The 131,395-nt window shown below is 38.7% G+C and overlaps 3 protein-coding genes across 3 annotated transcripts; 1 reads left to right on the top strand and 2 right to left on the bottom strand.

Moving 5' to 3' along the window:
• The first annotated feature begins 9,847 nt into the window (after positions 1–9,847).
• Positions 9,848–28,326, top strand: LOC106874785 (proteasomal ubiquitin receptor ADRM1). The gene is made up of 10 exons (XM_014922638.3): positions 9,848–10,060; positions 17,312–17,428; positions 18,082–18,193; positions 19,591–19,656; positions 20,458–20,536; positions 21,682–21,965; positions 23,297–23,320; positions 24,111–24,271; positions 25,142–25,244; positions 28,148–28,326. Exons 1-10 carry the CDS (start codon positions 9,860–9,862, stop codon positions 28,204–28,206), a joined length of 1,206 nt encoding a protein of 401 aa, XP_014778124.1. The 5' UTR covers positions 9,848–9,859; the 3' UTR covers positions 28,207–28,326.
• On the bottom strand, positions 28,211–86,723 carry LOC106874784 (exostosin-like 3). The gene is made up of 8 exons (XM_014922637.3): positions 85,994–86,723; positions 51,120–54,782; positions 35,758–35,859; positions 34,954–35,108; positions 33,357–33,484; positions 31,850–31,994; positions 30,111–30,239; positions 28,211–29,176 (listed from the first exon to the last, which is right to left on the bottom strand). Exons 2-8 carry the CDS (start codon positions 53,188–53,190, stop codon positions 28,967–28,969), a joined length of 2,940 nt encoding a protein of 979 aa, XP_014778123.2. The 5' UTR covers positions 53,191–54,782; positions 85,994–86,723; the 3' UTR covers positions 28,211–28,966.
• Positions 86,724–88,062: 1,339 nt separating this feature from the next.
• Positions 88,063–113,904, bottom strand: LOC149131335 (histone-lysine N-methyltransferase SETMAR-like). The gene is given in 3 exon segments (XM_089340316.1): positions 88,063–89,792; positions 109,648–111,247; positions 111,249–113,904. Coding segments are annotated over 2 exon segments (975 nt in total). The 5' UTR covers positions 111,621–113,904; the 3' UTR covers positions 88,063–89,792; positions 109,648–110,644.
• Between the last annotated feature and the right edge of the window lie 17,491 nt (positions 113,905–131,395).

Below are 131,395 nucleotides of genomic sequence, written 5' to 3'. Positions count from 1 at the left end.
AAAGCCAGTATAATAGTTGAATACAGAATGCTGTGTGTGACTTTAACCTAAGAATGTACCTTAAGAACGTAAAAATATAAAAGAAAGTCATGTTGGCCTATCGGCCGACTTATGACCAAATTGACTTACTAACCAGTCAGTTGGAACCAATTGCGGTCGTAAGTTGATGATGACCTATATTTGTTAATGCTCCAAGCTGTGTTGCTGTATGTTCAGCCCTTTAGCATTCACATTATTTGTTGAATATAATGCTTATATATTCACATTGTGATAAACTAATCATGCGTTATCTCATAGCTTTGAGATTTCATTGATGTGGTTGTATATTTTTAGAATGATATTGTAGGATAGGTTTGAGAAGCCAGCTCTAGCTGGTTTGAATATAAAACAGATAGAATATTTTGGTCAGATATGGCCAGTTTAAATGCTAAAGGGTCAAGAATTTGGCTGCTGTTTTCTTTCCCCTTTTTAATTTTTTTAATTACTGCTGAATACATTTTGTATTACAAACAAATCCCTATGCGAAGAACAGGTGATGAGTACATTTCATAAGGATTTCAATGAAGAGGATTCTACTTTCTAGGTTTAATATCTGTTGTTGACTATTCACTCCACCAAGTCTTTTCCTTTCTTCCAACAATAAAACAGATGACATTTGATTAACGTGTTCATTAGTCCCGACAAATGACTGGAAACCAAGGAAGACTAACGCATTACACCACAAAACAACAACAACAACACAACAACGATAACGGTGATGATGATGATTGCATTCACGATGATAATGTTTTCCATTTTGTGACAAGGCCACAATATTTTGTTAAGAGGGAGGAATTCAGCCAGTTTAATCACTAATTGAGGGCTATATATATTTATCAACCCCCAAGATCTAAGGTATGAATTCCAGTGTTGATATCTCAGTGGAAGTTATGCTGAGAATGTAACACATACACACATACACACATACACACGGCGAGCTGGCAGAAACGTTAGCACGCTGGGCGAAATGCTTAGCGGTATTTCGTCTGCCGCTACGTTCTGAGTTCAAATTCCGCCGAGGTCGACTTTGCCTTTCATCCTTTTGGGGTCGATTAAATAAGTACCAGTTACGCACTGGGGTCAATCTAATCGACTTAATCCGTTTGTCTGTCTTTATTTGTCCCCTCTGTGTGTAGCCCCTTGTGGGCAGTAAAGAAATAACACACATACACACACACCTGTATAAACCATCTTTGATGTAACTAATGTGTGTGTTAGTGTATCTGCATGTGTGTCCTTGTGTCCTGTCTAAACGGCGTTGTTAATTCTATTCAAAGCAATGTTAAAATTCTGATAGTATGATGGTTAGTGGTGATGACAGTGATAGTAATGATGACAATAACAATAATGATGACTATGATGGCAATCAGGCTAAAGATGATGAGAGTGATGTTGCTATTTATGGTGGTTATGATGATGATCGTGGTGATAACAGCTGATATAGTGTCCATGTATAATGAATAATAAAGACATGTGCTATGAAGTTGAGTGATATGGTTAATGTAACTGTTTGGTAAATAAGGAAGATGTGGGGTATATAGACTGTCAGCATTTAATGATGAACTGTGCACACACACGTACACACATCCAAGATACACACATCCAAGATGCACACACACATACACACACAAAAAGACATATGAAAGAAAATGAAATTCACACTGTGGTTGACATTAGATAGCTGAATGCTGTGAAGGGGCTTTAAACAGCTTACGACAGGATGTATACCTGAATGTAATATAATTACTATGGCGTGGTTGTGTGGCAAAAAGTTTTCTTCCCAACCACATGGACCCAGGTTCAGTCCCACTGCATGGCACCTTGGGTAAGTATCTTCTGCTATAGCCTCGGGTTGACCAAAGCCTTGTGAGTGGATTTGGTTGATAGAAATCCATTGTTTATGTTCGTGTGTGTTTATCTTTGTGTTTGTGTTTGTCCCCCCCCTCCCAGTACCGCTTGACAACCGGTGTTCATGTGTTTACATCCCCTTAACCTAGTGGTTCAGCAAAAGAAACTGACAGAATAAGTACCAGGCTTAAAAAGAAAATAAATATTGGGGTCGTCTACCAAATCCACTCACAAGGCTTTGGTCGGCCCGAGGCTATAGTAGAAGACACTTGCCCAGGGTGTCACGCAGTGGGACTGAACCCGGAACCATGTGGTTGGTAAGCAAGCTACTTACCACACAGTCGTATATTATTGAACTCAGAACGTAAAGACAGATAAAATACTGCTAAGCATTTCGCCCAGCATGCTAACGTTTCTGCCTTACAAGTTATTGATATTGTCAGCTGACTTGTGTAGCAGACAGTAAAAGGTATTTAATTTTGAATTTTTCAGTGAGTGATGGAATTAAGATGGAACTGTTTGAAAATTTGAATTGAAACAGTTCTATTCTCTGTTAGAGAGGCCTGGACAATATATATAATAATAATAATAATAATAATAATAATAATAATATTGGTATAAAAGATGGGCTACAGCAAATATTCTGCTTAATACCACAGATTTGCTTGTCAGTTGTTTGACCTTAACCAGTTGAGCATGTCCCTTGGTGGCTGACGATATGTGCATCTCTGATCATGAGCAGAAGTAGTGGAGGAGCATCATAGCCATGTGTTGAGAGGGATTCTTTGGGAGTTTGGATAATTCACCTTTGGAAACATGGGTGCTTTGCTCAACATCCTTCAACAAACCTTATCCAGGGACCTTTTGAGTGGGGTGGGCTACTCGACCGGAAGAAAATTCTAACTGGGCCCCACCTGCAAGGTCATGCGCTGTTTATCTTGATATGAGATCACCATGTCATGCACATATTGTTGTGTTGTGATGCATGTGCCTGGTGTACCCTTATCAGACGGGTAGTCATGATGGGTACACTGGGCTTCGTATATTTTACCCCAGTGTCACTTTGATGGCATGCCCTGCTCTCTCACTCAATAATAATAATAATAATAATAATAATAATGAACTTACTGTATACAGTGCTCAGGTACTGCACTACAACTCATCAGAAAAAGTAACCCAAACTGCACGAACAGTACATAGAATATGCACAGGAAGTGAACAGTGCAAAAGTCTTAAAAAAAAAAACGGAAGAAGAAACGGGGGTGGCGAGGCATCAGGTGTACTTTACTCTTTTACTTGTTTCAGTCATTTGACTGCGGCCATGCTGGGGCACCGCCTTTAGTCGAGCAAATCGACCCTAGTACTTATTCTTTGGAAGCCTAGTACTTATTCTATCGGTCTCTTTTTGCCGAACCGCTAAGTTACAGGGAACTTGGGGGGACAAACACAGACGGACAAACATATATACACACACACACACACACACACACACATATATATATATATGCATATATACGACGGGCTTCTTTCAGTTTCCGTCTACCAAATCCACTCACAAGGCTTTGGTCGGCCCGAGGCTATAGTAGAAGACACTTGCCCAAAGTGCCATGCAGTGGGACTGAACCCGGAACTATGTGGTTGGTAAGCAAGCTACTTACCACACAGCCACTCCTGTGTCTATGTAAAATGTTTGAGAAAGAAACCTATTTCTTGCAACACATACATCTAAAGCAAAATTTTTTCAAGGCCCCTTCAACTAATATTGTGGATCCTCAATTTACTATTTTGCTGCATGGGCCCCCAAAAATCTTATATGGACCCCAGTCGAGAACCACCGATTTACACAAATAGTTAATTTTCCACAAACAATAATGAATGGCTTCTGTTTGTTGAATGGATAAAGACAAAGGCAATCTGTAATCTAGTTAATATTTGATGAAAAATAAAAATTATCTTTCATCTGCTATCTTTTGTTTCAGTTTTTAGACTCTGGCCATGCTGGGGCACTGCCTTGAAGAATTTTTCTTTTAGTCAAATGAATTGACCCCAGTACTTTTTATTTTATTTTATTTGGTCTCTTTCTGAACTGCTAAGTTACAGGAACATAAACATACCAACACTGGTTGCCAAATTGTAGTGGGAGACACAGAGACACACATACGTAGATGTATATATATATATATATATATATATATATATATATATATATATATATATATATCAATAAAATATGAGTATATTCATATATATATGTACATGTATGTACATACTTTCATCTACATGTATATATAGATGCATATCTGGGTACATGACGTTTCAAAAAAACATGGACAAAATGATAAACAAGGTACAAAAAACACACAGGCCACATAGAGAACATATCCTTCATCAGCTGCCACCATTAAAACACTGGCGTTTCGAATATATATATATATATATATATATATATATATATATATATATATATATATATATATATATATATATATATATATATATATATATATATACATATATATATATATATATATATATATATATATATACATATATGTATATATATATATATATATATATATATTGTGTGTGTGTGTGTGTGTATATATATATGACAGGCTTCTTTAACTTTCTATCTACCAAATCCACTCACAAGGCTTTGGTCAGCCCGAGATCATAGTAGAAGACACTTGCCCAATGTGTCACACAGTGGGACTGATCCCACTATCACAGCCACATGAAAATATCCCATTTTTCAAGTCAATCAGTTCGTATTTTTAGTCTTACCCACCTCGCCACTCATTTTGCCTTTTTACTTGATAGCCATTCCCACTCCCCCCTCTATCCCCCACTCTCTCCCCCCACTCTCTCTATCATTCTGTCACCTTCTAAGTTCAAACCCGGCTGAGGTCAATTTTGTGTTTTATCCTTTCGGGGATCGATAAAATAAAATACCAGTCAAATTACTTGGGGTGATGTAACTGATTCATCCTTCAGCCTCAAAATTACTGGTCTAAATCAGAAGTTGGTGTTTGGAACATAACTTATGTAAAATAATGTTGGAAGGTTGTAATTTAAATGAGGTTTTGTATGGAAACCAGAAGTCACCATAATCTGGTTAATATTGAAATCTTTAAATTGTCTGCTTGTTACATACACACACCTAGACACAGTGACAGCTTCCATTTTTTATTCTCTCTATCACCTTCAAGCAAATATATAAGACTTAAACTGAATATTAATACACAAGAGAAATTGTGTGTGTATGTATATATATATATATATATATATATATATATATATATTATATTATATTATATTATATATATTATATTATATTATATTATATATATTATATTATATTATATTATATTATATTATATTTATCTTATGATATTTACTTTACTTTATATTATACTCATTTATTGTGCTTTTAATTATTAATTTTTCTATATGTGATAGTGGATTTTCATCGATGAGTTCTTGAAAATTGGTTATTTTCCCTAAAACTATATATTTTATATATACTTTATCTATAAGGCTCAATTTAATTTTAATTTTTTATAAATTGATTTTAATTGAGTTTTTTACCTGTAATTTTGGATTTTGTCCCTAATATTATTATATATATATATATACATATATATGTTGTTGGCACTCCGTCGCTTACAACGTCGAGGGTTCCAGTTGATCCGATCAACGGAACAACCTGCTCGTGAAATTAACGTGCAAGTGGCTGAACACTCCACTGACACGTGTACCCTTAACATAGTTCTCTGGGATATTCAGCGTTACACAGTGTGACAAGGCTGACCCTTTGAATTCCAGGCACAACAGAAACAGGAAGTAAGAGTGAGAGAAAGTTGTGGTGGAAGAGTACAGCAGGGTTCGCCACTATCCCCTGCCGGAGCCTCGTGGAGCTTTTTCAGGTGTTTTCGCTCAATAAACACTCACAACACCCAGTCTGGGAATCGAAACCGCGATCCTATGACCACGAGTTCGCTGCCCTAATCACTGGGCCATTGCGCCTCCATATATATATATATACACATACACCCATATATGTCTGTTTAAATGGTTGAACTCTACTACTGGCTGGTAACTGGTTTGTGTGAACTAATTACATTGTGAACATGGATAACATATCACCCATTCTTGCCATATCCAATTTGGTGCTCAGCTAAATTCAGGTGTTCCTTGTTGTGTACTACAGACAAATATGTTATTGATATGTATTTTTTAGATCTATGTTTCAAGTTACAAAAATAAACATATTTTCATCGCTATATTTTTTTAATGTCTCCATATATTTTATGTGTTCAAAACTTATGATTCAGTCCATCATGACTTAAAAATGTGTTGCTTTTAATCATATGTTGAAGTATTGAAGTAAGCACAAACAAATGAAAACTCTTACAGTGAATCTTCAGTTTCAAATTATTGAATAAATAAAGTCTTGTACATGTACTGAGTATGTTTTCTTTCCTCCTGTATACACATGAATGATGAAACTTTTGGCAATTTGCTATGCTTGTGAATACACATCAAGCTTAATGAAATTGTAGTTGTAACCAGTGCTGGTGGTGACATGTGAAGGGTACTTGTGTTGATGACATGTAAAAAGTACCCATGCTGAGGACATGTAAAAAAAAAACATCCAGTACACTCAAGGGAGTGGTTGACATTAGGAAGGGCAGGCATCCAGCCATAGAAACCGAGCCAAATCAGATTGGGGCCTGATGCAGCCCTCTGACTTACCAGTTCCTGTCAAACCATCTAACCCATGCCAGCATGGAAAACAGACACTAATTGATGATGATGATGATGATGATATCAAGAAATTGTAAACTTTTGAGGCAACATGAGATAATTCTTTTTAGAATTATAGATCCTGAAGTGTACATATTTATAGCTTTATGTGTACTTTGAGATCCACTATTCCAGACAAAACTATATATACATGGTCTGATCAATAAGTATCCGGACTGTTGCCATAGCAATGAAGCTAAAGCACAAAGAGTGAAGCTGCTGGTCACAGATTGGCTTTGGACTCTGCTGTTTTAATGTTCTGGTGCACTTCTGCTTTTTACAGCAGGGCTTGGAAGGAAGGTGTGTAGCATGTGATCGTCACATTGATCACGACAAAGAAAGTTGAGCAAAGAATCTTGTTACAATCAGACAAATTAATAATGTAAGAAAAGGGGTAAACTTCTGATCGCAACAACAAAGTGTTCAACAGGGAAGTAAATGTTCATATATGAAGATTATGTCCAGTCTCAATGGTTTCAAGGTAGGTGGTGAACGGTCTGACCCATATGCAGCTCCGTCTCTCGTTCTGGTTCTATTCATGCCAAGCTACCGCTGTCTTCTCCACTCCCCTTTTTAACAGAAAGTACGAGATTACCTGCCTTGCTCGTTAACAGGAAGTGAACGAGGTTACCTGTCTCGTACTATGCTAACTTACTGTATATATATTTGGTTATCCATACCGACGTTATTTCACTTCTGCCAAACGGTTGTTGACAAACGTTTATCTCGCCACCTTCGGAAAATATAGGGTAAGTTCTCACCTTTCATTATCTTAGTACCGCCTGACTGGCCTTTGTATGATTTTCGAGCGAGATCGTTGCCAGTGCCCCTGGACTGGCTCTTGTGTGGGTGGCACATAAAATACACCAGTTTGAGCGTGGCCGTTGCCAGTACTGCCTGACTGGCCTTCGTGCGGGTGACACGTAAAAGCACCCACTACACTCTTTGAGTGGTTGGCGTTAGGAAGGGCATCCAGCTGTAGAAACTCTGCCAAATCAGATTGGGGCCTGGTGTTGCTATCCGGTTTCACCAGTCCTCAGTCAAATCGTCCAACCCATGCTAGCATGGAAAGCGGACGTTAAACGGTGATGATGATGAACAATCTGCATCAAATTTTGCCAAAAGCTTAACAATACCTGTTCAGGGGCTTAAGTAAAGTTTTCAAAAAGTTTTCCTCATTCTCAACACAATCAAGATCTTGTGCAACTGAAACCTGAGTGTCTCTTTGGTCAGCTAAAAGCAGTTTCCACAGAAACTCGGCAGACACATGTCTCATACCCAAATCTTCAGTGTTAATGGGCTGGACTGAACCGTAACTAATCTGCACATCCTCTGATGGTAATTCACTGATTTCCCCCCTCACAACTGCAGATACATCTGCAGTGTTTTCCCAGTTTTGCTGGTTGCAGGTCTCTCAGAATGTTCATCAAAAACGACATTTTTTCAGCTGCCTTGGAAATGTCTGAACCACTCATACACTTGTGTGTGTCTCATACACTATCTGCAACTTTGCGTAGTCCTCTGAGCAGCTATCACCATGACAACTTACACCACTGGCAATGCTTTTCTAAGCTAAAATGAAATAAATCTTTGAAGAAAAGAGAATACAAAAACCTATCAACTGTTCAACGTCCCACAAAATACATTACATTTGAAAAGTTTGAAGAAAAGGCTTAAGGACTATAGAAATCAGAGAAATAGCTTCTGGCTCACCTGCTAGAATATTCTTTTCTACTATAGGCACAAGGCCCGAAATTCTGAGGGAGGGGGTCAGTTCATTAGATCGACCCCAGTACACAACTGGTACTTAATTTATCGACCCCGAAAGAACGAAAGGCAAAGTTGACATCGGCGGAATTAGCACTCGGAACATAAAGACAGAAGAAAAACCGATAAGCATTTCGTCCGGTGTGCTAATGTTTCTACCAGCTCACCGCCTTTCACCCGCTAGAATATTAAACTGAAAACTACTTGAATTATACATTATTTTATCTACTTCGGAAAGATACAAAATCAGAATTGGCCCCGGCAAGATTCGAACTCTGAACAAAGAGAGCCGAAACTGAATGCGAAACGGTCCAATTTTCATTCTAAGCTGTCTACAAGACTTTAAGCAAGCCGTGATTTACATACGTAACGTATATTTGTCATTCATGTTTCTTAAACAATTAATCTTTTATGAATTTTAATTTGGACTAATTGTTGACGATGGAGAACATCAGTTTCCTCAAATTTCAGGCAAAAAGATAGATAAATAAATAAATAAATGAATAAATAAATAAATGAAATGATAAATAAATAAATGAATAAATAAATAAACGAAATAATTGTTGTTGGCACTCCGTCGCTTAAGACGTCGAGGGTTCCAGTTGATCCGATCAACGGAACAGCCTGCTCATGAAATTAACGTGCAAGTGGCTGAGCACTCCACAGCAGACACGTGTACCCTTAATGTAGTTCTCGGGGATATTCAGCATGACAGTGTGACAAGGCTGACCCTTTGAATTCCAGGCACAACAGAAACAGGAAGTAAGAGAAAGTTGTGGTGGAAGAGTACAGCAGGGTTTGCCACCATCCTCTGCCGGGGCCTCGTGGAGTTTTAGGTGTTTACGCTCAATAAACACTCACAACGCCCGGTCTGAGAATCGAAACCGCGATCCTATGACCGCGAGTCCGCTGCCCTAACCACTGAGCCATTGCGCCTCCACTAGTGCGTATTATATACGAAGTTAATAATGAAATATTTTCTAAGCAAAATTTTCTAAGTGATAAATATGTAAAGGCAATTTACTTAATATTTATTTTTCACTGACGTTATTACTGTTATTTCTTTATTTACTGCAAACAAAGTGCACAAAAACGCTACACGTTTGCATTATATCATATATACAATAATAATAAAGGACGTTACCGTATATACGTTTACAAACCAAGGACGTTATATAGATCTCCTTGACTCGTGGAGCTTTAGGTGTTTTCGCTCAATAAACACTCACAACGCCAAGTCTGGGAATCGAAACCGCGCGATCCCATGACCGCGAGTTCGCTGCCCTAACCACTGAGCTATTGCGCCTCCACAAACGAAATAATAAATGAGATGGAGTTAACTCCCCTTTCAGTTCCTTCACAAACAAGATTTCCAAGCTAAGTCTGCAAACTCATCAAAATGGCGACTGGACCGTTATTCGGAAGTTCTGGAGGGCGATCACAAAATAAGAATTTAGTGGAGTTTCGGGCTGGCCGAATGACACTAAAAGACAAAATGGTTTATCCCGATAAAAGAAAAGGTCTGATATACATTTATCAGTCGGATGATTCGCTCATGCATTTCTGTTGGAAAGATAGGAGTTTAGGCCAAGTCGAAGACGTAAGTATAATTGTAATATATCGATTTTTCTTTTTTCTTTTGGTACAAATTCTATATATTTAATAATATATAAATTTATATATATAATTACGATAGCCTGAGTGTGCTTATATGTACCACAAAATCATATGAGAGGTTCTCTCGTAGTATTTCTAACATAACATCCAATTTTAAGTGATGATAAATATTCCCTTTTGGTATTTAATACTGTTTCTGTCGGCATACATACATATACATACCCAGATATGCACCTATATACTCTGGTTATTATTATTTTTTTGTCTACGTTTTGTTTGCAACGTCCTGTACCCAGATATCCACCTATATATACAGGTAAATGTAGGTATGTACATACATGTGCATATACTCATTTATTATTTGTTTTATATATATATATATTATATATATAATAATAATAGGGATAAAATCCAAAATTACAGGTATAAACTCAATTAAAATCAGTTTATTAAAATTAAATTACGTTTCACAGTGTAATATATATATATATATATATAAGCAATGTTAAATCTCTGAACGAGGTATTAACAGTAACTGCACGATAAAGTGAAATATATTTGCCATTTAAATGTGGCTGACCCCTAAGGGTGGATGTTACTGTTGCTTTTAGCCCCAGGAGAACATCTCCTCCAGCTGGCTTATCGATGTTCTCCTGGGGCTAAAAGCAACAGTAACATCCACCCTTAGGGGTCAGCCACATTTAAATGGCAAATATACTTCACTTTATATATATATATATATATAGTTTTAGGGAAAAGAACCAAGGTTCATGAACTCATTGATGAAAATCTACTGTCACATGAACCTTGGTTCTTTTCCCTCAAACTATATATATATATATATATATATTATACTGTGAAACTTATTTTAATTTTTAATAAATTAATTTTAATTGAGTTTTTACCTGTACTTTTGGAATTTAACCCTAATATTATATATATTATACTGTAAAACTCATATGTTAAATGATTGTTACAGGCAATAAAAGAATTCATTTAACATATGAGTTTTACTCCATTTACTAAATTTATATATTCACTCAAGTACCCAAAATAACAAGGAGTTTCTACCTCATAAACAGGAGTTACACCACAGTCATTTTGTGATCTTTGCTACCCTGGTATCTATTAACCAATTTATTTTGTCCGAGTTAATTATTAACTTAGAGAAAATAAATACATATTATATATATATATATATATATATATATATATATAAACTAACATCATTGTTAAATATGTACGTAAATTATGATGGAGAGGATCGCATAAAAACATGTCAGTCACCCAATTAACAAATAAATCATCATTTTTATTGCATAATTGTTAAGTTTAATTAAACCGACTCAATTTTATGGTATATTTTATTGTCGTAAAACAGCACACCTTAGAATTTTTGTAGACCTTCGGAGATTTCATACGTGTTGTGTAAATAATACTTTGAGCTAATGAGAGAGCTTGTAATTACTAAGACTAATTACATTTAGTTACCGTTTTAAGGTAAAAATTTTATTAGGAAATTAAAAAAAGGGTTCGGAAATTTTGTAGACATTCAAGGAGTCTACCCTGTTGTTTCTGTGTGGTCTCTTCTATTTTGTACAGCTGGTTATTGTTTACATAGATATTCCACAACTGGTTTCAAAATATTTGAAATTAAATCAGAGATTTGTGACAATGGTTAATTATCTATTGTTCTGAAATATACCTCTCTACCTGAAGGCACAAGGTTAAGTTTTATAATGTTAAGCATGATTCAGTCCATATGCTATAAAGAAAAGGTGGTTATATATATATATATATATATATATATATATATAATACAAATAATGAGTATATGGATATATACGTACATGTATGTACATACCTACATCTACATGTATATATAGGTGCATATCTGGGTACAGGACACACACACACACACATATATATATATATATATATATATATAATACAAATAATGAGTATATGGATATATACGTACATGTATGTACATACTTACATCTACATGTGTATATACATGCATATCAGGGTACAGGACGTTAGAACAATAAACTACAGACAACGGAACGAACACATAGGAAAACGGAAAGCCACTTGGAATATCCCTTCATCAGCTGTCTCTATTCTATCTAGACGTTTCGAAATATATATATATATATACGAGATCCAAGGATCGAGTTACATTAAGGAGTGGAATGTATGTATCAAACTTTCAATTCACAGCCACATTCATTTGTCACCTGTCGATATAAATATATTTCAGAGAGAAAGGAACAGGAGTGCACTCAGATTCGTTTTCGTTTCTGAATCTCGAAACCTCGTATCCAGTTTAAAAGAATTGGCTCGGATTCAAGGAATTTACTGCTACTGCGTAAACATTTTCTTCGTCATAGCAAAGAATCGAATCCTGATATTTTGTATTGTAGAAGAAACGAATAAACGGGCCATCAATTACTATTCATTATAATGAATAATCATAGTCAAGAACATTAGTACGTTGGACAAATTTGCCTTGCAATATTTAGTTTGTGGTCTTTTACGTTCTGAGTTCAAATCCTCCGAGGTAGACTTCGTTTTTCGTTCCCCCCGGAGTCGATAAAATGAAATACCGAGATCGTTATTTATAATCGACATACCCTTTCTCTTCAGAATTCCTGGCCTTCTACTGATTCACAGAATCAGTAGAGCAGTAGGCAAACATGTTTTGTTACATTTTGTAACAGTTCTTCGCTTTCTGAGTTCAAATCTCACCCAGGTTGAGTTTACTCTTCATGATTCCAGGATCAGTAAAATGAAAACTAATCATGCGTTGAAGTGAGGTCGAACAAACCACTTCCAAATATTTGGCCTTGTGCCTATTTTAAAAACGAAGAAATTGTTTTTAACATCGTTGTAACTCATTTTTAACCGTTTCATGTTACGTATGAATGATCTGTTTGTAATAATTACATGCCTACACAAGTGTGTGTGCCCATCCCCCGTTTTTGTTTCCGTATAAATTTTCAGAGAAATATTAATTTTTTTTTTTTTCTTTTTCTTTTTATGAAATTCCCAACAAGTACAGTTCAGATTGGGGGGGGGGGGGGTAGATTCCGATTATATCGGAATTTGTTTTGAAAACAAATTTTCTGTCAGTGGGGAGAGGAGTTTCTGAAAATTCACAAGAGTCGGCTTTGATCCTTCATAACTTTCAGAAAATTTTTTTTTTTTTTTTTTTTTTTTTTTTTAAATGAAATTTTCCACAAATACCTTTCCGGGTGTGTAGATTGTGATTATATTGGAATTTAAGATGAAGAACAAAATTGGTGGATTCGTTCAGGCATACTGACACACATCACATATATCTACAAAATAAAGCTTGAAATTTCGGAACAAATTGTGAAGTGTATCAGTATGTATGTATGTATATATATGTGCGTTTTCACCATTGGATTTTTTTTTTTTTTTTTTTTTTTGTCATATTAATCTCTGATATAATCGAAATCTACACACTCTGAAAGGTATTTCATAAAAAAAAAGTACCTATTTTTCTGAAAGTTATAAGGAAACAAAATTTACTTCTGTGAATTTTCCGAAACTTCTCTCCCCACCCACGGATATATATATGTGTGTGTATGTCTGTGTTTGTCTCTCCACCACTACTTGACAGCCACTGTTGGTGCATTTACTTCCCCACAACTTAATGGTTTGGCAAAAGAGCCCAATAGAGTACCAGGCTTTAAGAATAAGTACTGGAGCCAATTCGTTCGACTAAAATTCTTCAAGACAGTGCTCCAGCATGGCTGTAGTCTAATGACTGAAACCCATAAAAGATGTGTGTGTGTATGTATACATATATAATATATATATATATATATATATATATATATATTATATGTACTGTTTTTTGATAGTAAGATGACAAAAAGTACTCAGGGCTTCTTTCAGTTTCCATCTACCAAATCTATTTACAAGACACATGCTCAAGGTGACATGTAGTGAGACTAAAGCTGAATAATGTGGTTAGAAAGCAACCTAACAGCACAATCATGCCTAGGAAGTGCATCCAGCTGTAAAAACCATGCCAAAAGAGACAATGAAGCATGGTACAATCTTCTGCCTAGCTAGCTCCTGTCAAACTGTCCAACCCATGTCAGTATGGAAAGTAGACATTGAATGATGATATACTCATACAAAGGCTTTTGCACAATTTCCACTAAGCTAAATTCTTCCCCCCAAAGCATTGAGCAACCTGAGATCAGTTCTTACCCATTACATAGTTGCAATGTGGTTTTTAACTTCACAGCCATACCTGCTTAGGTTTGACTCCCAAGATAATTATTTGCCTTGTAGCTTTCAGCTGTAGACCCATTCAGTGCACGCTGGGAATCATCTTGTGTTTAGCCAAGAAGTACTATGTCATCTGTAAATATATCAACCAACTGATCCACCACACCTACTGGTTGTGATGTCACTTTCATAGTGGTTGCACATGTCAATCCAGTTCATAAAAATTATGAAAAAGGTAAGGTGACATTATACACTCCTTGCCAAAGTCCAACGCCCAACAATAACTGCAGTTAAGAACAACAACAACTAGGGTGAATGTTTTGAGTTTTATGACTCACTGCTGCTATCAGTCACATATGGTCAGCCTTTTGCCTCCTCCATAAGTGCTTGTGGTTGCATTGGGAAATCCGCCTTGCAACGAAATGCTGTATTTACCTGGCACTTTTCTGATTGATTCTCCTCTATGGTTGTGAGACCTGGCCAATGTGTGTTGCCGATCTCCAGAAGCTTGAGGTCTTTCTTTGATTGCTTCTGTATTTGTCGTTTTCTTTGACTGTGTTTTGAACTGACAACTCGCTGCTGTCTCACCTCTGGGGGGGGGGGGAACTTTACTGACGAGGAGACCATAGTGGTTTGGGTCACGTATTGCAGCTCCCTTATGATGAACTCATCCAGAAAGTTATAGCACCAGATCCTTCCCTGGGTTGGTGTAGGTGAAGAGGTGGTCAGCTAAAGACTCTGTTCATGACAGTCAAAGCAAATATGGAGCTTGTTTCTGGCCCTCGAGCCTTCGGCGTTCATTGCTGGAACCAGGAATGGCTTCAACACGCTGCAGAATTGGACCACCTTGGCCTTTGACATGGTGAACTCAATAGGAGCTGGCTGAACTCCTCCCAGGTGAATGCTGTTACAAGACAAGACACTGCTGCTATCATGAAGAAATCAATCTACAAATGATGATAATGGTACTGTTTTTGTGCTGGCTCCCTTTTAACTCTCTAATGAAACTTGCTGTAACAACGAAAGGTTGGACATTTTTCATGAGCATACCAGTCAGAAGGGGGTCTCAACATCAGCAGTGACAGTTCTTGCTATGAAATTTCATCACGGAAAGACATTTGAAAAATTACTATCAGCTTGTATAAGGCTAAGCAGTTTGTTAATACTTTACTTGGTTCAAGTGTACTTTCAGTTTCATAAGCGATTTTATTTCTTACAATAAATTCTACAACAAACTGGATCTGAAAGTAATATACCATGAAATTCCATTCTGCAATAATGGTAAGAGATACGTGGTACTTCACACTGCTGTTTACTTATTTCAGTTTGTAAGGTTTGCTGTGACTAGTACTGTAAGGCATTTTTCAAAGAGTGATGGATAGTATAATTTCTGACAATGGTATCAAGAATTCATACCAATTTTGATGATGCTATTGTCATATGCAGAACTATTGAAGAGCACAATAAGAACAAGGCTAAATTTATTTCAATTAATAAGACACAACATTGAACCATGACAAATATCTTTTCTGCCAAACATTGATTTGTTACATAATATACAAAATAAGAAATTATTTGCAACCTGACCCAGAAGGAGAGAATCTCTTATTGATTAACTGATCTCTAGCAATGCTAAATAGCTACATTGAAGTTTGTTGAGTTACATCTCTAGATGGGTATCCCTTTTCATGGAACTAACTCCTTATTAAATCTTGCTTTTCTATTGCAAACAGACATGTTGATCATCTTAAAACTTCAATATTTAATGTCAGTTCCATGTATTTTACTCAGTTTTGCTACATTGTTGAAACTGTAGTTCCAGAGACATTGTTGAATCTGATGTCTCTGGAACTACAGTTTCAAGCGTCCTTTCACAGTGTAATAAACCTATCACTTTCTTCTCCACAACTCTTCTCTTTCCTTGAACAAAATCTCTCATTTATTGAAAATGAGGCTATGGATATCGTAGAAATTGTTAGAAATGGCAAACCTTTATACTTTGAGGCTATTTTTCATTACATACTAATTGATCTTATTAATATTTAGTCTCAAAAGTAGGGGACGGGGGAATGAAGAATGATAATGGTCATGTTATTGACTAGGAGATCATTGCTTACACGGGTGATAGATTTAACTGTCACTCAGCTTGACACTACCACCTGTCACCGTGGGGCCCCTTAATGAAGTTGTTAACATTTGGGCTCGGTTTCCAGTTTGAGGACTCCTTCCTCTTTCCCTCTCACCGGTTTTGGTGGCCCTGTAACAAGTCATGAGCACTACTTTCCTTTCTCATTCCTTCCCCTCATCATTTAATACCGGTTTCCATGCCGTTGCCAGTACCGCCTGACTGGACTTCGTGCGGGTGACACTTAAAAGCACCCACTACACTCTGAGTGGTTGGCGTTAGGAAGGGCATCCAGCTGTAGAAACTCTGCCAAATCAGATTGGAGCCTGGTGTTGCCATCCGGTTTCACCAGTCATCAGTCAAATCGTCCAACCCATGCTAGCATGGAAAGCGGACGTTAAACGATGATGATGCTGACATTGGTTAGATGGTTTGACGGGAGATGGCAAGCCAGAGAATTGCACCAGGTTCCATAATCAGGTTTGTCATGATGTCTACAGATGGATGCCCTTCCTAATACCAACCACTTTATGTAGTGTATTGGGTGTTTTCTTACATGGCACCAGTTCCAGTGCTTATATGAGGGGTTGATTGGCAAAATCGTTAGAATGTTGGAAAAAAATGCCTTACGATATTTACTGTTCTTTTGCAGTCAGTGTTTAAATCCCACTGTAGTTGACTTTGCCTTTTATCTGTCTGGGGGTGAATAAAATATATTACCAGTCAAGTGCTGTGATTGATGATATCAACTAACTACTACTACCAAAATTGCTGGCCTTGTGTCTAAATTTGAAACCATTATTATTTGCTTAATTACACGTTTTCTTTTGTTTTTTCCAGGATTTAATTATATTCCCTGATGACATAGAATTTAAAAAAATCAATCAGTGTACCAGCGGCCGAGTTTATGTACTGAAGTTCAAATCATCAGTCCGTAGATTCTTCTTTTGGATGCAGGTAATTTACTGTTTCTTCCATTCACTTCATAATAGCAAATGAAAATCAGTTGATCAAATTTTCTGTATTCCTAGTGCAATTGTACCGACGTCTTTCCGGTGCGGTTGTACCGACGTCTTTCCGGTGCGGTTGCACCGACGTCTTTCCGGTGCGGTTGCACCGACGTCTTTCCGGTGCGGTTGCACCGACGTCTTTCCGGTGCGGTTGCACCGACGTCTTTCCGGTGCGGTTGCACCGACGTCTTTCCGGTGTGCTTGCACCGACGTCTAGACTCTGATAGAATAAGTACCAGGCTTTTTTAAAAAAAAAAGTACTCAGGTTGATACATTGAACTAAAAATTCTTCAAGGTGGTGCCCCAGCATGGCTGCAGTCTAATGACTAAAACAAGTAAGATAAAATTTAGAGGTGTTCTTGTCATGGTCATCTTGTTTGTTTTGTCCAGTGTTTTTTTTTTCTTTTTTTCAAGACACTTGGCTTTATTTTGAACCAGGCTTATTTTAGCTACTATTTCTAGCAAGTTCAGTTACCATGCAGGGGTTACCTTGTTGACTTGTTTGGTCAATTTGAATGTTTAAAGGTATTGGGGGAAGTCTCGTGTTTAAACAAATGAAGAATAAAATCTAACTAGTCTTCTAATATATTTATTGTTTAGGAGCCAAAAACTGAGAAAGATGAGGAATATTGCCGTAAGGTGAATGAATATCTCAACAACCCACCCAGTCCAACTGCAAACCGAAACAATGCTCCTGACCATTCTGGTTTGGGTAAGTTATTATTTCAATACACTATTATTATTATTATTATTATTATTGTATTATAGATTGATGTAACTCTTCACAAAAGTAAATGGACAATAAGAAGAGTGATGCGATTTGTAATAGAGATCATTTATTTAACAGATTGAACAATATTCAACAGATCGTCTGTCTTCTTTGGGTTCCAAATATAAAATGAAAAAAATTCATAGAAACACAGAAATTCTATTACAAATTGCATCATCTTCTTCTTATTATTATTATTATACTTTCGTGCGGGTGACACGTAAAAGCACCCACTACACTCTCTGAGTGGTTGGCGTTAGGAAGGGCATCCAGCTGTAGAAACTCTGCCAAATCAGACTGGAGCCTGGTGTTGCCATCCGGTTTCACCAGTCCTCAGTCAAATCGTCCAACCCATGCTAGCATGGAAAGCGGACGTTAAACGATGATGATGATGATGATGATTATTATTTCACACACTCTTATTATGATGATGGTAAAAGTGGTGAGCTGGTAGAATCATTAGCATGCTGGGCGAAATGCTTCATGGTAATTCACCCGTCGCTATGTTAGTTCAAATTCCGCCAAGGTTGACTTTGCCTTTCACCCTTCCAGATACCAGGCTTAAATAAAAATAAATACATGGATCAATCCATTAAACTAAAATTTCTTCAGAGTGGTGCCCCAGCATGGTTGTAGTCTAATGACTGAAACAAGTAAAAAATTAAAGATGTTATATTCAAAATATTTTGGGAATGGAAATAATTTTTCTATGTGACCTGGTTGTCTAGTTAAGTTCACATTGCAGCTATGTGGTTTGGATTTAATCACACTGCAAGCACCTTGAGCCGTGCCCTGACGACAGTCAATGTCTCGTGGAATTTTGTAGACTGAATAGTTTGGAAACCAGTCACATGTATGTGTGTGTGTGTGTGTGTGTGCATAGCCTAAAGATGTTAGCATCAGCGTAAAAAAAAAAATGGAGAAACAAATATTCTCAAAAATACTTTGTATGGTATTTGTTCTGCCCGAGTTGCACAAACAGTCCCTTGTCACTCTAGCTTTGAGAATGGTAGTTAGCCAGTAATTGGCTCATTGGAAACAGTTTCCCATGCCAAGGAAAAAAAAATCTAATGAAGGTCCTTATTAATCCTTTAGCATTTAAATCAGCCATATGTGGCCAAAATATTCTATCTGTTTCATGTTCAAAGTTGCCAGGTCTGGCCTCTTGTACCTATTCTACAATGTCATTCTAAAAATCAACAATCACATCATTGAAATCTCAAAGTTATGATTAATTCAAAACAATGTGAATAAACAAGTATTACATTTAGCAGAGTAATGTGAACGTTAAGGGTTTAAATGATTTTATTAATTGCCTTTTTTGTTTTTTGTTGTGCTAGTTGGAGAAGCCGATCTACATAACATTCTAGGTAACATGAGTCAACAACAGTTAATGCAACTTTTTGGTAAGTCTACTTCTTTTGAACTTTGAGAAATGCATGACTTAATGGTGTAATGTGTCATCTGTATTGTTGGTTAATGATGGCCAGCAATGATGGTTACTCCCTATCATTAACCATCTTGATGGTTAATCCTTTTGTTACTATATTTCTAACTAAAATAGTCTATGTGCTGCTTCTGTTGAATTCTGATATAATCATGAATTTAGACTGGTTTCATAAAATAACTTATTTTGTTTATTAATTTGTAAATATGGTTTTTTTTTTGGAACACAACAAAAGATTTCTAAATAAGTCTTTCATAATTATTTTTTCTCTCTACTGAATCTAATTGCAGTTAAATGCAGGTCTTTTCAGCTAAATGTGAAATGATTTAAATTTTGTTTAAGCATTAACATAGAAAATGAGTTATTAACTAGTTTTCAGCTGGATGCACTGCAAAATTTTTAATATAGAATTGTGCACATTAATGAATTTTTAATTCAGTAATGTGCACAATTGAACTAAAATGCTTAGGTGTTACCATAAAGGGAAAATAAAACAAAATACTGAAATTATATTCGAAGAAAAAGCATAAACTTGAAACACTAATGATACACGTGTGTAATCAAAAGTTGCCTCTCACCTTACAGGTGAGTTGAAATTACAAATAAAATATGGTAAATTAAAAAAAAGTATTTTTTAAAATCTACTTATATATATATATATATATATACAAATTATATTCCTGTCATGAAAACTTGTTAAACATCTATGAAAATAACATCTACTGAGATGTTCATTTAAAGTATGCAGATAATTTTACAGGTGGGATTGGAATGTCAACCCAGAACAGTTTGAATCTGTCAACTCTCCTAAGTCGACCTGTAAATTCAAGTTCGGACAGGTAAGCTGAAAAAACAAAAAAAAAAAGAAGCTATTGGGTCATCCCATAAATAATGTGGTTTTTTTAAATACTTTTTATTTTTCAAAATTAGGATAAACAAAGTTCTTTTTTAATCTAAAATATACTCTCCTTCATTTTCTACAATGCTCTTCCATCTATCTGGTAGACTTGCAAGGCCGCTCTTCCAAAATTCACTTGTCCATGACGAAAAATTCTCCTCCAGTACTGTTGTGACCTTGTCTACAGAATTCATATCTTTTTTGTCCAAATGACTTTGAAGACTGCGGAATAAATGGTAATCAGATAGAGCAATGTCTGGTGAATATGGTCGGTGGTGCATCATTCCCCATTCAAACTGCTCCAGTCTTTGGAATGTCATCCTCGCTGTATGTAGCTGAGCATTATCATTTTGGAAGAACACCTTTTGTCTTGAAACCAAAGATGGTCGTTTTTCTTCTAGTGCTGGTGTCGATGAATGGTTGAATGACCAAATCCACCAGGGTTTGCAGGACATCCTCATTGATATGCCGAATATGCTCTTTTGTCACTTCCATTATAGCTTTGAAAAAATTACAGTTAAAATCGAACTGCACTCTCCAAAACTTGCACTAAGAATAAGGACAAGGTAAAATTACTACCTGCTTTTATAGTAAGTTGATGCAGGTAGTTTATCCCATCCCCTTTCGACTTTTAGTTCATGCAATTGAAGAAAACCGCATTTATGGGATGACTCAATATATATTTAAATTTTTCTCTTAATGATGTTTTGTAATTCAGTATAAATGTGTATATTTTTTTGTTTTGCATTTGAATCTGGAGGAGCAGCAGTGCATGGCATATGCAAAGCATTTGAATACTATTGTGTAAATGATACTTCCCTTGTTATTGCTTAACTCTGGGTCTGCTCTGATTGAGCAGGCCTGTGCTCAAAAGCCATCTAGTCAAGACCATAACTTCTTTTTGTATATCTAGGAGAGAGTTGGTGAATCCGTGATATGTAAGTGTTGCTGGTGTTGTTGGCACTACTGTTGTTCTTATGAACATATATTCTTTGTAACTGTAGAGGACTTCTTTTTTCTTTTTTTCTTTCTTTGTTTGCTGTAAACTTCATGTTGCTAACTTTGTTTTCATTTGCTCTTTATTAGCCCGAGATCACAAACTTCTCAAGGGAGCCGAGCTGAATCTACTTCTAGTGACAGTGTTGCTTCAAGTACCCGTCCCGTGACTGCCACTGCTGCACTCCCTTCGCAGACCACTGAGACAACACCCAGCAGCAGCAGCAGCGGCGGCACCAGTACTACCACTACCACTACCAGCACCACTGCTGCTATTTCCAGCAGTAGTAGCTCTGCAGCAACTAAAACTACGGACACCCCCAGACAACAGATACAGTTGAGTGATTTACAGAGCATACTGTCCAATATGCATGGTAAGTTTTGGTACTCTGGATAACACATGACCCTCATATCACTGCAATTTACTGTTCCCATGTTTCCTACTTATTATTATTATGAAACACCTCAACTAAATGACTGGTTTTAGAATGACAATAGTGATTTAACACTTTCGTTACCATGTTTCTTTCAAACTACAGACTTTGTTTCAATTAAATTTTTAAATAATGAAGAGAAATGCGGCCTCTGTAACACTGTCAAAAGTCATTGAAAAGGAAGCAAGCACAAGGTTTTGCACTTCTCACTAACTACCCCCATCACATGTTCACCTGGTAGTCAGGGATTGAATCTCACACCAACTGTACTACTTTCTGATTAGCAGTTAGTGGGCTTCACCATCAGTACTTGAGCAGTCATCACAACTTGGACCAATGTAAACCAAAATTCCTAGTAGGACAATCCCCAAAATACAAGTTCATGAGGGAGTCTTCTGTGTATTTATTCAACTGGTTACAAATAACAGTTGGTTCTCCTTAAAACTATACGCTTTTAAACATGTATCTTGTATAATGTAAACTTCAATACAGTGTGCTCAAAAACTGGATGGTTCTTGCTTGTATAGTTTTGATCATCTGTCTACTGAAATGGTCCATCATGTAGAGGAGAAACAAGTGTAGGTGGGTTCAAACTTCAATTTCAGAACTGCTTTTCATCTCTATGATCTTATTCCTATTTTCATGATTTATTATCTACATTTTGCCACATAAAAGGCACCCAGTACACTCTGTAAAGGAAGGGCATCCAGCCATAGAAACCATGCCAAAACAGACTGGAGCCTGGTGCTGCCAGCTTCTATCAAACTGTCCAATCCATGCCAGCATAGGAAACAGATATTAAAAGATGATGATGATTTTCTGTTTCTATGACGAGTTCAAATATTCCTGAGAGACATTTGAACTTCTAACAGCTTTTCACTACAGTTTCTTGTGGAGAAAAACAAATTCTTGCTCAGGACTAAAAGGTCCTAGAACACCCCTAGTCAGCTAAGAGTACCTTCTAATAGAATAAATACCAGTTTTTTTGTTTTTTTTTTAAAGTCTGGAGCTTATTCTATCAACCTCTTTTTTGCCAAACCATTGATAGATAGTTTCAAACTCTTGAATTCTCTTCAGCACCAGATACTAAGAGAGGTATTTCTAAACTAAGTAGGAAGCAAAACCTTTTTTTTTTTTTTTTTATTGGAAATCAGTAAATATTTACTAACGGTGCTCTTGGCTGCACATATTTCTTTTGTCTGTTTTGTGAAAAATGTAGGGAAATTTTGTTTTTTAAATATTCTAATAACATTCCATTTAATTTTTTTCAGTTCCAGTTGACAAAGTTCAAGACAGTAAGTACTCCGCACTTATTGTGCCAGTTTTCTAATTGATATAGCAGGAAAAATATGAAATATTTCTGACACACCAGCACTGACCAATTCCCATCCCCACACCTACATACACACATGCATACATTAAGATCATCAGCATTCTCTAACACACACACACCTTCGTTTTGGGATCACTACTACTTTATCTCCTCTTCTTAACTCTCCTGTGTGACCCTTCTGTCCAGCATTCGCCATGATAGATTACTGACCACTACACAAATTTTTTTCTCTCCTTTCTTTTTGTGTTCCTTTCTGTGGAAGAGCGTAGGCTCGAAACGTTAAAGACTTTCTCTATTCCCAAGCGTTATACTGATACATCTATTTGTTTTCTACACCACCTGTCTTCGTCTGTTGTTTTTTTGTGAATTCTCCCTATATATATATATGAAATAACAAAGGCAGCTATACACAATATAAAGCCATAAAGGAAAAATTTATTTGTCACTAATTGTGACTAATGATGCAAGGTAGGACCTATATTGCTAGAAAGAAGAGCTAAAAAAAACCCTTTGCTGCGAGTAAGCATAGTTCCATACACTGACAGGGGAGATAACCACCCAACAGCAAGCAAGATCACCATACTAGTCTATTTATGCTTAAAATTAAAGTCTATCAGTAGTGACCACCCCATTGCTTGTTGTCTCTGTCATATATATATATATATATATATATATATATATATATGCATGACATTGAATCAGTATATTTTTTTGTGTCCTGGTGGTCATCTTTTTCTGTTCTCTTTTCTAAGGTATTGAACTCTCTCAAGTTCTGAAACCAGATGACATCATCCCAATTTTGGCCAATTCCGAGATACAGCAGCATCTTCTGCAATATCTTCCTGAAGGAGAAATGTTGCCTCGCACTGAAGAAGAACTTCGCAATACAGTTCAGTCACCACAATTCCAACAGGTAAATTAGAAACTTGACTCATATTCTGTCAATCTGCATTGCATGTTTCTCCTTTCCTCTCCCTTGTTCTTCAAATTCCACTGACTGGATGTCACTATTGAACTTTTAGAGATTATCTAAATTTGTTCATTTGCATGAACTTCAAACCCACACTGACATTAGCGTGGAAAAGGGTAAAGAAACTAGGTTGTTGTAAAATGCAAATATTTTGTTTGATGTTCTCTTTTCTAAAGTATTGAACTCTCTCAAGCTCTGAAACCAGATGACATCACACCAGTTTTGGCCAATTCTGAGATACTTGGCAATGAAGTAGGGGTTTCCCAAGGATCAGCCCCTTCTTATTCATCATAGTCCTCCAGGCAATAACAGATGAATTCAAGATGGGCTGCCCTTGGGAGCTCCTCTATACTGATGACCTTGCTCTCATAGCAGAATCACTACCAGAACTAGAAAAGAAATTTCAGGTGTGGAAGCAAGGTTTAGAATCGAAGGGCCTTGAGAGTCAATGTTGCAAAAACCAAAATCCTAGTAAGTAGGAAGGCGAACACATCACAAACCCTGCCGATCTGTAGAAAAGGTGTAGGTAGAAACTCCATAAGATGTACCCAGAATCGAACTTAGAATCTTGGAGTTAGTAGCCTGTGCCATATGCCCGTGGGCAATTATGGAGTGAATTTTAGGGGGCTTAGGAATGGGAACCCAGGTTCGAAATTTCTCTAAGACGCTTGATGGAGGGTATATCCGCCGATACGTTGTGTTAACAACAAACAAGATGAGGACAAATATCCATCAAATGTAAATGATGTACATAATTCCTCATCTCTCAAATATAGAACTGTGTTACCTGATCTTCTGTTTCTTTTATTTCAGGCCCTTCAGTCATTTAGTGCAGCACTGCGGTCACGTGAACTTGGTCCATTAATGACACAATTTGGTCTTGGTGATGATGTTGCTAATGCAGCTGCAGAGGGAGGTAGGTGTATTGTTTCTCTGTTGTGAAGTTAAGGCACTCGCTTTCCTTTCCTCCCGAACACTGTGGTTGTGTGGTAAGAAGTTTGCTTCCCAACCGCATGTTTTCGGGTTCAGTCCCACTGCATGGCATCTTGAGCAAGTATCTTCTATTTTAACCTCAAGCCAACCAAAGCCTTGCGAGTGGATTTGGTAGACGGAAACTGAAAGAAGCCTGTCGTATGTGTATCAGTTTGTCACCCCACCATCACTTGACAACTGATGTTGGTGTGTTTACACCCCCATAATTTAGCAGTTCGGCAAAAGAGACCGATAGAAGCACTGAGCTTACAAAGAATAAGTCCTGGGGTTGATTTCTTTGACTAAAACCCAAAGTGGTGCTCCAGCTGCAGGCAAATGATTGAAACAAGTAAGAGTAATCAAACCAGTGAAAGAGCCATTGTGTGGTTGTCTGGAAACAACAGCCAGAATCTATGCCTTAAGTAAAGCCATATTGGACAATATAGAGAGGGAGAAGGGAAATTTTTTTTTTTTTTAATCTACTAAAAAAAAAAAAAGCATAATCACTGCTGGAATAATTTCGTACTAAACTTGTGAGCTTCTGTGTAGTTACTTGAACTAATTAGAAATAGCTAAAATAAGGCGATGAGCTGGCAGAGCAAAATGCTAAGCGCTGTTTCGTCTGCCGTTACGTTCTGAGTTCAAAGTCTGCCGAGGTCAACTTTACCTTTCATCCTTTTGGGGTCGATAAATTAAGTAACAGTTACGCACTGGGGTCGATGTAATCGACTTAATCCCTTTGTCTGTCCTTGTTTGTTCCCTCTATGTTTAGCCCCTTGTGGGCAATAAAGAAATAAGAAATAGCTAAAACTTCCTTGAAAATAACTACCTTAAGTATAGATAGTCATGACTGGAATGCCTTAGGTTTGCGCTGCGAAGGCTGACTGGAGTCGACTTCCAACTCCTTTTCTTTTACAAGTGAGATCTTGAGTTTGATGCTTTTTGTTAGTTTTGATTTAAATTTATTGCTCGTTTTTTTTCTTTTCTCATATAACGTAATTATTTCACAACTCTTGATTTAAACCTTCCACTGAAACGTCATGTGCATTATGTTGATCCAGAGAAAGAACTTAGCAGGGAGGCCAATTGAGTGTCACTTCTTTGATGCTGTTCTTTCTGGACCCTAATTTCAGTAGACCTGTAATCATCAGCTTTCCAGCTGTGGCCATCTTTCCTTTTACTCCCCACCACCCAGGCATAGTTTATTTTGGATTACATTATTCAATGTATCCTTTTATACCTTTTTAAAGCTGGTAGGGTTTGTTTGAGAGGAATTTGGCTGCTATCACTAGCTCATTGCCTTATTCTAAGATAGACATGCCTGTACCTATGCATGGCTAATGACTATGTGGTTGAGAAGTTTGCTTTTCAATCACATGGTATAGGGTTCAATCCTACTTTATAGCAGCACCTTGGGCAAGGGTCTTCTACAATACTTTAGCCTCAGGTTTGCTAAAACCTTGTGAGTGATTTAGTAGACAGAAACTGAAAGAAGCCTGTTGTCGTATGCATTTGTATTTCCGTGTCTTGACATTATGTGATGGTTGAGTATCAGCCATTCAAATAGTGGACTTCATTTCTAGTCAGCTCTGTAAACATATCCAGTCTTGGTGACAGGAAGGGCATTTAGTCATAGAAAAATTTGCCTTCAAGTTCCACTTGACTGATTCTAGTCTGGAAAATAATGTTTGCATAGGTTTAGATCAATGATGATGATGATGATTTATTTACATTTGTTTCAGTTGTTTGCCTTGCAAACATTTTTTTTTCTTTTTTCTCTGAAGTATGTTAGTTATTCTGTGTTGATAACCAACCAGTCAGTGCTCTGGCAGAAGAGATTTAACTAAATAATAAAGAGTGTCAGAAGTAGCATTAATACCAAAAGGTAAAAATATTCACCACTTTTGTATTTCAATGTATACGAGGGGGGGGGGGGGGGGTGCTGCTGATAAGTTCTTGGCTTTGGATAAAAGAAAATACAAGGTCATCATCAGTTAATTGTGATTTTACTCTTACTTGTTTCAGTCATTTGACTGCGGCCATGCTGGAGCACCACCTTTTAGTCGAGCAAAACTATTCTTTGTAAGCCTAGTACTTATTCTATCGGTCACTTTTGCCGAACCGCTAAGTGACGGGGACATGGACACACCAACATCGGTTGTCAAGTGATGCTAGGGGGGGGGCACACACACACACATATATACGACAGGCTTCTTTCAGTTTCCGTCTACCAAATCCACTCACAAGGCTTTGGTTGGCCCGAGGCTACAGTAGACGACACTTGTCCAAGGTGCCACGCAGTGGGACTGTGAACCCGGAACCATGTGGTTGGTAAGCAAGCTACTTACCACACAGCCACTCCATTTATTCAACATATTCCCATCTCAGATTCCCTTATTGCAGTTAGTTTTTTGAAGCCCTGTAAAAATTGGAAAGTTGGGCCTCCAACCAAGATTTTTACAATGCCCTTAAAACCATGAACTTTTCAGCACATCCTCTCACACAAACATGGCAGTTACTGCTATTTCCAGTGGTCAGGTGCCTGCCACTGAAAAGGCCAAACGAGGCTGGTATCATGTGATCTGGTAGTCCTGACAGCAGAAGTAGCGGTGTTTGTCTGCTACCGGTGAAGGCTATGATGTGCTTTTATGCACCTAAAAAAAAATTGAGGGTTTTCCTTTCTTGGTAAATATCACAGTATTCTTACGCAACCTCGTTTAAGTGGTGAATATTTTAACCAAATAATGATTAGCATTTATATAACTTGTGTGTGTGTGACAAAATGTCGTAGCTATTTGTAAATTGCACTCTACTCCAAAATTAAATTTTTTTCTTTGTCCCTATTAGATCTGGAAGCATTCGTAAAGGCCCTGCAAGAAGCCCAGAAAAAGAAGGAAGACAAGTAGGATGTACTTAGTGGATGCTTTTTTTTTTTTTCTATTGCTTGCTGTTATTGTGTTTTATTGGAATAAAATTTTCACTGGTAATTGATCCAACACATTAGAAATAAAGAAATAAATAAATAGTATGTTTCTTCTGTACTTTAATATACATACATACACACACACGCACATATAAACTTTTTAAGAATTTGAAATCGTTTTCATTAACAATGTGTATATGTGAGTGGAATTTTGTGTGTGTATGTGTTTGCAGGTGTGTGTAGAACTCTTCAAAAGAAATCTCTACACAAGATATCACAGATGGCTCTACATTGTCATTTTTCTGTTTTGTTTTGTTTATAGGCTCAGATTTTGATTTGAAGGTTTTAATTATTGCTAGGTGTGTTTTGTTTCGGTTTTTGTTATTTTTCTTTACAAAGAAAACAACAAAATAAAAAAATTATACAATTTGTACAGGTGGGTTGAATATCATGAGATGGCTATCAGTGTAGAATTTAGTATTTTGCCAGAATGATTGAGGCCTTTTCTTTTTTCCCCCAGTTGCCTACAATTATTCCAAGTCATTATTTTCAAACCTTGTAAACCAGTGATAAATTATGTTTTGACGAAGTTTTATATGTACAATGATGAACTGATAGCACGCATCGTTGCATCGAGTTACGTTTAGCTGTAAGCGGTGAGGGTAAAAATGAAATAGTTGAGCATTTATCAGGGATCTTTTTTTTTTTTTTTTTTTTTCTCTTGATCTGATGCAGCGATTGTTTCAAATTAACCTAAAACACTTCTGCTTGTCACGTGGAATTTTGGTTTTGAATAAAACCGAATCGATGCGAAACTGTGTGTACAGTAATGGCATGTAGCCATAGATTTTAGCAAAGAAATTTATGCATTTGTGTCGCTCATCAAAATGAGTTTCGTCTTTTGCAAGAGCCTGAGAGCAACCTGGGCAGCGAAATGTCCAGCGAGATGTCACCTGGAAAGAAAGAGAAAAAGAAACTTATTAAAAACTTTAAATCTATGCACACAAGCCTTACAGCTCCTAATTTTCATTACTAAATTGAATTGCATCTGGAATTGTGAAAATAAATGGCTAGTAGGTGCAAGTTCAATTCATGAGACAGTTGATATCACACAAATCAAAATAAGCCTGATGTGGATGCTAGAATGTGAATTTTAATAAAGGATCCAGCTTCAAATTCCAAAAAAACATTCCTGATTAAAATAGGCATAGAAATTGAGATGAGGATACTAATATCAAGGTATAATAGATATATAAAACTTATAATTACATTAATAAAGCACAAAAACATTATATATAGATGAAGACAACTTCCCAACCATATGGTTTTAGGTTCAGTTCCACTGCACTCGGGTAAATGTCATCTATTGTAGCCCTGGGCTGACTAAAATCTTGAGAGGATTTGGCAGATGCAAAGCTTGATATGTGTTTTTGTTTTGACATCAAGTAACAGTTAAGTGTTTGTTTCCAATCATTCATGAAAAACATGTCCAACCAAAGGAGAAAACTACTTTACATGGAAACAGTTGAAGGTTGGTAACAGGAAAGGGATATGGCCATAGAAAATCTGCCTCAACAGTTTCCATCTGTCCCATATATATCATCGTTTAACATCTGCCTTCCCAGCTGATGCAGGTTAGAAGGTTTGACAGGAGCTGACCAGGTAGAAGATTACCCCAAGCTACAGTGTCTGTTTTGGCAGCTGGATGCCCTTCCAAATGCTAACCACTGGCAGGGTCACCAAGTAACTAGCAACTCAAGGAATTTTGAGAGGGGTGGGGGTATTGGAGAAGGTGATCCTGTGACAGAGACGCAGAAACCAGGTGTCTTGCTACAGAGGAAGTACATGGTCAGAGAGAGAGAGAGAGACACCTGAATATATATTTACCTTCAGAGGAGGCTTTCGTGTGAGGTGTGCAACCAAAAAATTCATAGCAATGTCTTCGCAGTTAATGTAATCATCGACTTTATCTCGAATAGCTTGTGGCATGACGTAGGAATACATGTAGGCATAATACTGCAAGGAAATAGAGAAAAACATTTATATAGTTAATGTCATTCTTTTTGTGTAAAAATGAATGTGAAAAAACAAAAACATTTCTCTTACATTCTACAAGCTGAATGGATGTAATTAAGTTTGAACCAGTTCAGCATTACCTTAAGTTCCATAATAATTCTGTATGTTTAAATCTCAGGTGCAGAGGGAAAAATATTGCTTTCAACCAAGAATAATAAGAATTAACCAATAGAGGCCCCCATCTATTCTCCCTTGTAAGCGATATTTTTTTTTCATCATCATGTTGGTCCCAAGGTGTCTATTGATTTAGATATTATAGATTTAAGAGGAATTTTTTCTGAGCAACAGTCGAGTAGGTTCTTTCAAATGGAGCAACAGCCTAGATGCTTACCAAAAAACTGGAATCCAAGCTAGATGGAACTTGCACCTAAATGTTAAGAGCAATCTTAAACATATCTTGGAGAATTCATTCCACCAAAATACACCTTGTGGAGATCTTCCTACCTGTTTCTACCATTATGAGGAAAAGGGGCTTGCGTTTTGTAGGACATTGCAGGTAAGCTGAACAAGAATTGGCAGGAGACCTACTGCTAGGGATGCCAAAGCATGGCTGTGCTGGAGCAGGTCATCCAAACACAACATATGTAGATCAACAAATCAAAGACACTGGCTAACTCCCTGATGACTGCCCTCAACTAATGCAGAACAGTGATGAATGATGTATGCAGGTTAAAAATGCCTGAGCAAGCTTGACCAGATGGTGGTTAACAGATAATAATGAAATTCTAAAGATTTGGACACTAAACTCGGCCTGTGAAGACCTGTTGGGGCAAGTGAAAGCGAAATTGCGATGGCACCTGTGCCCAGCGTCACCTTCCTGGTACGTGTAAAAACATTCGAGTGAGATCGTTGCCCTGTATCCAACCAAGCCAGCATAGAAAATGGACATTAAATAATGATGATGGTGTTTTCAGTTAATCATGCAATATCCTATAGCTTTGAGATTTTAATGATATAATTGTATATTCTTAGAATGACGTTGAAGGGTACATGTGAGAGGCCTGATCTGTCTGGTCTGGACATAAAATGGGTAGAATATTTGGGTTGGATATGACTGGTTTGAATGCGAAAAGATTAATATTGTTCTGAATGCTTCCATCAGAGAGAGGGCTTCTGTTAAGGATGCCCAAGATCAAAAGAATAATTAGGTGGTGGCATTGAAGTGAGCAGTGTGTTAGATGCAAAGATTTAACCCTTTAGCATTTAAACCGGCCATATCCGGCCAAAAGTATTCTGCTTGTTTTATGTTCAAACTGGCCAAATCTGGTCTCTCACACCAACCCTACAATATCGTTTTAAAAATTAACAGCTACCTCATCAAAATCTCATAGCTACAAGATAATGCATGATTAGTTCAAAATAATGTGGATGAAAAAGCATTAATTTTGGCAGAATAATGCAAACACTAAAGGGTTAAATACTTTTAATAGAGGGGACCACACTAAATGTAACCAAAAGGATCAGGTGAGTCTGTTAAAGTGAGAAAGGCATTAGATCTACCTCTTTTGTTGTTAATACAGGAGGAAAAGAAAGGAAGATGTCATTCTTACTTTATGGAAGAAGGCTGCTCCAGTAAGTACCATAGACAGTTCACAAGAATGGTTGGCATTGTAGTGCCAAGCCTTCTCTTCAGCTTGCCATCCATGAAAGCGCCCTGGGAATCCAACAACACGATCACGGGCCTCACGCCACACTCTGCAATAATGTCAACACAACAAATTTATTTCAAGAAACAAAAAAAAAAAAAAAGAGCGAAAAGTAAAACAAATGAACAAATAATAAATAAATAAACTAAACAATTTGATTAGAAATACTGATTTCAAAATTTGGCACACGGCCAGTAATTTCAGGGAAAGGTGTAAGTTGATGACATCAGCCCCCAAGTGTTCAACTGGTACTTATTTTATTGACTCTGGATAGATGAAAGGCAAAGTCGATATTGATGGAATTTGAACTCAGAACATAAAAATGGACAAAATGCCACTAAGCATTCTGCCTGGTGTGCTAATGATTCTGCCAGCTCACTGCCTTTTTGATTACAAATATTGGTGGTGGGTAGTTTGTTATTAGCTGCTGGACAAAGGTGATGGGATTAATGCCCAAATAACCACTCTAAGTGACTTGACCTTACACTTTGCAGAATCACCTTTGGTTGTTGATTTCCCACTGAGACGAACACCTTGCAGTTTAATATTCTGTGTCACATCCTTCTCTGATCTCTTTTACTCTTTTACTTGTTTCAGTCATTTGACTGCAGCCATGCTGGAGCACCGCCTTTAGTCGAGCAAATCAACCCCAGGACTTATTCTTTGTAAGCCTGGTACTTATTCTATTGGTCTCTTTTGCCGAACTGCTAAGTTACAGGGACGTAAATACACCAGCATCGGTTGTCAAGCGATGTTGGGGGGGACAAACACAGACACACAAACATATGCATACACACACACACACATATATATATACATACAATGGGTTTCTTTCAGTTTCCACTTACCAAACTCACTCACAAGGCTTTGGTTGGCCTGAGGCTATAGTAGAAGACACTTGCCCAAAGTGCCATGCAGTGGATCTTAACCCGGAACCATATGGTTGGGAAGCAACCTACTTACTACACAGCTACTCCTCCGCCTACATACATACATACATACATACACACTATTGTAATGAGTCTTTGTATCAATAAATATTTGGTGTTTGTCACTTAATAACTGTAATATAAAACAAAGAGCACAATTATTGTGTGTCTATAGCAACAGTTTGTTTTTAACTACACTGTACTTATCATATTAAGAATGTTAAATATACAGGCTGCTGCCTATCCTGTCTAAAAGCATTTAGCCTGAGACCACACTTGTGTCCAGTTCTTCCCAAACAGAATTCTCTGTAAAATTCTTTACAAGTATTGGTTGTGAAGCGATGTTGGGGGGACAAACACAGACACACAAGATATATATACACACAGACATACAAGATATACATACACACACACACACAAGAAGAAAAAATAATAAATCACAATAAGAATAGAGGAAGAAAGCATGAGCAAACATGACTGACCTGAAGCCAAAAATGATTTCATCATGGCGAAGATGGACATCGTCATCAATGCTAAGTATAGCTTCAGTTTCGATTACATCAAATGGTAGGAAACGGTTGTTTAAAGTGTTGCGCTCTGTTTTAATCACCTGTCAAAAGTAAAAGAACATATATCCAACATCATTGTCATCATCATCATCATCAATGTTTAATGTTCACTTTCCATGCTGGCATGGGTTGGATGGTTTGACTGAGGTCTGGCAAGCCAGTGGGCTGCACCAGGCTCCAATCTGATCTCGCAATGTTTCTACAGCTGGATGCCCTTCCTAATGCCAACCACTCAGAGTGTAGTAGGTGCTTTTTATATGCCACCAGCACGGGAACCAGTCAGGGAGCACTGGCATCAACCATGTTTGGATGGTACTTTTTGTGTGCCACCGGCATGGGAGCCAGTCACGGGGTACTGGCATCGACCATGTTTGGATGGTGCGTTTTACGTGCCACTGGAACGGGAGCCAGTCAGGGGGTACTGGCTTCAACCATGTTCCGATGGTGGCTCATCTGAGTTGATTGGCATCTTTGGTAATATACACTTCTACAATTTCATGTAGGTTCTAACTTACTGAAGTGTTCAAATGAATTTGTTTCATTAAATATTTTTTATATTTCTTATTAATCCTTCCTGTTTAGACTTGGAACAACAGAGTGCCTTGGTTCGTCCACATATCTAGATCCAGGAACTTGTTTGCCCAAGGTGTCACCCAGCAGGACTAATTCTGGAACCATGTGGTTGGTAAGCAAGCTACTTACCACACAGCCATTCCTGCACCTAAAAACTAATTTTATAGAGACTCCATTCAAAATTCCTATTTTGTTTTCCACTCAATCACTTGTGTAGGTTGAACTATGTAAAACGTTAAGAAAAAGAAGCCTAGCAGTTTATTGCAATGCATACATCATCATTAACCATCTGTTGTCCATGCTGGCATGGGTTGGACGGTTTGAACGGGCTGGCATGTTAGAAGGCTGCACCAGTCTCCAATCTGATTTGGCATGGTTTCTATGGCCGGATGCCCTTCCTAACATCAACCACTCCAAGAGTGAAATGGGTGATTTTACATGCCACTGGTACAGGTGCCAGTTGCATGACACCAGTATCTGTCATGTTGGCTCGATGGGGCTTCTTCTCAAACACAGCATAATGCCAAAGGTCTCGGTCATTCGTCATTGCTTCGGTGAGGGCCAACATTTGAAAGGTGCTTTTCACATGCCACCAGCATCAGTCACTTTGTCTCTGTGAAGCCCAATGCTCAAACAGTGCTTTTTACATGCCACCAGCACGGGTGCTGGTTATGTGATACGAGCATAGGCCACAGCTATGATTTCATTTGGGCTGATGGGTGTTCTTCTCAAGCATGGCATATTGCCGAAGGGGTCATTCATCATTCCCTACCACTAAAATACTATTGTGGCTCCCTGCTAGCGTGGACCCCAGGGTTCATATGGGCTTGGGTTGAGAACCATTGTTTTAAAATGAGACAAAGAAAACAAAAAAAAAAAAACTAATTAACAGAGCAATTAAGTCTAGCATTGTTGTTGGCATAAACATGTTACTTACACTGATAGGGACATTAATATCTGGCCACCGAAGATCAGCAGGTGGTGGTTTAGGGCTGTTCCAAACAACTACTACTCTATTTAGATGAGGTACTCCTTTCAGACGCTGTAAAGCACTGATTAGCACAGTTTCACGTTCATAGGTTAACATCACCACTGAAATAACAAAAAGAAAAAAGAAAAAAAAAGATAAATAAATAAATAACAAGAAGAGGCTTTCACTTAACTTCACAGTTAATTGTGAATTGGGTCCAATTTCAGGATTAAAGCCATAAAAAAAAGTTTTCTGTTGTCAGCAAATATACTGGATTGTAAACACAAATAGTTATACATACCTGTACAAAGCGAATTCACAGGTATACATAGAAATATTTGCATGTATAGACCAAAAGAAGCCAAATTTATACTTTTCCATTTCAACCACGTGTTTATTATCAAAATAGCCTCGCAGCAAATGCAATTTTGACCAGAAGTAAAAATATTTTATTTATTTTTAATCACTTGATATAATTATCAACATGATTTTAATGTTCAATTATATATATATATATATATATATATATATATATATATGTGTGACAAGCTGCCACATAAAATTACATTTACAAGACATTGGTCAGTGTCAGCCCTAGACTATAGCTGAAGACGCTTACCCAAGATGTCATTAAACCTGGAATGGTCCATGTGGTTGCAAAGTGGACGTCTTAATCAAAGAGTCAGTACCAATGTCCAAGCAACAAAGAAAAGCTGTTGATGAGATTAAGAAAAGTTTGGAAATTTGCAGAATGACAGAATAAAAACTCACCTGTAAATTGCTCCCGAGGAACATTTCCACCGAGCCCTTCACTAAATTCTTTACCGGCTCCTCCAGCTCCCTTGTTAATTGGTCGAAATCCGTAACCTGAACCTGTAATGAGAATATTTCATAACAATGAACAGACAGGGTCATTGAATCATTACTTAATAGGATGGCTGGCTGGCTGGGGAAAGGGTCAAAGTAAATAAGAGATTATGAACCCTCAATAAGTGTTTGTATAAGCGAGAGAGAGAGAGAGAAAGGGAGAGAGACAGTCAGACATAGAGGCAACTAGACACTTCATGGCTCAGTGGTTAGAGCATTGAGCTCACAATCACGAGGTAGTGAGTTCGATTCCTGGACCAGGCCATGCATTGTGTTCTTGAGCAAGACACTTTATATCATTTTACTCCAGTTCACCCAGTTGTAGAAATGAGTTGCAACATTACTGGTGCCAAGCTGTATTGGCATTTTCCTATCCCTTGGATAACATCTGTGGTGTGGAGAGGAAAAGCTGGTATCCATGGGCAACTGCTGGTCTTCCATAAACAACCTTACCTGGACTTTTCGAGGGTAACTATCTAGGAGCAATCCCATGGTCATTCATGACTGAAGGGCGCCTTTACTGTTTACCCTTTATATATATATATATATATCATCATCATCATCATCATCATCGTTTAACGTCCGCCTTCCATGCTAGCATGGGTTGGACGATTTGACTGAGGACTGGTGAAACCGGATGGCAACACCAGGCTCCAATCTAATTTGGCAGAGTTTCTACATATATATATATTTATATACTGAATATTAATTTCAATTTAAAACCAGTGGTCTAGCATATAAAAATCTGATAATTCAGAAAAATTGTATTACATGCGTATAAGAAGGGACATCCAATATGCTAGAAAGAGATCATCAACAACCCAACCACAAAGAAAAATAATGTTCTCCAGAAAAAAAAATTCAGCAAACACCAGAGCATAGGCATATATATACACATATATACATATATTTCAAAAATTTAACAAAACATAACAAAAGGAAAATTTTACAAAAACATGACAAACAGAAAATTCATAGCTAATTCCTCATCAGTCAACATTCAAAAGATCATTACAATTTCATGCCTTTAACATTGATATTGTTCACTTTTGGTGGCAGGGTCCAAAATCTACAATCTAGAATGCTTTGCAGGAATATTAAATCAATACCAGCATCAATCCAATGAGAGAACCTCTATACTAAAGTCTTTCAACCAGGGTCTATATGGCCCTTGGGGGGGGGGGGGGGGGTCTATATAAGATTTTGTTGTTAAAGTATATATATGCGCAATAAATTGTCTATATTCCTATGATACACAAATTATTAAAATTTTTTTTTTTGTATACAATTTCTAATAATATTTTATAAAAATATGATTAGCGAAATCGTGATGGCACCTGTACCAGTGGAGCACTAAGAGCACCGTTCGAGCGTGATCGTTACTAGCATTGCCTTCCTAGCACATGTGCCGGTGGCACGTGAAAATTCATTTGAGCGAGATCGTTGCCAGTGCCGCTAGACTGGCTCCTGTGCAGGTGGCATGTAAAATACACCATTTTGTCTGTGGCCATTGCCAGTACCGCCTGACTGGCCTTTGTACCGGTGGCACGTAAAAGCACACATTACACTCTCGGAGTGGTTGGCATTAAGAAGGGCATCCAGCTGTAGAAACTCTGCCAAATCAGATTGGAGCCTGGTGTTGCCATCTGGTTTCACCACTCCTCAGTCAAATCGTCCAACCCATGCTAGCATGGAAAGCGGACGTTAAACGATGATCATGATGATAATGGGATTTTTTAAAGCATTGAATGTTTATTAGGATCCAATAAAGTGAAATAGGAATCAAAGAGATCCATAAAATAGACAAAAAAATTGTTAACAACTGTATTAGAGGGAGGTAGAGAAAGAGAGACAGAGATAATACTAAAACTATGCATACACACACTCGCAGATGCACATACAAGTGCATGCTCAATACAATGCATAACAATGATTCAAGTTGAGTTTGAATAAGAGATGAAACAGGCTACAACATGTTCCTGTGGGTTAGGATGTTTGTTTTAAGAACACTCATTTTACTCACCGTAACACCCATTTATTTGCACTGCAGAATCTAAGACTAGATCAAGTCTTAGTAAAGCAGTAAAGCTAATTACACCCACACACTTAGACCACATGACACAGTCAGGCCATAGAGACACAGACATTCGACCCGCTAGAAACATCAGCCAAATCTCCTTTCACTCATACCCCACCACCTTAGCAAAAAAAAAAAGAAAAAAGAAAAGAAAAAAACACATACACTGCACAATGTGGTCTTGAGTTTCCCAAGCTCAGAGGGAAAAAGATGGGATGGTCATGGTTGAAATGTCTTTGATCATAGTTTTACTTGATTAGGGCTGATCTGAGGCTAAGTAACAACACCCACCACCACCGATCCATACCACATTTTACTCAAGGGCAATAAGTACTCCCCATACTCCTCACCACCACCACCACCATAACTGCTTATAGATCTTGTTACCCTAATTCTAATTGATCTGTTATTATTATAGAACATTCCAGAAATACTTTTAGCGACCCATTTACCATAAATGGTCCATGTCTAATTGACTAGACATGTATAATGCACATCTTGGCTTTTCAGGCCCGAATGGTCTTAAAATCGCTAGAAAAACATGCATAACATGCATTGCTGCATAACTGCAATAAAAGTAAATAATCTCCTGTAAATCAACACCTTTTATCTTTTACTTGTTTCAATCATTAGACTGTGGCCATGCTGGGGCAGCACCCTAAAGAATTTTTTTTAGTCAAATGAATTGACCTCAGAACTTATATTTTGTAAAGCCTGATACTTATTTTATATAACAGATATGTTTTTAATATTTAAAATAAACTCAACCACAAAACAATAGGCACAGGAGTGGCTGCGTGGTAAGGAGTTTGCTTACCAACCAAATGCTTCCTAGTTCAGTCCCACTGCGTGGCACCTTGGGCAAGTAGCTTCTACTATAGCCTCGGGCCGACCAAAGCCTTGAGTGGATTTGGTAGACGGAAACTGAAAGAAGCCTGTCGTATATATGTATATATATATATATATGTATGTATGTGTGTGTGTTTGTGTGTCTGTGTTTGTCCCCACCACCATCGCTTGACAACCAATGCTGGTGTGTTTACGTCCCCGTAACTTAGCGGTTCGGCAAAAAGAGACCGATAGAATAATAAGTACTAGGCTTACAAAGAATAAGTCCTGGGGTCGATTTGCTCGACTAAAGGCAGTGCTCCAGCATGGCCGCAGTCAAATGACTGAAACAAGTAAAAGGGTAAGAGTATATTAAGATCTAAAATAAATAATAGCCCTTTATTACTTTTTTGTTTTTACTGAAGCCTATCATCCCAGGGCGTTGGGAGATAAGATTTTAAAGTGCACAGCCCTCAAATAAAAAGAAAATATTGACTGTAAACTACAAAAAAAAAAAAAGAAATTCTCTCAAAATTGAGAATATTTCATGGAATTGGTAATCTGTGAATTTCATAGGAACGAAGCATCACTACTATCTTACTATAATCAGCTGATTGAGAACCACACCCTCTTTATAAAAGACTTTCCATCCGAAATCTTCAATTGACTTGAAGACAGCTTTCTGATACATTTGTTTAACCCTTTACCATTCAGATTACTCCCTCAAATGTAATGCTTGGGTTTTGAGGCCCAAATTGTCTTAATATCCCTAAAAAACCATGTATGACATGAAGTGCTGCATAACTGCAATGAAAGGAAATCATCTTGTATAAATCAACCCCTTTTATCCGGAACTAAAACATTCATTGTGGAAACCAACAGTGGAACCACCACTACGACCACCACCATCATCACTACTACAATGGCTAACATCTAAATTCACATACATACACACTTACACACACACACACACACACACACACACACACACAGCTCATTCTTTGACATATATAAACTGTTCATGCACACACAAAACAACACACTTTAAACACTTAAACACACACCCCAACAGCTGATCCCGCACATTCTCACTCATACTCTTTCTCTGTCTCACTCTCTCAAGAAATGCATTCACTAATACAGCAATTCATACACACAGTACTAATACTACCGTTTTCTCTATCTCTCTTTCTCTCTCTCTCTCTCTCTCTCTCTCACTCACACACACACACACACACAGCACTAATACAACTGTTCTCTCACTTTCTCTCTCCCTCCCTTTCTCTCCCCCCTCTCTCTCTCACACACACACAACACTAATACTATTCTCATACACACACACACACAACAGTAATACTATTCTCATACACACACACACACACACACACACAACACTAATACTATTCTCATAACACACACACACACACACACACAACACTAATACTATTCCCATACACACGCACACACACACACACACACACACACACAACACTAATACTATTCTCATACACACACACACACACACCACTAATACTATTCTCACACACACACACAACACTAATACTATTCTCATACACACACACACACACACACACCACTAATACTATTCTCATACACACACACACACACAACACTAATACTATTCTCACACACACACACACACAACACTAATACTATTCTCACACACACACACACACACAACACTAATACTATTCTCACACACACACACACACAACACTAATACTATTCTCATACACACACACACAACACTAATACTATTCTCATACACACACACACACAACACTAATACTATTCTCACACACACACACACACACACAACACTAATACTATTCTCATACACACACACACACACAACACTAATACTATTCTCACACACACACACACACAACACTAATACTATTCTCACACACACACACACACACACACACAACACTAATACTATTCTCATACACACACACACACACAACACTAATACTATTCTCATACACACACACACACACACACACACACAACACTAATACTATTCTCATACACACACACACACACACACACACACACACACACACAACACTAATACTATTCTCATACACACACACACACACCACTAATACTATTCTCACACACACACACAACACTAATACTATTCTCATACACACACACACACACACAACACTAATACTATTTTCACACACACACACAACACATACTATTCTCATACACACACACACACACACACCACTAATACTATTTTCACACACACACACAACACATACTATTCTCATACACACACACACACACACAACACTAATACTATTTTCACACACACACACAACACATACTATTCTCATACACACACACACACACACCACTAATACTATTCTCACGCACACACACACACACCACTAATACTATTCTCACACACACACACACAACACTAATACTATTCTCACACACACACACACACAACACTAATACTATTCTCATACACACACACACACACAGCACTAATATTGTTCTCACACACACACACACACACACACACACACAACACTAATACTATTCTCACACACACACACACAACACTAATACTATTCTCATACACACACACACACAGCACTAATATTGTTCTCACACACACACACACACACACACACACACACAACACTAATACTATTCTCACACACACACACACAACACTAATACTATTCTCATACACACACACACACACAGCACTAATATTGTTCTCACACACACACACAGCACTAATATTGTTCTCACACACACACACACACACACACACAACACTAATACTATTCTCACACACACATACACACACAGAGCGCTAATACTGTTATCAAACATACATACACTTCAATGCAGCTGTTTGTGCACATTATCTCTCTCTCACACACACACCAATACAGCTACTTTTTCTGCACACATATATACACTCTCACACACACATACCAAGGCAGCTGCTTATGAACATCCTCAATTTTTTTTTTCTCTCTCTCTCTCTCTCTCTCTCTCTCTCTCTCTCTCTTGCACGCAAACACACACACATCAAACTAGCATTGGGATTGAAGCCAAAGTTTAACAAGCCTATCCACACAGCTTTCACATATATATATATATATGAATGAGTACAGCCAGCACAACATGTGTGCGCTTCTGGCGCTGGATGCTGGACGAGGGCGGAGACAGATAAAGACAGCGCAGTACTTTGCATGAGAATGTGCATACAGACATAATACACTCGCCCCCCCCCCACACACACACGTGCACGCATAATACACACACACACACACACACACACACAAGCATAAATACAGGTGTGTACGGAGAAGGATCTGACTGTAGCTTCGATGATGAAGATGATGATGGTGGTGGTGGTGGTGGTGGTGGTGGTGTTGGCAGTAATGAGCAGACAGGATGATGGTATTGGTGGTGGTGGTGGTGGTGAGTGTGTTGGCAGCGACGACGGGGGAGGTGGGGGGGGGGGCTTGGGAGGTGGGGCGGGGCGCGATCGTTGCGATTGTGAGATGGTGTCGAAACAGGATGTAGGAAAAAATACTTGAAAGGGCAAAGAGTTAAAAAAGTGAACGGTGATACCAACACGACGCACAGATGCATGCAATGTGTCTGTTGTATTTTGTAACAGAACAAATGGAAAAGGGAAGGGTTTGCGGGGGGGGGGGGGGTGAAATGAGAGAGAGAGAGAGAGAGAAAGAGAGAGAAAAAGAGAGAGAGATAGAAAGAGAGAACTGATAGAAAAGTTTTAAAAAAGAAAACTAAATCTGTTGAAAATAAGGAGTAGATTGAAGGGCAGAGGATGGATATACATAATATATGTATGTGTGTGTGTGCATGTATGTATATGTATATCATCATCATCATCATCGTTTAACGTCCGCTTTCCATGCTAGCATGGGTTGGACGATTTGACTGAGGACTGGTGAAACCGGATGGCAACACCAGGCTCGTGTATATGTATATATATATATATATATATATATATATATATATATATATCTCATCATCATCATCATTTAACATCCTTTTTCTCATGCTGGCATGGGTTGGATCATTTGACAAAGGCAGATGAGTCAGAGGGCTCTACCAGGTTCTATGTCTGCTTTGTGTGTGTGTGTGCATATATATATATATATATAAAATCATCATCATCATCATTGCCAGCATTCAACATCCGTTTTCCATGCTGGCATGGGGTGAATGATTTGACAGGAGCTGACCAGCTGAAGAACTACCCAGACTCCATGTCAGTTTTAGCAGGGTTTCTACAAACTGGATGCCCTTCCTGATGCCAACCATTCTACAGAGTGTACTGGGTGCTTGTATGCAGCACTAGCACAGGTGCGTTTACATGGCACTAGTACCCATGAGCTAGTAAGGTTTGAGGGTTTCGTGCATTAGTACTTATCAAATTAATGCACAAAACTCTCAGACACTGTTGCTTCTGCTAAATATCAATAAATAAATGTGTGTGTGTGTGTGTGTGTGAGCACATGCATGTGTATGTATAGAGGCGTTTGTACTGATAAATTCTGCAAACCAAAAATTGTATTTTCATCAAAGTAGAATTGAATTATTTAAAAATTTTTGTCTGAGAAATTACACATAGGAGATCCCACACACGTTTTCTGGATGTATATGTGATATGACCAGTTTATGACTTTATGACAGTGAGAACTCCTGTATGCTAGCATAATTGTTTAGCCAAATGTGCAGATGATTTACGAAAGAAATTCTAGACATGGACACAAAACCTAGAATCAAAAGTTGTCAAAGTAAACATATGAAGCGTTGCAGTTTTTAAGCTGTCAAGACAGGAGAAAATATACACACTGGGTTCATGTCAGCAAACTAGAGCTGCCATCTAGGTCAAGTAAAAATTATGAGAATGATTATTAAAAGCAGAAAAACTGAGAATGTGGTTAGCTTAAATGCAGGTGGCCACTAACTGCTTGGCACCGAAATCACCCTTATTTATAAGCTCTGTAAAGAAACTTTCAAGCAATTTCTAGAAAGATACATCACACAATGTCTTGTTACTGAATGGTCCATAACCTGGCTGATCACATGAAAAAGCTGTTGTTAAACTGTGATTTTAAGTTGGCAATTTGTTGATTTAGTTTACAATCTTGCTACAGTTTTAATAATTTGGAAAGAAGACAACATAAGGGAAATGGCCATACTCAATATGCAGAAAAGGAATATGTAGAAATTCAATATAGTGTACTTTGCCAGTGCCGCTGGACTGGCTCCTGTGCAGGTGGCACGTAAAATACACCATTTTGAGCATGGCCGTTGCCAGTACCGCCTGACTGGCCTTCGTGCCAGTGGTACGTAAAAGCACCCACTACACTCTCGTATTGGTTGGTGTTAGGAAGGGCATCCAGCTGTAGAAACTCTGCCAGGTCAGATTGGAGCCTGGCGTAGCGATCTGGTTCACCAGTCCCCAGTCAAATCGTCCAACCCATGCTAGTATGGAAAGCGGACGTTAAACGATGATGATGATGATGATGAACGATGATCACCTCTGTAGTGCTGGTGCCTTGGTAGAATGCATCCAGTACACTATGGAAGGTGGCTAGCATTAGGAAAGGCATCTAACTTCAGAAATCATACTAAAACTGGAAGAAGTATGATGTGAGCCTCTGATCCATTTAAGAGAGCAGTAAATCCAAACAAGAATTCACTTGCATTGTGACTGTCCAGCCCATGTCAACAGGGAAAGTGGACAAAAGATGATGATGATGTATATGTATATATGCACATATAAAGTGTTTAGTCCATATTAGCCATCATAGCGAAGGCCATGCTGGAGCTTAGATCTGAATGCAAACATATTTCTAATATTCATTCTTTTGTATAATTAATTTAATGATTTATATAACATGTAGCTTGACGAACACATGTTTAGCCTTGAGTGAATAGACTTATGATTAAAGGCATTCTAGCCATGACCATCCCATCTGCTTTTGTATCAGAGGTAACATTATCTATCTTTCCTTTTGCTAAGATATTGGGTGGGGCAAATGTGTTGAAGGAAATTTAATTACTATTTCCAGCACCCAAGTGACCACACCAAGATCACCATGACATTTCTGGTAGAGCTGGGATCACCATGGCATTTCCAGTAGAACTAGGATACAACAATACTTTCTCTATAATTGGAAGAAAGGCGTCCAAGAAAAAGAATAAAATAAGAAAAAAAAACACAAAAAATCCTCAAACAATTGTTATTTTGCTTAGTAATCATTTAAAGAAACAAACTTCAACTGATTAGCTACAGTAGTTACTGAAATATCAGATCTCCTACTCAAACAAACAAACAAGAGAAAACAGAGGCAATTAATTTTTGGGGTGATTTATGTTCAATGGAACAATAGAAATGGTGCACAAAAAGACAACAACAGCAAAAACCAAAATGCGACAAAGGAAATGAATAGATAAAAAGGAAAAGCCAAACAACAACAACAACAACACTGCCCACTTTCCGTCTATACATACAAATCCGGTGATTTTATCAGCTGCTACTTATGAATTTTGTTGTAGTTTGAAAGATTCCATTGAACAAGAAACTCGCCAACCTCATAAATGTGTGTGTGTGTGTGTGTGTGTGTGTGTGTGTGTGTGTGTGCGCGTGCAGACACAAACACAAAGACACACCCCGGAAAGATGAAATACAAAGTCGACCTCAGCAAAATTTGAACTCACAACCTAATAACATACAAAAAGTTGCTAAGCGCTTTTGTCTGTATTTCAAAGTGTATTGAGGGATTGTCACTTGTAGGGGAAGTTATCACATAACGGCAAAAGCTTAGATTTCATAAATGCTTTGACATTTGTGACAAACCAGGAGGGGCAAGTTGAAGAGATTTTGGAAAAGCTTGAGGAATTGTGGTCATGAAGTGTAACCCTTCAGCATTCAGATTATTTTCCCAAATGTAACACTTATTTTCATTCTTTTATTTTGTTCCAGTCATTTGAGTGTGGCTAAGCTGGAGCAACCCTTTGAAAGGTTTTAGTCAAACAAACTGACCCCAGGATTTATTTTTTTAAAGCCTAGTACTTATTTCGAATCTTTGTGGTTTTCCTCACTGTCTACAATTTTGTTCCAGTTGTTTTCAAATTTGGTGTATGGATCAAGTTTTGTATAATAAATATGAAAATGAAATTCATTATTCTTATAAATCCATAATTAAAAAATTACTAGCCTTTAAAATTTGCAAAATTTGGGTATTTTAGCCAATCAGAAGCAAGTATTTTACGCATCACTGTGGTGAAGAACTCTGTTTCCATAGTAACCAAAGCATAGAAGCACCACGTGTTTTATAAATGTTTGTTGTCCTAACAGAAAGAATTCGATTCTAGAACGTTATAGAGATTTTACATACATATTTATATATACATATATTTACATATATCCGTACATATATCCGTACATACATATATATATATATATATATATATATATATATACATACACACACACATATATATATATATATTGCTTACAACGTTGAGGGTTCCAGTTGGTCCGATCAACGGAACAGCCTGCTCGTGAAATTAACGTGCAAGTGGCTGAGCACTCCACAGACAAGTGTACCCTTAACGTAGTTCTCGGGGATATTCAGCATGACACAGTGTGACAAGGCTGACCCTTTGAAATACAGCTACAACAGAAACAGGAAGAAAGAGTGAGAGAAAGTTGTGGTGAAAGAGCACAGCAGGGTTCGCCACCATCCCTTGCTGGAGCCTCGTGGAGCACTTAGGTGTTTTCGCTCAATAAACACTCACAACACCCGGTTTGGGAATCGAAATCGTGATCCTATGACCGCGAGTCCGCTGCCCTATAACCACTGGGCCATTGCGCCTCCACTATATATATATATATATATATATATATATATATAGGAAAATGAAAAAAAGCCAGAATGCTGAACTGGAAGCATAATTTAATAAAGATTTTTTCTAACCGGTTTTCATTGCGAAGAAGCAAATTATCAAGAAGGAGGAGAATGAAAATTTCATTCTCCTTCTTCTTGATAATTTGCTTCTTCGCAATGAAAACCGGTTAGAAAAAATCTTTATTAAATTATGCTTCCAGTTCAGCATTCTGGCTTTTTTTCATTTTCCTATTATTTCTCCACGTGCGGTTAACACAACCCCACTATTTACTGACTTATATATATATATATATATATATATCTACATACATATATATACATATATACATGCATATATATACATAGGTATATATGTAGAAAAGGTAAGGTGGTGGGAAATCCATTTCAGGTAAATGGAGAGGACAACCCATGGGTTTCAGAACAGGAAGTAAAGAATCTAGGACAAGGCCAACTGAATGACAATTATTATGATGCAAGAGAACAACTGGCTCAAAGAGGTTGATAGGACATAGGTTCTTGGAAAAGCAAAGCTGTGGTGGTGTGAGTTTGAGTCGCGACCACATGATGTGAGAACTTTGTATAAGAGGTGCTTTGTATGCGTGTGAAAAGAATGAGTCTGTGAGGGGGGGGGGGTGTTCACCATATCTCCAGGAAAGCAATGACCATATGCTATAACCATTTTCAGAAGAGCACCATATGCTCACTAGAGGGAACGATTTATCATATGTCTTTCACCATTTATTATTCATTCATGAGAGAGGGAGAGGCATAGATTGATAAAGAGTGAGAGAGAGAGAGAGAGAAAGATAGATAGATTGATAGAGACAAAGAGAGATAGAAAGAGAGAGAAGGAAGAGACAGATAGATGAATAGCGAGAGAGAGTCACTATGCTTTTATACAGAGTGCAACTTTGAAATAAAAAAAAGCAAACAAACAGAACCCCCTAATTATAATACTAATGGAGAATATTGACAAACTTATAATAACACTAAAGGAAATGAGCAGACTGATTTTAATTTCCCCCAGAATCAAACTAGAAAAGTCGAATAAATAAGTAAATAAACATCTTCATACATAAACAACAACAAGAAAACAAAACTGGGAGGGAAAAAAAAAAAAAAAGCTTGGAAGTTGTAAAACTGTTATTTCCTGCATCAATGCTGAAGAGAAAGAAAGAGAAAGAAAGAAAAGAAAGAAAAAAAAAAGCGTCTGAAAATGGAGTGATTCAGATGGGAAGAAATATTATACCCTTTATGTGAGAAGACAGAGTTGCTTTTGGGATTTTTGACTGCTGTCTTGTGAAAAAGACACTTTTTTTTAAAAATTTATTTAGCCCCCCACCCCTTCGGTCATGAATGATGACAGGATGCACCTAGAAAGTTCCCCTCCGAGGCACAAGTCTGGGCAAAGTTGTTTATGGAAGACCAGCAGCTGCCCATGCATACCGGTCTCCCCTGTCCATGTCATTAAATGTACATAGGGTAAAGGATAAAGACCTCCTTTAGTCATGGATGATCATGGGATTGCACCTAGAAAGAGTTACTCTTCCAGGCTCAAATCTGGGCAAGGTTATTTTATGGAAGACCAGCCATCAACCATGCATACCAGCCACCCGTTTTCCATGTTATTATATGTACATAGGGTAAAGACCTCCTTTAGTCATGGATGACCATGGGATTGCACCTAGAAAGAGTTCCCCTTCCAGGCTCAAATCTGGGCAAGATTGTTTTATGGAAGACCAGCCATCACCCATGCATACCAGCCACCCGCTCTCCACGTCATTATATGTACATAGGGTAAAGGGTAAAGACCTCCTTTAGTCATGGATGACCATGGGATTGCACCTAGAAAGAGTTCCCCTTCCAGGCTCAAATCTGGGCAAGATTGTTTTATGGAAGACCAGCCATCACCCATGCATACCAGCCACCCGCTCTCCACGTCATTATATGTACATAGGGTAAAGGGTAAAGACCTCCTTTAGTCATGGATGACCATGGGATTGCACTTAGAAAGTTCCCCTCCAAGGCACAAGTCTGGGCAAGATTGTTTTATGGAAGACCAGCCATCACCCATGCATACCAGCCACCCGCTCTCCACGTCATTATATGTACATAGGGTAAAGGGTAAAGACCTCCTTTAGTCATGGATGACCATGGGATTGCACTTAGAAAGTTCCCCTCCAAGGCACAAGTCTGGGCAAGGTTGTTTTATGGAAGACCACTAATCACCCATGCATATCAGTCACACCTCCCAATGCCACTGATGTTATCTAAAGGAAAAGCAAAGGCTGATACAGCTTGACACCAGTCACGTCACAGCTCATTTCTACAGCTGAGTGAATTGGAACAACGTGAAATAAAGTGTCTTGCTCAAGAACACAACACAGCCTGGTCCAGAAATCAAACCCGCAACATCACAAACAGAAATATGGTAACAAAAGGGTTAACATCAACCATTTGGTTGTCCATAGGTAGACATTTTAGAAAATACATTAAACTGTTATATTCATTTTACAATTATATCTCGAGGTCTTCAAATTTTCGTTGGACTTCTGTGACCTGGTCACTGACATAGTTCCATAGTAGCTCGTTAAAATGAGTAATTGCCAAGTCTCTTTTTTTTTTTCTTTTTTTTTTTTTATTAATCTCAAGAGATTTTATTATTTACCTTTTTTTTTTTGAAATTTTTGTTTTGTTTTTGTTGAACTTTTGGAAATATGGGTCTGTGGTATAGTTGTTTGACCTCCTGTCATGAGTCAGTGTTAGTCACTTTTAGGTTGTAGTCTCTTGTTGGCTTTTGATTTGTGCTTTGTACTTGGCAGCAAGCAACTAATTTTCAAGATCTGCATTGGAATTGTGTCAGTGACAAAAGTTACAGTGATGTGACCAGACTTTTAACAGTTCAAAGAAAGTAAAAGCGAAAAACGGTTTTTCTGTGTTAAGTGACTGAAATGGTTTCTCCACAACATAATTCTTTCAATTTCAACAGATTATATCAGATCAGTCATTAACCAAATAAATACAAAACACATTCAAACACCAATGAGGTCTTCAACCTAATAGTGACCAACACTGACCCGTGTCAAGAGGTCAAACTGCAATACAATCAACTCATTATTTCCAAAAGTTCAACAAACACACAACAAAAATTTCCAAAAAAGTAATGAAAAATTTCTTGAGGCCAATAAAAACTTGGCAATTATCCAATTTCTTTTGCTGCAATGCAACTGTCAGCGACCAGGTATGTCAGGCATATTAGCCAGGTTTTGTTAGAGGGAAAGGTGCCAGGCTATGCATTTTGAAACAGTCATTATAATTTTTTATTTTTTTATTTTAAGCCAGGTACTTATTCTATCAGTCATTTTTGCTGAACCACTAAGTTATGGGGATGTAAACAAACCAACACCAATTGTCAAGCAGCGGTGGGGAACAAACACAGACACAAATGTGTGCGTGTGTATGTACACACACACACACACACAACAGGCTTCTTTCGGTTTCTTATTTCTTTATTGCCCACAAGGGGACAAACAAGGACAGACAAAAGGAATTAAGTCGACCCCAGTGCGTAACTGGTACTTAATTTATCGACCCCGTAAAGACAGACGAAATACCGCTAAGCATTTCGCCCGGCATGCTAATGTTTTCGGCCAGCTTGCTGCCTTACTTTTCGTTCAGTTTCTGTCTACCAAATCCACTCGCACAGCTTTAGTTGCCTTAAGGCTATAGTAGAAGACACTTGCCCAAGGTACCATGCAGCGGAACTGAATCCAGAACCATGTGGTTGGAAAGCAAGCTTCTCACCCCACACCCACACCTGCATATCAGGAACACTAAACAACCACCATCACAGAATTTCAATATTTCTAATTCCTGGATGCGGTTTTATAGCCTCGAGTCAGCAATCTGTCACCATATAAAAATGTCAGAACTAACATCCTTATGTACTTAGCTTCACTGTGAAATTAACCCCAATCAGGGCCCTTTTGGCAGCTTGCAATGTCGATCAAATCAAATGGTTTTCTTATGTAACAACTCATCCACAGAAATGAATCTACTTCTTCCCAAGATGTTGAGTATTTGTTCTATAGTTTGTAGAATGGTATTCTACTGTAATCATCAACATTTAATGTGCATTTTCCATGCTGACATGGGTTGGACAGTTTAATAGGAGCCAGCAAGGCCAGGGGCTGCACCAGGTTCCATAGTCTGTTTTCGCTAGATGCTCTTCGTAACACCAACCACTTTACAAATTGTACTGGGTGCTTTTTACATGGCACCATCACCAGTGCTTTTTACAAGGTACCATCACCAGTGCTTTTTATGTGGCACCAGCACTTTCTAATTAAATGCAAAATATATAAATAAAGAAACAAAGGAAATAATAAATAAATAAATATACTTACCAAAGAATTTGGCTTCAGATGGAAGGACAGGTTCAAATGGAGTTGAAGCAAATGAGTGGAATGGATCCCCGTAGGAATTGAATTTCTCATAGTTTCGTATTTGTGAAAAGTTATGGTTGAAGGTTTGAGAGGGGAAAGGGGGTTCGACTGGTCCTAATACATCATCAGTCTCTGGATCAATGTCCTCCATCTCTAATTTCATAGGAACTACAGTCATGTTGAAAAAACTTGGAGAAGCAGCCTCTTTTGCTGTGGCTGCTGGAATTTGTAATCTTGTCCGAACTGTAGCCAGAACCATGGCCATGACTCTGTCAAATGAGCAAAAATATGTCTCCCACAGAAATCGGCCCTGACGACGCATTTCTGCAATAATAGTGTCTGTATATGTACGTAGGAGAAAGTGCAGCTCTGTTATTCGAGGCTTTGGCAATATTATGATGGCTTTTTGCCAGTCTATTAGCTCACTAAATGGTAACTGTACATAATTGCCTAAAACCACAGGAATCGAGCCATACTTCAAGGCTTCCAATAGCCTGATATGTATCAAAGGAGTTGATATGAAGGAAGTATTTTTGGGTGCAATGATTAAAGTGAAAGTAGACTGCATGATAACTTCACGGCGGTACAGGTCACTCTCGCACAGTGACCACTCGCCAGCTATTGCGATTCGCTCGGGGGATGTGCGACAGGAAAACACAAACGAAAAGGGGTCTGTCTTTAAGGACTGAATCCCTTTCAGAGTATCCAGAATAATGGTGTCTAGGTTCTTATTTAGTACTTGCTCAGATATCAGACTCTTCAGTTGTCGAACCCGGTAACTTTGTTCATTGAAATCACTGTTTGCATGGCTGTTATTATTTACATTATTTTTTACACCATTATTATTGCTGTTGTTAATGTTGCTGTTGCTGTTGATGTTGTTGCTGAGATTTTCAGTGTCGGCGTTTTGCTGACCGTCAGGGTTTGGCTCAATATCTACAATGGTCTTTAAGTGACTTGCTGGCAGTGGTTTGGAGTCCGGATGTTCTCCAGCATAGCTGAGTAAATACTTCCTCTGTATTGGAGACATGTGTGTCATGTCTTTCCAGCTGGATGTACTCAGCCATGACCGAATCACTGGAGGGATGATAATGTTGAAATCACGACGGAATGAAGACGATGTGAAAAATGTGTTGACTAAGATGGCACGACCCGTATTTACATTGTTAATTAATTCGAGGTCCGACAAGCGCTTACTAAAGGATATTAAGATGTGGTTGCGGCCATCGCCACGCCAGTATGGCAATTTTAGCAACAGCAATTGCAAGGATCTTGCACGCACACCTCGGAGCTCACCAATGAAAACTATAGAAACACAAGCAATGTTCGGATCGACTGTAAGATAATCCTTTAAAAAACTGGACTGCTGAAGATTTAACAAAAGGTCAGGGTTCATGTGTTTTCCGATTAAAAATTTTTGAGGGTTGTAAATATACACAGGAAATTTCGAAATAAGGGAACAGCGAGAATAGTCAAAACAATTATGCATCTGGCAAATGCTGGGATATCTTGGTAAAGGTATGTAGAGACTATCTGAAGCATTAGGGCGGATGATTTTCGGGGCAAGCAACAGAGGGACATTTTGCTTGGTTATTTCTTCTTTCTCCATTTTTACTTGGGCGATTGTGATTTTTAGACGTTCTAAATCTCTTCTCAGTTTTTCATGCTCATTCTTCAGTCTTTGAATGTTCGTATTGTAACCTGAGAGTTCTGCTTGCAGGTGCTGGCGCTTGCTTTCTAATAATCGCAGTTCGTTGTTGACAGACGCACGAATTTGCTTCAGCTCACTGACATGCAAGCAAAGGTCAATCTTTTCCAGCTTTTCATTGTCTTCGCCCAAATGGTTCGGTTTGGAATGTGACTGATCACCTTCACTGCTGGCATTATCACCACTGATTTTAGATAGATAATAATGGGAAAGGAAAATTAGAAGTGCGAACACCAGCACCAGGAATGTGATCAAACGAAACAAATTCCGATATGTAACTCGGGCAAAGCAAGCCCTTTGCTTGAGGAGGTCAAGATTCAACATATTAAGTAAGAATATGGGAGATCTGGCTACAGCGCATCACAAATAGAAGTGGATTTGGGTAACTCAGGGTTAAAAGTTTGTGATTGATTCTTATGAGATACAATGGTAAGTGCATTGTTTAAGTATGAAAAAGACTTATTTTAATATAACTTTATCTGTGATGCTTTTCCCAACCAGTATATCTCTCTTTTTTATTTTCCTGTTTCAGAGCGTTTGATGAAAAAAACAATGACTAAAATGAAATCAATGGATGTGACATATTATTACGATGGTGGAATATCTCCAGTAAACTGTCGCGTGTTTTCAACGAGGTTAAAAAACGAATGTAAAGTATTTATAATCCATTTAAAACTATCGTTATATAATGCTGAAATTATATATGCATTAGAAAAGATATTCAATAATATATACAGTTCTCGAATAAAGTACGATTTGGTTGACTTTAGCATAAAGTATATAAAGTAAAAAAAGATATGAATTAGGAATAATTCTTCAATTTTTGGTGTACACAATAACATCATGGATTCCAAACAGAGAAGAGAAAAAAATAAAAAATAAAAAAAACTTATTTTAACTAATCAATATGTAAGATTATTATATATATATATATATAATATTGGATAGATGAAGATAATATTGGTTAAGATGAAAGGGAACCATAAAAATTGTTTAGTATTATATTCCCAAGAGGCCTTTAAATACAATATTCAGTCTATATTTACAGATGATGCCAGCAAATCCCTGTACGTTTCATATTAGAGCTTCATGTGATTCTTACACATAGGTCCAAATAGCCCAAACTGTTTGCAATTAGTGGCACAAAATAAAAAGTACTCAATATACCAGATAGAGTAACTATATTTTAAGTAGAATTCTTTGTTGATATGCCATCTGATGAATGCTTCTCCAGTGTGAAACTTGAAGTAATGGGGAAGCTGTCAACTGAAATACCAATTATATGCGTATGTGCGTGTATGTAAGTGTGTGCGCATGCGAGTACATGTATTTGTTATATATTTTCTTTAAATTAGTAAACAAAAAAATTATTTTCAAACTCCGTAAGAAATTGCTGTAATTTTATGTGTCCAGCTATACTAAAAAAAAAAAAAAAAAATGATGTGATAGCATTTTAAAACTGGCCCAAAATAGATATGAAGACAAAATGACTGAAGATGGATTGGTTAGCGAATGGAAAATAAGAACAATGCAGTTAGGATACAAGACGTAACAAGAAAGATAGAGAGGGAAAGAGAGACAGGGAGAATGAAAGAGGGATCATGAGTCTTTAAATGAAGTAACTTGACTGGTGAATGGATACAACATGAGAAATCTTGATCCCAGTCCGGACTTTGGAATTACCAGTTTTCTAAGACAACTCCTCTTAGGTAAAACCATCAGGGAATTGTTAAACATGATTGGTCCATTAGTCAAAATATTCTTCAGAATTGATTCCATTGCAAGTAAATAGAAGCGGATGTGATGTTATTGCCAGGTAGAAAATGGTTTGTGAGATGCTGGTTATCATTTTGTTTGTAAAGATCTGCCTTGAGATTATCGAAGTTTTCTTTCTTTTAAACTTTGCTGTTAATTTTCTGGAAAAAAAAAAGAAAAGAAAAAAAGAAAAGAAATTAATGTGGCAAATAAATACAGAATACTTTAGGAAAAAATTAAAATTTTCAAATAAGAAAGTAAAGGTAAATCTTTTCCATTTTTATTCAATTGATTTTTAATGATGATTTAAAAAAGAAATCCCAAAAGATTTTGGTTTCCGAGGCTATAGTAGAAGACAATTGCCCAAGGTGCCATGCAGTGGGACTGAACCCAGAACCAGGTGGTTGGTAAGCAAGCTACTTACCACACAGCCACTCCTGATATAGGCCTACTCAAAGTACAAACGTATGCATATGCTTTATGAGATATGTCGACCACAATCGCTTAATTACATAAAGAGGAGTCGGAGTCAAAGTTTTTTGCTTCAACTCCACAGCCCATTTTTAAACATTGAATGGCTAAAGGGGTCCACCAGAATAGAATAGTAATCAACGGGGTCCAGAGAAACAACAGATGAGAATAACAGATATTTTGGCTCATTGAGAAAAGTCTGGCAGAATTAACAGGTTAAGCATTAACCCATTAGCATTTCAATTGGCCATATCAGGCCCAAATATTTTAGCTGTTTCATGTTCAAACCAGCCATATTCAACCTCTCACACCTATCCTACAATGTCATCCTAAAACTAAATGATCACAATGAAATTTGAAAGCTATGAGTTAAGGCATAATTAATTAAAACCATTGTGAATAAATAAGCAAAGCATCTAAGAGAATAATCTGAATGCTAAAGGGTTAAATTAAATATATATGCCTTCCTGGCACGTGAAAAAACATTCGAGCGAAGTCGTTGCCAGTGCCGCTGGACTGGCTCCTGTGCAGGTGGCATGTAAAATACACCATTTTGAGCGTGGCCATTGCCAGTAGCGCCTGACTGGCTTCCATGCCGGTGGCACGTAAAAGCACCCACTACACTCTCAGAGTGGTTGGTGTTAGGAAGGGCATCCAGCTGTAGAAACTCTGCCAGATCAGATTAGAGCCTGGTGCAGCCATCCGGTTCGCCAGTCCTCAGTCAAATCGTCCAACCCATGCTAGCATGGAAAGTGGATGTTAAACGATGATGATGTTGATGTTTTGTTAATGACAGTGTAAAAAATTCCAAATAAACCAACAAATATAAGATTGTATAAATCAAAATTTCAATTAGAAATTGAGAAAAAAAAAAAAAACTTTTTTGTTGTGAATCAAGAAGAGATTTGTCATCAAATGTAGAAATGGTGCTTAATGACGGTTTAATGTATAACGTGTGACATCATTTTACAGTGGAATTCAAGGGCCCTTATCTGACAAGGAAAAGCAAGAGTGAAAAAGGAACTGACAGTGTAGTGGGAGAAAATACTTTCTGAAGTTCTAAAGGAAATGACAATCAGGAAAACTCTTAGATATCAACGGTGCTGAGGGAGTAGATATTCAATTATGTTTATGGGATTCTTTTTTAATGAGTGGTAAGTGTACTTAAATGGTAGGTGGGCTGGTATTAAGTCTATATACACTCAGATGCTTCAATTCAATAAAACAATTAGAGTGTGAAGATATTTTTAGAGGACAAACAGACTGTGAGCAGTTTAAGAGAAAAGGAACAAATGAGTAAATAGTTAAGTACATACAAGTACCTTGACCTATTCTCTCTTTAATACATTAGTTACATACTTACTATTTAATCCCGTGAGGACACATGGCTGAGTGGTTATGATGTTGCACTTGTAATTATGAGATCGTTGTTTCAATTCTTGGAGAGGGCGGTGCATTGTGTTCTTGGGCAAAAACACTTTAATTCACATTGCTCTGCAATCACTTTGATATCTGACACGTGGCACAGGGAGCACCTGTTCAGGTAACATCAGTTTGATGGAGAGAATGAGGAGCTAATGTATGGCACACATATATTTGACCACTATAGACAAATCATTCGTGCAGGTTGTTCAAAAACCGTCTTTCTTGAAAAATTAGAGGTGGGCATAATGACTATCATCATTAGACCCACCTCTAAATGATGTCTCACTGTCTCGAGTGTTCAGACTATATTTATCTTCTGAAACAATAATATATGATTTGCGGAAGAGCTGGCTGCTGCTGTCTTTGAAAAGTGCTTAATATACAGAAAACAAGACGGTAACAACTGGAAAGTGTTTTATCATATTAATGACCTGTAGGGACATTTTCCATTATACAACCATAATATACTACAAAGTATATTAAACGTTTTTATAAGTCAATACTGTGTTCTACTGTGTTAGCAGTGCTATTAAATCACTTGTTAAGGTTATACTCTTTTACTTGTTTCAGTCATTTGACTGTGGCCATGCTGGAGCACTGCCTTTAATTGAGCAGATTGACCTCAGGACTTATTCTTTGTAAGCCTAGTACTTATTCTATCAGTCTATTTTGCTGAACCGCTAAGTTACGGGGATGTAAACACAACAGCATCGGTTGTCAAGCGATATTGGGGGGACAAACACAGACACACACATACATACATATATATATATATATTATATATACGATGGGCTTCTTTCAGTTTCCGTCTACCAATTCCACTTGCAAAGCTTTGGTCAGCCGAAGGTGCCATCCACCAGTAGGATTGAGCTCAGAACCATGTGGTTGAGAATCTTATAACACAATTACACCTGTGCATCTATATATGTGTGTGTGTGTGTGTGTGTGTGTGTGTGTGTGTGTGTGTGTGTGTGTGTGTGTGTGTGTGTGTGTGTGTGTGTATATATAATGTACTTTTCCGTGAGGATAAGATCATCAAAAAAAGTACTCCACCTGATGAGAGATAAGTATTATATAACAGACACACGTTTTTATGTGCAACTAATAGTTTCATACATTGAGAAATACCTGGAGCATACTCGTCAGACACAAACCACATACCATAACAAAATAAAAAATTGAATGAGAAAAAACATATATTGTGTCTATCAAATGTCTATTAAATGATATCCATGTATTTTGAATTTACACTAATTCTTGATTCCATTACACATAAGACCACCTCTAACTTTGTGATATGAAACATTTTGTTTCAAAGTGTTCATATTGGAATTAAAAACTGTTATCATAGTTTTAACAAAGAATGCTTCAGTTTAAGTTATGCTACAAACAGCAGTTTAACAATAAGGAAGTTAGTTGAAATGCATAAGGACTGTATTATATTACAGATATGGTCATTATTATGAAACTATTTACTTTTCATGTGAAAACTTTGAGAATGAAAAGTTTTGTATCATAGAAATCAGGCGGCTTGTTATCAAAATAGTTATAGTTTTAGAATTACATTACTACGTCTAAGTTCCACGAACTAGAGCAAAAGTTCTTATCTCATTCAGGGTGGAATTTCCTTTCAGGATATCATGAAATCTTATGAGAATAAACCTAAGGAAACATATGAATGGTATTTGTTTGCAGCTTATAATGTATACACACAGATACATACACATATTTATATCCTTATCTAAACGAACCTTATTATATGATGTATGCAAACTCAAGGAAGTAACTGCAAGCTTAAATATCATTTATATGTGATTTTAGATAAATTTTTTTTAAATTGTCAAATATATTATTTAGGGCAAAATTTTTTAAAATGCATAAATGAGTGGTTAAGAAGTTTTCTATGCAATTCCATAGTCTCTGCTTCCACAGCCTGACATTTTAGGCAAGGGTCTTGTAACATAGCCTTAGGCTGATCAATGCCTTGTGAATGAAATTGGAAGGTAGACTATGAGGAGACTTGTATGTATGTGAGTATACATTTTAATTTTTCACCATAGGCGCAGGAGTGGCTGTGTGGTAAGAAGCTTGTTTCCCAACCACATGGTTCCAGTTCAGTCCTACTGTGTGGCACCTTGGGTAAGTGCCTTCTACTATAACCTTGGGCTGACCAAAGCATTATGAGTGGATTTGGTAAATGGAAGCTGAAAAAAGTCCACTGTATACATGACCATCGTCCATTTTTCTTTTTCTCATTTGACCATCTTTCTTTTCCTCCAGGACCTTCTAACTCTCTCTTCTATCTTTTCTCTTTTCAAAGAAAATATTTCTCCAGCATTCGCTATTTTACCCTCGTTCTGGTCTAACGATCCTCCAATGTTTGTTTTTGTTCAGTTTCCTTGTATGTCACCACTGTCCTGTTTCTGTTCCCAACTTTGACCCTCCATAAATCCCAAATTTTATTTTGGTATTTATGGGAGCAACTGCCTTCGAAGACTCATATTGTTGTTCAATGCTCAAAATGAGTAGATAAACAACCGACAACTGATGAAAGGGTGTTCTTTGTGTTACTTGTCCTGTTTTCCATTTTTTCTCTCGTTTGCATATTCAACTCATTTGTTTTTGCATTTCATGTTGTTTACAGTTGAATTTCATATTGAGTTTTTTTTAATTTTCTCAGCTACAGGTAACCATACAAAGATGCCCATACCTAAAGCATTTTAAAGAGAGGAAGGGCTTTGCACTGGGCAAATCTTACTCTCGAAACAACACATGCATTTGCTTAAAAAGAAGAGCTAATCAACATTGTTAGATGCAAATGAAGTTGCAGACGCTATATCAGAATTTTCCATTACTTAGAGAGATGTCTAAACAAGGATTTGGAGTCTCTCACTCCGAGCTGTTGATGGCCGTTGACTCTTGTTGAATTCATCAACCGTTTGACACGTTTTGTATTTCTTCCTGCAGGGTGTTCTACAAAAACCACTCCCCTTACCTACCAGACTTGATAGGATTGCCAGTTTAGTTGCCACAGGCCTGAGCATGTGACAGGCTGTATTGGGTTACGTGTTACAAGTTGCACCAAAATTGCTTAAATGCTAAATTTCAGATTTTAATATTAACCTTTTTGTCACCAAATTTTTGTTGAGAATGAACTAAGTATGTTTCAATTAATTTTCAAAATAATGGAAAATATAGGGAAATAACCTGGAGGGTTTTAATTTAGATTGCTAAAAAACAGGAAGTTTGTATCCTAGAGCCGGAAGGAGGTCTCAGGCAGATATGTAGCAAACAGTTCAATTCAACACGTTCTGATGGAATAAGTGAATATTAAAAGTGTAGACAAATTTATTATGGAGTTAGTTTTGACTGGGACATAAAATAATCCTTTCTTCTATAAGCACATTCATTTGATTGTGGCCATGCTGGAGCACTGCCTTGAAGATGTTTTTTTTTAGTTGAACAAATTGACCCCCAGGATACATTTTCTTTTTAAAGCCCAGTACTAATTTTATTGATTCCTTTAGCTGAACCACTAAGTTACAGGGACGTAAACATACCAAAACTGGTTGTCAAGTAGTAGTGGGAGACAAACACATGCACACACATAGATATATACATATATTCTTTAGGTCTTTTACATGTTTCAATCATTTGATTGCAGCCATGCCTTGAAGGGTTTTAAAAATTGAACTGCTAAGTTACAGGGACATAAACACACCAACACCAGTCGTCAAGTGGTGATGGGGGTGGGACAAACACAGACACAACATATAAACACACACGCAAACATATACGACAAGCCCTTTTCAGTTTCCATCTACCAAATCCACTCGCAAGGCTTTGGCCGACCTGGGGCTATAGTAGAAGACACTTGCCCAAGGTGCCACACAGTAGGACTGAACCCAGAACCATGTGGTTGGGAAGCAAGCTTCTTACCACATAACCACAAGAAAAGTAAAAGGAAGAACAGAGGGAGGAAAACAGGAAACACAAACTGCACCAAATTTACAATATATATATATATACATATACATACATATATATAAATATGTAAGTGCATCTGTGTGTAGGTGTGTGGGACTTGATTTTGTATGTCCTCATTAATACTGATGACCAAACCATGGTGGTATTGTTTACATTCTGTAATAAACAAATGTTGCATAGCTCAGCAGACATGTGTGATTCTGGTAGAGTGAGAAATGCCATACAAGCAAAGCAAGTGTGGGCTGGTGAAAGGAAGAGCATCCGGCTGCAGTAAACCTAATGCAGTAAGAAAAGACAGATGTAAAAATGATGGTGCATTTTTGTGTGCGTGTGTGTGTGTATATATATGGCGGTGAGCTGGCAGAATCGTTAGCACGCTGGGCGAAATGCTTAGCGGTGTTTCGTCTGCCGTTACGTTCTGAGTTCACATTCCGCCGAGGTCGACTTTGCCTTTCATCCTTTCGGGGTCGATTAAATGAGTACCAGTTACGCACTGGGGTCGATGTAATCGACTTAATCCCTTTGTCTGTCCTTGTTTGTCCCCTCTGTGTTTAGCCCCCTGTGGGCAATAAAGAAAATATATATATATATATATATATATATATATATATATATAGTGAGTTCAAAGAAGAAAAATGACAAAAAAAACAACGCGAGCACATGATACAGATATTGTGTTACTGGACGCACAGGAAAGGAAAATATGGAGAGAGAGAGATAGAGAGATAGAGAGATAGAGAGAGAGAAAGAAAGATATATATACAGATAGATAGATCAATACACAGATACATAGATAGATATGAGTATTACATTAAAAAAATTAGAAACATTTGATTCTTAAAATATAAACACATTTATACATATATTAATATTGTGTTTAGGCAAAAGTTTTGCGATATATTGGTAACTTTATTTGGTTTATTTGTCAAGTTGCAACAGAAGCAACCTTAGCATTTGAAGTAGAGGCCATTGTGTCGCACAGTCTGAAGCCACCTTTCTGTCGTTTCTTTAATCCCCACCTGATACTAGTTCTTGTCCTTCGAGGCAAAGAACTCCTTTACTGAAGTTTCCACCTCCTCTTAGCTGATGAAGGGTCACGAGCGTAGGAAATGAGCCATGGATTGGAACAACTAATAATCCGAGGCAGATATTTTCTGCAATTCTAATGTGCATAAGTAGTGGTTAAACAAGAGCCAGCTTCCTGAAACTGTCATTAAACATGGGCATTTTGAACACAAGGTGCATCCGATAGATTTATGAATGACAAATAAATCAAACAGGTTACCAAAATATTGCAAAACTTTTGACTCACAATATATTGGGTTGTCCGGAAAGTTTGTGCCGATTTATAGTAGGTTACTTTTTGACTTATTTACCATGAAACCACCCCAATTCAGGGAAGAGGGTATTTTCAAGTTAAAGGAAAGATGGAGATGCATTGTGCAACAAAATGGTTCATATTTGGTTGATTAAAAATGTAATGGCAAGTATTTATTGACCTTCTTCTTTCCTTTAAAAATCGGCACGAACTTTCCGGACAACCCAAAATATATATATATATATATATATATATATATATATATATATATACATACACACACACATACATACACACCACACTCATATGTACACTCCCACACTGTATATATTGGCATATAAAATGACCTTTCAACCTTAAAATAATCATTACAAAGTAGGGGGCATAGCTTATACTCCAGGTATGAATTGTGAATCTTAAATCCTATGGTGTACAGAAAGTTGGCTGATAGCTGATCACAAGTATGGTAGCTACTGACATGTCTTGTATGCATGTAGTCACTATGTAAGCCAATATATATGGTGTATATATGTATGTATAATATTCAAATAGGAAATAGAAGCAGTGTTAGTCTAATAAACATTATCAACCACACATATATTTAACATATATGCTTTGTGTATTTATATGCATGTGTATATATATATATATATATATATATATATATATATATATACATACGTATATGTGTGCATATGCATACATATTTATGTGTGTGTGTGTGCGTGTGTGTGTGTGCATGTGCATCTCTTCTAGCTTTACCTTGTTTCAGTCATCTTACTGTGGCCATGCTGGAACACCACCTTGAAAGGTTTTTAGTCAAACAAATTAACCCCAAGACTTTTTTTTATTTTAAAGCCTAGTACTTTTTCTATCAGGCTCTTTTGCTGAAATGCTAAGTTATGGGGACGTAAACGCATCAATACCAGTCGTCAAGAAGTGAGGGGGGGGGGTACAAACACAGATACAAAAGACACACACACACACACATAAATATAAGCATATCCACAAATACATACATATATATATATACATAATTACATACATGTATACATACACACACATATACATACACACCCACACACACATATATATATATATATATATATGATGGGCATCTTTCAGTCTCCATCTATCAATTCCACTCACAATGTTTTGGTTGGCCTGAGGCTATAGAAGAAGATACTTGCCTAAGGAGTCACACAGTGGGTCTGAACTTGGAACCATGTGGATGAGAAGAAAACTTCTTATCACACAGCCATGACAGTGCCTATATATATGTGTGTGTATACAATATATACTGTATGTGTCTGTGTGTGTGTGTGTGTGTGTGTAAATATATATATATATATATATATATATATATACACATATTATATATATATATATATATATATATATATATATATATATATATATATATAGTAAAAGGCAAAAAAAACTTATCCACATGGGGTGAGGAGCACATATATATATACATATATACACATATGCATGCACACATTCAAATCTACTCACTACCGTATGTAGTTTATTAAATAAACATGAAGTCTGATATTTTTCTGTGAATAGAAAGGAACGAGAAAGTGTCACGTTTATGAATTTTTTCCTCTCTCCCAAATGCAATAATCAAACACATGTGAAGAGAAATGATACAGTATGCAAATGGGGGGAGGGGTGGGAAGGGATATAAAATGGGTCGGGTCACGGATCTGGCATGCTGTGCTGGGACTTTACTCTTTCACACTTCAGAGGTGGTTACTCTCTTCTGAACATTAAAGTGGTTGTTCGAGCTGCTAGAAATAGCTGCTAAGAGTACCTTTAAAAAAAAAAAAAAAAAAAAAAAAGGAAGAACACATCACAGGATATAATCCTTGACATGTGTAAGGACTTTCGAGTGAGATCGTCGCCAGTGCCCCTGGACTGGCTCTTGTGCGGGTGGCACATAAAATACACCATTTTGAGCATGGCCGTTGCCAGTACCGCCTGACTGGCCTTCGTGCCGGTGACATGTAAAAGCACCCACTACACTCTCGGAGTGGTTGGCGTTAGGAAGGGCATCCAGCTGTAAAAACTCTGCCAAATCAGATTGGAGCTAGCATGGAAAGCGGACGTTAAACGATGATGATGATGATATATTGTTTAAACTATTCCTTAAGTATTTTAATAAGCACCATAAACATCTATGGAAACATGCTACTATATATAACATGTATCTCAATTCTGGGGCCCAAATTGTCCTTAAAGACCTCATAATACCATGTATAACATGTGCTATTCTACTTTGGCTATAAGAGCAGATAATCTACTTTAATCTGACATTAGTGGTAAATATTTCATTTTATATAAAATATATGTAATAAAAAAATCTAAAACAAATAAGGCTTTATTACGATATTATGTTCTTTCCTTAATACGTCGGTGACGGACTCTAATACCACATATTATACACATCCCTAATTTTTATCTTGATTTAGGTGAAAAAAAGAGAAAAGTGGTTTTTCTCAGTATGTTCTTATTTGCATCATTAAAATTTTATTGTTATAATTCTTATTTCTTTATTGCCCATAAGGGGCTAAACATAGAGACAAACAAGGACAGACAAAAGGATTAAGTCGATTACATCAACCCCAGTTCGTAACTGGTACTTAATTTATCAACCCCGAAAAGATGAAAGGCAAAGTCGACCTCGACGGAATTTGAACTCAGAGCATAACAGCAGACGAAATACCGCTAAGTATTTCACCCGGCATGCTAACGTTTCTGCCAGCTCACCACTTTCAATTGTTATAATTCTTTTATCATTTATCTTTTTTTTGATTTAGTCATTAGACTGTGGCCATGCTGGGGCACCCCCTTGAAGAATTTTTAGTCGAATGAATTGACCCCAGTATTTATTTTTTCTTTTTCTTTAACCCTTAAGCATTCAGCCTTACTCAGTCAAATGTACTACTTATTCATTCATATTGACTTCAATTAATCATGCATTACTTCATAGCTTTAAGATTTTGAAGATGCGATTGTTTATTTTTAGAATGACGTTGTGGGGTAGGTGTGAGAGACTGGATCTGGCCAGTTTCGACATAAAGCAAGGAAAAATATTTGGGCTGGATATGGCCAGTTTAAATGCCAGATGGTAAAGTCAGGTACTTATTCTATCAGTCTCTTTGCCAAACTGCTAATTTAAGGGATCTAAACATACTAACACTGGTCATCAAGCAGTGGTGGGGGACAAATACAGACACAAAAAACACACTGGTACTCCATTGGCTACAACGACAAGGGTTCCAGTTCATCCAATGAACAGAACAGCCTGCTCATGAAATTAATGTGCAAGTGGTTGAGCACTCCTCAGACACATGTACCCTTAACATACTTCTCAGAGAGAGAGAGAGAGAGAATGTTGACAAGGCACAGAACTATAGTATAAAACACTTGCCCAAGGAACCACACAGTGAGACTGAATCTGGAACTATGTGATTAGGAAGCAGGCTTCTTCCCAGACAGCCATGCCTGCACTTATACTTGTCTTTTCATAAACGTGCTTATACTTCCAGAGTGACCTTCGCACATTTCTCAAATTTCTTGTTCATTTTTGTTTTCATTGAATACTTAATCGTTTTCTCATTATATTTCCGACAAGTAAACTTCCTATGTATTTTAATTAACTTTCATTATATTTACAACTTTGGGAAGTGCTTTAAGTAAAGCATGTAATTTTATACACTGGGTGTTCCTGTCAGCCTCAGGTGAGCCTCGATCAAAAAGCAGATTTATTATAAAAGCATTCTAACCATGACCATCCCATCATAGATAACATCCTTGTTCCATACACCTAGTCTTTTTCACAAGTCGACCCCAGTGTTCAACTGGTACTTATTTTATCAACCCCAAAAAGATGAAAGACAATGTTGACCTCAGCAGAAATTGAACTCAAAACATGAAGACACAAAACGCTACTAAGCATTTTACCTAGCATACTTAACGATTCTGCCAGCTCAATAAATCTCTCACAATATCATTAGCGTTATAATGAGATTTTAATTGAGATTAAATTTAACTCTTTTCTGACTATTTCTTATGAAACACAGAAACTACATGTTTCAATTAATTTTGAAAATTCTCAAGAATTTATAGGGATTAAGTACAATAACTATATTTGTCATCATTAAATTCTTGTATATTTTACTTGCTTTAGTTATTAGACTGCGACCATGCTGGGGCACTGCTTTGAAGAATTTTGTGCAGGAATGGCTGTGTGGTAAGTAGCTTGCTTACCAACCACATGGTTCTGGGTTCATTCCCACTTCGTGGCCCCTTGGACAAGTGTCTTCTACTATAGCCTCGGGCCGACCAAAGCCTTGTGAGCGGATTTGGTAGACGGAAACTGAAAGAAACTCGTCGTATATATGTATATGTATGTATATGTTTGTGTGTCTGTGTTTGTCTCCCTAACATCATTTGACAACCGATGGTGGTGTTTACGGCCCCCGTAACTTAGTGGTTCAGCAAAAGAGAATGATAGAATAAGTACTAGGCTTACTCAAGAAAACCTGCCCAATACAACAGAATTGAGATCCTAAAACAAAGGTGACATTAAAAAGCATCGGTGTGGGTGCTGGTGCCATGTAAAAGCATTGGAACTGGTGTCACATAAAAAGCACTGGTGATAGTGCCATGTAAAAAGCACCCAGCACACACTGTAAAGTGGTTGGTGTTAGGAAGGGCATCCAGCCATAGAAACCAAGCCAAAACAGACTATAGAATCTGGTGTGGCCAGCATGGAAAATAGATGCTAGATGTTAATGATGATGATGATACATACACACACATACATACATACATGCACAAAGTGGAAGCTACTTATAATCCTGGATAATGTAATCAAATGGCAATTGTTATGTAAAAGACTATTTCAAAGTGATCACAATAAGTGGCTTTCATTGTGCAGGCATGTGTGTGTATACATATAGTGGGTTGGCAAGAAAGTAATTTTGGTTTTTTAGTATGAAATAAAAGTTAATTTTTCTCATACAAAGAATGAACTTTAATCAATTATATATTTTCCATTTTGTTTGATGACCTTTTGCCATCTTTTTGGCAACTTCATGATTCTAGGCTCATAGAATTTCTGGTCCTTGTCACTCAAAAACTGAAGCAAGTGCGATTTCAGGTCATCATCATTATTGAAAAAGTTTTACCATTCAAAGAATTCTGTAAACTTCGAAATAAATGGTAATCTGATAGCGCAAGGTCAGGGCTATATAGTGCATGAGATATCACTTCCCAACCAAACCCTAATAATTTTTCACAAGTTAGCAAAGATGTGTGGGGTCTAGCGTTGTCATGGTGGAACACAATTCCTTTACGATTTGCCAATTCTGGCCGTTTTTCTTAGTTTGCTTCCTCCAGTTTCATTAGTCGTTGACAGTAAACATCTGAATCATTTGGTGCTTTGGAAGCAGCTCAAAATACACAACACTTTTGTGATCCCACCAAATTGACAGCATGACTTTTTTGATGCAATTCAGTTTTCAACAGGGTTTGTGTTGGTTCATTATGCCTGGATCATGATCGTTTTCAATGGATGTTATTCTAAACAATCCATTTTTCATCATCAGTGATGATTCATTTCAAATAAAGGTCGATTCCATTGCATTTGAGATGAAACTGAAAGAAGCCTGTCATATATATATATGTGTGTGTGTGTGTGTGTGTGTGTGTGTGTGTGTGTGTGTGTGTGTGTATTTATGTGCATATATATATACATATGTATGTGTGTGTATATATATATATATATATATATATCTATATACACACATATGTATGTATGTGTATGTATATATATATATATATATATATATATATATATATATATATATGCACTTTGGCATTAGGAAGGGCATCCAGCTGTAGAAACTCTGCCAGATCAGATTGGAGCCCTGGTGCAGCCATCCGGTTCACCAGTCCTCAGTCAAATCGTCCAACCCATGCCAGCATGGAAAGCGGACATTAAACGATGATGATGATGATGATGATGAGATATATATATATATATATATGTATATATATATATATATATATATATATATATATATATATATATGTATGTGTATGTATATATATATCTGTGTGGTGTCTGCACTTGTCCCCCCACCCCCATCACCTCTTGACAACTGGTGTTGGTGTGTTTACGTTGCTGTAAGCTAGTGGTTTGGCAAAAGAGACTGATAAAATAAGTACTAGTCTTAAGTCCAGGGGTCAACAGAACAAGGAAATATGCAACCCAGCAAAAATCTTGCCTAAGATAAGGTGTTGTATGTGTGAAGAAAATGCAAGACAAAAGAAGGAAAAAAATGCTGCTTAGCTTTGCCTCAACCCCCATCAAATGGACTTTAAGATTAACTCCTCAGTATTAAGATTATTCTGTTAAATGTTAGGCTCTTTTACTCAAATTATTTTGAATTAATCAGGCATTATCTTATAGCTTTGACGTTTCAATAATGTGATTGTATATTTTCAGAAAGTTAGTGTAGGTTAGATGTGAGAGGTTAGATATGGCCAATTTGAATGTAAAACATGTAGAACATTTGAGCTGGATTTGGCCGCTTTAAATGCCAAAGGGTTAAAGGTGTTCCAGTTGTGACCACCTCATCGAATTTTTTTTATCCAAACTAGCTAAATGTATCCGATATTTTTTCAAGATGATATAGTGTATTGATTTGATGGACATTTAGCTTCTATTTCTAGCAGACTAACTGACTACATAGATGCCTCTCTCATTCAGTTAACTATTCTTTAAGTATTATTTAACCGAAGGCTAACACTGATTGAGTAAACCTATGATCAGAGGCATTCCAACTGTGACCACCCTGTTTCTTTAATGATACCCAAGAAAACATTATCCAGTACGTTCATTCCTTATTTAAAAGAGTACAGGGGTGATATGAGAGAACTTAGCTGCTGTTTCTAGCAGGCTGGCCTTATTGGGCAAGTACATTATGTGCAGTTTTTTGTGGGTGTGTAAGAAAGAAGAAAAAAGGTCTGTAATAAATACCCTGTTCTATATTGTTATCATGTGTTGTGCTTAATATGCTTTCAAAAATATTCCTGTCTTCGTGTCAGCATCTTGTCTTTAAACATATGTAAACAACCCTGTCTGTCTGTCTGTCTATCTCTTTCTCTATCTTTCTCTTCTCTCTTTCTCATGCGTACACAGTCTGTCCTACGTTCTCACACATACACACTTGTAGCAATCTGTCCGGCACTCACTCTCTCTGATACATGTGGTATGTGTGTGTATATATATATATATATAGCTCCTTTCTATCTCTCCATCTATATATCTATCTCTCACCCTTCTATGAGAGCTTTGTTGACAGTGCAACTTTTCTCTTAAGTTTTTCACTCCTCAAACCATTCGCTTTATTTAAATACTTGACTAACTTCATTCTTTTTCAAAATCTTTCTTTTATTTATTTATTTACTTAACTTATATTTCTATGTTTTCAATAGTCCCCCCCCCCCCCATCCTTGCCTTTCTCATATTTTCTGTTGCATATATATGTATCTATTTAATACACCAAATCAGGGTAAGGTGATGCGCTGGCAGAATCATTAGCATGCTGGAAAAAAATGCTGAACAGCATTTCTTCCGACTTTACATTCTAAGTTCAAATTCCGCTGAGGTCGACTTTGCCTTTCATCCTTTCGGGGTCAATAAAATAAGTACCAGTTGAGCACTTGGGTCAACGTAATCAATTCACCCACTCTCCCTGAAATTGCTGGCCTTGTGCCATAATTTGAAACTAATACATTGGAAAGTTTCATCTTCAAAGATCACCTATAGGCATAAGAGTGGCTGTGTGGTAAGTAGCTTGCCTACCAACCACATGGTTCTGGGTTCAGTCCCACTGCATGGCACCTTGGGCAAGTGTCTTGTACTATAGCCTCGGGCCGACCAAAGCCTTGTGAGTGGATTTGGTAGACGGAAACTGAAAGAAGCCCGTCATGTGCATGCGTGTATATATATATATATATGGCAGAATTTACGAAAAATACAACAACAGACGAGGATAGGTGGTGTAAACAACAAAAGGATGTATTAGTTTAACGCTCGGGAATAGAGAAAGTCTTTAGCGTTTCGAGCTACGCTCTTCAACAGAAAGAATAAGGAGAATACAAGGAGAAAAACACACACACGTGTGTGTGTGTGTGTGTGTGTGTGTGTGTGTGTGTGTGTGTGTGCGTCCCCCACATCGCTTGACAATTGTTTTCAGGCATTGGGTGCATATGGGGCTATATCATCTTTTTCCCTTCATGTAATTTGAGGAAAAGACAGCTGCTACTTCCAGCATTCTGAGTGACCACAAAGACTATGTTTACAGTTGTGAATTTATAAACAACCATGAAAGCAGCAGCAGCAAGCTAATAAGGAAGCCTCTAGGAGGTTGCTCAACCTTCTAGGACTGGCAGCCAAACATCACCCTCAAATTCCCCTATTGTCTTTAAAAAAAGAATGGGAGAATGCATTGGATAATACAATCTTTGATACATTGCATCTAAAAAAAAAAGGGGACTAAAAGACAAGATGGTCATGGCTGGAATGTCATTACTTTCAGGTCTGCTGTATAGGGGTTGAGTTAGGTTTAACCCTCAAGCATTTAATCTGGTCATATCAGGCCCAAATATTCTATCTGCTTTATGTTAAAACTGACAGGATCCAGTCTCTCACTCACTCTATAATGTCATTCTCAAAATAAACAATCACGCCATTGAAATCTCAAAGCTATGAGATAATGCATGATTAATTTTAAAAAAGTGTGAATAAATAAGCATTATATTTGACATGGCTCAGTGGTTAAAGCATTGGGCTCACAATCATGAGGTAGTGAGTTTGATTCCTGGACTGGGCTGTGTGTTGTGTTCTTGAGCAAGACACTTTAACGTTGTTCCAGTTCCCTCAGCTGTAGAAATGAGTTGTGACATCATTGGTGCCAAGTTGTATCGGCCTCTGCCATTCCCTGGGATAACATCGGTGGAATGGAGAAGGGGAGGCTGGTATGCATGGGTGACTGCTCAGCTTCCATAAACAAATTTGCCAGGACTTGTGCCTCGGAGGGTAACTCTCTAGGTGCAATGCCAAGGTCATTTATAACCGAAGGGGGTCTTTACCCCTTACCCTATGCACATATAATGGCATGGAGAGAAGAGGCTGGTATGCATGCGTGACTGCTGGTCTCATATAAACCTTGCCTGGAGTTGTACCTTGGAGGGTAACTTTCTAGGTGCAATGCCATGGTCATTCATGACCGAAAGGGGTCTTTACTTAATATTTGACAAAGAAATCAGAATTTTGAAGGGTTAAAGATTGTTAAATATTAATGGAAAATATTGTTTATTTATTAGTAACCTGCCATCTTGAAAGAAGCTTGCCTGAGCAGAAATAAAAATAAACTAAAATGCAAGCAAATTGGTTTAAAGCAGGCTTAAATTCATTGAAATTCTAAAATCTACAGACAGAAATGCCAAAGACAGCAGTTTATGAAGTATTTATAGCAGAAGGCAGCAGCTGCAGAAACTGGTAAGGATCCAACCATTTCCATTGTTATTATAATAGCATGAAATTATATCCCCACCCCATAAAGTATACAAAACCACATATAAGTGACCAAATGGTTACATCATTAAATTATTATCTCAAAATATTTTTTTTTAGCTGTCACCATGTTTCAATTAACCCTGTAGTGTTCAAGATTACTCTGTCACATTATTATGAATTAATCATGCATTATCTCATAGCTTTGAGATTTCAATGATGTGATTATTTGTCACCTGTTTCTGCCCCTCTGTTTCTCTGGCGCACCCTAACCTTTCATCATCTGACACAATATCCCCTCCTCCAATGCTACCGCCCCTCTCAAAATTCCTTGTCTTGCAAATTACTTGGTGACCCTGCTGGTGATGGTGCCACGTAAAAAGCATCCAGTCCACACTGTAAAGTGGTTGGCATTTAGAAGGGCATCCAGCTGTAAAAACCTTGCCAAAACTGACCTCATCTGTGCTCGTGTCACGTAAAAATCACTCAGCCCACTCTGCCGAGTGGATGAAGTTGGAAAGAGTATCCAACAGTAAAAACACTGCCAAAACAGAAACAGAAGCCTAGGGTAGTCTTCTACCTGGCTGGCTCCTGTCAAACTGCCCAACCCATGCCTACATGGAAGGTGGATGTTAAACAATGAAGATGATTGTATGGTAGGTGTGAGAGGCTGGATCTGGCTGGTTTGAATACAAAACAGGTTGAATATTTGGGCTGGACTTGGTTGGTTCGAATGCCAAAGAGTTAATTTTCCAATATGTATCTCTTCATCGTGGTGGACTATGTGATGAGATGCACCCTATAAGGTCACAGACATCTTGGTTTCACTCTGCAAAAAGCAACTGCCAGAAATCAAAAGAGACCAAAGAATTGAATCACTGACACATACTACGCAGATAGTTTATGCCTGCTGTCTGACTCCATATTTGATGCCCAGGCATTCCTGGCACCACTTGAATGAGCAGCCCAGGATGTGGGGACTACACATGAAAGCCAACAAGACTGAGGTGATGATGTTCAATGTCTCTGGAATTCTCAAATCACTCACTGGAGAAGACACAAGACAAAGTCAAAGACTTCAAATATCTTGGTGCATGGTTACCGTCATCAGAGAGAGAACTGGAGACAAGAAAGGCTCAAGCCTGGAATGCCGTCAGCAAACTAGACAGGATTTGGCAGTCATTACTATTTTGCTACTTTATGGGTCCAAAACTTGGACCCAGACAAAAACGTTGCAAGAATGACTTGATGGATGGTACACCCGCTTACTCCAACACACACTGAATACCAAATGGGAACAGAGGGTGACCAATAAAGACCTCTACAAGAACCTTTTCCTGATATCAGAGGTGGTCAGAGCTAGGAGACTCTTTGTTTGCTGGGCACTGTTACTGTGTCAGGAGTGAATGCAATCAGGAATATGTTACTCTGGGAACCAATGCATGATGTATGTTGAGAGATTAGTGATCGACCGACAGCGGCCTATCAGTTCCTGAATTGAAGTCAACAATGAAGGACAGGAACTTTTGAAGGAATGTCTGTGCAGATTGCAGAAACTCTATCTGAGAAAGAAGATTCACTGTACTGTGTCCTATAACAACGTAAGTAACCTGACTCTCATACGCCAAGCTGTAGCTCCTCTGATGAGGTCTAATAGATTGAAACACGTCCATAGTTGTCCCTTGCTTGCAAACAAAAGTAAGACTTTGCCTTCAAACATTTAAATCCGAAAGATAAATTCTTAGCTTTCGAAATTCTTTCCTGCTTTCAGGGCCACTAAGTCTTTGTTTTCTTTCTTCAGTGCATCGCCTCCACCACCCTTAATTTACACATCTGACTGACAATTATTCCAACGATCTCTCGAGTAGTTAGAAATAACAGCCAAAATTTACTCGAATTACAATCTGCAGTTAAAAATGTAGGACACTGTGGGCGAGATATAGTCCTAGATACAACAATATCTGAATAAATAAACAAAAGAAAGAAAAAAGGGATGGTCAGGGTTAGAACGCTTATCATAGGCCTGCATGCCTGCTCGATAAGAGATGACCTGAGTGGGGAGAAAAAACAACAGGCAGTGTTTAAAATTGAAAAGATTCCAAGAATTAATGCTGAGAATACATTAGAAGCAGAGGCTTCCGAAGCTAAGAAAGATTACAAGTAGTAGTAGTAGTAGTATACTACACAGTCGTATATAATAATGAATATTTACGAAGGAATGGGAATAAGAATTGCTAAGCTAACACACACAAAAGTACATACGTAGAGGCAGGCACTCATACCACACACGTAAATATTTATCTATAATAATGTACAGGCATATGTACGGCAGATATATTTAATTATATATATGTTTAATTACACGTATATATAGTTAATTACATGTATATATATATATATATATATATATATATATATATATATATATAGATAGATAGATAATACCTGTGTGTGTGTGTCTTTCTGAAATTGTGTCCAATTCAAAGGATCCGCAATTTATTTTCAATGTTTACAACAGATATGTTGAAGAGAAATTTGAGCTTCTTTAAATAATATTCACAAATAAACATTTGCAACAGAAGTAAAGTGAACCCCGACTAGATAACTGCATGCTATTTAAGATACGTGAATTTTTCCTTGTCAATCTAATTGAGTAGACCTATAAGGAAAGGTGTTTCGGCCGTGACCATCATGTCTCAAGAACTGAATTGTATAATGTGTCACATTTTTACCCCTTTTTTTTCTTGAAAATAAAAACAAAACCCACAGATGTTTGTAGCAGGTTGAAAGACATTTAGTGTAGTGGTGCTCAAACCGTTTTTCGTCAGTGGACCCGTTTGATTCCTATTTTACATGGATGGACCCTCAGAGCCATTTAATGTTTAAATTAGGAGTGGCTGTATGGTAAGTAGCTTGCTTACCAACCACATGGTCCCGGGTTCATTCCCACTGCGTGGCACCTTGGGTATGTGTCTTCTACTTGGGCAAGTGTCTTCGGGCCGACCAAAGCCTTGTGAGTGGATTTGGTAGACGGAAACTGAAAGAAGCCCGTCGTATATATGTATATGTATATAAAATATATATATAGTTTTAGGGAAAAGAACCAAGTTTCAAGAACTCATCGATAAAAATCCACTATCACATATAGAAAAATTAATAATTAAAAGCACAATAAATGAGTATAATATAAAACAAAGTAAATATCATAAGATAAAGATAATAAAATGACAATAATATAATAAATGTATATGTGTGTGTGTGTGTGTGTGTGTGTGAGTTTCTCCCCCCAACATCGCTTGACAACCGATGCTGGTGTGTTTACGTCCCCGTAAAATAGCGGTTCGGTAAAACAGACCGATAGAATAAGTACTAGGCTTCCAAAGAATAAGTCCTGGGGTCGATTTGCTCGACTAAAGGCAGTGCTCCAGCATGGCCGCAGTCAAAATGACTGAAACAAGTAAAAGAGTATACATTAAATAATGTATTTCTAGGCCCATTATTCCTAGAGATGGCTGTGGCTGGATTTATTTTTATAACAAGATGAGTCAGGGGAAAACGGGACGACGAACCCAAGACCTGCTCCGAACGTTTGCAGAGTGCCCCCCCCCCCAATTGTCTACAGAAGAATACCAAACACCAAGTGTTCGCCTGTTCTATCACGATGAACTTTGCGCGGAGGGAGGTTAAACAATACAAGTGACCGCTAAGGAATGGAACTGTAAACACTTAAACATCATTTAAAAATAAATAAAATTATTATTATTATTATTATTTACTTAAAAAATCCAATTTAGCTTCACGTTTATCGCCACAACGGGATTATTTAAGTGAACGGTATTGGCATTCATCAAAGGTCATTTCCTGTTTTGAAATATCAGCGAAGGCTGGATAATTCTGGAAGAGGGCCTAATGCACGATAAACTGTGAACATACCGGTACTACTAAAGCAGCATGGTCCCGAACGCGCAGTCGCGCGTCCGCGCTAGCTAGTCTTGAGTGGTCGATCCTAACCCTAACCCAAACCCTGTCCCTAACCCTATCCCTAACCCGCGTGTGCAAATGAATACGTGTTTAGGGTTAGGATCGACCATTCACGACTAGCTAGCGCGACTGCGCGTTCGGGACCGTGTTGCTTTAGTAGTACCGAACATACCATTATATATATATATCTATATATATATATATATATATATATATGCGAAACATAAATACACAAAGAAAAAGTTGAAAGTGACTTCGAAGTTCCGCCGATGGTCGACTTCGTCAGACTGGCAAAGTTGATAAGCGAAACTTTGAAGTCACTATCAACTTTATTATTTTTTTATCTTTGTAAAAATAGATTTTATACTCTATACGTTGAGGGTGCCTTTTTTAAAAGGCCTGAATGCTTTTATGCGCAAGAATACCGAATATACATAATACACACACACGTATATACAAACATGTATACCGCTCTCTCTCTCTCTCTCTCTATATATATATATATATATATAAATATATATATTCACAGTGTATATAGATAAATACGAAAACCATATCATTCATATATAAGTGTGTGTAATATACACTTACATATGCAAGCATAACGTGTGTGAATATGAATGTATTCGCACATCCAGACACTCATGATTACATAAAAACACACATACATACATACATACATACACGTGGGAATATTCATTCAATGTGAATGAGAAGAAGAAAAAAAAACAGCAAAGAAGAGAGAGAGAGAGAAAAGGAGAAGAAGACAGCATCCCTGCTTCCTTGTTTTTAACGAAACACCAAAAGACGATGTTTAAATAATATGAAATAAATACCTCTAGACAAAATAAAATGACGTGGCGACTACGTTAGTTAGAGGTTTCTTCAGTCGACACGATAGGAAGTGCTGAGGGTTTCTTTGACATTTATCTCTCTTTCTTTCTGCTTTCCTCTCTTTATCTCACTCACTCTCCCACCTTTTTTCTCGTATCATTTTCTTTTTTCGTTCCCTTTCATTTTTCTTTCGACATAAATTTTTATTTAGTCCACGCACTAACAACTAATACGATAGAATTAATTGCTTAACGTTTTCTGTCTTTGGTACATCAAAGGATGATCAGTCCTAATGAAAGACAAAGAGAGAAATAAAGAATGAAAGAAGAAGAAAGAGATAGTAATATAAGAACCTGCCTCCTTCATGCCTTTCCCAAAAGTATTAGCATAGAAGATGTGGAACAACTCCAAGCTGGAAACGAATCTAGAGCGCTTCTCTTTTTTCTATGTAACAACACGTTTAAAAAGGCGAATCCATGAAGACGACACGAAACTGTGTCCAGCTAGCAGACAGTTTTTCTATTTCTTGCCTCCTTCATGCCTTTCCCAAAAGTACTAGCATAGAAGATGTGGAACAACTCCAAGTTGGAAACGAATCTCGAGCGCTTCTCTTTTTTCTATATAACACGTTTAAAAAGGCGAATCCATGAAGACGACACGAAACTGTGTCCAGCTAGCAGACACTGTTTTTCTATTTCTTGCCTCCTTCATGCCTTTCCCAAAAGTACTAGCATAGAAGATGTGGAACAACTCCAAGTTGGAAACGAATCTCGAGCGCTTCTCTTTTTTCTATATAACAACACGTTTAAAAAGGTGAATCCATGAAGACGACAGCTAGCAGACATTGTTTTTCTGTTTCTAAATTCTAGTTTCGTTCAATTAATAAATTGAACCAATCGTTAGTTAAGACACAGCCGATCGATAAAAAGAAATAAAATTAGGTCTGTAAATTATCTAATTAGTTTGGTTGAAGACTAATGACGTCTTGCTTTTATTTTCTTTAGATTCTTCATATTTTGGTATTAAAAAATAGAAAACTCTACCAGACGAGGCCTTCTAACTACAGTAGCTAAAAGAAGGCAAGGAAAGAATTAACATATTACTGAGAGGAATCTAGCACACTGGTGACAAAACAGTTCTGAAAGGAATCATAAAAGCAACCTCTTTATTAGCCACAAGGGCTAAGAAAATTAATCATTCGTTAACATACGCAAAGGCACTAGTGTGGTTGTGTGGTAAGAAGATTGCTTCCCAACTGGAAGGTTCTGGGTACAGTCCTACTGTGAGGTACGTTGGGCAAGTCTCTTCTACTATAGTCTCAGGCCGACCAAAGGCTTGTGAATGGGAATTGGTAGAAACTGAAAGAAGCTTGTCATTGCTTCTGTGATAAATTAAGTACCAGTTGCATACTGGAGTCAATCTAATCGGCTGGACCCCTTCCCCCAAAATTTCAGGCTTTGTGCCTAAAGCAGAAAAGAATAATTCTTTCTAAATTTGGCACAAGGCTAGGAATTTTGAGAAGGAAAAAGTTGATTACATCAACCCAAGTGTTCAACTGGTACATATCTTATTGACCCCATCAGAATGAAAGGCAAAGTCAACCTTGGTGGAATTTGAAACCAGAACATAAAGAGTCAGAAAAAATGCCACTAAGCATTTCGTTTGGTACATTAATGATTCTGTTGCCTCACCATCTTCTAATAATAATAATAAAAATAATAAAACAGTAAAAGCCCCCTTTGATTATCAATGGCCATGAGATTTTGCCTAGAAAGTTACCCTCAGGGCAAGGTTGTTTATGGAAGATCAGCAGTCGCCCATGCATACCAGCCTCCCCTCTCCATGCCACTGATGTTGTCTAAGGAAAAGACAATGGCCAATACAGCTTAGCACCAGTGATGTCACAACTCATTTCTACAGCTGGGTGAACTGGAGCAATATGAAATAAAGTGTCTTGCCCAAGAAAACAACACACAGCCCGCTCCGCGAATTGAACTCACTACCTCATGACTGTGAGCCCGACACGCTAACCACTGAGCCATGTACCTTCAATAGTAACAATCCTTTCTACTAAAGGCACAAGGCCTGAAGTTTGGGGGAGGGGACTAGTCGATTACATCAACCCCAGTGTTTCACTGGTACTTAATTTATCAACCCCAAAAGGATGAAAGCAAAGTCGACCTCAGCAGAATTTGAACTCAGAATGTAAAGACAGACAAAATACTGCTAAGCATTTCGCCCGGCATGTTAATTCTGCCAGCTCACCACCTTAATAATGAAAATAATAATAATAATAATAATGATTTCAAATTTTGCAACAAAGGCAGCCATTTTGGAGGGAGGGGACTAGTCAATTACATCGACCCCAGTGTTTCACTGGTACTTAATTTATTGACCCTGAAAGGACGAAAGGCAAAGTCGACCTCGGCAATATTTGAACTCAGAACATAGTGACAGACGAAATGCCGCCAAGCATTTTGTCTGCCATGCTAACGATTCTGTCAGCTCGCCACCTCAAGGATAATATTTTCTTTTATTTACTACAAAGCTGATGGACTAAGCAGATACTGCAAGGAAGAATTATGCAGAATCAATTATTAAAAAAATGTGTGAAGGACACAAACATGTAGCCCTGTTGTATACATAAAAACATGCACACACATGTATATCGGTTTCAAATATTAGCACAAAGCCAGCAGTTTTGGGGGAGGGGCTAATTCAATTAAATCAACCCCAGTGTTCAACTGGTACTTCTTTCTTCCTATCAACCTCAAAAAGGAGGAAAGGCAAAGTTGACCATGGCAGCGTTTGAACCTAGAACATAAAGACAGATGAAATGCTGCTAAGCATTTTGTCCAGCATGCTAACCATTCTGCCAGTTCACTATCTTGCACACATACATACATACATATATACATAAAGTGGGTAAAGCATATCATGTTATTCACTCGAATATCACTACCTGGCCTGTGGGTGCATTTTGCAGAGTTTTTGTTGGATTATGCATCTGGCAGGGGCTTACCATGATCTCAAATCTGTCACCCACTACACTTACCTGGATGCCAAATAAACTAAATCTACCTGACAATTCTTCTTTATCTTTCCTGTGGACTCCTATGCAATGTAGACCCCAAACATCACCTCTTGCTAAAACTTGTCTTCTCAGAGACACAAATCTTTCAACCCCTTTCTATAGTCTAGGCTACACTCTTTAACCCTTTAGCATTTAAACCGGCCATATCAAGCCTAAGTATTTTACCTGTTTTATGTTCGAACTGATGAGATGTGGCCTCTCACACCTGCCCTACAATGTCATTCTAAAAATAAGCAATCACATCATCGAAATCTTGAAGCTACAAGATTGATTCAAAATAATGTGAATAAATTAACATTACATTTGGCAAAGTAATCAGAATGCTAAAGGGTTCACCAAACTTTACTTCAAAAGGTGGTGACTGCAGTTATAGGATTCCACTCTCTGCAAAAATATCTCTGAATCATTCTGGATCCCATAGCAATTCAAGTTAGCTGACTAGTCAAAGCTCAGCCAGATCTATGCTATCCTTAACAGCACATGCGCTTCAATTTTGTCCCACCAGAAACAGCCAGGTGGGTGAATGAAACCATCCTCTTAGGTATACTCAACCCCATCCCACACACAATAAAAAAAAAAGCATGGCCACATGTCCTTCAAGTGGCTTACTTTTAGCTTGTGGAACAGGAGTTGCAATTCTGGATTAAAAAAAAAACAATAAAAATCAAAGCCTACAATGCTTAGAAAAAATCACTAAATGGACAACTCTAAGCAGATCCTTTCTCTTTGGTTACCACTTTTCAATTGCTTCAATTTCTGTTCCAATTGATTTCCTATTAGGTGTAATGATGTAGTTTTGTATGCTAATCATTGACTTACCAATGACGGTTTTCTGAATATTCCCAACAGTTCTATGTGAAACATGTTAAACGTGGGGGTCCACACAAGCAAAATAATAAATTGGGGTTCACCGCTTTAATGATGATGATAATAATAATAATGATGGACTCTCCCATTGAAATCAACGTATAAGTGTTTGGCTTTTTTACATTAGCTCACTCCCTCCATCAAATCGATGTTGCCTGAACAGGTGCCTGGTATGCCACATGTCAGGTGTTGAAGTGATTGCAGAGCAATGTAAGATGAAGTGTCTTGCTCAAGAACACAAGACACACCATCTGATGCAACACCCTAACCACTAGGCCATGCATTATCAATAATAATAATAATAATCCTTTCTATTATAGGCACAAGGCCTGAAATTTTATGGAGAGGGGACTAGTCAATTACATCAACCCCAGTGCATAACTGGTACTTATTTCATCGACCCCGAAAGGATGAAAGGCAAAGTCTACCCTGGTGGGATTTGAACTCAGAATGTAAAGATGGATGAAATGCAGCTAAGCTTTTTTTGCCCCGCATGCTAACGATTCTGCCAGTTGACCATCTTGAATGATGATAATAATAATAATAATGATGATTTCAAATTTTGCCACAGGGGTAGCAATTTTGGGGGAGGGGTTGAGTTGATTACATCAACCCCAGTGTTCAACTGGTCCTTATTTTATCAAGGCTGAAAGGATGAAAGGCAAAGTTGACCTCAGTGGAATTTGAACTCAGAACAAAGACAGACAAAATGCAGCTAAGCATTCCATCCAGCATGCTAACAATTCTGCCAGCTTGCTACCTTGAACAATAATAACAACAATAATAATAATAATATAGCTCTCATGGCTTCTGATCTTAACTGATTGGAAGTGTTATCATGTACATGTTTTGTCTTGCTACAGCAAATAATCTACTCAATACCAGATTTGTTTGTCAGTTGCTTGACCTTAAACAGTTGGGGATGTCGCTTAGTGGCTGACCAATATGTGCATCTCTGATCTCAAGCAGAAGTAGTGGGGGAGCATCATAGCCATGTGGGGATTTGAATAATTCACCTCTAGAAACATGGGTGTTTCATTTATCATCCTTAAACAACCCTCATTCAGGGCCCTTTTGAGCAGGATGGGCTACTCGACCCGAAGAAAATTCTAACTGGGCCCCACTTTCAAGGTCGTGCACTGTTTATCTTAATATAAGGTCATCATGTCACGCACATGTGGTTGTGATGCATGTGCCTGGTGTACCCTTATCAGACGGGTGGTCATGCTGGGTATATTGGGCTTCACATATTTGTACCCCAGTGTCACTTTGATGGCATGCACTGCTCTCTCAATAATAATAATAATAATAATAATAATACAGCTTGCGAAGACCTGTTGGGGCAAGCGAGAATTGAAACTGAACCAAATTTGATGACTGGCACCCATGCGAGTGGGATCACTGCCAGAACAGCGGTCTCGCTCCAGTGCTGGTGGCACATAAAAAGCACCATTTGAGCACCATCCAGCTTCGTCTTACCGGCACTTGTGCCGGTGGCACGTAAAAAGCACCCACTACACTCTCTGAGTGGTTGACATTAGGAAGAGCATCCAGCTGTAGAAACTCTGCCAGATCAGATTGGAGTCTGGTGTAGCCATCTGGTTCGCCAGTCCTCAGTCAAATCGTCCAACCCTTGCTAGCATAGGAAGCGGACGTTAAATGAATAATAATAATAATCCTTTCTACTATAGGCACAAGGCCTGAAATTTTTTTGGGGGGGGGAATCGATCACATTGACCCCAGTACTTGACTTAATTTATCGACCTCGAAAGGATGAAAGGCAAAATCAATAATAATAATAATGATTTCTAATTTAGATACAAAGCTGGTAATTTTGATGGCAGGAGGTTAGCCGATACCCCACCAACATGACTGGTATTGTGACAATTATTTCACCGACCCTGAAGTGATTAAAGGTAAAGTTAACCTCGGAGGGATTTCAATTCGGAACACAAAAAGCGTGAAGAACTGTCATAATGCACTTTGGTGCTCTACCAATTCTGCTATCCACAGCTCCCTCGATGGGATTTGAACGCAGAATGTAGAGTCAGAAAACGCTCTAATGAGACACTATCACGAACTGTGAGACTGTTTCATCAGTTACACTAACTACATTAATATTATTACTAATAATAATATTTCACAGAAGTACAATGTCACAAATTGCTAGGGAAAGTATAGGCAGTTACATGAATCCCTACGATAAATATTAATTACTACTATGAGTTAGCACAAACTGCTAGAAATAGCAGCCAAATGTACTTTAAATCACACCACCTCATCTTTAAAACGCAAAGGAGGCATGCGTATTCCCGGATATTATACCTTATTCAAAGACAGTCATAGAGGTCAACACGATCTGGATTGACCAGTGTGGAGGCGACTCTAAACCAGAATTACTACTACTCGTTTTCTTCTTTAAACAAATAATTAACAAAAAGATCTCATTAGAAGGAAAATAAAACGAGAAATGAAACAAGGGACGTTAAGAACTCAATCTAAACTGCTTATAATTACTGAAAGCGTTAAAAGGGACACGGGAAGAGAAGAAAAAATGGTGTATGAAAGAATGAAATTTAAACAAAATCGTTCAACAAGTTTAGGCAGGCTTCATCAAGTCTCGCAATCTGTTCTTTTATTAATATGTCTTTCAAGTATGGTCATACTAGGGTATCGTTTTCAGGATATTAGTCAGATCCTACAGCCCACAGTATTTATTTTAGCTTGGTACTGTAGTATTTTGTATATTATCTATCTATCTATCTACCTATCTACATTATATTATATTATATTAATGTTTGTTTTTAAACTATAATAAAAACAGATTTACATTAAATTGAAGGATTACTCAATATACTTGGTAGACTACAAATTTATTTTTCTTTAACAAAAATCGTTTTGACAGTAACTTCGCAGTTTCGGCCAGCTAAGCCCTCAACGGACTGATGGCCAAAATTTCGAAATCACAGTCAATACAACACACACACAGTGGCATTTCCTCCGTGCATACCTAAGATGTATACTAAATGAATGGAAATAAAATATCCTATGTTAAAACAAATCTTTCATTTTTATGAAAGACAACTGGAAACAAGGTGCATAAATGAAATATGTACCCTACTTCGGTCATATGGCTTTAATTTCTTTTTAAATTGCGTGTCCTGGCTTATATACCAGGAGTCGCCTCTGTTATATATATATATATATTATATATGTATAATTCTCTTTGTTTACATTTACAACACATACACACACACACACACTATATATATATATATATATATATATATATATATATATATATATACACACTATGGGGCGGAACGCTCCAATCAGCATTGTATGTATAATCAAAATAATTTGATCAACTGACCTCATTAGAGTTACCGCCCTTCCTAGTTCTCATATTTTAAATATCACCCTCAAGTAGAGAGTGCTGTTTTCAAATAGCGTGGATAATCTCAGCTGATCTTTTCATATTTATACGATATATACGACCATAGGTTTTCGATGATAGAAAAACCAAAGCAGATTCTCACGGCTGAGTAAAATAAAAGTATAACATCCATAACTATCAGGGATTGCATTAAGGAATTTGTAATTCGTAGTATGCTGTTTAATTCGAGTGGTATTAGGCTACTTTTTTTGGCAAGTCGAGCAATCACGTAACTCTTTCGTTGGTTCGCCCTTAATTGTTATTGTTGTTTAGCCCCGTTAACTATCTCTGAGCAGACCTATGATCACAGCTTTTCAACCACGAACAGTTCGTCTATTCTTCAGAAAACAGTGATGTATAAAATCACTGATGCATTAAGAGTATTTGATTTCAAATGGTGTGCTATACTTCAGAATATGTATACATATCTTTATACTTAATATTCTATGTGATAGACAGTTTTAACACTACGTCTATATTATATATATATATATATATATATATATATATATATATATACCCAGATGTGCTTCATGAGAACACAACTTGGATTATAATTCCTCTTATATATATATATATATATATATATATATATATATATATTCAATATCTTCGTGGATAGAAAGATAAGATTCGGGTGGACTTGTTTCAATCCTGTGAATGGATTTTTAACTTCTGAGTACCATCATTAATTGTCCACAGAAACACTACTTACAAGCCCTACTTTTTCTAATATACAGACCGATCAGTATATATATATATATATATATATATATATATATATATATATATATATATATATATAACGCATTCTTGGTAACAGTTTCGATTAATAGAATTAAAGATGTAACCAGTGTTTTGAATCAATGTTTATCTTGTATTAGAGGGTAAATAGCATGGAGGTGTGCTTCAAGACTACATTACCTAAGATTTCATTTAATTTCTTTTATGGCGTCAGGTACGATATGAAGGAAATTCGACAGATATTTCTAGGAAGTTCAGGGGCTTAGCATAAAGGCTTCTAAACCGTGATTGGTTGTCAGGAATGTTTGACATCGCGCGCGCGTAAGTTGTTTAACCCCAGGTCAGTCCTGATCAAGTAACATTATAATCAAAGGTGTCTTTTTAAGGGTTATCAACGAATAAATTATCCAGTCTTGTCTTTTTTTTTTTTTTTTTAGATTATCGACGAATGTATTATCTCTTCAATTAGATAGGATGCGAACTGAGAAAAATTCGGTTGCAATTTCTAGCAGGTCGAACGATTACGTGGAGGTTCGCTCGATGGCTAGTGTGTATATATATGTATGAATGGGGAATGATGGTGAACTCTTGACGTCTGAGATATCCTAAGTTAAAAAAAAAAGAAACTAAATCACAAACTATTCAAAGAATGAGATTGATGTATACACAACAAACACGTTTATAATAAGTATATAGGTGTGTATGTTTAAAATAAACTACGAACCGGTTAGGTAATAGTGGTAATACATACACAGATATACGTACGTATACACACACACACGCGTGTGTATATAATTTATACCTGTACAAATATGTATATTCATTTTATATATACATATATATATTATTTATATAAGGGCATTACTCTAAGCGTGAGGCATTCTTGTATAGTAATGCCCTTATATAAATAAATATATTTTGGGGAATAAATGATGGATTTTTCCCTTATGAGGTTTTTATCACGCTAGCTACTTGATAAATTCTTATAAAAGAATTCATCCTATTTTGAATTAATTATATATATATATATATATACCAGTTGGTAATTCATAGAGTGTAAAATATAAAGACGGTCCAACGACGGAGTCTGCGAATGGTTTCTGACAAGGTGTCGCAAGATTTTTAAAATTAAAGCAAAAACAATTAGAAAGATGTCAAAGTCCGTATTCTATCAACGGAAGATCTCGGAGAGGGTGAGAAAATACACTTAGGGTACAACAGATTTTCTTCTGGAGCTGGTTGTATTTTTTGTTTTACGTACCTTAAACATAGAGAAAGATAGGGTGATAAGGTGACAAAAAAAAGAGTAAGGAAATCGGTAAATCATTATTCTATGTGGTGACTTGACTTGCTAGAAGCAATAACTAACCTCCCTCAAGACACCCATATCATTATCAAATATATATAAAATAAAAAGGGCATAATATTAGAGTAGAATGTATATATACCATATCTTAAGAATAAAAGGCGATACATTGAAGTAGAAAACGTAGACTGTGATACGTAAGGCCAAACTGAGAAGGACGTGTTAGTCATGAGTGGATCGTCTTCGATCGCAATATACATATGTGTGTGTGATGTAGAAATACGGTTGAGATGGATGGAAAAGATACTTACTTATTCTTGTTAACAAAGCAGGCGAAGTCACGTCAGGGCCGGATCATCCCAGGGGATTTAGTGGCTACTATTCATAGTAGATGAGCAATTGGATTAAGATCAGATTTGCGGAAAGGGATAACTGATAATGCTGGGCAATTAGTGACATTTTTAGTACGATTGGTTACAGATAACTTGTTCGTTGGTTAGAATACACACGCGCATATATATACATATATATATATATATACATACACACAAACCTAAATATACATATACACATATATATGTGTGTGTGTGTGTGTGTGTGTGTGTAAAAAAGCGTGCGTGCGCGTATGTAGCAGGTGCGTGTGTGTATGTGTGTATATATATATATAGATATATATATATATATATATATATGTAAATATATATGTATGTATAATTATAGAGTTGTTAGAGTGATGGTTCTGCAAAACAATTTGGTTTGTAGGTGATGCTCAATCAATAAATATATATGATCCATATGAGTGTATAAGTTGTTGTATCCGTCTGGGTGAGTTGTAGAGTGACATATATATCTATACATATAGATATATATGTAGTAGTAAGCGACTGAGAATTATGAATGACTACTACTACCTTACATTGTTACGGACTAAGTGTAGACCAACTTAGCATCGTCCTCCTCAGCAGTCATTGAATACGGACACACACACAGATACTTCGTAGAATGCTTATCTATGTGTAAATATACACACACACAGAAATCTCGACCGAAATCTCGTCCGCGCTCAACGTGATTTGCTTAAGTCTATTTAAAAGAGGTGAGGAAGCTAGCGAGGCATTTAATTGTGGAAGGCGACGGGCGAGCTGGCAGAATCGTTAGCACGCTGGGCGAAATGCTTAGCTGGTATTTCGTCTGCCGTTACGTTCTGAGTTCAAATTCCGCCGAGGTCGACTTTGCCTTTCATCCTTTCGGGATCGATAAATTAAGTACCAGTTACGCACTGGGGTCGACGTAATCGACTTAATCCGTTTGTCTGTCCTTGTTTGTTCCCTCTATGTTTAGCCCCTTGTGGGCAATAAAGAAATAAGAATTTAATTGTGGAAACCCTTGGAAAATGTCAAGTGCATTGGACCTGCTAAATTTAGCGCCCAATTCTCCCTCAAATTACATTCGGCAATCTTCTTTTTCGAAGAAAGCGCGTACCTCCAAATCACTACCCTCTTGTAAAAGGACACATTCAATAATGTGGTCCCTGGTTCCCTGTACGAGAAGAAAAACGGGATGGTCGTGGCTGAAATACCTTCTGGCCATAGGTCTTATCAATGCGACCTGAACTGGGGCTTAACAACAACAATAACAACAACAACATCTGGTAGGATCAAAAGCAAATTTCATCATTATCTTCAGTTATAACTTCTATTTACATCTAGCAGTGGTGTAGGCTGAGCGTGTGCCGCCCGGGGAATTATACAGCTGATCTAAAAGTGACACTGCCACTGAAAGAGTCACCCTCAAAGCTAGCATTTCGGAGGAGGGGGTAAGTCGATTACATTGACCTCAGTGTTCGACTGGTACTTATTTTATCGATCTTGAAAAGATGAAAGGCAAAGTCTACCCCGGCAGAATTTGAACACGAAATGCCTCAGAGCAGTTTGCCCGGCGTGCTAACGATTCTGCCAGCACGCCGCCTCTATAGGAATCTTACTTTCAAATTTTGGCACAAGACCAGCAGTTTAGGGGGAGGGGCTAAGTCGATAACATCAATTCCAGTGATCAAATGATACTTATTTTATCGATTTCGAAAGGATGAAAGGCAAAGTCAACCTTGGTGGAATTTGAACTTAGAACGTAAAGACGAACGAAATGCCGCTCAGCATTTTCCCCGGTGTGCTAATGATTCTTATTTCTTTACTGCACACAAGGAGCTAAACATAGAGGGGACAAATAAGGACAGACAAAGGGATTAAGTCGATTACATCGACTCCAGTGCGTAACTGGTACTTATTTAATCGACCTAGAAAGGATGAAAGGCAAAGTGGACCTCGGCGGAATTTGAACCCAGAACGTAACAGCAGACGAAATACCGATTTCTTTATTACCCACAAGGAGCTAAACACAGATGGGACAATACACATATGTGGGGACAATTAACACATGATAGAATGGAACAATGAAATTAAAGAATGTTAATAGGACGGCCACCTCAGCCCCACCTCGGGGCGGCCGCGTTATTTCAACAATTCTCAATAGTTCCTTTCACAGTCTTCGATAGTTCTTTTCAAAATTATGTCAATAATTTATCCAAAATAAAACTACTCACCATTTTATATAATCTTTTATTTCCTCGTAGTTCACCACTGGAACGCTGGGTTCGAAATTCACCTCGGGCCCCAATGGCTTTTATCTGTCGGGAAAGCCTCTTGATTTTTTATACTTTTCTTTTTCATTAAAAAAAAATCCATCTCGTTTCCTTATCGCAACCGTCCGAGAGGTCCACTTTGACAATGTCTTTTATTTTGGATATCTTCTCTATTTTTTTTTTGTATATCGATATGACATCAAATATATGCCGTTCCTAAGTACCTCCTGCGTCTGTGTGTCTGTTCTTTTTTGTTTTTTGCGATTCTGTACTACCATGCGTCTGTTCTTCTATATTTCTTTGTGACTGTATATCTGTGTGATTATCTGTCTGTGGGTCTGCATGTTGTGTTTGTCTGTCTGTGTTTTCAGGTTCTGTGCTTTTAGGTTTCTGCAGCGTGATCTTCTACGCTTCCGAGTGTATGTATGTCTGTGTGTTTATGCATCCGTGTATCTGTCTGTCTGTGCGATTGTGAGACTGTAAGGTTCTGTGGTAATGTTCTGCTGCTATTATCCTCTTTCCTCAGTGATCCCACTTGATCCTGTGATTTGTATTTTTTCCCTTGTTCGACTTTCGGCGATGAGCTCCTTTCTCTCTTCCTTGATTTAGCTTCCTCAAAATCAGCTCTCTTCTCCTCTTCCTGTGAGTGTTTCCTCTCCTCTATCACACCTTCTTGTCTTTGCATTTCTTTGTTTTCCATTATTTCTGGGCACCTTCTTCTAATGTGACCTCTTTTGCCACATTCATAGATAGCACTTTGGAGGTCTAACCTCCAGCATTGTGTCCAGTTTGTCCTCGTTAGGCAGTTCCAGTGTCTCCGGTATGTCACTGTAAACTTTCTGACTTGCCGTAAAAAGCACCTCCAACCCATACCCCACAATGATTTCTTTGTTGGGTTCTGCTTATCATAATTATCCTTACTTCTCCTATTTCAGGAAAAACTGCTGCCATTACCCATTCCAACTCTATTTTCGGTGGGATCCTATCCACTCTAATCCACATTGGACATCTACCCAACTTATTGGGAAAGAGCATCCAATTTCCTTCAGTTAACGTCTTATTGGCGCATTTCTTTGCTGCCTCCTCCGATACAAATGTGATCTCTACAGACGCGTACGTCTTGCCTCTTGTAAAAAACGACACATCTTCTTGCAATTCCTTCAAACACTCCTCCACCTCCTCCTTCGTTGCACTCTCTATTCTTCTATTTTTCCTTGAAAATGATTTATACTCCACGACTCCAATTTCCATTTTCGTCTTTTTCTCCTCTGATGGGGTCAACTTTACGTTTGGCCCCTCCTTCTTTGTAATTTCTTTATATTTTCCAATTTTCTCAGCCATGTCTTCATTCCAATGTATTTCATATTGCTTCAGCAGGCCTGGGACGACGGAAGCTCGACTCCCCGTCGCTGCTGCATACGTCTTCATTTTCTCCATCTCAGCAACGCCCACCAAACAATAATGGCGTTATACTAAAAGAAAAAAAATCGCAGTGAGTAATAACACGTCCGACCAGTAAACTCACTGAGACGAAATACTGATTTCTTTATTACCCATAAAGGGCTATACAAAGAATTTTTAAGACATCACAAAACATAAAGACAGTACAAAACGCAACAAACATAAAATCGGGGTAATTAAAATAAAATGATAATATGCAAGGATGAAAAAAATGAGGCGCAATGTCCACTCGACCCCCGAAGTCAGGTGGTTACATTTATCCAGTTTTTCACTTTTACGTTCAACGTCATGTAAACATTTTAACGGTTTTGTAACTCACAAAATTCAAACACTCGCGTTACCTTTCTCCCATTAACCAGTGTTATTTCCGTCCTTATCAACTGCAAATAAACAGTTCTAGGGGGTGGTGTCTCCACCAACCATACCCGTTTCGTTATTATATTTTCACCAAGTTCTTCTATGCGCGTCCAGCAGCTTTCCTCGCGTATCAAAATGCATTTCTCAGCACATCTTCACTCTTATTATCTCCTCCAGCCTCTCGACTTTTCTCTCCATCTGCTCGCAATTCTCGTACTTTATCAAAACCCCCTTGTATTTGACATCTTTATCCGTTCTCTCCTCCTCTTCTTGTACATCATTAGTTTCTGGCTTTTCTATCTCTTTTTTGTTTTCTGTTGACCGTTCCTTTGACTTATTTTTCTTTCGCTTTTTAGGGTTAGTAGCTCCATTTTTGTTCTCCTTAGTTTTCTCTGTTTCACACTTCTCTCTCTCTTTCATTTCCTCAGTGTGGTCTACAATGTTTTCCTCCTCTGCTTGTGTTTTCTCTTGCTGTGGCTGTGTGAACTCATATAGGGGGCATTTGGTCTTCATATGACCTCTTTCCCCGCATATGTAGCAATTTGGTTTCCTTCCCTCGACTACAACATTTAACGTTCTCTCATTCTCCACTTCTATCTGGTAGGCAATTCTTTCTATGTGCTCGAACGTGTCAAAGAGCCACATTTCGAGTCGAAATCCCCACCATTTATGCACTTTTGATTTCGCCACTGGTCCCAATTCCGGCTCCTCCTTGGTAGCAGCCAACACTGTTGCAACCAACCACTCTGGCTTAATTTCTCACACTTCTTCTTCCTCTATAACTTGGTAGTAATGCTATTTTTGTACTTCTACTATAGCCTCGGGTCTACAAAAACCTTGTGAGTGGATTTAGTAGACGGAAACTCGAAGAAGCCTGACGTCTAATATATATATATATATATATATATATATATATTGTATGTGAGTATATGTGTTTGTCCCCCCCCCCCACCATCGCTTGACAACTGATATTGGTGGTGTGTTTACGTCCCCGTAATCTAGCGGTTCGGCAAAAGAATCCGATAGAATAAGTACTAGGCTTACAATGAAAAAGTCCTGGGGTGAGCTTGCTCGACTAAAGACGGTGCTCCAGCATGGCTGCAGTCAAATGACTGAAACAAGTAAAAGAGTAAAGATTATGGACCCCTTTGATTCCTGTTTTATTCAGGCAGACCCTGACACCTATTCAATGTTTACAAAAACCCCTTATATTTTTATAATTAGAAATTGTATCTTTTATCTTCTACTTGTTTCAGTCATTAAACTGCGGCCATGCTAGGGCAACGCCTTGAACGATTTTTAGGCGAACGAATGTATCTTAGTACTTATTTTTTAAAAACTACATCGATACGGTTGTCAAGCAGCAGTGGGACACACACACACACACACACAAACACAAATATATGTGGGCGAAGCTGCGTAGTAAGAAGCTTGCTTCCCAATCACATAGTTCCGGGTTCAGTCCCACTGCGTAGAATCTTGAGCGAGTGTCTTCTATTATGGCATCAAGCTGACCAAGGCTTTGTGAGTGGATTTGGTAGAAGGAAACCCTCTCTTTCTCTCCCGCGTGTGCATCGTTGGCGATTTTCTTTCTCTGTCTTCCCTTCTTTGGACACTTCCTATATTTCTCATGAAGAGCTCTGCTCGAAACGTGAAATCCTCTTTCTTTTCTTTCCTTTCCTGAGCGTCCAATAACACTGTACTTATTCCACGTCCTCACGTTGTTTTTTCTTGCTTGTTCATGTTTGGACTGACTACACACACACACACACACACACACACACACACACACACACACACACACACATATATATATATATATATATATATATATATATATATATATATATATATATATAATATATATATATATATATATATATATATATATATATATATATATATATGCAAAAAATTATTATAGACAGCCGTGTGGGATCTTTTCAATCTCAGTCACAAAAAATTAATTAAAAAAATCTGTGACTGATTGAAGAGATGCAGCTCGGATCTTCTGCATGTAAGATAATGACTTCAATGATCAACGAGTAGGAGTTACTTGGAGACGTTCGCACACATACATATTTATACGACGGGCTTCTTTCAGTTTCTGTCTACCAACTCCACTTACAAGGCCTTGGTCGGTCCGAGCCTATAGTAGAAACACTTGCCCAAGATGCCACGCCGTGAGACTGAACCCAGAACCATGTAGCTTGAAAGCAAGCTTCTGAGAACACAGACACGCCTGCAGGATTGACCACTTAAAAGGCCGCTTCGCCGGTTTTAGCAAGCCAATTAGTCTTTGACGTCCTGACCTTTGGACAAATTTCTATTCTCTAAGAAAGGTTGCATTTGATCACACACACACGTGTGCGCGCGCGCACACACACACACATTCTCACACATTCACACACGCACACACATTCACACACACATACACATTCGCACACATTCACACACACGCACTCATTCATACACACACATTAACACACGCACACAAACATACACACACATTCACACGCATAAACACATGCACATTCACACACGTTTACACACACACACACACACATTCACACACACGCACATTCTCACATTCATACACACACATTAACACACTAATACATACACACATACACACGCACATTCACACACTTTCACACACACTCACTCATTTATACACACACACACACATTCACACACACACACACACACACACACACACACACATTCACACACATTCACACACACTAACACACTTATACATACAGATTCATACACACATACACACGCACATTCACACACTTTCACACACACACACACTCATTTATACACACACACATTCACACACACACACATTAACTGGATGGGTTTGCTTTGACCGATTGAGTGATTTCTCTTAAATTAAACAGGAATGTTTGACAATAAAATTTATCAATTTATTGGAAAGTCGTAAAAACCACATTTATTGCCTGGCACTAAGTGGTAATGGCTTTTGCTAAATTTAGGTTCGACTTTTTAATATGTCCTACAACAACGTATTGGCGATCTCCAGCTATAATATATATTATTGCTGTTGTTATTTTGCCAAGAGACACGTCTAGGTTTGGATTCCTGGATCTAGTTCTTATCTTGCCAGTTGATGAACAATCTACCACCACCACCACCACCACCGCCTTCTCCTCTACCTCCCCCTCATCATCATATGTGCAGTGCAACGAAATCCCAGAAGAGATAATGTTACTTCATTTAATTTGTTATTTTTGCTGCTGCTGCTGTTGCTGCTGCCCTTGTTCTAGTTTTGGTTTGTTGTCTGTTAGTTTCTGTTTTACCTTCCCTTAGGATTAATACCCCGTTTCCTTCACGGCCATTCCCTTTTTAGGATCTTGTACATGGCTTATCTGCAAATGAACGTTACCGATTTTAAGATGATAGATAATCCTTTCTACTATAGGCTCAAGGCCTGAAATTTGGTGGGAGAAGACCAGTCGATTACATCGATCCCAGTGTTTCACGGTGGAGGCGAAATGGCCCAGTGGTTAGGGCAGTGGACTCGCGGTCATAGGATCGCGGTTTCGATTCCCAGACCGGGCGTTGTGAGTGTTTATTGCGCGAAAACACCTAAAGCTCCACGAGGCTCCGACAGGAGATGGTGGCGAACCCTGCTGTACTCTTTCACCACAACTTTCTCTCACTCTTACTTCCTGTTTCTGTTGTGCCTGTAATTCAAAAGGTCAGCCTTGTCACACTGTGTCACGCTGAATATCCCCGAGAACTACGTTAAGGGTACACGTGTCTGTGGAGTGCACTTGCACGTTAATTTCACGAACAGGCTGTTCCGATGATCGGATCAACTGGAACCCTCGACGTCGTAAGCGACGGAGTGCAAACGAAAAAAAAAATGCCTAGCGCTCACGTAAGTGGTGAGTGAGGTATCACGGATAAACTGATTTAACATGGATGATAATTTATAATTTTTACTCTATAAATAGATTGTATAAGCTTTAAATAGTGAAAAGATAAAAAAATTAGCGAAGATAAAAGTTGTAAATTTACTTTATACATTGCAAGTTAATGGCTTCCTTGTGCCTGATGAGGTTTCATTCTGTTTGAATAGCCATTACAAATTTTATCATGTGTAATATAATTACTTTCGAGGTAAAATTTAGTATGTTAATTATGTTACCTCGCCACCTCCTGTGACATACTCAGGGGGCTGCACTACCCACGTTGAGAAGCTCTGATTTAAACCATCGTTTCTCACTCATTTTGGGCCACATTCCACTCTCCCAAAAATGATGCACCATATCATGAACAGAAAGTCAATATACATAGCACACACACACACACACACACACACGAGGGGGTGCTGAAAAGTTCCTGGCTTTAAGGCTATTGTAAAAGGCCTGATTAGAGGCCCAACATTCCGAATTCTTTTTTACAGGGATTAGAAAAAACTGAAGGACAGCTGCAATAAGTGTGTGAATCTGAGAGGGGGATGTGTTGAATAAAATCATAATTAACTGATCCTCCTGTATTTTCTTTTACACCAAACCAGGAACTTTTCAACACCCCCTTGCATAGAAAAATTAATAAGTAAAAGCACAATAAATAAGTATAATATAATACAAAGTAAATATAATAAAACGACAATTTTTCTATGTGACAGTGGATTTTCATCGATGAGTTCATGAACCTTGGTTCTTTTCCCTAAAACTATATATATATAATACAAAGAATATATATACATGTATACACACATATGTACATACTTACATCTACATGTGTATATACATACATATCAGGGTACAGGACGTTAGAACAATAAACTACAAACAACGGAACGAACACATAGGAAAACGGAAAGCCACTTGGAATATCCCTTCATCAGCTGTCTCTATTCTATCTAGACGTTTCGAAGACAATACTGTGAAACTTAATTTAATTTAATTTTAATTTTTAATAAATTGATTTTAATTGAGTTTTTACCTGTAATTTGGGATTTTTATCCCTAATATTATTATAATAATATATATATATATATATATATATATATATATATATATATATATACATATATATATATATATATATATATATATATACCTACGCCTCATCGTGACTATAACTGCCTGTCCCCCAGTTTCGCCCTTCCACCACCAATACCTGAGAATCCAGCAAGGTGTGTTTGACCAGAACGTGCAGATACGTTCACAGACACACATACCTTTACACAGCGGACATCCACTCTATAGACCCTTTTCCACTTACACCAGTATAAGCCCACACGGATAGAGTACTCCTACGCACGCTCCATGCATACATATTGTTGGGTAATGTGTGAAGGCATAAGGTCTAAAACAAACAAGTTCCCCAGGTCAATTACAAGTACAGAAGACAACTCTGGAGATGTTAAAGTTTTATTAGACCTCATCAGTAAAGCATAGGTTTCTCCGTAAATACCGAAACAGTAGTGAGAGAATCACTAAATAAATATATGATATTATGCACGAGCTGGCGAGAAAAAAATTAGGCTATTTAGGAAAAATCACTCTTGCGGTCGACCAATGTCTCTTTCTTTATGTACACACACACACACACACAGACGCACATATTAAAGCATAAAAAGAGAGAAAGATTAGACAAACTCAGACTTATTTCTGATTAGATTGTTGAGGCTCACTGCGCTTTAAATATGTTACACAAACATAACTAGAGTCTCCCAATTAATTATGTTGACCTTTGTGAGTATTGCTTCTGAAACGGTTGTACTTAGCTGGGAGACAACAAAGAAGTGACTATTCTGGTTTGGGTTTCAACCTGCGTTGCAAGCGACATATTTTTGCCAATTGTAAGGAGATTACTCTTGGCCATTGTGGAGGCGCAATGGCCCATTGGTTAGGGCAGCGGACTCGCGGTCATAGGATCGCAATTTCGATTCCCAGACCGGGCGTTGTGAGTGTTTATTGAGCGAAAATACCGAAAAGCTCCACGAGGCTCCGACAGGGGATGGTGGCGAACCCTGCTGTACTCTTTCACCACAACTTTCTCTCACTCTTACTTCCTGTTTCTGTTGTGCCTGTAATTCAAAGGGTCAGCCTTGTCACACTGTGTCACGCTGAACATCCCCGAGAACTACGTTAAGGGTACACGTGTCTGTGGAGTGCTCAGCCACTTGCACGTTAATTTCACGAGCAGGCTGTTCTGTTGATCGGATCAACTGGAACCCTCGACGTCGTAAGCGACGGATTGCCAACAACTCTTGGCCATGATTTCATGCTTTTTTCTCTTGACGTTTTCTGAGTTTTGCTGCATAGTATTTGCGTTACATCTTGAGATACTAAGGCTTTTTTTTTTTACTGATTCGTCGAGCAAACAAAGAACATTTCTACGTGGTCGCTCGGCCTCTCAGAAATAGCAACCGAATTCCTTCAAATCACACCCTACCGTTTTAATAAACGGTGCTGAAAAGTCCCCGATTTAAGGAGTGTAGTGAAAGGACTGGCTGGAGACCCAACCTTCACATTACTCAACAATATTGGTTTAAAATTTTGGCACAAGGCCAGTAAGCTCGGAGGAAATGGTAAGTCGATTACATCGACCCCAGTGCTGCAATAAGTGTGGGAATCTGAGAGGGGAATACGTTGAATAAAATCATAATTAACTGATCCTCCTGTATTTTCTTTTATCCAAAACCAGAAACTTTCCAGCACTCCCTCGTGTGTGTGTGTACACACACACATACATATATATATGCATATATATATATATATATATATATATATATATATATATATATATATATACGAGGGATTGCTGAAAAGCTCCTGGCTTTAAGGCTATTGCGAAAGGCTTTTCGCAATACGATACCCTTAAACCTTCCCAGTTCTTTTACAGGGCCTAGAAAAAACTGAAGGACCACTGCAGTAAATGTGTGAATCTGAGAGGGGAATATGTTGAATAAAATCATAATTAACTGACCCTCCTGTATTGTCTTTTACCCCAAACTAGGACCTTTTCAGCACCTTCCCGTATAATGTAGTTTCAGATATACAAAAGACGCGGTGGTCATACCGGTAATGCTTTGGATCGTAAGCCTGTTCAAATAAGGTTGATTCGAAGGCAGCAATTTGTTGGGAGGAGGATGGGTCATTCGATTATAGCGACCCTAGTATATGCGTGTAGAAGTAGTTCTGTGCCAGATATAGGTGCAATATTTCATCACGGATCATTTCATCGGTCTACCAACTATGGCGATGAAAGAGAGGCGATGTGTGCAGAACTAACCGATTGGAAGCGCACAGTAAGTTATATATTTCGTCTGTTACTTATGCCTTAATCTATGCAAACCTGCAACGGGACTGAATAGTCATCTGAGAGGTCACGGATGGAAAGTCAGAAATGCTATTAACAACGAAGAAGCACAAGATGGCAATCGTTTGAGATGATGGTGCAATCACCATGTATGAATATATGTACGTACGTAGGTACATGTGTAGGCACTACATGTAAGCATGTATGTAAAACTTACTTGAAAAAGGATGCGTGGCGTTCGATCATATAATAATATAAATAATATATAAATATATGCATATATCCATACATATAAGTACACACCTACATCTATATGTATACATACAAGCATATATGGGTACAGGACATAAAAAAAAAACATTAAACACAATGAGAAACGTATGTTTTCGTTTCTCATTTGTGTTTAACGTTTTTTTTTTTTTGATGTCCAGTACCCATATATGCATGTATGTATACATATAGATGTAGGTATGTACATATATGTATGGATATATTTATATACTATGTATGTATGTATGTATGCATGTATGAACGTACGTAAGTTCATACCTACGTGTGCGTGTGCAAAGCAAAAAGGAAGTAGGTTAGTTTACGTGTTTGATGCCGGTTGTTTCAGAATTACAAAACAGGGGGGGGGGGGAGAGAAACAACAGGGGTGTATTGAATACAATCCTTTTATTGCCGATGAAATTGTTGTTAAACGTTAGAAACATTCGACGAAGGAGCGGAGTTGAATAGAGGTGTGTGAGTCGTTTTCGAAAGACATCTAAATAGCTTGCTAGATAGTCACCTTTGTCCTACTTAATGAAAAGGTGTTGTGCAAAAAACGTATTTAGACAAACAAATAACTCCACAGACAAAAGCCAAACAAACAGACAGACAGACAGACAGATAGATAAAGAGGTACATAGGAGTGCATGTATGAGATAGCAGGAGATAAAGAATGCCATGTGTGTGTGAGAGAGAGAGAGAGAGAGAGAGAGAGAGAGAGAGAGGGGGGCGGAGAGAACGTTCAATTAAGTGTGAAGGGCAAAGAGTGCACATGTTCGTTTGTACCTGTTTGCGCGTGAGCGCGCATGCGATCTTACAAAACACGAAAGCACTTTTGTCAAATGTCCCTTCTTCAGTTGTGATTCATAGTGGAATGTTTTTTGTTGTTGCTTGCTGCGGATGGAAACCCCTGAATCAGACATTAAAAGTGTGATACACCCATCTTTTTCTGTTTATATCTAGGACTACATTTGTCTAACGTCTTCTTGTAATATGTATCAATAATTTGAGGGAAGCTTTCCTGCCATTTACAGCTAGATCGAACAGACGTATGACTGAAGGCTTTCTCAGATAATCTCTGGATTCTAGATAATTCTAGATTCTAGAACTACGACATCTAGTTGGTCATTCACATATCTAAGATGGTGTAGTGTGGTTATAACGAAAAACTTGTCTGTTGATATACATCATACATTGCTACGTTATTACAAGGCATTATTCATACAATACAGCCAGTCAGTCTTATATGAACACCGCTTCAACAGATTTCGATAATCAGGCTGAATTTTCACATCGATACACATTCACGTGACCATGTTAATTCTTCATCCATTTCCGGGTTGGGTATAGAAGTAAGACAACAAAAGAATTACTGGTACACTTCGTAAGGGAATATTCTCTTTGTAAACTATATTTTAGAATTACAAATTCAGTTTTATTAATCATACTTGTGTTTAACATTAATTTCGATTCCCAAAAACCTTAAATTGAAGAATATCGACGCATGCTGGTACTCTTTGTAACGCCCGGTTTTAGTTATTTTATATCAAAGAGTCAGTGAGAAACCTATGTGGTCGCTTGATCTGCTAGAGATAGAAAACAAATCTCCTTCAAAATGTAGTTCTTGGTTACATTTTCTAACCTTGTATCCTCTTAAACTCACAAAACGAAAATGGAATATCTCGGCTGAAACGCTTTTGAATAAACTGATACGGAAATAAACACATTTAATTTGATAATATGAAAGTAGAGCAAGGAATTTAAAATCATAGCATATAATTAATGTGTGTTACTGAATGAACCCTAGAAATAAGGTTAGCTCTTTTGTCGACTACGACATAGATAAGTTATTCAAAAGGTGAAAGACGAGGAGAGAACAGCCCGTTGAGACAAGCGTTGTAAATACCTCTAGATAGCTTTGCAGCTCTGTGATCTGTGGTTGAATTTGCCAGTCTTTTTTATAGCTGCTAACCATCCTTCTAGAAACAACAACAACGACGACGACGAAAAATACCTTAGGAATGAGAAATGTCCCCAAGACACCTGATGAAGGCTGGAGGGTGAATCAGCCGAAAGGTTGTGTTAACAACAAACAAGATGAGGACAAATATCCGTCAAATGTACATAATTCCTCATCTCTTAAATATAGAACTGTCTATCTGTCTTTCCGTCCATCCGTCCGTTTCTTCCTCCTATCTTTTTTCTTTCTCTTTCCCTCATTTTGGACATGTATGATGATTCAACTTGGATCTTTTTAGTTCCACTTAAAGACCAAGGTGTATGACTCGGTCCTGTAGGACATACCACATTTGAAAAAGAGTACAACAAGTTTTAGTGTAGGTTTAGAGAAAACAAGTTCACTCCGGTTCTATGTACAACAACACTTCATAGGCATAACATCAAAGACAAACATGTTTCAATCATGTTTCTTATGTAAGATAAACTGTCATCACTTATTTTGGCAATGAGCTATGATAAGTTAGTGGAAATCTATTTCTTTACCATCAAGTTCTTTATATAATTTTGGAGAAACCTTTTCGTCTTCTTTTGACAAAATAATGTCTTATTATAAATCAAAGGTATCATTCACTATTCACGACATATCTTTGCTTACAAGTATTAGACATCTATTTACTCTTTTACTCGTTTCAGTCATTTGACTGCGGCCATGCTGGAGCACCGCCTTTAGTCGAGCAAATCAACCCCAGGACTTATTCTTTGGAAGCCTAGTACTTATTCTATCGGTCTCTTTTGCCGAACCGCTAGGTTACGTGGACGTAAACACACCAGCATCGGTTGTCAAGCGATGTTGGGGGGAACAAACACAGACACAAACATATACACACACATACACATATATACACATATATATATACATATATACGACGGGCTTCTTTCAGTTTCCGTCTACGAAATCCACTCACAAGGCTTTGGTCGGCCCGAGGCTATAGTAGAAGACACTTGCCCAAGGTGCCACGCAGTGGGAATGAACCCGGAACCATGTGGTTGGTAAGCAAGCTACTTACCACACAGCAACTCCCGCGCCTATTTGTTGATTTTATTTTCAAATCTTGGGCATTTACAGCCATCTTCTACGACTTGTGCATTTATTTGTATGACATCATTTTCTTTAAAGTCTTTTCAGTTTTTCTCCAAGCACAGATTCAGCTCCGTATTTCCAAACTTATTTTGTACAACCTGTACGTTTGCAACTTGTTTTCCTCAGCAACAACAGTTGCTGCAGCAGCAACAATTACTTATAGTTTAAGCCATGCCGTGTGGAGGCGCAATGGCCCAGTGGTTAGTTAGGGCAGCGGACTCGTGGCCATAGGATCGGGGTTTCGATTCCCCGACCGGGCGTTGTGAGTGTTTATTGAGCAAAACCACCTAAAGCTCCACGAGGTTCCGGCAGGGGATGGTAGCGAACCCTGCTGTACTTTTCCACCACAACTTTCTGTCACTCTTTCTTCCTGTTTCTGTTGTACCTGTAATTCAAAGGGTCAGCCTTGTCACGCTGAATATAACTGAGAACTACGTTAAGGATACACGTGTCTGTGGAGTGCTCAGCCACTTGCACGTTAATTTCACGAGCAGGCTGTTCTGTTGATCGGATCAACTGGAACCCTCGACGTCGTAAGCGACGGATTGCCAACAACAAGCTTTGCCGTAAACTATTCACCGATATATTGAGGAGCAATAAGTAAAACAGTTCTTAAATGTTTAAAAACAACAGTAGAAGGAACATCGCTACATTAATAATTACACTACTAGTGAAGGAAAGTGGATATAACCACAATTAGGTTAGTGGTAATAGTATACCGAGTAATTAACATAATTAGCGCATACTTTTTATGCAGATAGATGGTGCATGTGCATCTCTAGAGCCAATCAGAAGAGTTTGTATGCGGTACTGTAAGCAATAATGTGTGCCTGCTCGCGATATATTTTTTCCCACGAGAGTTCCGGATCCCAGTAATGAACTCATTTGCATATAACCAATCAGAGCTCACCTTGACCTTGTTGTCAAGTTAACAAACACACTCTACCAAGTAAACTCAAGACAAAGAACGATTGCCAAGTTATGTCTGATTTTAGAAGGAGACACGTAATTAGGTAGATTTGCATCTATACCTATTGTCGGATTTTGTTAGGGTTCCATATGGTAAAGAAGTGGATGGGAAAAATGTGGGCAGAGGGTGATGTGCTGGCAACCCTCTCCCCTTACTGCTGGCGTGTACGGTCGCCAAATTGGCCATCCTCCTATTTAAACACAATATACCTTCGACTACATCAAAGATGGGTAAAAAGAGGTGCCGCCTAGTGACCTCCAAGAAGTGGCCGTTTACTTTAACCAACGAACAGATACCCACGTGCTTTGCAGTGTACTAGCTTCTGAAAACGAGCTCGAACTCAACCACTTTCAGAACAGCGGCTAAGTAACGATGGTCGAAGCTATCAAAACATTTCAACCGATTCAAATTGATCAGGGATTCACGGGAGCCAACATGATTCCTAAACTACTTTATAGTTTATAGCATAAGATGGAGGTTGTCGAGGATGGGTTTATTCGTGATCCTGTGAGTATTTAGAATTCCATGTGTATTTCCGTTTGTAAATTGTCGTTGCGTTCTTTGTTCTGAGTCTTCGTTTATTTTTACCGAGATAAATATATCTATGATACAGAGCTAAACAGATGGCATATATCTACCGCAATCTAAATTTAAGAAAAACAACTGTTAAGAAGAAACAACAAAATGGTTAATCAGAAAATGACATGATGTGTCTATATTCACAGGCGCTCTAGTAATATTCTACCTTATTTCTGCCTCCTTCTATTCTGCAATATACTAATTTCCCCTATCTGACTCCAATATAAAGTGCTTCCATTTGCTAATCTAACACAGTCGCTATCCATCTCCCCGATACTGAATCCTGTCTACTTTTCAATCCAATAATGTTACATCTAAAAGTTACACATCTCTGACGATTTGACAATAAGTCTTGATTATGTAATTTGCATTATGTAACAATCACGTAAGATGATAACTACATGTTTTTACAATTTCTCATGTATATATATATATGTGTGTAAGTGTTTTTGTGCTTGTGTTAGTCTCTCATTGATGTTGGTTTGATTACGTTCCCATGACTCACGGCTCGACAAAAAGACTTAAAATACTGAGATCGGTTTGCTCCACAATACTCGTCAAGACGTTGCCCTAGCATATAGTCGTACTTTAATTTCAGAAACAAGTTAAAAAGGAAAAAACGAATATATATATATGACTGTGTGAGAAACCAGTATTGTCCCGATTGTCACATTGTTGTTCCAAATATAGAAAGCAACACAATCGACCAAATACTTTACGGTGTTTAACGGTTTGCTTGGAACAATACCATTTTTAATGAGTGTTTTGTGTGAATCTTGTTTGTGAATCACAGCAGTTAATTCGTCAATGCCGAGTCTATTGAGTTATGGTTCATTCACCACACGTAGTTGTATCTCACCTTGAGCTTTTTAGGGCAAAATAACAACGACGACCACCACCACCACCATGATGATCATCATCATCATGATCATGATCAACATCGGCAGTAGTAAAAGTATCTCTCCACCGCGGGGATCCATCCTTATTACCACAACGACCGCCGCAAGCAGTGTAACCACTACCACCACCACCACCATCACAATGGCTCACACGACGACGACGACGTCTTATGGATTAGAAGTATCACCCATAAATACTTTGAAATACAATAGGAGCTTTTTGCACAGTTTTCATGTGCACCAATTTTACTGTAAGCGACATAAGTACGCCTCGCAATCACGCGATCCCGAGTTCAATCTCACTGCATGGCTTCGGGGTTTACCCAAGCTTTGGGAATAAAATTGGATTGAGCAGATGGAAATCGTACGGAAGCCAGTCGATTGACTTGTATTTGTTATTCAAAGGTACAAACATGTCGCACACGCACATTATGTCACGCTGAATTTGCCCCAGGATTATGCTAGTGGTATACGTGTCACGTGTTTGTGTAAAGCTCAGTCGTTTATACATGCTAATTTCATGAGAAATGGAGGAGCATGGCTTAGTGGTTAGGGTGTTGGACTCATGGTTATGGTTCGATTCCTGGACCGGGCGATGTGCGGTGTTCTTGAGCAAAACATTTCATTTCAAGTTACTCCAGTCCAATCAGCTGGCAAAAATGAGTAACCCTGCGACGGGCCGGCATCCCGTCCAGGTGGAGAATATATAGACCACAGAAACCAGACCCTATGCTCCTCACGGAGTAATGTGGACTAACGAATTCAATGAGCAAGCGATTTACTTGATTGAGCAATCAATTTCCCGTCGTTAAAATCGACGGATATCTATTTAAAAAAGAATTCTATATTTTCTTACTATATTATCTAGTAAGTCTTTACGTTTTGAGTTCAAATTCCGCCGAGGTTGACTTGGATTTTCAGCTTTTCAGGATCGATAATAAGTGCCAGTTTAGCACTACAATCGATGTAATCGACTTATGCCCTACCCCAAAATTCCAGGTTTTGTGCCTATAGTGGAAAGTATTATTATCCAGTAAATCCTAACCAATTATACAAGCTTATAAATTATAAATGCATCGAACTTGCTAATATTGGTTTCAAATTTTAGGACAAGGCTAGCAAGTTTGCGGGAGGGTGTAAGTAGATTACATCAGCCCCAGTGCTCAGCTGGTACTTATTTTATCGACCTCAAAAGGATGAAAGGCAAAGTCGACCTCGGCGGAATTTGAACTCTGAACGTGAAGACGGACGAAATACCGCTAGACATTTTGCCAGGCGTGCTAACGATAATTCGTTAATATTAATTGTTGTTATGCAGGTTAATAAATCTGAATCATTAAGTACAAATTATAATTGAAATGCATCGAATTAAAAAAAGAAATTTGGAATTTTGAGTAGAAGTCCTTTCAGATATCCACATACATTCGAAATTTGACACAAACAGTTTTGTACGACGCTCTACCGATTCTGTTAATCCACCTGGATCTTTGAATGAAGAGGTAGAATCCATCTGACAGGCTTCCGTTTGGTTTCTGTCGGTACAAAACACTTGCGCAAGACGTCAGGCCTTTGGATTGAATTCGGGCTGCGTGATTGCATAGTGAAGTTCTTAACAATTCAGCCAATCGATATACAATATAAGAATGGTTTCAAATTTTGGCACAGTTCCAGCAATTTTAGGGGAGGGGGCTAGTCCTTTACATCGACCTTAATGCCCAACTAGTATTTATTTTTTAACGACCCTGAGAGGAGAGGAAAGGTAAAGTCGTCTTCGGCAGAATTTGAACTCAGAGCGCAAAGATCCAGAGAAAATGCCGCTAAACATTTTGTTCGACATTCTAACGATTCTATCTGTTCGATATAAGAATAAGAGATATATAATATAAGATGTATATTCGATGTAAGCTATATGAATAAAGTAGTTTCATCAAATACCTTTCTTCTTTTCAAGTGTCACTAAAAATTTCTAATTATATGTAACAGAAAAAGAAAGAAAGGAAAAAGAAATTATAGAAAATATCAAAGAAATACGAAAACAAAAATTCTTTTAAAGCTTACCTAAAATATAAAATACTAGCAGCTAAGCCCGGTTTCACCCGGTCAGAGAACGACGCGAAGAGAGAAACGAAGACATAAAAAAGAGGAAAAAATGGATACGAAGTGGTGTTTGGGCGACGGATCTTGGTAGAAAAAAAACAGAATGTAAGGAGAGCAAAGCAAGACTGGACTTACGTGGGCTGGCAGGACGATGAAAAAATTGCGGAGTTGAAATTGAAGCAGTTGAAGGTGCCGTTGTTATCATTGGAGTGCCTCTTGGTAGACAACATTCTTCGTCCTTCCCTCGGGTGCACAAATAGAAAGACCATGGGGACAGCCAACGTGCAGTTGTGCGTGTGAGAAAACTTGCCCTGTCAGATTCAAATCAACCGCTTGCACTGATAGTCCCTGCGCCTTGTTGATTGTCATGGGAAAGCAGAGTTTGATGGGAAATTGCATCTGTTTAAACTTGTAGGTCGTATAGGAGTGGGTAAGGGACATGGGAGTTATAAGTATGTCTTAGCCAGCGGCTAAGATTGTTGCCTACAGAACTCGGGAGCACAATTTTTTGATAATCATCCGCGTCCCATTGCACATTATTGGAGCATCTAAATTACTTAGCAGTATGATTGGTGCGCCAACTTTCAGATGCAGTTCGTGAGCTAGTAGTTCTGCGGGTCCCACTTTTGTCAGATTTGTCATGGGCCGGCCGGTCTATCTCAGATACATGGGAAGCTGGATTAAATTTTTCATCAACACAGGGGAGCCGAAATAAATTCTTTCAATGTCCAAGGGAAACCAAATCGCGAAAAAGGTTGAGAAATTCTGATCTATAACGATGGTTTTTATTTAGGCACATCGTAAAAGTAATTATAATGAATTGCTTAATATAAAGAAAAGTATGTTTTTTCAAGCAAATACAGTTAGAAAAAATATTTACCATTTCAAGTCATTACTAAAAACAAAGCTCATCAATTTTGGAATGAAATAATTTTATTTTAAGTTGTAAATTTTGCCCGAGAAATAAAGCAAATAATCACCAAATGCATTGTTAAAAATCTGCAACTCAATAGCAAATATTTCCAAATTGATTAGAAATGCATAAATTTAATAATAACAATGTTTTTGAGATTCCGGTTCGAATGACATGAGTGTTTTTGTTTCACTTTTGACACGTAATACTTAAATAGTGGAGGAGGTATGATGTTGCTGTGGGCTGGAAGTATGCAAGAAGTTAAAATTTTTTTAAACTAAAACACAACCGGGACCCTAAGTAAGGCATGTGTAAAATTTGAATGAAATTGGTTGTGTAGTTCTGGAGTTTTAGGGATTCATACAGACACACACACACACACACACACAGACATACATTCTCAATTTTATATATATATAGATTATAATTAAATAAAACAAGTGCAATTATAAAATATCGAAATTACACAATGTTATGTCAATAATCCTTTCTAATGTAGGCACCTGGCCTTGAATTTTGAGGGAGAGGGCCAGTCAATAACATCGACCCCAGTACTTGACCGATACTTATTTCCTCGACCCCGAAAGGATGAAAGGCAAAGTCGACTGCGGTGGAATTTGAAACTCAGAACATAAAGACACATTTGGTCCGACGTACTAACGATTCTGTCTGCTTGCTGCCTTAACTATGTGAGTTCGAGTCTCATAGCCGGCCGCCAACACATTTTTCTGCAAAATAGGGGTAGCTTATCCTGTTCAGGCTATATTATTAGCATTATCCTGCGTCTGAGAATTTAAAATCACTTCTTTCACTTTCTAAGACATCTCAACGCTTCTAAAGCAAACTTCGTTCGTTTGTTTACGTTCATCGTAATTTGAATTTATAATAATAATGGTTTCAAATTTTGGCACGGGGAGGGGATAAGTCGATTACATCGACCCCAGAACTCAGCTGGTACTTATTTTATCGGCCCCGAATGGTTGAAAGGCAAAGTCGACTTGAACTCAGAAAGTGAAGAAGGACGAAATGTCGCTAGATATTTTGTCCGACGTGCTAACGATTTGTCAGCACGCCGCCTTAATAATAATAATAATAATAATATCAATACCAGCAGATAACAACGTTTCTCTAAAAGAAATGGAGAAACTTTCAAAATACAAAGACCTGGAAATAGAGGTAACTCGAATGTGGAATCTAAAAACAGAAACAGTTCCTATCATAGCAGACGCCTTAGGTATGAAAAAAACAAAAACATATTCAGACAAATACATAACAAAAACACTAGGACTTACAAATATATATAACTTACAGAAAATTGCACTACTGAGCACTGCACACATCCTACGCAAAACACTTTCAATACAGTAACCATAAGAGCATCACAGCAAACCACAGCACATATCCAAGGCACACAGAGCTGCGCTCGGTAGTGAAGTGAAATCACGCTATAAAAATAAAACTACTGAATAATAATAATAATAGCAATAATAATAAAGCGTCTAATATGTTAATGTTAAGTGGTGTTATTTAGGTTAATTGGGTCGAATCATTAATGTTTGATTATAACTGTAATGAACGGCAACGATAACAAAAAAAAAAGAAGAAAAAAAAAAACCTCACGATGTTCAAAGAAGCTCTTTTCAGACATACGCTTAAATTCGAAGCCTGGACCCAAAGCATCTTTATGAGACATTCTAATTATCCTGACAGTTCGCCGAGTGGCATTGGAAATAAAAGTTCAAGTCGAAACACGAATTATCTTATATGGTGTGTGTGTGGTGGTATTTTAATTCACTGTTCTTTCAGTCTTCAAATTTGTCTCCTGTCTGCGAGAGAAATTATTATTTTGCTATTAAGAAATTATTAGCAGTATGACTACTGCGTTATGTTAATTTACCCGGATTTTCCAAAGTAAAGCTTGCTATTGCATGAGTGACTTCCAGTCTATCACTAAGACAATTCCAGTCATAAATAAGTTATGACAGGAATGTGATGTCATATTTTAATGATCTTACCATTCTGTTATATCTTTTGCAAGAGTACAGCATATATGAACATAAATTATCCATTTGGGCGTTGGCTGGAACATCGGCTCACAAAATATTCACGTTTAGATGCCTGAATGTATGCGTATATATGCATGCATATATACATACGTACATACACACAAATGTACACATATATATATATATATATATATATACAATTATGCATTTATAATTTTCACCTTAAAAAGGTATTTTTCGTATGCTGGCCACTGATAAAACGTTTTAATAAAATTTTATCCTTGTATTTGGTAAGTACCTTACTTACCAACCACATGGTTCCGGGTTCAGTCCCACTGCGTGGCACCTTGAGCAAGTGTCTTCTACTATAGCCTCGGGCCGACCAAAGCCTTGTGAGTGGATTTGGTAGACGGAAACCGACAGAATAAGTACTAGGCTTACAAAGAATAAGTCCTGGGGTCGATTTGCTCGACTAAAGGCGGTGCTCCAGCATGGCCGCAGTCAAATGACTGAAACAACTAAAAGAGTATATATATATATATATATATATATATATATATATATAAAACTTTTATAAGTAATATTCTAAAAGAATATATAACTGAACTTATATTGAGTGCTCAATTATTTTGAGCAAATAAATGTGTATATATGTGTTTTTATATTATTAATAAATTCATAAACTTATCAATAATATACTCAGGAAATCAATATTTAATATTTCGAAAGATATATATCCAATATGACATGGTAATATAATAAATTTAAAATATAAATATACGAAATATAAATATAAATATGTATAAAAATATGAATGTAGATAAATATACGTGTGAATATAAATGCGTATAAAAATTTATGCGTAATTAAGCATATACATATATGCTTAATTAATTAAGCATATATATATATATATATATGCTTAATTAATTAAGCATATATATATATATATATATATATACACAGGGTTGGCCCAAAGTCACCTGACAGTAAATAAAAACCCATTTAGTTCCAAGATTAAAACAAAAACTTATTTCGTATGAGACTTCGCTAAAAAAAAAAAAAAAATTAAAAATAGACAAATGCTGAAAAAGAAACGGTGATTTTAACTCTCAGCATTCAATTATTATTAAACAAGCATTCACAATTGGAATGAATAAATGAAACTGAATATCAAGTATTTATGGAATTTTGAAGTACTATCGAGTGACTTTTGGCAGACCCTGTATATATGTACATTCACAGTATATGTATGCATGCAACTCTCTCTCTCTCTCATATATATATATATATATATGGGATATGTGTGTGTGTGTATAAATATATAGGTAGGAAGGTTGTGAAAGGGGTCTCAGGGAGTAACGTACCTGTCTTCCAGAGCTAGTTTTCCACCACATTTCTTAAAAATCGTGGTAAAGGCCTTGGTCTCGGAAAACTGAAGTGCTTAGAAACTGAGGTTGGGAGTAAGCAAGGGCATGCTCCTCGTAGAAAATCCAGCTCTTCTGATCTACTACTACTACTACTACTACTACTATTTTCATTATTATTATTATTATTAAAGCGTCGAGCTGACAGAATCGTTAGCACGCCGAGCAAAATGCTTAGCGGCATTTCGTCCGTCTATACGTTCTTAGTTCAAATTCTGCCGAGGTTGATTTTTGCCTTTCATCCTTTCGGGGTCGATAAATTGAATACCAGCGAAACACTGAGGTCGATGTAATCGACTAGTTCCCCCACCCTACCCAAAAATTTGAGGCCTCCAGTAGAAAGGATTATTATTATCATTATTATTATTATTATTATTGTTGTTGTTGTTGTGGGTAACTTCATGCGTGTCAAAATCTGTGTTCGCGTGATAAGTGCAGAGAAATATATATGTGCGTGACTGTTACGTACTTGTTGATAAGTCTTTGACAAGTGCGCGCGCGTGTAAACAAACTAGTTGGCTTCTTTACACACAGTCATACAGACCCAACTCAAAACTTCATGCTGAAGTCAAATAACGATTTGCTGGGAATCTCCGATATGAAATGTTTTCCTGGAGACGAGCAGTCTGCTCTAGCCTGTGTCTATGATTGCTTTTCGTCATTGTCTTGACAAACTGGTGGTATAGCTGATCTATTATTAGTCAAAGGGTGGGAGACAAATAGTCTTGATTGGTCGATTACACATAAAAAAAATAAAACTTCCGCTCCCATTCTAGAACCAAATAGCAAAAAGAAACATTAAAAGCCGAGGTCCACGACATAGAACTAAAAAGTAGCTAGCGGGTAGTGGGTTCAAATGATTAGGTTGTCAAGAAAGTTCTTGTGGTTTTTAATCTTTAAATTCAGATGCACATATCTCGGCTCAAACAAAACTTTATTAATCGAAATAAACACCATCAGAATCAACACACTTTTGCCAACGCGAAACAGTAGCGTAAAAATCCTGTGTTCTGATGGCGATGAAGTCGTTGAAGGTGTGTTTGGCATCGTCTTGGTTTTTGAAGCATTTCTCACGCAGGAAGTGGTAGTCGGTAGGCGAGAGGTCGGGTGATTATGGTGGATGAGGCAGAGTTTCGTAGCCCAATTCGTTTCTGCAGGGTCCTGCGACGTGTGGCCGAGCGTTGTCGTGGAGAAGATTTCGTCCTTTTCTATTGGCCAATGTTGACTGTTGTTGTCGGAGTTTCTTATGCATTTCATCCATTTGCTGACAGTACTTCTCCGCCGTAATGGTTTCGCCTGGATCCAAAAAGCTGTGATGGATGAGACCGGCGGCAGACCACCAAACAGTCACCATGACCTTGTTTTGGTACAACTTTGGCTTCGGGAAGTGCTGTGGAGCTTCGTCGGCGTCCAACCACTGAGCTGAGCGTCGCCGGTTGTCGTAAAGAATCCACTTTTCATCGCAAGTCACAATCCAGTCGAGAAACGGATCGTTCTTGTTGCGTAAAAGAAGGGAAGACGACACTTCAAAACGGCGTTTTGTTTTGGTTGTCGTTGAATTCGTGCGGCACCCATTTCTCAAGTATTTTTGTTTTTCCAATTTCTTTCAAGTGGTTGGAAATTGTCGTATACGTTACGTCTAATTCAGAAGCAAGCTCTCGAACAATTGTGCGTGGATTGGCTTCGACTAAGGCTCTTAGTTGATCGTTGTCAACATCCGATGGCCGACCACTACGCTTATCATCTTCAAGACTCTCGTCACCGCTACGAAATTTTTTGAACCACCATTGTGCTGTACGTTCATTAGTGGTTCCTAGGCCAAACACATCGTTGATATCACGAGCTGTTTCAGCAGCTTTTCGGGCTAGCTTGAACTGGAATAAGAAAATTGTACGAATTTGCTTTTTGTCCATGTTGTATTCAGCGTTCCAGAAAAAAATGGTCTAATTATTCAAAAAGAAAAAGAGTAACACGATTAGATAGAGCGAAAAACGGGCTTTAAAATGATATATAAAGTCAAAGTAATTTAATGAAAATTAATTTTAAAATACATCATTTAAAACCAAAATTAAAATTCCGCAAGAACTTGCTTGACAACCTAATATTTGTTGGGCTTCCTGTTATATAATTTGCTCTCTTTGGTCACAAACAACACATAACAATAATCTCGAAAGATGCTACAAAGTTTAAGTACGCTTTGCACTCGACTTGTTATTTCATCGACTCCGAGACGAAGAAAACCAAAGTCGGCCTCAGCGAAATTTGGACTTAGAACATAAAGATGGACGAAATACTGCTAAGCATTTCGCCCGGCGTGCTAACAATTCAGTCAGTTCACAGCCTTAAATTAATTGACAATTGTTGATTTCAAATTTTGGCACAAGGCCAGCAATTTTGGGGGTAGGGGTTAAGTCGATTACATTGACCCCAGCGTTCAACTCGTGCATATTTTTTCAGCTCCAAAAGGTTGTAAGACAAAGTCGACCTCGGTGGAATTTAAACTCAGCATGTAAAGACGGACGAAATGCCACAAAGCATTTTGACCGGCGTGCTAACGATTGTGCCAGCTCATTGTCTTAGTAATGATAATGGTCTCAGATTTTGGCACTGCGCCAGCAATTTTTTCAAGGTTTGAGGAAGTCGATTACATCGGCTCCAGTATTCGACTGGTACAATATTTTATCGAACCTGAAGTGATCTTTGCGGATTTTGAACTCAGAACGTAAAGAGCTGGAAGAAATGTCACTAAGGAATTTGTTCAACGCGTCATCTTTCCTGCCATCTGGCACAAATCATAAACTCGAAAGGAATTAATCGATCTGATGGGCCCCAGTACTTAATAAATACTTCATTTCATCGATCCTGAAAGAATGAAAGGGGAAGATTATCACGGCGCGATTAGAACACGAAAGTGCAGGAAATAACCCTTTTGAACACAAAACTGCAGGAAATAACCCTTTCAACTATAGGCACAGTCTGAAACTTTGGGGAAGAGGACTAGTCGATTACATCGACTCCAGTGTTGCACTGGTACTTAATTTATCGTTGCCGAAAGGATGAAAGGCAAAGTCGACCTCGGCGGACTTTGAACTCAGAACGTAGTGGCAGACGAAATACCGCTAAGCGTTCTTCCTGGCGTGCTAAAGATTCTGCCAGCTAGCCGCCTTAAAATGCAGGAAATAATGACTCTTTATGACGTCGAGCTAGCAGAATTATTAGTACGCCGGACAAAATGCTTAGTGGTATTTCATCCGTCTTTATATTCTGAGTTCATCTTCCGCCGCGGTCGACCTTGCCTTTCATTCATTCAGGGTCGATAAAAATAAGTACCAATCGAGTACCGGGGTCGCTGTGATCAACTTACCCCCACCCCACGGAATTGCTAGTCTTGTCCTTAAATTTGAAACCAATGATGACTCCTACTCTAGGTAAAAGATCACAAATTTGTGGGAGAAGAAAATCGTTGATTTACATCGCTCTCAGTTGTAACTGGCGCTTTATTTTATTCACCAGAGAAAGATAAAAGCAAATTTGGCCGCGACGGGAGAGAAACTCAGAACATAAAGATTCACATCTATTTCTAGTAGGTCGAGCAACCACCTAGAGGCAGTTTCTTGGCGCAAGTTACATCACATTGACACTCGTCTGTATGCGTGTGTGTGTGTGTGAATGTATGTACGAAAGGACTTGCGTGTGTGTGTGTGTGAGAGAGAGAGAGAGAGAGAGAGACAGAGATAGACAGACAGAGAGACAGAGAGACAGAGAGAGAATTTGAGCGTGTGTGTTTGTATGTATGTTTGTGAATGTATATATATATGAGTGTATGTGTGTGTGTGTGTGTGTGTTAGTGTGTATGTATATGCGTGTGAGTGAGGATCTGAGTGCGTGTGTCAATGTGTAGGCGCGCGGGCGTGTGTGTATATGTGTGTGACAGAGAGAGAGAGAGAGAGAGAGAGAGAGAGAGAGAGAGAGAGAAAATCTGTGTGAGTGTGTACGTGAGTGTGCATGTATGTGTGTAAAGATGTGTGTGGGCGTGTACGCTAGTGCGTGCATGTGTGCGTGTGTGTGTGTATAAGTGTGTGAGGGAATGTTAGTGTGAGTCTGTGTGTGTTAGCGCATTTAACTGTGTGAGTGTGCGTCAATGTACTTAAGAATGTGTGTGTGTGTGTGTGTGTGTGTGTGTGTGTGTGAAGGTGCGTGAGAGTGTGCGTTAGCATGTGTGCGCCTGCGACACTCTTTTACTCTTTTACTTGTTTCAGTCATTTGACTGTGGCCATGCTGGAGCACCACCTTTAGTGGAGCAAATCGACAGTATATATCTGCATGACTTGTACTTTATTTTAGCGACCCTGCGGTGATTTAATCAAATAACTCGTCCCCTAAATTTTAGCGGATAAAATTTTGTCATCGAGAAGGAGCTGAAGCATGGTCACTTGATTTGTCAGAAATAGCAGCTAAAGGATACTTGTATAACGTGGCCTTCAGTTTCCTGCAAATTTAAAAATCAGACGGGTTAGTCACGGCTGGAATTCATTTGATCACAGTTCAAGCATCAGAGGTAATGGAGTATGGACAGGGTTCCGCATCTTGATTTGTTAGAAATAGCAGCCAAATCTCCCTCAAATCACTCACTGCTGTCGTATAAAACGAAAAACGTTGGATAATCTTGGCTACATTATGGCTTTAAATTTGATGGAGTGGCCATAAGTGGAGCGTGGTAGTAATCAACATCTTCAAAAACCAGGGGCAACTGTCTTAGCCATTGGCGTCGTAATTCTCTGCCGTACTTGCTGAAATTATTTTAAACACCAATGCACTTTGAATTTCGCGATCACTGCGCGTTAGTTTACACAAGTTACTTCCCTTGAAATCTTTTAAACCTACCACGAGTTATCTCCCCTGGAATATTAGGTTGTGTGACTTTGTTTACTTTAGTGCACACCTCGTCCACATAAAGATCTAGTATATCACCAGAATATCGTATATACAGGCGCAGGCATGGCTACGTGGTAAGAAGGTTGCTTTCCAAACACATGGACCCAGGTTCAGTCCCACTGCATGGGAAAGTATTTTCTACTATGGTCAGAAACGTAGAGAAGCTCGTCTTTTTGTCCCCCACCACCACATGACAACTGCTGTTAAGTGTGTTTACATCCCTGTAACTTAGCGGTTCGGCATAAGAGGACGATAGAATAAGCACTTAGCTTTAAAACAAAAAGTAACTGGGGTTTAGGTTTCGATTCATTCAACTAAAATATCCTTTAAGGTGATGCTGCAGCATGACCACAATCTAGTGACTGAAAAAAGTAAAAGATAAAAGATGGCCGTTGCAAAAAAACTTTTAACGACTAAGTTTTCCCGGTTCTTTTTTTTCTGTGGCCATATAGGCGTAGGAGTGGCTGTGTGGTAAGTAGCTCGCTTCCCAACCACATGGTTCCGGGTTCAGTCCCACTGCGTGGCACCTTGGGCAAGTGTCTTCTACTATAGCCTCGGGCCGACCAAACACTTGTGAGTGGATTTCATAGACAGAAACTGAAAGAAGCCCGTCGTATATATGTATATGTATGTGTGTGTATATGTTTGTGTGTCTGTGTTTGTCCCCCCCCCCCAACATCGTTTGACAACAGATGGTGGTGTGTTTACGTCACCGTAAATTACGGGTTCGGCAAAAGAGACCGATAGAATAAGTACTAAGCTTCCAAAGAATAAGTCCTGGGGGTCGATTTGCTCGACTAAAGGCGGTGCTCCAGCATGGCCGCAGTCAAATGATTGAAACAAGTAAAAGAGTAAACGAGTTCCTCTCATCGTATTTTTATTACAACTAATATGAAATCCCCTCCGCCGATTCTCTGTAAGCAGGTGACAATCTGTTGCGACGATTCTAAACGAGTGACATATCTGTTGCGACGATTCTCTCTAAGCAGGTGATAATCTGTTGCGACGATTCCAAACGAGTGACATATCTGTTGCGACGATTCTCTCTAAGCAGGTGACAATCTGTTGCGACGATTCTAAACGAGTGACATATATGTTGCGACGATTCTCTCTAAGCAGGTGACAATCTGTTGCGACGATTCCAAACGAGTGACATATCTGTTGCGACGATTCTCTCTAAGCAGGTGACAATCTGTTGCGACGATTCTAAACGAGTGACATATCTGTTGCGACGATTCTCTCTAAGCAGGTGACAATCTGTTGCGACGATTCTAAACGAGTGACATATCTGTTGCGACGATTCTCTCTAAGCAGGTGACAATCTGTGGCGACGATTCTAAACGAGTGACATATCTGTTGCGACGATTCTCTCTAAGCAGGTGACAATCTGTGGCGACGATTCTAAACGAGTGACGTATCTGTTACGACGTTTCTCTCTAAGCAGGTGATAATCTGTGGCGACGATTCTAAACGAGTGACATATCTGTTGCGACGATTCTCTCTAAGAAGGTGACAATCTGTGGCGACGATTCTAAACGAGTGACGTATCTGTTGCGACGATTCTCTCTAAGCAGGTGAAAATCTGTTGCGACGATTCTAAACGATTGACATATCTGTTGCGACGTTTCTCTCAAAGCAGGTGACAATCTGTGGTGACGATTCTAAACGAGTGACATATCTGTTGCGACGATTCTCTCTAAGCAGGTGACAATCTGTTGCGACGATTCTCTCTAAGCAGGTGACAATCTGTTGCGACGATTCTCTCTAAGCAGGTGATAATCTGTGGCGAGGATTCTAAACGAGTGACATATCTGTTGCGACGATTCTCTCTAAGCAGGTGACAATCTGTTGCGACGATTCTCTCTAAGCAGGTGACAATCTGTTGCGACGATTCTAAACGAGTGACATATCTGTTGCGACGATTCTCTCTAAGCAGGTGACAATCTGTTGCGACGATTCTAAACGAGTGACATATCTGTTGCGACGTTTCTCTCTAAGCAGGTGACAATCTGTTGCGACGAATCTAAACGACTGACATATCTGTTGCGACGTTTCTCTCTAAGCAGGTGACAATCTGTGGTGACGATTCTAAACGAGTGACATATCTGTTGCGACGATTCTCTCTAAGCAGGTGACAATCTGTGGCGACGATTCTAAACGAGTGACATATCTGTTGCGACGATTCTCTCTAAGCAGGTGACAATCTGTTGCGACGATTCTAAACGAGTGACATATCTGTTGCGACGATTCTCTCTAAGCATGTGACAATCTGTTGCGACGATTCTCTCTAAGCAGGTGACAATCTGTTGCGACGATTCTAAACGAGTGACATATCTGTTGCGACGATTCTCTCTAAGCAGGTGACAATCTGTTGCGACGATTCTAAACGAGTGACATATCTGTTGCGACGATTCTCTCTAAGCAGGTGACAATCTGTTGCGATGATTCTCTCTAAGCAGGTGACAATCTGTTGCGACGATTCTAGACGAGTGACATATCTGTTGCGACGTTTCTCTCTAAGCAGGTGATAATCTGTTGCGACGATTCTAAACGAGTGACATATCTGTTGCGACGATTCTCTCTAAGCAGGTGACAATCTGTTGCGACGATTCTAAACGAGTGACATATCTGTTGCGACGATTCTCTCTAAGCAGGTGACAATCTGTGGCGACGATTCTAAATGAGTGACATATCTGTTGCGACGATTCTAAACGAGTGACATATCTGTTTCGACGATTCTCTCTAAGCAGGTGACAATCTGTGGCGACGATTTTAAATGAGTGACATATCTGTTGCGACGATTCTCTCTAAGCAGGTGACAATCTGTTGCGACGATTCTAAACGTGTGACATATCTGTTGCGACGTTTCTCTCTAAGCAGGTGTTAATCTGTTGCGACGATTCTAAACGAGTGACATATCTGTTGCGACGATTCTCTCTAAGTAGGTGACAATCTGTCGCGACGGTTCTGTCTAAGCAGGTGACAATCTGTTGCGACGATTCTCTCTAAGCAGGTGACAATCTGTTGCGACGATTCTAAACGAGTGACATATCTTTTGCGACGATTCTCTCTAAGCAGGTGACAATCTGTGGCGACGATTCTAAATGAGTGACATATCTGTTGCGACGTTTCTCTCTAAGCAGGTGACAATCTGTTGCGACGATTCTAAACGAGTGACATATCTGTCGCGACGGTTCTCTCTAAGCAGGTGACAATCTGTTACGACGATTCTCTCTAAGCAGGTGACAATCTGTTGCGACGATTCTCTGTAAGCAGGTGACAATCTGTTGCGACGATTCTAAACGAGTGACGTATCTGTTGCGACGATTCTAAACGAGTGACGTATCTGTTGCGACGATTCTCTCTAAGCAGGTGACAATCTGTTGCGACGATTCTAAACGAGTGACGTATCTGTTGCGACGATTCTCTCTAAGCAGGTGACAATCTGTTGCGACGATTCTAAACGAGTGACATATCTGTAGCGACGATTCTCTCTAAGCAGGTGACAATCTGTTGCGACGATTCTAAATGAGTGACATATCTTGCGACGATTCTCTCTAAGCAGGTGATAATCTGTTGCGACGATTCTCTCTAAGCAGGTGACAATCTGTTGCGACGATTCTAAACGATTGACATATCTGTTGCGACGATTCTCTCTAAGCAGGTGACAATCTGTGGCGACGATTCTAAACGAGTGACATATCTGTTGCGACGTTTCTCTCTAAGCAGGTGACCTGTTGCGACGATTCTCTCTAAGCAGGTGATAATCTGTTGCGACGATTCTAAACGAGTGACATATCTGTTGCGACGATTCTCTCTAAGCAGGTGACAATCTGTTGCGACGATTCTCTCTAAGCAGGTGACAATCTGTTGCGACGATTCTCTCTAAGCAGGTGACAATCTGTTGCGACGATTCTCTCTAAGCAGGTGACAATCTGTTGCGACGATTCTAAACGAGTGACATATCTGTTTCGACGATTCTCTCTAAGCAGGTGATAATCTGTTGCGACGATTCTAAACGAGTGACATATCTGTAGCGACGATTCTCTCTAAGCAGGTGACAATCTGTTGCGACGATTCTAAATGAGTGACATATCTTGCGACGATTCTCTCTAAGCAGGTGATAATCTGTTGCGACGATTCTCTCTAAGCAGGTGACAATCTGTTGCGACGATTCTAAACGAGTGACATATCTGTTGCGACGATTCTCTCTAAGCAGGTGACAATCTGTGGCGACGATTCTAAACGAGTGACATATCTGTTGCGACGTTTCTCTCTAAGCAGGTGACAATCTGTGGCGACGATTCTAAACGAGTGACATATCTGTTGCGACGATTCTCTCTAAGCAGGTGATAATCTGTTGCGACGATTCTAAACGAGTGACATATCTGTTGCGACGATTCTCTCTAAGCAGGTGACAATCTGTTGCGACGATTCTCTCTAAGCAGGTGACAATCTGTTGCGACGATTCTAAACGAGTGACATATCTGTTGCGACGATTCTCTCTAAGCAGGTGACAATCTGTTGCGACGATTCTAAACGAGTCACATATCTGTTGCGACGATTCTCTCTAAGCAGGTGACAATCTGTTGCGACGATTCTAAACGAGTGACGTATCTGTTGCGACGATTCTCTCTAAGCAGGTGACAATCTGTGGCGACGATTGTAAATGAGTGACATATCTGTTGCGACGATTCTCTCTAAGCAGGTGACAATCTGTTGCGACGATTCTAAACGAGTGACATAACTGTTGCGACGATTCTCTCTAAGCAGGTGACATATCTGTTGCGACGATTCTAAACGAGTGACATATCTGTTGCCACGATTCTCTCTAAGCAGGTGACAATCTGTTGAGACGATTCTAAACGAGTGACATATCTGTTGCGACGATTCTAAACGAGTGACATATCTGTTGCGACGATTCTCACTAAGCAGGTGACAATCTGTTGCGACGATTCTAAACGAGTGACATATCTGTTGCGACGATCCTAAACGAGTGACATATCTGTTGCGACGATTCTCTCTAAGTATGTGACAATCTGTTGCGACGATTCTCTCTAAGCAGGTGACAATCTGTTGCGACGATTCTAAACGAGTGACATATCTGTTGCGACGATTCTCTCTAAGCAGGTGACAATCTGTTGTGACGATTCTAAACGAGTGACATATCTTTTGCGACGATTCTCTCTAAGCAGGTGACAATCTGTGGCGACGATTCTAAACGAGTGACATATCTGTTGCGACGTTTCTCTCTAAGCAGGTGACAATCTGTGGCGACGATTTTAAACGAGTGACATATCTGTTGCGACGTTTCTCTCTAAGCAGGTGACAGTCTGTGGCGACGATTCTAAACGTGTGACATATCTGTTGCGACGATTCTCTCTAAGCAGGTGACAATCTGTGGCGACGATTTTAAACGAGTGACATATCTGTTGCGACGATTCTCTCTAAGCAGGTGACAATCTGTTGCGACGATTCTAAACGAGTGACATATCTGTTGCGACGATTCTCTCTAAGCATGTGACAATCTGTTGCGACGATTCTCTCTAAGCAGGTGACAATCTGTTGCGACGATTCTAAACGAGTGACATATCTGTTGCGACGATTCTCTCTAAGCATGTGACAATCTGTTGCGACGATTCTCTCTAAGCAGGTGACATATCTGTTGCGACGATTCTAAACGAGTGACATATCTGTTGCGACGATTCTCTCTAAGCAGGTGACAATCTGTTCCAACGATTCTAAACGAGTGACGTATCTGTTGCGACGATTCTAAACGAGTGATATATCTGTTGCGACGATTCTCTCTAAGCAGGTGACAATCTGTTGCGACGATTCTAAACGAGTGACATATCTGTTGCGACGATTCTAAACGAGTGACATATCTGTTGCGACGATTCTCTCTAAGCAGGTGACAATCTGTTGCGACGATTCTAAACGAGTGACATATCTGTTGCGACGAGTCTCTCTAAGCAGGTGATAATCTGTTGCGACGATTTTAAGCGGGTGATAATTTGTTGCGACGATTCTAAACGAGTGACGTATCTGTTGCGACGATTCTCTCTAAGCAGGTGACAATCTGTGGCGACAATTCTAAACGAGTGACATATCTGTTGCGACGATTCTCTCTAAGCAGGTGACAATCTGTTGCGACGATTCTAAACGAGTGACATATCTGTTGCGACGATTCTCTCTAAGCAGGTGACAACCTATGGCGACGATTCTAAACGAGTGACATATCTGTTGCGACGTTTCTCTCTAAGCAGGTGACAATCTGTTGCGACGATTCTAAACGAGTGACGTATCTTTTGCGACGATTCTCTCTAAGCAGGTGACAATCTGTGGCGACGATTCTAAACGAGTGACATATCTGTTGCGACGTTTCTCTCTAAGCAGGTGACAATCTGTGGCGACGATTTTAAACGAGTGACATATCTGTTGCGACGTTTCTCTCTAAGCAGGTGACAATCTGTTGCGTCGATTCTAAACGAGTGACATATCTGTTGCGACAATTCTCTCTAAGCAGGTGATAATCTGTTGCGACGATTTTAAGCGGGTGATAATTTGTTGCGACGATTCTAAACGAGTAACGTATCTGTTGCGACGAGTCTCTCTAAGCAGGTGACAATCTGTTGCGACGATTCTAAACGAGTGACATATCTGTTGCAACGATTCTAAACGAGTGACATATCTGTTGCGACGATTCTCTCTAAGCAGGTGACAATCTGTGGCGACGATTCTAAACGAGTGACATATCTGTTGCGACGATTCTCTCTAAGCAGGTGACAATCTGTTGCGACGATTCTAAACGAGTGACATATCTGTTGCGACGATTCTCTCTAAGCATGTGACAATCTGTTGCGACGATTCTCTCTAAGCAGGTGACAATCTGTTGCGACGATTCTAAACGAGTGACATATCTGTTGCGACGATTCTCTCTAAGCATGTGACAATCTGTTGCGACGATTCTCTCTAAGCAGGTGACATATCTGTTGCGACGATTCTAAACCAGTGACATATCTGTTGCGACGATTCTCTCTAAGCAGGTGACAATCTGTTGCGACGATTCTAAACGAGTGACGTATCTGTTGCGACGATTCTAAACGAGTGACATATCTGTTGCGACGATTCTCTCTAAGCAGGTGACAATCTGTTGCGACGATTCTAAACGAGTGACATATCTGTTGCGACGATTCTAAACGAGTGACATATCTGTTGCGACGATTCTAAACGAGTGACATATCTGTTGCGACGATTCTCTCTAAGCAGGTGATAATCTGTTGCGACGATTTTAAACTGGTGATAATTTGTTGCGACGATTCTAAACGAGTAACGTATCTATTGCGACCATTCTCTCTAAGCAGGTGACAATCTGTTGCGACGATTCTAAACGAGTGACATATCTGTTGCGACGATTCTAAACGAGTGGCATATCTGTTGCGACGATTCTCTGTAAGCAGGTGACAATCTGTTGTGACGATTCTAAACGAGTGACATATTTGTTGCGACGATTCTCTCTAAGCAGGTGACAATCTGTTGCGACGATTCTAAACGAGTGACATATCTGTTGCGACGATTCCAAACGAGTGACATATCTGTTGCGACGATTCTCTCTAAGCAGGTGACAATCTGTTGCGACGATTCTAAACGAGTGACATATCTGTTGCCACGATTCTCTCTAAGCAGGTGATAATCTGTTGCGACGATTTTAAGCGGGTGATAATTTGTTGCGACGATTCTAAACGAGTGACGTATCTGTTGCGACCATTCTCTCTAAGCAGGTGACAATCTATGGCGACGATTTTAAACGAGTGACATATCTGTTGCGACGTTTCTCTCTAAGCAGGTGACATTCTGTTGCGACGATTCTAAACGAGTGACATATCTTTTGCGACGATTCTCTCTAAGCAGGTGACAATCTGTGGCGACGATTCTAAACGAGTGACATATCTGTTGCGACGTTTCTCTCTAAGCAGGTGACAATCTGTGGCGACGATTTTAAACGAGTGACATATCTGTTGCGACGATTCTAAACGAGTGACATATCTGTTGCGACGATTCTCTCTAAGAAGGTGACAATCTGTTGCGACGATTCTAAACGAGTGACATATCTGTTGCGACGATTCTCTCTAAGCATGTGACAATCTGTTGCGACGATTCTCTCTAAGCAGGTGACATATCTGTTGCGACGATTCTAAACGAGTGACATATCTGTTGCGACGATTCTCTCTAAGCAGGTGACAATCTGTTCCGACGATTCTAAACGAGTGACATATCTGTTGCGACGATTCTAAACGAGTGACATATCTGTTGCGGCGATTCTCTCTAAGCAGGTGACAATCTGTTGCGACGATTCTAAACGAGTGACATGTCTGTTGGGACGATTCTAAACGAGTGACATATCTGTTGCGACGATTCTCTCTAAGCAGGTGACAATCTGTTGCGACGATTCTAAACGAGTGACATAGCTGTTGCGACGATTCTCTCTAAGCAGGTGACAATCTGTTGCGACGATTCTAAACGAGTGACATATCTGTTGCGACGATTCTCTCTAAGCAGGTGATAATCTGTTGCGACGATTTTAAGAAGGTGATAATTTGTTGCGACGATTCTAAACGAGTAACGTATCTGTTGCGACGATTCTCTCTAAGCAGGTGACAATCTGTTGCGACGATTCTAAACGAGTGACATATCTGTTGCGACGATTCTAAACGAGTGACATATCTGTTGCGACGATTCTCTCTAAGCAGGTAACAATCTGTTGCGACGATTCTAAACGAGTAACATATCTGTTGCGACGATTCTCTCTAAGCAGGTGACAATCTGTGGCGACGATTCTAAACGAGTGACATATCTGTTGCGACGATTCTTTCTAAGCAGGTGACAATCTGTTGCGACGATTCTAAACGAGTGACATATCTGTTGCGACGATTCTCTCTAAGCAGGTGACAATCTGTTGCGACGATTCTAAACGAGTGACATATCTGTTGCGACGATTCTCTCTAAGCAGGTGACAATCTGTTGCGACGATTCTAAACGAGTGACATATCTGTTGCGACGATTCTTTCTAAGCAGGTGGTAATCTGTTGCGACGATTTTAAGCGGGTGATAATTTGTTGCGACGATTCTAAACGAGTGACGTATCTGTTGCGACGATTCTCTCTAAGCAGGTGACAATCTGTGGCGACGATTCTAAACGAGTGACATATCTGTTGCGACGATTCTCTCTAAGCAGGTGACAATCTGTTGCGACGATTCTAAACGAGTGACATATCTGTTGCGACGATTCTCTCTAAGCAGGTGACAACCTATGGCGACGATTCTAAACGAGTGACATATCTGTTGCGACGTTTCTCTCTAAGCAGGTGACAATCTATGGCGACGATTTTAAACGAGTGACATATCTGTTGCGACGTTTCTCTCTAAGCAGGTGACAATCTGTTGCGACGATTCTAAACGAGTGACATATCTTTTGCGACGATTCTCTCTAAGCAGGTTACAATCTGTGGCGACGATTCTAAACGAGTGACATATCTGTTGCGACGTTTCTCTCTAAGCAGGTGACAATCTGTGGCGACGATTTTAAACGAGTGACATATCTGTTGCGACGTTTCTCTCTAAGCAGGTGACAATCTGTGGCGACGATTCTAAACGAGTGACATATCTGTTGCGACGATTCTAAACGAGTGACATATCTGTTGCGACGATTCTCTCTAAGCAGGTGATAATCTGTTGCGACGATTTTAAGCGGGTGATAATTTGTTGCGACGATTCTAAACGAGTGACATATCTGTTGCGACGATTCTCTGTAAGCAGGTGACAATCTGTTGTGACGATTCTAAACGAGTGACATATTTGTTGCGACGATTCTCTCTAAGCAGGTGACAATCTGTTGCGACGATTCTAAACGAGTGACATATCTGTTGCGACGATTCCAAACGAGTGACATATCTGTTGCGACGATTCTCTCTAAGCAGGTGACAATCTGTTGCGACGATTCTAAACGAGTGACATATCTGTTGCCACGATTCTCTCTAAGCAGGTGATAATCTGTTGCGACGATTTTAAGCGGGTGATAATTTGTTGCGACGATTCTAAACGAGTGACGTATCTGTTGCGACCATTCTCTCTAAGCAGGTGACAATCTATGGCGACGATTTTAAACGAGTGACATATCTGTTGCGACGTTTCTCTCTAAGCAGGTGACATTCTGTTGCGACGATTCTAAACGAGTGACATATCTTTTGCGACGATTCTCTCTAAGCAGGTGACAATCTGTGGCGACGATTCTAAACGAGTGACATATCTGTTGCGACGTTTCTCTCTAAGCAGGTGACAATCTGTGGCGACGATTTTAAACGAGTGACATATCTGTTGCGACGTTTCTCTCTAAGCAGGTGACAATCTGTGGCGACGATTCTAAACGAGTGACATATCTGTTGCGACGATTCTCTCTAAGCAGGTGACAATCTGTGGCGACGATTCTAAACGAGTGACATATCTGTTGCGACGATTCTCTCTAAGCAGGTGACAATCTGTTGCGACGATTCTAAACGAGTGACATATCTGTTGCGACGATTCTAAACGAGTGACATATCTGTTGCGACGATTCTCTCTAAGAAGGTGACAATCTGTTGCGACGATTCTAAACGAGTGACATATCTGTTGCGACGATTCTCTCTAAGCATGTGACAATCTGTTGCGACGATTCTCTCTAAGCAGGTGACATATCTGTTGCGACGATTCTAAACGAGTGACATATCTGTTGCGACGATTCTCTCTAAGCAGGTGACAATCTGTTCCGACGATTCTAAACGAGTGACATATCTGTTGCGACGATTCTAAACGAGTGACATATCTGTTGCGGCGATTCTCTCTAAGCAGGTGACAATCTGTTGCGACGATTCTAAACGAGTGACATGTCTGTTGGGACGATTCTAAACGAGTGACATATCTGTTGCGACGATTCTCTCTAAGCAGGTGACAATCTGTTGCGACGATTCTAAACGAGTGACATAGCTGTTGCGACGATTCTCTCTAAGCAGGTGACAATCTGTTGCGACGATTCTAAACGAGTGACATATCTGTTGCGACGATTCTCTCTAAGCAGGTGATAATCTGTTGCGACGATTTTAAGAAGGTGATAATTTGTTGCGACGATTCTAAACGAGTAACGTATCTGTTGCGACGATTCTCTCTAAGCAGGTGACAATCTGTTGCGACGATTCTAAACGAGTGACATATCTGTTGCGACGATTCTAAACGAGTGACATATCTGTTGCGACGATTCTCTCTAAGCAGGTAACAATCTGTTGCGACGATTCTAAACGAGTAACATATCTGTTGCGACGATTCTCTCTAAGCAGGTGACAATCTGTGGCGACGATTCTAAACGAGTGACATATCTGTTGCGACGATTCTTTCTAAGCAGGTGACAATCTGTTGCGACGATTCTAAACGAGTGACATATCTGTTGCGACGATTCTCTCTAAGCAGGTGACAATCTGTTGCGACGATTCTAAACGAGTGACATATCTGTTGCGACGATTCTCTCTAAGCAGGTGACAATCTGTTGCGACGATTCTAAACGAGTGACATATCTGTTGCGACGATTCTTTCTAAGCAGGTGGTAATCTGTTGCGACGATTTTAAGCGGGTGATAATTTGTTGCGACGATTCTAAACGAGTGACGTATCTGTTGCGACGATTCTCTCTAAGCAGGTGACAATCTGTGGCGACGATTCTAAACGAGTGACATATCTGTTGCGACGATTCTCTCTAAGCAGGTGACAATCTGTTGCGACGATTCTAAACGAGTGACATATCTGTTGCGACGATTCTCTCTAAGCAGGTGACAACCTATGGCGACGATTCTAAACGAGTGACATATCTGTTGCGACGTTTCTCTCTAAGCAGGTGACAATCTATGGCGACGATTTTAAACGAGTGACATATCTGTTGCGACGTTTCTCTCTAAGCAGGTGACAATCTGTTGCGACGATTCTAAACGAGTGACATATCTTTTGCGACGATTCTCTCTAAGCAGGTGACAATCTGTGGCGACGATTCTAAACGAGTGACATATCTGTTGCGACGTTTCTCTCTAAGCAGGTGACAATCTGTGGCGACGATTTTAAACGAGTGACATATCTGTTGCGACGTTTCTCTCTAAGCAGGTGACAATCTGTGGCGACGATTCTAAACGAGTGACATATCTGTTGCGACGATTCTCTCTAAGCAGGTGAAAATCTGTGGCGACGATTCTAAACGAGTGACATATATGTTGCGACGATTCTCTCTAAGCAGGTGACAATCTGTGGCGACGATTCTAAACGAGTGACATATCTGTTGCGACGATTCTCTCTAAGCAGGTCACAATCTGTTGCGACGATTCTAAACGAGTGACATATCTGTTGCGACGATTCCAAACGAGTGACATATCTGTTGCGACGATTCTCTCTCAGCAGGTGACAATCTGTTGCGACGATTCTAAACGAGTGACATATCTGTTGCGACGATTCTAAACGAGTGACATATCTGTTGCGACGATTCTCTCTAAGCAGGTGACAATATGTTGCGTCGATTCTAAACGAGTGACATATCTGTTGCGACAATTCTCTCTAAGCAGGTGATAATCTGTTGCGACGATTTTAAGCGGGTGATAATTTGTTGCGACGATTCTAAACGTGTAACGTATCTGTTGCGACGATTCTAAACGAGTGACATATCTGTTGCGACGATTCTCTCTAAGCATGTGACAATCTGTTGCGACGATTCTCTCTAAGCAGGTGACATATCTGTTGCGACGATTCTAAACCAGTGACATATCTGTTGCGACGATTCTCTCTAAGCAGGTGACAATCTGTTGCGACGATTCTAAACGAGTGACGTATCTGTTGCGACGATTCTAAACGAGTGACATATCTGTTGCGACGATTCTCTCTAAGCAGGTAACAATCTGTTGCGACGATTCTAAACGAGTAACATATCTGTTGCGACGATTCTCTCTAAGCAGGTGACAATCTGTGGCGACGATTCTAAACGAGTGACATATCTGTTGCGACGATTCTTTCTAAGCAGGTGACAATCTGTTGCGACGATTCTAAACGAGTGACATATCTGTTGCGACGATTCTCTCTAAGCAGGTGACAATCTGTTGCGACGATTCTAAACGAGTGACATATCTGTTGCGACGATTCTCTCTAAGCAGGTGACAATCTGTTGCGACGATTCTAAACGAGTGACATATCTGTTGCGACGATTCTTTCTAAGCAGGTGGTAATCTGTTGCGACGATTTTAAGCGGGTGATAATTTGTTGCGACGATTCTAAACGAGTGACGTATCTGTTGCGACGATTCTCTCTAAGCAGGTGACAATCTGTGGCGACGATTCTAAACGAGTGACATATCTGTTGCGACGATTCTCTCTAAGCAGGTGACAATCTGTTGCGACGATTCTAAACGAGTGACATATCTGTTGCGACGATTCTCTCTAAGCAGGTGACAACCTATGGCGACGATTCTAAACGAGTGACATATCTGTTGCGACGTTTCTCTCTAAGCAGGTGACAATCTATGGCGACGATTTTAAACGAGTGACATATCTGTTGCGACGTTTCTCTCTAAGCAGGTGACAATCTGTTGCGACGATTCTAAACGAGTGACATATCTTTTGCGACGATTCTCTCTAAGCAGGTTACAATCTGTGGCGACGATTCTAAACGAGTGACATATCTGTTGCGACGTTTCTCTCTAAGCAGGTGACAATCTGTGGCGACGATTTTAAACGAGTGACATATCTGTTGCGACGTTTCTCTCTAAGCAGGTGACAATCTGTGGCGACGATTCTAAACGAGTGACATATCTGTTGCGACGATTCTAAACGAGTGACATATCTGTTGCGACGATTCTCTCTAAGCAGGTGATAATCTGTTGCGACGATTTTAAGCGGGTGATAATTTGTTGCGACGATTCTAAACGAGTGACATATCTGTTGCGACGATTCTCTGTAAGCAGGTGACAATCTGTTGTGACGATTCTAAACGAGTGACATATTTGTTGCGACGATTCTCTCTAAGCAGGTGACAATCTGTTGCGACGATTCTAAACGAGTGACATATCTGTTGCGACGATTCCAAACGAGTGACATATCTGTTGCGACGATTCTCTCTAAGCAGGTGACAATCTGTTGCGACGATTCTAAACGAGTGACATATCTGTTGCCACGATTCTCTCTAAGCAGGTGATAATCTGTTGCGACGATTTTAAGCGGGTGATAATTTGTTGCGACGATTCTAAACGAGTGACGTATCTGTTGCGACCATTCTCTCTAAGCAGGTGACAATCTATGGCGACGATTTTAAACGAGTGACATATCTGTTGCGACGTTTCTCTCTAAGCAGGTGACATTCTGTTGCGACGATTCTAAACGAGTGACATATCTTTTGCGACGATTCTCTCTAAGCAGGTGACAATCTGTGGCGACGATTCTAAACGAGTGACATATCTGTTGCGACGTTTCTCTCTAAGCAGGTGACAATCTGTGGCGACGATTTTAAACGAGTGACATATCTGTTGCGACGTTTCTCTCTAAGCAGGTGACAATCTGTGGCGACGATTCTAAACGAGTGACATATCTGTTGCGACGATTCTCTCTAAGCAGGTGACAATCTGTGGCGACGATTCTAAACGAGTGACATATCTGTTGCGACGATTCTCTCTAAGCAGGTGACAATCTGTTGCGACGATTCTAAACGAGTGACATATCTGTTGCGACGATTCTAAACGAGTGACATATCTGTTGCGACGATTCTCTCTAAGAAGGTGACAATCTGTTGCGACGATTCTAAACGAGTGACATATCTGTTGCGACGATTCTCTCTAAGCATGTGACAATCTGTTGCGACGATTCTCTCTAAGCAGGTGACATATCTGTTGCGACGATTCTAAACGAGTGACATATCTGTTGCGACGATTCTCTCTAAGCAGGTGACAATCTGTTCCGACGATTCTAAACGAGTGACATATCTGTTGCGACGATTCTAAACGAGTGACATATCTGTTGCGGCGATTCTCTCTAAGCAGGTGACAATCTGTTGCGACGATTCTAAACGAGTGACATGTCTGTTGGGACGATTCTAAACGAGTGACATATCTGTTGCGACGATTCTCTCTAAGCAGGTGACAATCTGTTGCGACGATTCTAAACGAGTGACATAGCTGTTGCGACGATTCTCTCTAAGCAGGTGACAATCTGTTGCGACGATTCTAAACGAGTGACATATCTGTTGCGACGATTCTCTCTAAGCAGGTGATAATCTGTTGCGACGATTTTAAGAAGGTGATAATTTGTTGCGACGATTCTAAACGAGTAACGTATCTGTTGCGACGATTCTCTCTAAGCAGGTGACAATCTGTTGCGACGATTCTAAACGAGTGACATATCTGTTGCGACGATTCTAAACGAGTGACATATCTGTTGCGACGATTCTCTCTAAGCAGGTAACAATCTGTTGCGACGATTCTAAACGAGTAACATATCTGTTGCGACGATTCTCTCTAAGCAGGTGACAATCTGTGGCGACGATTCTAAACGAGTGACATATCTGTTGCGACGATTCTTTCTAAGCAGGTGACAATCTGTTGCGACGATTCTAAACGAGTGACATATCTGTTGCGACGATTCTCTCTAAGCAGGTGACAATCTGTTGCGACGATTCTAAACGAGTGACATATCTGTTGCGACGATTCTCTCTAAGCAGGTGACAATCTGTTGCGACGATTCTAAACGAGTGACATATCTGTTGCGACGATTCTTTCTAAGCAGGTGGTAATCTGTTGCGACGATTTTAAGCGGGTGATAATTTGTTGCGACGATTCTAAACGAGTGACGTATCTGTTGCGACGATTCTCTCTAAGCAGGTGACAATCTGTGGCGACGATTCTAAACGAGTGACATATCTGTTGCGACGATTCTCTCTAAGCAGGTGACAATCTGTTGCGACGATTCTAAACGAGTGACATATCTGTTGCGACGATTCTCTCTAAGCAGGTGACAACCTATGGCGACGATTCTAAACGAGTGACATATCTGTTGCGACGTTTCTCTCTAAGCAGGTGACAATCTATGGCGACGATTTTAAACGAGTGACATATCTGTTGCGACGTTTCTCTCTAAGCAGGTGACAATCTGTTGCGACGATTCTAAACGAGTGACATATCTTTTGCGACGATTCTCTCTAAGCAGGTGACAATCTGTGGCGACGATTCTAAACGAGTGACATATCTGTTGCGACGTTTCTCTCTAAGCAGGTGACAATCTGTGGCGACGATTTTAAACGAGTGACATATCTGTTGCGACGTTTCTCTCTAAGCAGGTGACAATCTGTGGCGACGATTCTAAACGAGTGACATATCTGTTGCGACGATTCTCTCTAAGCAGGTGAAAATCTGTGGCGACGATTCTAAACGAGTGACATATATGTTGCGACGATTCTCTCTAAGCAGGTGACAATCTGTGGCGACGATTCTAAACGAGTGACATATCTGTTGCGACGATTCTCTCTAAGCAGGTCACAATCTGTTGCGACGATTCTAAACGAGTGACATATCTGTTGCGACGATTCCAAACGAGTGACATATCTGTTGCGACGATTCTCTCTCAGCAGGTGACAATCTGTTGCGACGATTCTAAACGAGTGACATATCTGTTGCGACGATTCTAAACGAGTGACATATCTGTTGCGACGATTCT

Source organism: Octopus bimaculoides, chromosome 23 (genome assembly GCF_046866305.1).
Source record: "Octopus bimaculoides isolate indiv1 chromosome 23, ASM4686630v1, whole genome shotgun sequence".
In the NCBI taxonomy this organism is placed as follows: domain Eukaryota; kingdom Metazoa; phylum Mollusca; class Cephalopoda; order Octopoda; family Octopodidae; genus Octopus; species Octopus bimaculoides.
This window is presented reverse-complemented; position numbering and strand designations above follow the sequence as displayed.

Excerpts from the sequence above, each read along its gene's own strand:
- LOC106874785 (XM_014922638.3), top strand. The coding sequence starts at position 9,860 with ATGGCGACTGGACCGTTATTCGGAAGTTCTGGAGGGCGATCACAAAAT. Across the intron at positions 10,061-17,311 it reads GTTTAGGCCAAGTCGAAGAC|GATTTAATTATATTCCCTGA; the intron begins GTAAGTATAATT and ends TGTTTTTTCCAG. Across the intron at positions 24,272-25,141 it reads AGTCACCACAATTCCAACAG|GCCCTTCAGTCATTTAGTGC; the intron begins GTAAATTAGAAA and ends CTTTTATTTCAG.
- LOC106874784 (XM_014922637.3), bottom strand. The coding sequence starts at position 53,190 with ATGTTGAATCTTGACCTCCTCAAGCAAAGGGCTTGCTTTGCCCGAGTT. Across the intron at positions 31,995-33,356 it reads GAAATCATTTTTGGCTTCAG|AGTGTGGCGTGAGGCCCGTG; the intron begins GTCAGTCATGTT and ends ACATTATTGCAG. Across the intron at positions 30,240-31,849 it reads GAGCAGCCTTCTTCCATAAA|TATTATGCCTACATGTATTC; the intron begins GTAAGAATGACA and ends ATTTCCTTGCAG.